Genomic DNA, 144,179 nt, shown 5'->3' with positions numbered 1-144,179 from the left:
CCTCTGGAACTCACTCCCACAACCCATCAGAGACTGCACCGACCTCACCACCTTCAAAAAACTCACAAAAACTCACCTCTTCAATCTGGCTTTTCATGTGTGATTGTTTTTGTATTATTTGACTTTAACTTTAACTATATATTTATTTGTTGTTCCTTTCTTCTCTTTTCTTTTTTTCTTCACTATTATCTGTAAAGCGTCTTTGAGCACCTGTAAAAGCGCTAACAAATTAAATCTATTATTATTATTATTATTATTATGTTTATGTTCTATTTTTATTTTATTTGGAATTCTGGTGCAATGCCTTACGTGCAGCTCTAACCAAACAGTATCCCAATTTGGGATCAATAATCAATCCAATCCAAGCCAACCCCAATGCAGACTTTGATTAGAAATGTAAGTTGGTGTATACAACTGAGAATTGTTGTATTGGGAAGTAATTATTAGGGGGTCAGGTTGAAATGATTCTGTGGTAGTGACCAACCACCAACAGAGCATCCCAGTCTCACGGCATTTCGTGTTATAGTCACGACATTTAATCTATTGATTCGTGTTCACCAACACGATTTCCCCCTTTTTTTTCATATCACACAGAACGATTTTAAAAGCAATGTATTTCTATTGGTAGTATGTTTCGTGCCTGCAGCACATATTTTTGTCCGTTCGGGTCTTGGAAGACCGGAAGCTGTGGGGTTCATTAAAACATTTTCTTACTCAATATCACGTAATCCTTTGATAAGCATTGTGACGTGGCTATGGGACGTGGAAGGACATGGTTGGCCGCTGGCTATTTTAATGGAGAAGTTAATTCCGGCCAAGTATGTCTGAATGGTGGATGTCCGGCACTTACGGATGGAATGAGCGTGAGTAATGAAATTGCAGATGGATATGACGTCCAGACTGGGGAATGATAGCTGGTATCCAGCCGGTGAGATAGGCTGAAAAGGTGCTTGGGCCGAGGCTGTTGAGGATGGCTTCCCGTGAAGTGTGTGAGAGTAGTTCCAGTTGTGGGTTTAGTTGAATGTGGTGGCTGAAAACGGTGGGACTGGTATGGGATGGAGATCCGCCTCTGGGGCCAAGTTTCTGAATTTCTGAAATTGGGAACGAGACAAAGAGTCAGCGATGCCGTTCTTATGACCTGGGATGTGTGCTGCTTTAAGGATGAACTGGTGTTGGGCAGATATTAAGGTGAGTCTGCGGAGGAACTGCATGATGGCTAGGGAGTGAGATCGGCCTTTGTTAAGGATCTCTACGACTGCACTGTTATCGGTGTGGATGAGTATGGCTTTCCTAGACCATTCGTGCCTCCAAAGAATGGCGGCTATGATGATGGGATATAGTTTGTGAAGTGCGGATGAAGGAGAAAGCGTCTGTGAATTGAGAGCTGTGAACTCCGGGGGCCAGGTGGATGAGAACCATCTCCCTGCATAGTAGCCGCCGAAGCCTATGGAGGGGGCTGCGTCAGTGAAGAGTTGGATATCCTCGGGTTTGGTAATGAAGCCATCATAAAATAAAGAGATGTCGTTCCATGAGGACAAGAAGTCCTGCCAAAGGTGCATTTCCATTTTGCATGCGTCGTCGAGGACTAGTCGATCGTGGATGGAGGGATCTGACGCCGCTCTGTTCAGCAGGTTGGACAAGAAGGGTTTTGTTTGAGGTATTATGCGGATGGCGTAATTTAGGTGGCTGAGGAGGGCTAACAGCTGCCGTTTCATGCATCTGTCTGCCTGTGAGTAGTTTGACAAGAGGAGAGTGATGCGCTGTACTTTCTCTGAGGGTAGAGAAGCCTGGAAAGACATTGAGTCCAGGGTGATGCCTAGAAACTCGATGGAGGTTTTAGGCCCTGAGGTTTTCTCTTCAGACAGAGGGATGCTGAGGTCTGAAAATGTTTGTATGAGTGTGCTCAGCCCGTGGCAGGGGGGTGAGGATGGTGGAGTGACGATGATAAAGTCGTCAAGAAGATGGAGCACGTAGGGGAGTCTGTGGTTGTTTGTCAAGATCGAGCACAGAGCTTCCGAAAGGGAATCGAAGATTTTGGGACTGCTTCTGCAGCCGAATATGAGGCGTATTGAGAAGTAATAGGCTCCCTTCCAGTACACTCCGAAAAACGCCAGAAGTCTGGGTGAATAGGCGAGATCTTGAATGCACTGGTGATGTCTGCCTTAGAGAGCCATGCTCCGTGGCCTGCTGAGCGGATGATGGTGATGGCCTGGTCGATGTTTGCGTATTGCATCGAAAAGTCTGGGCTTGGAATGGCGCTGTTAATGCTCGGGATGGCTGAGCCGTGTGGAGAAGACAGGTTTATTATGAGCCTCTTTTTCCCGGAGTATTTCCTAGTAGCTATGCCTATTGGACTGATGCGGAACACTGGAAATGGGGGACTATCAAATGGGCCTATCATGAACCCTTCTTTGACTTCTTTGGCCAGTAAGGTGTCGACGGTGTGAGGTTCTGTTAAAGCGGACTGAAGGTTTGGGCAGATGTGAGATGTGTCAGGCAGTATTGCTATGCCTGGGTGGAAGCCATTGGTGAGAAAGTAAACAAATTGTCTATCTGGATTATTTACTAAGGCGGTAGCAAGGTTGCTTACCTTGATGAGTGTGGTGAGGTGTCATGCTAGTCAATCTGTTGGTGTAGTTGGGTTGTGAGGGCAGGTGCTCTTGGCATGAGCGCCGCCGCAGAAAGAGCAGATGTGCACAAGGTGGCAGCTAGAAAGAGAGCAGCCTAGTTCGTTGAAATTGTTACACACCATCCTGCCTCCCTGGTAGAGTATTGACCTTCCGCGTCTGTCGACGCCCTTTGAAGCGGGGGCATTGGCTGATGAACGTTTGTTTGCGGGCCTGGGGATGATTGGAGGTTGGGTTGCGGCAGGTGATAGGCGGTTGAAGGTTGAGGCGTTGCCTCTTGATGGAAAGGGGAGTGAGCGGGGTGGCTCGGGTGGTGGGGCGCTGACTGAGCATGCTAAGGCCGGGTGGGAGGGGGCTCCGCATAATAGGCAAGGGAGGGATGCGCTTGCTGCAAAGATGTAGCAGTAAAGCTCGGAGTCCAGAGCGCCCCAGTATGTTCCCTGCTTGAACTGCTTGATGTGGCCGGCGGCTTGGCTAGCGAAGTGGACGTGGTAGGTGTAAAAGCCTGAGCCTCCGAAGCGTAAGGCCATGTCGAGCTCTATGAGGAGGTACTCGTCTAACTCGGTTCTGCGTGTGGGATAGACTGAGCAGATGACGTCGCGGTAAAGGGAGAAAAGTAGGACGAACTCTGCTGGGTTAAGTCCTTAGACCTCAGAGGTGATGGATTTCGCAGCTGGACTAAACCGAAGTTGGTCTGCATTTCCCTGGGCTGGCTAGTGTCGATGATTGATGGCTGTAGTAGCTGAGCCAAGTCTACGTAGTTACCTAGGAGAATCTGCTGGCGCAAGACGGGGGACACGGGGGAAGGGCGATAGACTGAGGAGGCTGGCTGGATGGGTGGTGTTGCTGTGGCTAGAGTGTAGCTGGTTGCACAGGGAGGAAAAACATTTGGGTGTTGGGGAAGGGATGGGGTAGGGATGGGGGAAGGGGGAGGGGGAAAGGGTAGACCAGTTGGAGAAGAAGGTACTGGGTAGGAGTCGGCTAATGGGTTAGCATGTAGCATGGCCCCTTGGGTTACTGGGTGAGGCGCTGTTGCTACAGGGTTAGCTACTAAAGGAGGAAGGTAAGCAGAAGCTGGGTTGCTGTGGACTGATGAAGGTAGAGAAGAAGAAGGGATGGAGGGATGAAGGGATGTGCAAGGGGATTTTGTGAAGCCTGTGAGCACAGGGATGAGAGAAAGGTTGAAATGAGCTGCGACATGTCAGACACAGAGAGAGCAGGCACAGAGGGCAATACGACCTGGCCCCCACCAGGGGGTGCTGGTGAGTCGGGCCGTGTCCATGCACGAGGACGGCGGCCTGACGTCATGACCCGTGGTGCGCGCGCGCCGCGCGGTGGTTGGCTCTGGAGCAGGAAGAGCTGTGTGTGTCGTTGTTCTTGCCGTTGTGCTGCTGTAGGCTTTGTAGAGGTTGAACAGTCTAGCCTTGTTGTCGTTTCGGTGAAGGTGGATGCCATTTTCTCTCAGGAAATGTTGGAGTTGAATGACTGTCCACCTCCGTAGTTCGGGCTCCGTAGTACGGGCTCCGTATTTCGGGCTCCGTATTTCGGGCTCCGTTTCGGAGCGCCGCTCCGTCCAAGGGGCGTGTTGAGCGCATCACTGCGAGTGGCCGGGGGCTGCGAATGAGGCAGGCTGCCGGTGTTGGGGAGATTGGAGCTGGCTGTGCCTGTTGTGGCCCCGGTTGTTTGCCCTCGCTGGCGGAGTAGACGAAGCATGGGACCTGTCTGGAGTTGGAGAGGTATCTCGTTGGGGGAGCTTGAGTGGGAGCGGTGGCGGCTGGTGTGTGGGGCACCGATTGCCGAGCACACGCGGCTCCGTTCGGATGCTTGGCTTAGATCCGACTGCTGAACCGAGGATGGCGGGTAGCCGATGTCGAAGAGATCTTCATCTGACTCCGGCGAGTTGATCAGCAGTTCGGGATCCATGGTGAGTCGAATGTTCTCGTGGTAGCGTTTAGCTTGTTTGAACCGTGACGACGCGCGGCGTGAATCACGGTCTGCCTGTCGGTCCTTGAGAAAATGGAGACAAGCAGTGGCCGGAAGTTTTGCCGGATATATAAATAGGGGTGGCCGTGGTTCGAGGCGGAGCTTTAGGCGTGGCCATGCTCCTGAACCTATGTTAACATTTTAACCTCATTTGTAATTATGCCGTGGCAAGCTTAAAAGTTGTATTTATCATATGAATTTGGCAAAACAAGTTTATTATTCTAAAAACCATGACTTTGTTTATTTGAAATCAGATGAAAACAAACTGTCACAGACCCTGCTGTGTTATCTATGATTACTATACGTATTCGTCAGCCGTTGTTTCTACACGGATCACTATTGCGGTAAGCATGTTGTAACTTCCGGTTGTTGTTGTCATCTCCGGGTATCCCGTGTGCCTGTTCTGTTGCTGATAGCTTATTATCTTAACTTAATCGATCGTTTTAAAACTCTTGATCACGGCAACTGCCTGACGTTGTAATCACACGTTACTACAGCTTAAGCACTCACAACTCTCCTTCTCTTAGCGACTGTAACTCCACAGTTGCCTACACTCTTTTCGGGTTTGCTAACGGTAGCTACTTTAGCTTGATAGCTAGCCATGGCTCTTTCCCCACCCTCGGGTGCTATTTCCTGCTCTAACTGTCTCATGTTTGGTTACTTCCCTACCTCCTTTACTGGTACCGATACATGTGTTAAATGTAGTATAGTTGTTAGGTTGGAGGCGGGAATCATAGCCATAGAAGCCCGGCTCCGCATCTTAGAAAATAACTCAGCTACAGTAAAGCCCATGTTAGCCGGTGCGGACCGGCAAAAAGTAGCTCCTCTTAGCCGTCCCCCGGCAACTCCCGAGCAGCAGGGAGATTGGGTGACTGTTCAGAAGGGGCATAACGCGAAACCCGCAGGTCCCCACCAACCCGTTCACGTATCTAACAGATATTCCCCACTCAGTGAGACACCCGCTGAGAAGCCAACTCTGGTTATTGGTAGCTCTATTATGAGACACGTGAATTTAGAGACCGAAGCCTCCACAGTCACATGCATTCCGGGGGCCAGAGCGAGCGACGTTGAGGCGCATCTTAGACTGCTGGCTAAAAATGAACGTAAATACAGTAGGATTGTTATTCACGTCGGTGGTAATGATGTTCGTTTACGCCAATCAGAATGCACCAAACTTAATGTGGCGTCGGTGTGTAGTTATGCTAAAACAATGTCGGACACCGTAATCTTCTCTGGTCCCCTCCCCAATCTGATCAATGATGACATGTATAGCCGCATGTCATCATTTCAGCGCTGGTTGTCTTGGTGGTGCCCAGCAAACAATGTGGGCTTCGTAAATAATTGGACAGCCTTCTGGGGAAAACCTGGTCTGATTAAGAGAGACGGCATTCATCCTACTTTGGAAGGTGCAAATCTCATTTCGGCAAACATTTCAGGGCTTTGTGGACTTAATCCATGACAAACTGGAATTGAGACCAGGAGGCAGAGTCGCAGTCTTACACGATTTTCTGCGCTCTCTCCGAGGCAGTCATCCATAGGAATCCCGACCCCAATAAAATACCCAATATTAACGGTGTGTGTGTCTGCCCAAGGACAATTTAAGGTAAAACCTAATAGAGGTGTCATACATAATAACCTAATAAAAGTAAATGTAACAACTACTACAGTGCAACAAAACAGGAAGATTAAATGTGGTCTCTTAAACATAAGATCTCTAGCATCCAAAGAAATATTGGTAAATGATTTAATATCAGATTATAATATTGATATATGCTGTCTCACTGAAACTTGGTTGAGACATGAAGAATATGTCAGCATAAATGAGGCCACTCCACCCAGCCATATCAATACTCATATTGCCCGAGGCACGGGCCGAGGAGGTGGAGTTGCAGCAATCTTTGACTCAAGTTTACTTATCAATACTAAACAAAAATTAAATTATACCTCCTTTGAAAGCCTCGTTTTTAGTCTTACGCATCCGACCTGGAAAACTTTGCAGCCAATCTTATTTGTTACAGTGTACCGTGCACCAGGTCCTAATTCAGAATTCTTATCAGAATTCTCTGAGTTTTTATCAGCTTTGGTACTTAAAACAGATAAAGTAATTATCGTAGGTGACTTTAATAATCATGTTGACTATGATAAAAATAGCCTTACTGTTGCATTTAACTCTATATTAGATTCTGTTGGTTTCTGTCAGAGTGTAAATAAACCAACCCACTGCTATAATCACACTCTCGACCTTGTTCTGACTTATGGTATTGAAATTGAGCAACTATTACTCGAACCGCATAATCCTGCTTTATCCGACCATTTCTTAGTAACTTTTGAAGTACTGTTACTAGACTACAAAGCATTAGTCAAAAGCTCCTGCAGCAGAAACCTATCTGTTAGTGCTATAGCCAAATTTAAGGAAGAGATTCCACCAATACTTAACTCGATAGCATGTCTGCATGTAAGGGAGGAAACTTATACAAAATGTACACCACCCCAAATTGATCATGTTGTTGATAGTGCTACAGATGCGCTGCGAATAAAATTAGACTCTGTTGCTCCTTTGAAAAAGAAGAAAATAAAACAACATAGATTAGCTCCATGGCATAATGCCGAAACCCGCAAAATAAAGCAAAAGTCGAGACAACTTGAAAGGATATGGCGTTCCACTAAACTTGAAGAATCTTGTTTAATTTGGCATATTACTCTCAATGAATATAAGAAAGCACTGCGTAAAGCGAGAGCAGCCTACTACTCTTCATTAATAGATGAGAATAAGAATAATGCAAGATTTCTTTTCAGCACTGTAGCCAGGCTGACAGAGAGCCACAGCTCGACTGAGCCTTCTATTCCCATAGCACTCAGTAGTAATGATTTTATGTGCTTTTTTAAGGATAAAATTGTTACTCTTAGAAACAAAATCAATGACCTCTTGCCTTTGACCAGTATAGTATTATCAACAGCTCCCGGAAACGTAAGTTCTAATATTACACTAGATAGTAAACTAGAATGCTTTTCAGCCATAAACATTGAACAATTAAATTCAATGATTCTCTCTTCTAAACCATCAACGTGTATCTTAGACCCGATTCCAACTAAGCTGTTAAAATAAGTTTTTCCATTAATTAGCACTTCTTTATTAAATATTATGAATATGTCTTTATTATCAGGCTATGTTCCACAATCATTCAAAGTAGCAGTGATAAAACCGCTTCTTAAAAAGCACAACCTCGATCCAGAGGTTTTAGCCAACTATAGACCTATTTCTAATCTTCCGTTCCTCTCAAAGATTCTTGAGAAAGCAGTCGCAAAACAGCTGTGTGATTACTTAAAAAACTATGATTTATTTGAAGATTTTCAGTCTGGCTTTAGAACACATCATAGCACAGAGACAGCTCTGGTTAAAGTCACAAATGACATTCTAATAGCCTCAGACAAGGGACTTGTCTCTATTCTTGTCTTGCTCGATCTTAGTGCTGCATTTGATACTATCGACCATGATATCCTATTGCAAAGACTAGAGCACTTAGTTGGCATACAGGGAACTGCTTTAGGCTGGTTTAGGTCCTATCTATCTGAACGCTCTCAGTTTGTACGTGTCAACGATGAATCTTCCATGCAAACCAAAGTTAGCCATGGAGTGCCACAGGGCTCAGTGCTTGGACCTATTTTGTTCACACTATATATGCTTCCGTTAGGCAATATTATAAGGAATCATTCTGTAAACTTTCATTGTTATGCGGATGATACTCAACTATATTTATCAATCAAGCCTGATGAAATTAATCATCTAAATAAAATTCAAGACTGCCTCAAGGACTTAAAAACGTGGATGACCTTACATTTTTTGATGTTAAACACGACCAAAACTGAAGTTATTGTACTTGGCCCGAAGAATCTACGAAACAAATTATCTAAAGATATACTAACTATGGATGGCATTAATTTGGCCTCCAGTGAGACTGTAAGGAATCTTGGTGTTATATTTGATCAGGATTTATCCTTTAACGCCCACATAAAATCAATTTCAAGGAGCGCCTACTTCCGTCTACGTAACATTGCAAAAATCAGGCATATCTTGCCTCAAAACGATGCAGAGAAACTAGACCATGCATTTGTTACTTCAAGGCTGGATTATTGTAACTCCTTATTATCAGGGTGTACAAAGAAGTCAGTCAAGTCGCTTCAGTTGATTCAAAATGCTGCAGCTCGTGTACAAAAGGGACCACATTACTCCTGTTCTTGCTGCCTTACACTGGCTCCCTATAGAACACAGGATAGAATTTAAAATTCTTCTTCTCGCCTACAAAGCCCTTAATGGGCAGGCGCCATCTTACCTTGAAGAACTCATTATACCCTACTGTCCTATTAGGGCATTGCGTTCCAACAATGCAGGGTTGTTGGTTGTTCCTAGAGTCTCTAAAAGTACAATGGGAGCCAGAGCCTTTTCTTATCAAGCTCCACTTTTGTGGAATCAGCTTCCAGTTTGTGTTCGGGCGGCAGACACCCTATCCGTTTTTAAGAGTGCGCTTAAGACCTGCCTTTTTGATAAAGCTTATAGTTAGGGCTGATTAGATTCAGCCCCTAGTTTTGCTGATATAGGCTTAGTTTGTCGGGGGACATCTTACATCTTACTTCTTCCTTCTCTCTGTCTATACCTGTGTACTCTCATGTTCCGATTAACCCAGCTTCCCCAAATTTCTTTCTTTTTGGTGTCTATATACGCCGGGATCCGGAGTCATGGATGATTCTGCGGTCCTGTGTCATGGATCGTGAGTCCTGGATCTTGAGTCGTGGCTGTGGTTCTGGATCATAAGTCCTGGATGGATATCCTCGTGGATTCATCTTCCTATTATACACACATACATTTCCAAACATTTGGACTACCTATGTTGCAAATGTATTATCTTTTCAATTTACACACGGCATCTATTGCACGTCTGTCCGTCCTGGGAGAGGGATCCCTCCTCTGTTGCTCTCCCTGAGGTTTCTCCCATTTTCCCCTTTAAACTGTGGGTTTTCTCTGGAAGTTTTTCCTTGTACGATGTGAGGGTCTAAGGACAGAGGGTGTCGTATTGTCATACTGATATTCTGTACAAACTGTGAAGTCCACTGAGACAAATGTAACATTTGTGATATTGGGCTATATAAATAAACATTGATTGATTGATTGATTAATGCACACACATTTTCCGTGCTTTCCAATAGTTTAAAAATAGTTTTATTCCACTGTTAAATAACCTGTTTAATACAAACATGCCACTTGTACAAATTAAATAACATTTCTGTGAACTGATATTTGTTTAGTGAGCTTATTAGATTGTAAAATGTCAATAAAGATGTCAGACTTAATTTGTTAATAATTACATACAATACATGGAATGTGTGTGTGTGTGTGTGTGTGTTTGTGTGTGTGTGTGTGTGTGTTCCAAGTGAATCTGCGGCCCCCTGGTGGCCAGTACATGCATTATGTGGCCCCCGCCATCATCCAAGTTGCCCATCCCTGGTCTATCCCTTGGCCTCTGTGTGTAACGTCACGGGGTTAAGGGATAGTGGATAGGAGAATTCAAAAGGACTTAGGAGAAGAGACTGCGGTACTTTAGAGCAGTGCTTCTCAAACTTTTTTCGGTAATGTATCCCCTTTGAAACATTTTCTCAGCCAAGTAGCCCCTGACCGACCCCGATCATTACAATATAGTGATGTTCCATCAGTGTGTGATTTATTAACTCCTTCATGCATGAATTACAACAAACTAAGGATATTTTCATCTTTATGCATGAGACATTTTTTTAAAACAGATTTTTAAGTAATAATGTTTAACAAACCAATGAACTAAATGATATATTATGGAAAAACTATAAAATACAATACACAAATACTAAAAATCCCATTAAATTAGCAGTTTCTAATGTAGTGAACACAATGCATGAAAGGGTTAAAAAAAACACTGTTGTAAATGAAAAAATTTGCAATTATAAACAAACTAAGTAATAACTGCGATGACACTATTTAGGAGTAACGGGTCCTCAGCGATCGTGTACAGCTTTTGGCTTTAGCGATGGGCAGTGACACCGCATACGATGCCTCCAGTGCTTTGGCATCATCTCTTGCGAGGACCTGTACTCAGCAAGTTTTCTCTTGAAAAACTCTGGTGGCTTACCAACATGACACAGGTGTTTGGTGTAGAGATGTCTCTGGAGGTGCGCTGGTCTCTCCACATAAAAAACACAATGCCTGCCTGGGGCGGGTTGCCGATTGTTGACGTGAATCCCATCAAAGCGTGGGCGGCTGTGGCTCAGTGGATAGAGTGCTGGATTTCGAATCTGGGGGTAGCAAGTTCGAGTCCCACTGCAGTCAGCTTGTCGTTGTGTCCCTGGGCAAGACACTTCACCCCAAATTGCTCCTGTGGGGATTGTCCACAGTACTGAATGTATGTAAGTCGCTTTGGATAAAAGCGTCTAACAAATGACATGTAATGTAATGTAAAACATACGCCTTCTGATATTGAAGACATTTTGTTGGCTCAATTTTGGCTTTCTTTTTTTCTCCCTGCTGTAGTGTTGCTACGTTTTAACCATTTCAATGTCTATTTGTTATAGTCTAATATTGCAACTGGCTTTCCGATTTAGCTTAGGTTCTTCCTGTTCCACCGCAGCGGAGCCGGCTCTCAGTACCGAAACCCGGTTCTTAGCTAGCCCCAATTGGCTGACCGGCAAGAACCAATAGGCCTACTTCACGCTTACGTCGGAGGGGGGCGAGATTAATTATTGGCGAGTGCGGCAAGTTGTAACAAGCAGTAGCGCTGAGCAAAGTGACGAGAACGCAACCACACACAAAAACAGTTAAGCACCAGAAAAGCACAAGAACGGATCATGAACCCTTGGTGGTTCTAGGAATATTTGATATACAATTGTATTTTCTATTTAACATATTGTACTAACAGCATTGTAATACACGGTTCGGCTGCATTAAATATTACATATCTGCCGTAGATATTTATTTATAGAGCCCTGATCAGTAGACCTTTTGACAAACTGTAAGAAATGCCGCCAAAACTGAATACGTGACGTGGATCATAAATATATTAGCAATTAAACAACATCTTCCATTTCTTTTCACACAATACGTCTCCTTGCAGTATCAACACTAATTCGGCTGACTTTTATATTTGATCCAATTGGTAGATAGGTTATATTTACACCATAACGGTGCACAGCTGATAGAAAGGGATTTTTTTTCTAGTTTTTAAAGATATTATTTACTGAACTACCTTTCCAACTCCTCATGCAGTTGACTGTTACAGGTCTAGACAGGTTCATGGTATATTGATACAATGAATAAGCTTCAAATCGAGAGACTGGAACTGTATTTTCCTTTACCGTTACGTTTACCGTTGGGAAATGTTTTTGTTACAGCAGCATACTACTTTGTTCTACTCCACTACAATTCAGAGGTTAACCTGGTATTTTTACTCCACTACATTTATTTTTAGTTACTTTGCAGATTCTGATTAATGATGTCAAATATAAACAACCCTTAAATCAGACTTTAGTTACACCTGAGTAAAATTCAGGGAAGGTGATTGTCAAGTGCCAAAATAAACTATGCAATATATTGGACGTTAAGTACTTTGTCAGACTTCATATTTATCTGTGGATAACCCCAACGTTTTTTTCTTATTCAAAAGAAGACCTTAACTTAAAGGATTCTTTAATGTTTAAATAAAGCCTTATTAGTTTGTCGGTTTTGCACATCCTCCTGTTAATATCTTTGGACGTCCTGCACTAAACTGTTTTATTGTAGAGATCACTACAGTATCTTCTTGATATTTTCTATTCTATATTTCTATCATGCCTTCTACTTTCCCCCAATTTTGTATGTATGCCACTCTTAATATTTAAATATTTTCATCAAATATAACAACACAATTCAATAACGTGCTTTAACCACTAGGCGGTGCGGGTTAAAATAACAGTGGTGTAGTTAATAAAACATAATAATATCAAACATAATATGACTATTAACTTTATTGTGAAATTAAAACAGAACGGTAAAGGAAAATACAGTTTCAGTCTCTCGATTTGAAGCTTATGCATTGTACCATGAACCTGTATAGACCTGTAACAGTCAATTTCATGAGGAGTTGGAAAGGTAGTTCAGAAAATCAGTAATATCTTTAAAAATGACAAGTCCCTTTCTATCAGCTGTGCACCGTTATGGTGTACATATAACCTATTTACCAATTGGATCAAATATAAAAGTCAGCCGAATTAGTGTTGATACTGAAAGGAGACGTATTGTGTAAAAAGAAATGGAAGATGTTGTTTAATTGCTAATATATTTATGATCCACGTCACGTATTCAGCTTTGGCGGCATTTCTTACAGTTTGTCAAAAGGTCTTCTGATCAGGGCTCTATAAATAAATATCTATGGCAGATATGTAATATTTAATGCAGCCTAACCGTGTATTACAATGCCGTTATGTGATGACCTCCAAAGAGAAAAGCAAGAACACTCGGAATAAAGTATTATTTTATTTTTTTTAAATGTTTTCCGATTTCATATCGCATAAACACCATATCCCGACATGCATTGCGGCTAAAACAATCGATGTTTTAGCCTATCAAAACCTCTGAAAAAAGAAAGGTGTCTCTCAGAATCGAAAGAGAAAAACCTATGGGAAAAACACAAAAGCATTGTACACAATTTAAACCAATAAATGTCGTATAATTAACTAGGATAAACTGATGTTTTTTAGTGGATGAGTACTGCAGATATCACTGTTAAATCATTTGATCATTGGTTTTATTATGAAAACGTTGAGACCGGAAATACTGTTTTCAACCCATAACTTTACATGGAGGCTGCCGCATACCTCAAATCATCTTCGTAATATCTATCAAACTATAGATCCTACATATCGACTGGACGTGGATTCTTAAAGTACAATATACACTTTTCGCTAGAAATCTAATCAAAAAGCGTTTTAATGGCCAAACTATCCTACAATTTAGGATTTTCCAGAGAGGGTTATTTGTGAATTAACGACCCTTTGTAACGTTTGCATTCAACAGGAGCACTAGAGGGCGAAAACTTTAAAACGTAATTATAGGACGTACAGTATTAAGCGCTTGAACATCACCGGCACTGCCCTCTCTTGGTTCACTTCATACCTCTCTGACAGAAACCAGTTCATCTACATCAATAACTGCAAATCCCCCACCGCTCCTCTCCCCCAAGGTGTCCCTCAAGGCTCAGTTCTCGGCCCCCTCCTCTTCATTCTCTACCTGCTTCCCCTTGGTCACATAATCCGCCGTCATGGACTTCAATTCCACTGCTTTGCCGACGACATCCAGCTTCTCATCTCCACCAAGTCCATCTCCACTGCTACCCATTCCATCCTGACAAACTGCATCACTGAAATAAAATCCTGGCTCCAACTTAACTTCCTGAAACTCAACTGCGATAAATCTGAAATAATAATCATTGGACAAAAGAAGCTCACCACACCTATCCATAACTTCACCCTCAACATAGACGGCTTCCCAGTTCAAACCTCCCCTCACATCCGGAACCTAGGCATCATATTTGACCAAACCCTCTCCTACAACAGATACATCAAACAGATCACAAAGACAGCCTTCTTCCACCTCAAAAACATTGCCCGTCTACGTCTATCCCTCTCTCCCACTGCTGCCGAAACCCTCATCCACGCCTTCATCACCTCCCGTCTGGACTATTGCAATAGCCTCCTCTATGGTTCACCTGCAAAAATCCTCAACAAACTTCAATATATCCAGAACTCCGCCGCACGTCTACTCACCCACACCCGAATCCGTGAACACATTACACCCGTCCTCATCAAGCTCCACTGGCTCCCCATCCCCCAGAGAATTCAGTACAAGATCCTCCTGATGACGTACAAAGCCCTCCATAACCTGGCCCCATCCTACCTGACTGACCTCCTCCACAGACACACTCCCACTCGCTCCCTCCGCTCTGCCACTGCCAACCTCCTGTCCCTCCCCACCCGGACCAACCTCAAGTCTTGGGGCGACAGAGCCTTCTCCGTTGCTGCACCCACCCTCTGGAACTCACTACCCCAATCCATCAGAGATTCTTCCTCCCTCACAGCATTCAAAACATCACTCAAAACCCACCTGTTCAACACTGCATTCAACCACTGACCACCCCACTCCCCCCGTATTTTTTCTGCTTTGTTTATCTCTTTTTGTATTTCTTTGTCTTTTTTTTGTTGTGTTTTCTTAAATTCTCTGTCAAAGCGTCTTTGAGTTTCATGAAAAGCGCTATAAAAGTCCCATGTATTATTATTATTATTATTATTGAACAAACGACATATTTCGTCGTAATAAGGGCCTGAACAATCGGCCCATTTGGTTGTATGAATTGGAGGACTTAAAATCAATATTGTGTAATTAACAAAGATAAACTGATGTTTTTTAATGGATGAGTAATGCAGATATCACTGTGTAATCATTTGACAGTGAGGGGAATACTTCCGGTTTTATTCTGAAAACTTTGAGACCGGAAAAACTGTTTTCAACCCGTGACTTTACGTGGAGGCTGCCGCATACCTCAAATCATCTTCGTAATATCTATCAAACTATAGATCCTACACATCGACTGGACGTGGATTCTAAAAGTACAATATATACTTCTCGCCAGAAATCGAATCAAAAAGCATTTTAATGGCCAAACTATTCCACAATTTAGGATTTTCCAGAGAGGGTTAACTTATTTGTGAATAAACGTCCCTCCGGAGCGTTTGCAATGAACGGGCCGGGAGCATGTTGTTTCTTACACGACCACTAGAACACCTCTAGTGGTCGTGTAAGAAACAACATACACTTTAAAACGTGTCTCTGGGTTGTAATAAGGGCTTGAACAATCGGCCTATATGGTCGTTTTTTGTATGAGGACAGGCTGACATACGGCAACTCTAATAGGACACTAGACACAGTGGCGTTTGGCAAAGCAGAAAAAGAACACTAAAAAAATATATATATATTAATCGGAACGAGAGAGATGAGTTATTGTTATTACAACGTGACTTCACTATTATTTAACAACTCCTTTTATTGGGTCCTTTTATTGGGTTGAGTACATTGTCAGAATAAGTGAGAAATGGATTTTACTTCTGTTAGACAGCTATCATACATACTGAAGAAATATTGACTGTGAATGTATGCAATATGTATGGCATTCATAATTTATATCTAATTACATTAACTGTGAATGTCCTTAATTTTTATTTCAAATGAAATAAAATAACAAAAGATTTTTGTATAGATATTTGAGACTTTTATGACTCGCGCATGCACGATGCAAATCGGGCAGCCGTCTAGGCATCAAATGTCCTATTAGAGTCGCCGTATGGAGTTGTCCAATATGGCGGACCATCTCGCACATGCACACTGCAGATCGGGCAGGGAGGCAGATCGGGTAGTGACAACCTCCTTTCCTATAACCTAGACTCAGAGGCCGTTTCTCAATCGCGAGGAAACTGGCTTCCAAGACAATATTTCAAGGATACTAAGTCTTCGAGTGCCGCCGAAGGACTGTTCCAATCTCCAGCATACTTGGAATTCCACCGAGGCCACGTCCTTGGTGGAGTAATTTCGAGGCTGCATATGGGTAGACTTCGCGTCCTTCAAATCCCCACAATGCTTTGCGCACGGACCAATTTCAAAAACCCTCGCGGAGAATGGCTGAACCGACGCAGAACAGCACACATTTAAATCTAAGTATGTAGTGGCGTAGAAAATGTGTTAGTAAATATGTTACTTTGTTGCATTTGTTATCACCAAAAGTGTGTTCCGTGAAAGTAAAGCAAGTTCATAATTAGATAGACATCGTGAAGTTTTTATTTTCGGTACAGTTTATGTTGAAACCGTTAGAGAGAGTGGCACACTTGTTAGCCTCTTCCATTCTTCTTTGTTTTCCGAAGCCGTGGCTTGGAAGTATACTTGCTTCGTTTCTGAAGGAAGTGACTTGGAAGAATGCGACTACCAAGCCAGTATCCTCGCGATTGAGAAACGGCCAGAGAATTCGAACGGCACTTATCATGGCTGCCACTGAGGGACTTCCGGATAATTTCACTCCGTTAGGAAGGTTCCTAAGCTAAATGCACTATTCGACCGCAACCTGGGTGTGTATCGCAATGATCAATAGTGTATCAATGTATCAATGGTGTATCGCGTCTGTTTCCTGTTACTTTATTTTGAAATTCAGTTCCTGACGGATGCCAAAAAAGCCAGAGATTATAGAATTAAAAAATAAAATAAAAACAAGGATAATTGTGTGTTATTGTTGAGTAAATAACAGTTTGTTATTTAGAAAAGAATAACAAATTAGAATGAAAGAACAGATTTAGAAAAATACAGATTTCAGTATTCTGAGGCTCTGAGCCCCATTTCTTTTCCTCGTGGACGGCAAAAAAAGTCCGACATTATACGATTTAAAAAAAAAAAAAAAAATTGTGGCTTGATATTGAGCAAGAAAATGTTTTTATGAACCCCACAGCTTCCGGTCTTCCACGACCCGACCGGACAAAAATATGTGGTGCAGGCACGAAACACACTACCAATAGAAATACATCCTTCACACGAAGAATTGCACATGCAAAAAAAAGATGACCTTGCTCCCTTTCATGTCGCTCATGTCACCTTGCGTGACGAGCGAACCATTTAATCAATCTCAAAAGTTATACATACTGTAGCTAGCAGCAGCAAGTTTGGCAGCATTATAACAAATGGAATAGCTTGCATTTATAATGTACAGCAAACCAAAGCACTAGAGCGGTGCTCAAAAGAGAAAGGACAAGAGAGAACAAAGAGATGTATGGCTAAACTGACGAAATTAGACAATTTTCTTTGTCATACATCGTCATCGAAATCTCGATTAATTCTTTAAAGTAATTGTATGATTAGTTTGCTGTGCCGTTGTTCGGCTGTGGTGTTCTGAGGCCAGGGAAGGCTGTTGTTGATAGCCTACATGTGGCGCTCTTGAGTGGTTGTGTGTGTCTGTGCGTGTGTGAGCGCATCAGCGTGCGCTTATGTTTTGGGGGGCCCAAAACAATATTTGCACCGGGGCCAATCACAACCTTGTTACTCCACTGAGAGGGCCTCATCATATAACTTTGCGTGGGGCCTCAAGTTTGCCATGTACGGCCCTGTGCAGGTTGGTCATTTAGCAAGGTGTAATGTGAATCAGCTAAATGTAGCTAGCTAAAGAGTAGCATGAAGGACTAAGCTAGACAGTCTTTTTTTCAAAAAGTGGCTGTGGGACAAAGTGAGCCAGAGGTTCAACTTAACTTAATGAGGCACTGAAGTTAGGTTAAGCCTTTACACTAGATGTAAATAAAATGGTCTTTCAATGTTGTTACACAACTGATTAGTTTTGATGTTTTAAACATTGTAGAAAAACCATGATGCCAAGAAAGTAGGTACAGAGGAACAGCAGAGGGTCTTCACTCAGGAGAGAGAAGGGGCCTCAGACCAGATCAATGGCCTTACTCCAAATAAATGCTGTGAACTGCCCTTTGAATTACAGACAGGAACAACATTCCTGTACCAAACAACTCAGGTCTAAACTTGAAAAAATCAATTGGTTAATTTACCCCCAGATGGCTAAATGTACCCCTTAACTTGGATAAATGTACCCCTTAGAATGGGCAAGTTGAGCCACAAGACAATTGTCTCTAGAAGTCATATTTTCATGGCCTTTTGTTATAGAATTATAGAATTATTTTCATTTTGATTGACAGAAAACATCCTGAAGTAAAGGTTGTTGTTGTCATTTGAGGACAACATAAGTAAAAATTGGCTCATCTTACCCGACTCTCCCCTATTATTAATATATTCATCACAGAGAGAAGCATTAGATTCTCTGAAAAATAAATGAGCTGATGGATTGAATCCTCAGACTTTTCTGTGCATCTGGAGCAGAGAAGAATCATCCTGCTGCACAATGACAACGTGTTACCTGTTCCCAAATGACACATCCTGCCCTGTCAAATCAGATACAAAAGTTGGTATTTTTCTCCACGTTACTTTAGGTTCTTTAACCGCTTCATACACATTAATGCTTTTGTATGTAACATGACTGTGTGTGAAGTGAAATACATGCACAGTTATGGGTTCACGTTCTCACTGCAGGGGAGTCTTAGCAATTCACTTGTTATCTTAATTGCATACAAAAGAGAAACAAAGTCACACTGACAAACATGTTCAGCTCTAATTTGGGCCACTTTGTTTTAACTATTCTGAATTGTTTGTATTCATCTTTAACACTGTTTGTTAGCATCTGCTTTTTCAGTTCATTCCATCCTGCAGTTTGAACGGCTGTTTTTCTGCAAATATAAAGCACAAATGACGCCTTCAGACCTGCAAACCTCAAGCTGACATTTGTTAGTGTTCTCCAAGAGCTTTGCTTGTGGAAACTGTGCGGGTTGAAGACGTTGTGTTGAAACGGCAAGAGAGCGTCTTGTTGTTGGTTTGAACTGCACAGCCTCCCACTGTTCCTGCTGCTGACAGATCTGAACCATACAATGTTAGAATGTTAATACAGCATCATACGGAGGCCATTCTGGACCAACATGTATATGACACCACTGTTGTGCAACAACAATGTGCAATATGTTGTGCAAACATTATTATTACTTTGGCTGCTACTTTTTAGGTTGTCCAATCCAACAAGAATCGGTTTGTTATTATGTAAATATACAGTTATTTGTATTTACCACTGCAATCAACTCGCTACCACACAGTATTCTACAACTTTACACTTATTTTATTTTATAAATACTGCTTACTTACTGATTTTCCCTGAATGTGTACTTTTATACATTTAATTATTTGTATTTTATTTTAAATAATATGTGCATGCCTTTTTATCTAATAGTGTGTTCTTTTTATTGTTCATTTCTATCTATACTGATGTTACAAAGTCAATTTCCCCTCTTTGGGACAACTAAAGGAATCCTGATTTTGACGCGCATGATGCAGACATAACTGCACTGACAAAATGTAAACGTTGACTTTAATTAAATGTAACACATTTCACACAACTATTAGGTTTAATAATATCAAGTTTAAATAAAGAAATATATACGAGATTCAACTTAATATTATTGCGTTCAACTAACATAATAGATTAGTTGAAAATACGTTTGATTAAAGTCAATGTTTCACAGTGAGCTGCTGGTGTAGTGGTATCATGCAAGGTTGTAAATTCTAGAGACCCTGGTTCGATTCCCGTGCAGAGTTTTGGGGGCAACAGTACCTCGGTCTGTGAGACATGGGAACCAAAGGGTCGTCGGTTCGAGTCCTGATTGGAACATGAGCAGAGCGTGAACTAGCTGGAGAGTGTCAGATTGTCCAGGCCGATGTGTGGGATGTAATGTTTATTACAGAGTGAAAATTGAATTTGCCCCAGGTTAATAAAGTGTGTCTGTATCTCAGTCGGATGTCCCTGCAGGAGGTGTGAGGAAGTTGCTGATGCAGCAACAATGGGCATTTTATTTTAATTTATAGCGGCTCTCATCACTTCCCACTCATTCAATTCTGAACCTGAGGGCATCTTGGAGGAGAAGATCATCTCACCGTGACTCAGAGAGAAGTCTCACCTCCGAGCCACGGCTCTGCAGCATCAGATCCACATAAACAAATATACAATAATACTCATCTGTTGTGATAATCAAGCTGTCTTTATTAAACTCTTAGACTCTTAATTAGATTCTTTTTTTAAGGTATTCTTCCTCTAGAGGTTTTTTTGCAGTTCAACTAGTTCAGAAAATAAAGGTTTATTTATTGTCCAGCTACCATGACATGCGTTTCCTTTAATGCTTTTTTAAATGGAAGTAAGTCCATTGTCCAAGTTTGGAAAGCCATATACGTACGGTGGCCGGCAGGTGCAAACGCGTAACAACGGCCAAAAACACATACATTAGCAGGAAACAGCTGCAAATCCTGAAATGAAAAACAAACAAATCCTGAAAACAAATACAACCAAAAAACGCTGCATTTACAGAAATGATGCAAACTAAATACAACACACAAACCCCGAAAACAAACGCAACAAAAATACGCTGCAAATACGAAAACGATATGCAAAGTCCAAAGCACGTACAAATCCCAAAACAAATACAAAAAAAAACATTCCGGAAGTGCTCCAGGCCTCTAGGGGGCGCGCTACGTGGAACAGATTGATGTCTGACCAGACATAGAGAGAACGAACGAGAGTGATGCAAATTGAAGCCGGAGGAAACAAAGTTGATCGAAGTGGAAAAAGTCGATATATAAGAAGGTAAGTTTTGCTTTGTTTTTATACAAAAAGCGTCATATTTACCCAGCTAGCGTTAAGTTGTTTGGTAAAAGACCTTGCAAGTCAAGAGACAGCATTTTGCACCTAAATGTAACTTGTGACATCATATAGACATATTGTAGGTCCAGAGAGGAGTTGGTTTATTGTGCCCCAATGTAAATCCTAATGTGAGAGTTAAAGGACGGTCAACAATATAATGTACCTTGGTCAGTTTGGATTTATCGTGGCATTTATTCTAAATTAAAGTGAGTCAATTTTATTTCAGTCACTCATTTGTGTGTATGCAGGTGTGGGACATTCCAAATGTTCCAAAAGTGAGCACTCAACTGACAAGTTTGCCAGGGTAAAATAAAACATTGTCAACATATTATTTTGTGCCACAAGAAGCAGAATGTTTTAACAGTACAGTAGTTTGAATATATTTGTTGTTTACCTTTATCAGACCTCTCAGGCACCCACAACCAGCGTCTGATCGGGTAAGACTAATTAAAAATGTAATTATACCATGTAGGGTTGAATTTGTGAACATGAAATCAATAAATCCCTTTGTGTGCACTTATTTCCTGGGTAAAAATAGGATGGAGCACCAACCCTGTTCCAGGAAGAGGTCCAGTCTGCTCCGGGTCAGAACAACTTCTACAGTATAGGTAAACGGTGTTGACAGTTGCATCGTGACACAGTTGTTTGGTGTGTATCTTTATTTTACATTTGTCTGTTTGTATAGCCTCCAATCACAGTGGGTAACATTGCCAGGAAGCAGAACAATTATACTTTCATACATTTCCAAATGACACCCACAATGTCTGACATCTTAGTGAAGACGATACAAAAAATACCCACAAATATTTTTCAAAGATCAGATATTGTTTCTTGCATTCATTTCAAATGTTTACAAGGATTGTGCAGGAGTATGACAAAAGTGCTGTTGTCAGTTTAGAAGCCAATGTATTGGAAAAACAGGAAGAGGATCGACATCCTTTTTTAAATATGACTGTCATGCACATATTATGTATTTGAAAATAATTATTCAACTGTCTTCTCACTGCAGCAACTACACAAATGTGTATGCACCAATCATTATTGATAGCCAGTCTGAGCAAGAAGACAAAATGGAGCAAAGGTATTAATTGTTACTATTACCACTTAGTTTTTCTATTCTATACTCTAAATCTTATTAATAGCTTCATCATTTAATATTACAATACATCACTTTGTCTTTCCCAGCACAGAATACCTGACTGCGGCACACATTGTTGCAAAACTCTCTGCGAAAAGAACAAATACATCTTGCAGCAGGTTCAATATTAATAGAGCCAATGTGTGGGATGGAGCAACCCGCGGCTTCAAAGGTGCCTCATTCGATCCCTCTCATGAGATGTCAGTTAAGTTCACTGAGGATGAGGGACACACTGAGGATGGAGGGGACACTGGTGGTCCCAAGCGGGAGTTCCTGACCCTCCTTATGGAATGCCTGAGAAAGAAGAAAACATCACGTCAGCAACTGTTTGTGCCCCATGGCGGTGTGACTTTCCAAGCCGCTCACTGTCTCAAAATCTGATTCTAAATGTATAATGTTCTCTATAAAGATAGAACTAATACACAATTATGAATGTATAATATAAGCTGTGTTGTGTATTTAATGCATTGGTCTACAATTTAATGATGGCTTCTACATATTTCACATAAACAGACAATGAAAAAATGTGTCCTTCATTCTGATAACTAGTGTATGCATCTGCCAATTAGTATTCTAAACAGAGTACTGTGTTGAATCCTTATTTCTTGAATTTGAAACAGAAACAATAAAAAAAGTGAACTTACTGTTGTGTTCAACTTCTGCCAAAAACTGTACATGTTTGCCACAGGAGCCACAGAACACTTGAACTGTCCCCAGATGTTGGCCACAGAAAGGACAAAACATGGCGGCCTGAAAAGACATACAGTACATTGATGTAGTAAATCCATTTAATCAAGTCAATCAAAAACACACAGTCTAAATAGTGGTTGGCTAAATAAATTATAGAAAGATACATCATGTTTATCTTTGAATCTGTGTTTTGTCTCTCTCTCTCCTTGAGTGTCTTCTCTATATTTGTTCTTGAGCATGTCTAATGCAAACTACTATCCTGTCATTACTTTGTCCCTCTTCACATGTTCTCAATTCTCTCTCTCTCTCAATTCAATTCAATAGCTTTATTAGCATGACCATGGTTACAGGCAATTGCTAAAGCTCTGTATAGTTGCAACATCTATACACAAATACATACATAAACAAACTGCTAAGAATTCAAATTTCCTTTTTCCGCGGTACTCACTATGGCCCGTGTTATTTGCCTGCACTTGATTTGTCATCTCTTTTAACAATGTTCTTCCCTCACTTTATCTTCTCTTCACGTTAAGCTCTCCTCTCCTCAGCTGGTGTAGTAGTTAGGCACGCTAACGCTAGCTATATAAATATGACGATCATCTATGTATAAAAACAAAACTTACCTTCTTATATCTTTCTCCACTTAAATGAACTTTCTTTCCTCCCGATTTCCATCACTCTTGTTCGTTCTCTATATGTCTGATCAGAAATCAATCTGTTCCATGTAGCGCGACCCCTAGAGGCCTGGAGCACTTCCGGATTGTTGTTTTTTTGGTATGTATTTTGGGATTTGTACGTGCTTTGGACTTTGCATATCGTTTTGGTATTTGCAGTGTTTTTTTGTTGCGTTTGTTTTCGGGGTTGTAAATGCAGCGTTTTTCTGTTGTATTTGTTTTCAGGGTTTGTTTGTTTTTCATTTCATTATTTGCAGGTGTTTCCTGCTATTGTATGCGTTTTGGGCCGTTGTTCCGCGTTTGCACCTGCCAGCCACCGTATTATACCGCACTGTGAATGAATTAAAAGTAAATATATAAGTCATCATGAACAGATGGGCAGATGTGCCTCCTGTCATCATTAATGGACGTCTCTTTAACATGACCGCTCAGAGGAGAGGAGTTCTCTTTTCTCTAACCGCCTGCTGCTTCCCCTCCTCTCTCCTCGGTTCCCCTCCTCGGCTCCTCCGCTCGCATCTAAGGATCGCATCAAGGAGTCGAGGAGGGGAGTTAGAGAAATGAGAAAGGGCCACAGTCTATGGGTGAAACTCGAGCGAATATTCGCATTGCGTCCGGTGTGAACGGAATAGAGCAGTGGTTTTCAAACTGTGGGGCGCGACCGCTGGTGGGTCGCGGAGGTACTGTCTGCAGGGGGGTCGCGGGAAGATTTTTTAATTTTATTATTTTCTCCTTTTAGCTTTGTGAAGCACCTTGAGATGGATGACGTTGTTTTTAAAGTGTGCTATATACATCAAATGTATTATTATTATTATTTAATTGTAAACAAACACTTTTCAAAAATATCTCATTGGTCGGAGAGCTGTGGGCATAATGCTGCCTTTTGCAACATCCTACTTGTGTGAGATAGGCTTTTCTGCTGTTGCTGCCATCAAAACGAAATACAGATCAAAGCTGAACATTGAGAATGAACTGAGAGTGGCAATCTCAAAACAACAGCCCCGGTTTGAGAAGATCTGCGAGGGAAAGCAAGCACACACAAGTGATTGATAAGCTATGTGTGGAATAGGAATGGTAAAGTGATGTGATCGTTTGCAACCTGCAGTAGAAATAGTTAATTAATATATTTTCCTTAAAAAAAATTGAATTTAAAAATCTACTACTCAGGGAAGAAGGCCAACCAGTTTTAATTAGGCCAAATTAATTCACAGTATCTATTACAATCACTTTTGTTAATGTGTAATTCCATAATAAAATATAAAATTATAGTTGGATCTTTATATCTTATATTATTAGCAGAGAAAATGTAATGTTTTTACAACACAATATAGATGGGAACCGGGTTGGGGAGGGTCCCGAAAATATTTTAAATTACACAAGGGGGGCCCGATTGAAAACGTTTGGGAACCACTGGACTAGAGTGATGCGATAGGAGCGATTAGAGCGAAGCGAATATTCGCATTGCGTCCGGTGTGAACGTAGCATTACACTAGTGACAGTCAAATAATAAACTGACACTTCGACTCACTACAGACCTAAAACCTCCAATAAGAGAGGGGAGTGAAGCTTTAAAGATTCAAAGGGTTTGTTTTGGTCATATGCTCAATAGCTACAGCGTATTTGTTGACGATGAACGAACAGTGCACCATACAATAAAACGTAAAAAAAAAAGAGACATCAAATATACTGAAAATGGTTCAAGTGAGATGCACAAATGAGAAAAATATGCACTTATAAAAATAGAATACGATGAAACTAAATATACAATTAAACACTGAAGAGTGGAATAAATACAGTTTACTGTAATAATATATAAGTATCGGATATGAGGACTATAAAGAGATGTAATTACAGTATGAACAGTGATGACCCTTCCATCCAGGACATGGTTAAACCATACACCCCAGCACATGTGCACTCCGCTCTGCATCGGCCAAACGGCTCGCTGCACCCGCACTGCGAGGGAGACCCAAGTTCCCATCAGCAAAAACTCGTGAGTTTGCTATCCTGGCTCCAAAATGGTGGAATGAGCTCCCCATTGAAATCAGGACAGCAGAAAGCTTACACATCTTACACAAACTCATCTCTTTCGACTCCACTTCGAGCGATAGAATTGCTAACAAAATACTAATAAAGGACTGGCTTATCTAAAGCCAGTTGAGTAGCACTTGAAATGTTTGGCTCTATGAAACCTGATGTACTTATATTATTCTGTTTTCTTCAAGTTTGTATCTTCCTGGTCGAATGCACTTATTGTAAGTCGCTTTGGATAAAAGCGTCAGCTAAATGCAATGTAATGCAATGATGAACACTCATAATGTGAGTGGTGAGTGACGCTTCAGAGCTCAGCAGTTCAACAGTCTATAGCTTATAGTCTCACAGCTGTATCTCTCTACTCATGTCAGTTCCTCTGATCCAGCTGCTTAAGACACTTGAAAAGAATCATGAAACATTGTCAGACAGCACATGTTATTTAAGGTTTGAAACGTCTCCACATGTCATTTTAAAGACTGTTCATATATTTTTTAAATCTGTTCCTCAGTGTGTGTTTGGTGCCGCCCTGCCCTCAGTGTGTGGAGTGGAGATGTAATCACTGAGTCATACCATGCACCCCCCCAGGATGAACACAGGTTTGACCTTTCTCCCCTATCAGATCACAGGAGGTTAATCTTCTCTTCACAAGTCCATTCAAATTAATCATTTACTTTAGAAAAGGACATTTGTAGAAGCGTTTGCTACTAGTTTTTGCATCAGAGAACCAGCTCTGCTCACTCCCCCCCCCCTAGCCTCATTAGTGCCCCTCTAAATATACCCGTGGTGAAATTATGAATGAGGAATGAAGAAGTTCAGCGCTGTTCCAAATTGCAAATTAATTATTGATCCCAATTAGCATACTTACACTGTTACTGTGTCTAACATGCAGTGTGCAATTACATAATGCATGAAGTGTAGTAAACAAATAATTGGAAGTGAGAGTGGGGGGGGGGGGGGGGGGGCGGACTCTTTGAACACCAACAGGAACTGCTGCAGATTAATAGGATCCTAACTGGCACACGGCACAATTTATAGACCAACATGCAAGATTTTATGACCCAAATTCTGTCCATTATTAAAAACTGCAACATCTCTCTCTGCCACTGCTAGCCTATTTATGTCACCCAGTTTCCATGGCTACCATGCTATGGATAAAATCTAAAGCCCTCACAGGTTTCCAAGTGCAACAACTTTCCCTCGCTATGGGAAGGGGGATGACATTACAGCCCAACAATCACTACTTGAATGAAGATGTATTGAAATGTTAGAAAGGGAGTTAAACAGAACACTATCTACATAAACCCAGAGAATAAAAAAAACTGTTAAAGATTACACTGAACAAACTGAAACGTTGACTGTATAAGGTTATCTGAAAGCAATAATATCAAGTTCAAATAAAAAAATATTGGGTTCAACTTAATATTATTGTTTTCAACTAACCTAATCCAGTTATGTTAAATCTATTGACATAATACATTTGATTAAAGTCAACGGTTCAGTTTCTTTCAGTGTTATCTTTAACAGTTTTTGATTCTCTGGGTGATTTTTAGTCATACAATTATAGATTTGACCTAGACTACTAGTACAAAATCTAGCTCTACACAGGAGTTACAAGACGACAATGTGGTTTCATCAGTGCTTGTGGAAATGAAAGCTGACACACAGTGAAATGGACATGTTCCTTCCTTCCTCACACACAAACACACCGTCGCCCTTCCCTCGCAGCCCGCGCGCGGCAGACCACGCACTGCAGGTCCTCCTGAGAACAAAAGGGCTCAGGACAAAGCTGGCAACAATCCGCTGTCTTCCTTATTTCCACAGTTCAGGGAGGGCAGGCCGCACCACACACAATACCTGCTGCAGAGGGAAGATGACATCATTCCTCCACCATCAAGTGACTCATTGTTCCCCATTTAGCTATCGACTTCAAACACACAGGAAGAAACAGAAGCCTTTGCCAGCAGAAAGCTAAGATCATTTTTAAACCTGAGATGTAAACCAGAAGGAGCCGGAGCTCTTTTTACAGCCAACAGTCAAACAGGTCGTCCTCCTGGAGGCCAGACGGCTGATGTAACTGATCTGTTTCTGCATTAGAGAGATCCGCAGTGTTCACACATCAGTAAAGTAGGTCGTGCTGGTCGGCAGGACATCCTAACGATTGACTTTGATCCCAGCCATTGATATACTGAGGATGTGTGCTTCTTTGTCTGAGAGAGAAACTGCTCCTCTGCTGGAGACTCAGCGCCACCTGCTGGCTGAGGGGGGCACTGCTGTCTGGGGAAGCAGCACACAGCAGTGTTTGCAAACATACATCAAATACATTACTAAGATCAATACAATAACTAATTTGATGCCTTGATTGAACAAGAAAGTGCTTTGTTTTAGGGAAATGTTATATTTTATTAAAACCTATTTCTGCAATGAATCAGCATTTTAACCCATCTGTAGCTTTAATTAAGGAGTACTTTCTCACCAAATTAGCATTTATCCATCATCTACTCATCTCGTGTCCACTTCATTTGTTTTTCGTCAGGCTTCACGTGAATATCACATCTGCTCTTTTGCAATTGGACAATTGGTTAAAAAGAGAGTAGATTTCACTGTGTGCACGTGTGACTATTTCAACTCCAACTCATCCTTTTTCATAACACATTTACTTTTTAGGAATTCTGCACAAACAGTACCAGCTGACAAGTAGTGCAAGACTTTTCTGCATTTTTGGATTCTTAGTTCATCATAGACACATGCAAGGAGAATAAAACATCTTCACAAGCGGCGGGTAATTGATATACAATGATCATTTTGTGAGGACCTTCTTCTTCAACCTTTCTCTAATCATCACACGTAGTTCTTACTAGGCTCTCCATAAAGGACCTGGCCTTCCAGAACATGGAGACGCTGTTAAGTGAAGCAGAAAGTTCAAACAGACACAAGGAGTCTTTTCACCATTCAGTTTATTTCATAATGCCTTCATCACTGCTGTGGTGTGTGCTAAATCCATGATCAGAAAACTGAAGCGGAGACCCGATGAAGATTACTTCTGCACAGAAACACATTTAAAAGTAAGACTCGTCAAGTCTTGACATTTTAAAATGAGTTTAAATGAGAAATAAAATGTGTACAGGACCAGACAAAGCTAAATTGATTGTGCAAAAGTATTTGTGGGATATGAGACCAAGAAAAGAAAACTCATTCTTTTAGAGTAAATCATAGACGCTTCTCACTCCCTCCAAGAAGTTCATTCAAAGTCCATTAAAAGATATCCTCTTCTTTTATCCCCACGACATGTCAAATAAAACAAGCACTTAAAATGCAGGCAACTTCTAAGGCAACATGTGAACTAAAAACAAACTAGACAGTACGGAGGTATACTCTCCTCTATTTGTCCGCAAGGGCATCCCCCACCAGATAAAATATTTCCTCGCGCAAAAATGACACAAGAGCTATCATACAAAGTGAACTACTGGATAGAAAAGACGAAAACATCTACACGCAAAAACAATACAGAAGTGGAAAGGGGAAGGGGGTCCGCTGTTAGCTCTGGGAGCCAGAAGTAGTTTGAACAGCATGAGGAGCTTTTCAGGTCTACACAAACCCCAGCTTTCCTTTATCAGAGACAGGAAGTACATGCCTCTCTGACCTCAAAACCTGAGGAGCACACGCGAATCGACTCATGCTCACGATTAGAACAAAGTCGGAGATAAATGTGTTGATTTAAGGGGTGGGGGGTTTGCTTATGAGGGAATCCATGTGTCCACACATCCTCAGGGATCCTGCACATTGTTCACTGACCAGCCCTCGTCTTGGTTTTCACATCGTGGACGACGAGTGGCTGTCCAGAGCAAACATATAGAGACACTCATCAGAGGGGGGGGGGGGGGGGGGGGGGGGGGGGGGGCAGTGATTGTTTGGTCTGCGCTCACCGAACACACTGTGAGGATGTGCAAATGTTCAGAGGACGTCACTTCCTGCCCCACCGGAGCGAGGGTCTTCAACATGCAGGACACAGTGCAGGTCTCCGACAGAAGTGTGTGTGTGTGTGTGTGTGTGTGTGTGTGTGTGTGTGTGTGTGTGTGTGTGTGTGTGTGTGTGAGTGAGAGATGCGTGAGGGTGGGTAGTGTTCGGTGGCTGGGGTGAGGAGGGGTAGGAGTTCATTTGTCTCCGCCTCATCAGGACGTGCCCTGTCTCTTCTGTTGCTGCACCCGGATCAGATCCAGCTGTCTCTTGCACTTCTGGTAGTAGGTGGACAGGCTCTTGTTCTCCTCCAGCAGCTTTTTGTGCTCCTGCACCAGACGGGACGTGTTCTGCTGGTCCTTCTCGTCCTGGTCCAGCTCAGCGATGAGCTCCTTCCTGCGCAGGGGACAGATGTAGAAACATTACTCCTGCGTACACCTGAATTACAGATCACTACATCATGATATCAATTATTTATCTTCTCAATTTGAAACAATACCCACATTCCGGCAATAGACAGACTTCCTTCCACTTTCATATTTCCTATTTTATTTGACCACACTCAGTTTCTTACATATTGTCTTTATTTTTTATTTGTTACAATAGTCTTTCAAATTGTTTTTATAATAGCATACATTTCTCCTCTTTTTATTTGATACGGTATTCTTCTTGATTCTTCAAAACATGAGTATTGTAGTATTTGGAAATATGAATTTAAACAAACAATGCAGCTTTTTGGCAAATAACTATCTAAAATAAATTACATTTATTTGGAAGAAATGTTAGTGGTTTAAAGAATAAAACAAAAAAGTTAATTTTATTTAGAAACATACAGCTATTAAATTTAAAACTAGAGAAACAAATCATTTTTAGATTTTCTGGAGCCTGTGATTAGTTTGCTTTGTTCTGTACACTTCTCTGGGTGGGGGGCCGGTTATTGTGCTTAGAGGTGAACTGGAGGAGCTCAACACTGACGTGGATCAGATGGAGTTTAGATACTATGAGCTGCTGGACCTACTTCCTCTGGATGAGCAGGGCGATCTCAGTCTGCACCTTCAGGTATTCCTGCGCCATCTTGCAGTGCTGCTCAAACACAGCCATGGACTCTTTGGAGTTGGGACAGGGAGCGAGAGGCTACACACACACACACACACACACACACACACACACACACACACACACACACACACACACACACACACACACACACACACACACACACACACACACACACACACACACACACACACACACACACACACACACACACACACACACACACACACACACACACACACACACACACACACACACACACACAATCAGCTATGTATAGTCTGGGCAGATAATAACACAGCAGATAGCTCAGAGATGCTGCCAATGTGTATTCATATTCACACTCCATTTCCATGGTAATCCCTTCATAATGAAGTCATTTACAATGTCCTTCAATTCATCGCTGGGAGTGAGGAGGGAACGCCACAGTGAAAGCTGATGCAATGCTGACAATATTTCAGTTATTAAATATCAAATGAGTTTCAGGTGTACCTGCAGCTGGTGATCCAGGGTCAGATAGGCCATGGGAATGGAGTTGTCTGAGCCGTTTGTGTCTGAGGACAGAGAATCAGAGGGGGGGGGGGTTATCTTCAAGACACGATTGCTAGCAGTCCAAACATTTCTCCTCAGGAATAATCTCCTGGGTGACTAACAGGAGTGGCCCCTGTCAACCAGTCAGCTTATGGGTTGAATTCAACATTTTCATAAAAAACTGTTTACAAAATACCATCATGGGCTTTTAACTATTTGTTTCACAATGAGAACCAAGCAGTGGATTGCCTGAAAGACCCACAGTAGGAACACTCAAGCATAGACCTCAAGTCACGTATCTTCATCCTTTTATGTGTACAATGATTACAAAGTAGGCTGTGAGTAGAGTTTGGTCTTGTTAGAAAGCGGAAAACACTTACTCTAAACACATTTAAGTTAAATGTAAATGTTGGGAAAAACATTTTTGGGTGAAATTGTGATATTCGATCATTGACTCTTCTGATCACCTGTAGGGTCATCGGGGGAGAAGTACCCTCTGCTGCTGGTCTTATCGGGGGGCATCATCCTCACACTGGGACTGGAGGAGCGGCTGCTGTTCCTGCTCCCCTGCAGGAGAACACAAACATGAAGCAAAGCAGTCTTCTAGTCACGCACACTTGGAGGCCAAACAAAGCTTACAGAAGAAAATGAACCATGTTTGTGACTGTTAGCTGAGGAGGTGAATGTCTCCATGACAGACTTCATGCCATCAAAGTGATGTTGTTGGAGACTGACAGCTCACAATGTCACAGTAGGAAACAGGACTGACATTTAAAGGTTGGTCCTGAACATTTCAAGGATTTGTGTAACAGCTGAAGTTCCTCTTTTGAAATCCAGCTGACCGTAAGATATCTGCCGCTAATTGCACATTTCTCCAAAGAAACCACGGCCAGAGCTTTTTGTTTAATATCTTTATCTCAAGGATATCTTGACACTGGATCACCACTTTTGTAAGACAGACTATCTTCTCCCTTCTTCTCTTTTTCCATTTGGGCTTCTGTATATTTGTTTGACAATGTTTTTCACCAACTGCAAGATATCTGCTCTCAGACTGTGCTTGAATGAGCTTCACTGCTCAGTCCGAGAGCCGCAAAGAGAGGAGAGCGCCCCTCGGCCGTTGATACAAGTACCACATGAAATGGTAGCAACATCAGCCAATCTGCTCAAACTGATCGGCTTCTGGATGTTTGTTATTACACTGTTGGTCTGAGAGTCACCACAGTGTCAGTCTGATTTCTACAGTAACGTCAGTGGCACTTTTCTGTAAAGTTACAAAATGTTCATCTTGAAGTGATCCGAGTGGCCGCACAAAAAGGGCTCAGGAAAAGGAGGCTGGGTGCAGGCATGACATGGCATGTGGTCACAATTGAAGAAAGATGCTCTCAGAAGAAGGCATGTGAAGCTCAGAGCCTGCAGGTGGCAAACCACATCTGCAACACTAAATTGTGGAATGTACACCAAGTTGGATATAGTCCACACATAATAGAAAATAAGTCAATTTTCCGAATACAATGCATCCAACAAAAAGATGACTGAAGAAACATGTCTGGTATAATAATGACAAACCAAACTATGAACATTCTAAAGTCTAAAATGCAACAGGATTTTAGACTTTTTGTATACAGAGAAACTACAAATTCAATCTGAGGTGAATCTGTTACACAGTGATTCAGAGTAACTCTCCATATGGGAACAGAAGCAACATGATAACAAAGCAAATTCACAGCAACACAACTCCATGATCAATGGTGCTGTCAGAGCAATGGGAACCCCACGGGCACAACAGCACTATCCATCTTCTTTCGGTACAAAGTCGTCATGTTGAACTCTCAATGAACTTTTTAATGCACAGGGCTGTGAGTTTCCTCCTAAACAAATGGAGACTAATGTTTGGGAAAGCAGGAGGACTCCTCTGAAGCAGGGATCGTATTCGAGGCTGTGTGTTTGAGGAGAGCGCACTGATGTCTTCATCTTCTTGGAGCTGACATATCAAACAAATGTCATCCTGTGGAACTCTTTCTCCCACAGGATCTTTCCATCTTGACAAAGAATGCATCAAATATTGGAGAAGATGGCATCAGTCAAGAACCCACAAGACAGGAGGAAAGTTATGATACAATACAATTCTTTGACTGGGTTCACGCAGAGTTCAGCTTTTTATTTAGAATTACACAAAGAACATTGGTATTAGTTATGATCACATTTTATTCCAGTCAAACTGAAATCACCACCAATCCCTTTTAGAATTTAAAATAAGTGTTATTTAAAGCTCTCTATGCCTCATGGTGACCTTTGATTGACAGCTGTACCAGCATAAGAGACAGTAACTCATTTCTGCTGTTAACTGTACAGTAGTCTACAAGAAATGAGTATGGGCTCAGAACAGTCTCATAATACACACATGCACACAGAAGGATCCACACTTGTGTTTTTCAATGCACACACAAATGTGTTCCGTTTCATATGCATGTAAATAAAATCCAAATACAGAAAAAAGTTTTACATTTGTATTTTTCATCCTCACATATTTGTTTTCCGTTTAAATCCCGTGAACCTGCAAACACAAACCACTTTCTGTGCATGGATCGCTGTGCATTCGTGTGGGTTTTTTGAGACTCCCCTGACGATCAGCCGATTCGTACTTGTAATTTTTTCTATCTATAGCCAATCAGATGTCTCCTCAATTCTAAGCCAATCACATGAGCGCACCCCCACGAGGGTAGATTTCTTGCATTGCGCAACAGCATGATGGGGTGCGCAGTACTAGTAGAGAACCAAATATGTAAAGCACTTTTTTGTTAATGTATGATTTAATAAAACATTTTAGTAAAACAAAAATCCTCTGTGGTACCATATTGAAGTATCATTATTTTTGCATCGGGTTGAATCATATGGTATCGCCCCGAATCGCATAATGTTGAATCAAATCGTATCGAACTGTATCGTAACGGGGGTGAATCGTATCATATCGCCCGGTGTTTCAAACGTATCGTTAATGTATCGTATCGTGGCAACGTATGCATCGGCCTCAGTGATGGAGATGCGCATCCCTAGTATCCAGTGGTGTAAAGTAACTAAGTACATTTACTCAAGTACTGTATTTAAGTACAATTTTTACATATATTATTCTGAAATAATAACCCTTGGACCGATCTGCACAATGACTTTTACTTTTGGAACTTTATGTATATTTTGATGCTAATACTTTTGTACTTTTTCTTGAGGAACATTTTGAATTCAGGACTTTTACTTTTAACAGAGTATGAATACACTGGTACTTTTACCTAAGTACAAGATCCGAGTACTTTTTCCACCTCTGTCCGTAACTGGATGGAAATTGACTTTCAAACAAATTGAAATCTAGCCTGGCTGGGTACGTACACGTTAGATTGCACATACAGTGGGGCAAAAAAGTATTTAGTCAGCCACCAATTGTGCAAGTTCTCCCACTTAAAAAGATGAGAGGCCTGTAATTTTCGTCCTAGGTATACCTCAACTATGAGAAAAAAAAAAGAAAAATCCAGAAAATCACATTGTCTGATTTTTAAAGAACTTATTTGCAAATTATGGTGGAAAATAAGTATTTGGTCACCTACAAACAAACAAGATTTCTGGTTCTCACAGACCTGTAACTTCTTCTTTAAGAGCCTCCTCTGTCCTCCACTTGTTAACTGTATTAATGGCACCTGTTTGAACTCGTTATCAGTATAAAAGACACCTGTCCACAACCTCAAACAGTCACACTCCAAACTCCACTATGGCCAAGACCAAAGAGCTGTCAAAGGACACCAGAAACAAAATTGTAGACCTGCACCAGGCTGGGAAGACTGAATCTGCAATAGGTTAGCAGCTTGGTGTGAAGAAATCAACTGTGGGAGCAATTATTAGAAAATGGAAGACATACAAGACCACTGATAATCTCCCTCGATCTGGGGCTCCACGTAAGATCTCACCCCTTGGGGTCAAAATGATCACAAGAACGGTGAGCAAAAATCCCAGAACCACACGGGGGGACCTAGTCAATGACCTACAGAGAGCTGGGACCAAAGTAACAAAGGCTACCATCAGTAACACATTACGCCGCCAGGGACTCAAATCCTGCAGTGCCAGACGTGGCCCCCTGCTTAAGCCAGTACATGTCCAGGCCCGTCTGAAGTTTGCTAGAGAGCATTTAGATGATCCAGAAGAGGATTGGGAGAATGTCATATGGTCAGATGAAACCAAAATAGAACTTTTTGGTGAAAACTCAACTAGACGTGTTTGGAGGAGAAAGAATGCTGAGTTGCATCCAAAGAACACCATACCTACTGTGAAACACGGGGGTGGAAACATCATGCTTTGGGGCTGTTTTTCTGCAAAGGGACCAGGACGACTGCTCCGTGTAAAGGAAAGAATGAATGGGGCCATGTATCGTGAGATTTTGAGTGACAACCTCCTTCCATCAGCAAGGGCATTGAAGATGAAACGTGGCTGGGTCTTTCAGCATGACAATGATCCCAAACACACCGCCGGGGCAACGAAGGAGTGGCTTCGTAAGAAGCATTTCAAGTTCCTGGAGTGGCCTAGCCAGTCTCCAGATCTCAACCCCATAGAAAATCTTTGGAGGGAGTTGAAAGTCCGTGTTGCCCAGCGACAGCCCCAAAACATCACTGTAGAGGAGATCTGCATGGAGGAATGGACCAAAATACCAGCAACAGTGTGTGAAAACCTTGTGAAGACTTACAGAAAACGTTTGACCTCTGTCATTGCCAACAAAGGGTATATAACAAAGTATTGAGATGAACTTCTGTTATTGACCAAATACTTATTTTCCACCATAATTTGCAAATTAAGTCTTTAAAAATCAGACAGTGATTTTCTGGATTTTTTTTTTCTCATAATTGTGGTATACCTCGGATGAAAATTACAGGCCTCTCTCATCTTTTTAAGTGGGAGAACTTGCACAATTGGTGGCTGACTAAATACTTTTCTGCCCCACTGTACTGTACATCCCTCTTTTCTGTAGAACAATGTTAAAACGCCTCTCTAGAGAGAAACTCTGCACTACATAAGTAAAGTATAGTCAAGGACATAAACATCAATACACACAGACCGAGTGACCCTCCCTGTCTTAGCGCACCCCTCCGCAGCGGGCCTGGTCTTACCTGGCTGGACTCTGAGCAGATGCCGGGCAGGTCCTGCACTGAGCGCCGTCTCTGAGGCTCGCATGTGGCTGTGGACAGGATGAACAGAGGACAGAGGGTGAGAGCAGTGGAGATGGCAGATAGTGATGGTGGGAGATTGGTGCCCATGTTTGCTCAACAGATATCCAGGCTCACCGAGCGTCACAGGGACAGCTGCACTGATTTAACCCTGTAGGTCCTGGTCTGTCAACATGTGCTGTGGCATGGCTACAACATGACCACAGCGCTAAAAACATCCCGCCACACTGACAGTGAACTGCAAACATACACACATCACCGTACCACACATGTCAAACTCCAAATCTGGCTTTTTGATTCATTTGGTCTGAAGTTTTGGCCTGAGCAGATGTAGCAGAACTTGCATCAAAGAGAATGTGTCATGACATCACATAAAATGTATCATTATTCATTATTTCTTTATGTCTGGTCGCTAGAAATATAAGTCTATGTTACTTAATAGCATTATATTTAAGTCGGGTAAATATATATAATATTTGATTGATTGTAAAGTCTTTTTTTTTGCAATTGTTTGTATTTTATGTGCGTGACACACAACCATTGACATTGAGTTGGGAGTATGTAAACCAATTTGTAAAAACGTTATCTGGAAGCAATTATCCATCTGTTTACTTTAAGTACTTTAACATCTTTAAATGTTTTCATGCCCAAATGCATGCCATGATAGTAGGAATGTTGACTACAGTGTATTACTATAAATGCAACTAAACATTCAGCATTATTTGTTGATCATAAATCTAAGTGCTTTTGAGTTCGATGGTGCTTATATTTCTCAATCTACAGTATAATATGTTCTACTGAAGCCGAAACACAAACACACATAAGTAAGGCATACATAGTTCCTACATTATAGCAATATTCAACATCAAGTCATGTGGATTGCACATTTGTTCCTATTCCCCAACCTCTACACGACCTAGAGTACATCAGGTGGATTCCACTAACACTAGGCTTAATATAGGCTCTGTCTAAAAGAAACAACACACAAACAAACACAAAGGACTGAGCAGATCTATCTATTGGAATTCATTTTTCATGAAATAATATTGAATTTGTATATTCTCTGATTTAGTTTTGTATTCAGATAAATGCACTTTAAATAAAATGAAGTGAAAAATTCTAACCTCACAGCCACATGTTTCCAGTTGTTGCTCAATGGCAGGGGGGTAACGGTACATGCATTAGTCCAGCATCAGTTCCAGATGTTTCTTTCAATATGTGACTTTCTTAAGTTTGTGTATCACTAATATATTGTACCTTAGCCTAGGCCTAATGTATGAGGAACACATTTAAGAGAGAATTCTTCTTGGAAGCTTTGGCAGAAGGACAGGATATAGTGAATGTTGGACGTCTCTCAGGTGTGTGGTGTCACACAGGCAGCGCTGCTTTACTGCCAGCTCTTTACTTAATAAGCTTGCTTTTCATAATGCTGGCTGGCTATATATTCATTGACATAACTGTAAGTAACCTCACTTTCACAACACTGTCCTGCAAACATTTTGACAAAAGTTTTGTGTTAAAGTTATTAATTACAAAAACCCTGGAAGGCTTTTATGTTGAAATGGAAACAGGAAGTACAGATTAAAAATGCAATAATAAAAAGTATTTCACGGCTTTGACATATAGACATGTCACTGTAGTATTGTTGCTGTAAGATCTCAAAATACTGTGGAAAGTTCCTCTTCAATGTTTACTTTTGCTTTAAACAAGATGACAAGCAGTGAGTCTTTGAAACTGTAAAGGAGACGCAGGCAATGTGGAAGAGGTGAAATAAATAACCAATTATCTATCATTTACATAAAAGAAAAATATATATATATATTTTATCTTCTGCATTGTTTTGTTTATACCTTAGAACTGTGGATTTGACATACCGTTACACCCCTCCTTTATGACCACCAATGACGTATTTGCTTGGTAAAAGACCAGGTGTCCAGGTGATGTTCCCTACCGTTAACAAATGCATCATTTGACTTCCTTATCAGTGGATAAAACTGGCCACAGATAATGTGTCTCACCCAGCTCCAAATAAGACACTTTTTTCGGGAAATCCAGAGCTGTCCCCATTCCTCTCACCCGTATCTGCTTGTAATAATAGCTTTGACCCTCATGTGAAAGAAATTAATCAAAAATGACTTTGTCAAAGTTAATGGATGTAAAAAGAGCAAGAGGGGGAGAAAAATAGCCAAGCTTTCTCAAAGTCCTTTATGCATGAAAGGCAAGGACAAGAGGAAATTCAGAGAACTGGTGCACTGCAAAGCCAGAGAGGGAGGAGAAGACAGAGCCATGAGTTAGAGTGTCATCTCATCTGTGTCACCTGATCCGATGCTATACACTGATTGACAGGTGACACAGATGATGGGAAAACATCGTCACTTGAGAAAACTCATTTTCTCACCAGATTAACTCATTAACTCATGTTCTGCCTTCTATAAACACAAAGACAGAGCATGTGTGTTACTCCAGCACCAGCTCAACTATATTCAGGTTTGGGGGGGGGTACCGGATTACATGTAACGAGATTACGTAATCAGGAAACCAAAAAAGGTAACTGTTTCTGATTACAATTACGCAAAGAAAAGAAAGTGATGCAGTAGGTGGACACCTGATTTATTAAACAAATCAGTCTATGCTTTTGATTACTGTAGTAATTAGTTTGTAAACTATTACTTTGACTACATTTTTATATATTATCTTAAATACATTAAAACATGTTATTATTATTTAATTTCTCCTGTTTTATTTGCATTGCATTTAATATTGAGGTAATCCAAAAGTAACAAAGTAATCAGGTTACATTACTTCTATTTTGATACTTAGGTTACTGATAATTTTTTTTGAAGTGTAACTAATTATTGTAACTCAAGGTTCAAGGTTCTTTATTTGTCAAACGAACATAGCTACAGTGTAGTTAGGTCGATGAAAATCTTGTGTCACAGGCAAATTATTACATTTTTAAAGTAACCCTCCCAACCCTGATTAATGTTTGTAGAATATAAAATGTTGTGTTGGCATCGTATGGAGTGACACACAGGAGAGCTCCATGTCATAGCACAGCAGCCCAAACTAGCAAAGCAGAGCCAGCTGCACCCGGTCACCATGGAAACCCGGGGGTCCAGTGATACCTGTGATGACGATCTTGGGGACATCCAGAATGGTGCCGTATGATGCCGTTTTACGATGGCCTCGTTTAAACTGCGGACGTGCTGCGGAAAACACACATACACACATACAGCTGCGAACACAACGAGCATGCAGACTGACACAGACTGGGGAGCCACAGCTGGACCGGACATATGGGCCCCTCTCATGCAGAGCATACAAGGGCGGCATGCTCTCCGTCCCTTCCCGGCCCCGTGGAGTGTTACTGCTTACACCACCAGCAGCCACCACAATACCTTCTGAGCCCAAACAGCAGCAGGCATAGGGCTATGCTGCTGTTTGGGTTCAAAATTCGACACGGCAATCTAAGGACTGAAGGTGTTGATGGTGGAATACAGTAACGTTATTCATTTATAGCCTAGTTGTCAGCTCATAGAGTATTATTGTGAACCCGGATATGTTGAGTACACCAACGTTTTGTGATAGAAATATATAGTGAGGGTCCCCAGCACATGGAAACTGCAGGATGCTAACTTGCATATGTTGGCCAATTTGCACAATTAGCATAAGTTGTGTTCATTAGCATATGCAGACAATAGTTACAAAATGGCTTGGCTGATTTGGACAATTTTGGTGTGGTTTTTAAGGTTATTGAGGAAGTTGAATCAATTTCTGACCATTGCAGGATCAAGAATGGCAGTTATGAGTCCCCTAGAACTTCAGAACAATTTCTTTGCTATTATCTGCATATATGAATTAATGATAATTAACGCAACTTATAATAATTGTGCAAATTGCCCAACATATGCAATTTAGCATCCGGCAGTTTCTATGTGCTGAGGGCACATACTACACATTTCTAACTTTGGTGTACACAAGAGGAATCTATGAGCTGGCAACTAGACCATTAAGTTACAGTACAGCAGAAAAATAAAAAAGGCAACAAACAAAAAGACCTGACATGGAGTGCCATTGTAGCAGAGTGGTTACAGCACATGCCACATAACTGCATGTCCCTGTTCTAGACTTGAGACCTTTCCTTTCTATTTTGTCCCTACACTGGCCAAACAATAGTAAAAGAATAACATTAAAATAGATAAAAAGGAACCTGACATTTGTGTATGCTTAAATCAAATCAAACTACATGCTTAGAGCTCCTGAGGTTTAATTTCAGTGGCACTATTGAGCTTGCTGTTTCTGTCAGAACATTGCAATACGTGGAGATGGTTGACAGAAGGATCTGATGGGCCTTCTTAGTGTACAAGGTCAAATCTGTGTTTCTGTGAGGAATCCATTTCCACCTCTAAGTGATGAACGCATATAAGAGTAAAACTGACAGGGAAGGAGCTTCTGGTGGACTTGGAGAGGCCTCATTCCAATAAGACTTGCACTGACAATACAGCAGCATGCCTTTCCTGAACAATTTGCTTCTTTCAAAATCTGGTAGGAGCATGCTAATTTGCTTTGATGCGCTCTTGTTCCTGTAGTCTTGTGCTGTGTGACGTCAGGCATTACCTGCAGGTGCAAATGGCAGCTTGGGCTCCAGCTCCGACAGGTCAGCGCTCATTCTCTTGCTGTCAGATGATGTCAGGCACTGTGTCCGTGCAGGCAGACTCTCCACACTGCCCCCCCTCGACAGAGGCAGAGACCTCAACGGGTCTGCCTAAGAGAACAAGAGGAAAATCTCACTACAGAAGCTTGGTTTGACAATATTTGCTTCTTGTGCAGCTAAATGACGGATAACTGTGAAACTGAAATGAATTTATTATGTGTAGTATTGGTTTACCTTTGGCTTGAAGTAAGGAGCAAACTGAGGCATGATCTTGATAGTATCGTTACTCCCTTGGGAATCACTGTGCTCCATGTTTGCGTCACTTTTGTTGCTGGTGCTGGTGCCAGTGTTGTCCACATAGGAACCTGTTGTTCCCCAGGAATCAGGATGTGTCTTTCATCAAAGATTTACAATGCATTTTCTTTGATGGTTCACAACACTGTAAAGCTAACCAAAGCTTAAAATCATAAACATGGCTGTTTCAGACATGATACAATTATTGGGTGCTGGAAGAAAATAAAAAAACGATTTCAAGATTTTATAATAATGATGCTTTCCAGGAGACTAGCACCAGTAAATGTTCCTTCTATATCCTTCTGTGCTGATACATGCTGGCTTTTGAGGATGACTCTTGTACCTGTACTGGTAGCAGAGTTGCTCTGTCCGTCATCTGAATACTGGTATGGATACTGCAGCGGTTCATCATATCCAGGGAAGTACTGCCAAGAAAACGTTTTATTGAAGAAAGAGTGAGCTTGGTTGGATTGAACATCTTTCTACCCAAGCTGTGCATGAAAGAGTGAAGTCAAGTCAAACATAATCCATAATAATAACTTCAGTTCCCAGTATATTAGGTACATCAAGCTAAAATGACTGCCATATAATAGAGCTGTGTAGTGATGATGTATTGTGTAGGCCCAACAGGACGTTAGCATCGTAAGGGTTGAGAAAATAGGATGTGGCACAAGTTAATGACACTTAAACATTTCAGTCAGCATGATCATCTCCACTTATCAACTCCACTTTTATGTTTCTTGAAATTTAAATGCAATAAAAGAAGTCAAAAGCTAACGTTAGGCTATAAACAGCACGGTCACATGGCTGCACATCACCACCGCTAAGCTAACGGGGGCTTATGTTCGGTGTGATGGATGATGTTTAGTATTCTCATATAGCCATTTATCAGCAAGTGGTCAAATGCAAACTCATGTGTTTACCCGTGCATCATTACATGTAACAGTCCAGCAATAAGACATCCTTTCATGCATGTAGCTTATAATGTTTAGTATTGTTGAAACTGAGATGGGTTGATTCGAATGTATGCTCTTTTAAGAGGAGCGGTTTGTAGTGCTTTGGAATTGCATTTTCAATGTTTCTATTGCGCTGTCCATCCTAATTATATATTTTTTTCCTTCTTTTTGGGGGATGGGGGGGTTTGTACAAAATCTTTGCAATTATTTTAATGTATTTAGTGATATAACAATCACAGGAAAAGTGCATTCAAGTACAGTGTCATAAATACACACGAGAGTAACGAGTATTCCCAAGTGAAGACGAATAACTAAATACACATTTTGTTGTGTAGAATAACAAAATAATATATAGTTTTGTTATACATAATAAATAGTCAATTATTGTAAATATAGATGGAAAAATTTTAATCCTGTAAATACAAAAATATACAATAAAAGTAATAATAATAATAATAATAAGTCATAAAGATAATAATACTACTAATAATAATAAAAATGATGATAATAATAATAACAGAAACCCATGGATGGAAGTGGATAGTAGTTGGGTATGCTCACTGGTTTGTGCATTGACTGTATGTAGAAGGTCAGGGGGGAGGGGAAATTCCTGATGATATCTTGATTGTAACCTAAATATCATAACACTTCTATTTGAAAGGCAATACATTCAAACTTTTCCTGTCATGTTACATTCTGCTCTCTGAGATGTAAGTATTTGTTCAAGGTTATTGAATCATTCACTCCAGTTGAATAAAAGCCTTGTAGAGAGAGACAGTGTGTGTGAGGACAGATTACCTTCATTAGATGAGTCATGATCTTCACTATCTCCTCCATGGAAGGCCGCTGAGAGGGGTCTTTAGACCAGCAGCGAGTCATCAGACTCTCAAGGGGCTTGGGTACATTTTGGATTAAAGGAGGTCTTGTGCCTGAATGTTAAAAATAAAAAAGGTAAAGGAACTGCTCAGGAAGAGATTACGTTTGGCATCACAGCAGCCAAGCAGAGAAATGTTTGCTAAATCCCCTGTTTCCTCCTGTTAAAGCTATGATGACTCAGATAGGCAGATTCAGAGGTGGATATATTAAACTTGTCCCCAGGTATTATTAGTGTCCCATTAGTATTCTCCTTCCTCCATCTCTGAACTACAATCATTTGCAGGGTGTGCTGCAGGTGAACCTGCCTTGTGCACTATTCATGTTCAGTCTCCCAGCAGGCCGAGTGGTCTGACAAGGGTCGTTAAGATTTTAACTTTATCAGTTCTTTATTTATTTTTTATTCAGGGGGAAACTAAACAAGTGGAAACAATAATTGACATTGCTTTTTTATATTTATTATGTAAAATAAATAACATATATTTTTGTAACAAATCATTATCATGTGATGATGGATATGCAAAACAAATACAATTGTTATCTTTAATAATTAGCCCCGGGGTCGTTTACTACTGGGGTTTGGTACTCATCCCTTTTGCCGACAGCTGGATATGACCTTTGCATCCTCCAGCTATCCCAAAAACACACACACACACACACACACACACACACACACACACACACACACACACACACACACACACACACACACACACACACACACACACACACACACACACACACACACACACACACACACACACACACACACACACACACACACACACACACACACACACACACACACACACACACACACACACACACACACACACACACACACACACACACACACACACACACACACACACACACACACACACACACACACACACACACACACACACACACACACACACACACACAGTTGGTCACTCACCATTGTGCACGGCCCACATAATGCGAAAAGCTGGTCCTCCAATTTCATCGAATGGCTTCCTGCGAGTGATCACTTCCCAGAGAATGATCCCCCAGCTGAACACATCACACTTCTCGCTGTAATTGCTGCCTGCAAGTAGAGAAGAACCCACAGCAACACTTAGGTCCTTTTCAAACAGGGAGAACACGCTGTTTGACATCGCTGACTGACTGATAAAGGCAATTCTCTGTGGCATAATTGAGATGAGATCGAGGATGCGTCTAGGAGGGGATGAGGATGGAAATAGGGGAGCAATTTTACCAAGGAACAGCTCCTGTGTTGCGTAATTACTGGGCCTATTATGGCCAAATTAAAGTGCACATCACACACCTCTCTTAAAAGTAGCTGCGCTGCACACACTGATGCAAATGAGTTGTTAAGAGTTCACGGTGAGGGCATACATGAGGTGTTTAATTGCTTGTCTTGTACCTTGCCTCCAAAAAACAAGATAATGCTAAGGGCTAAATTCATCTTTCCTCCATGCCCCCTCGCCAAGAACATGTCTCATGTAGAAATACGCTAGGCGCTTGGCTGAATGAGAACACAATTTGTACACGTCCTATCCCGAGGGAAATAAAGCCACCGGCATCTCGCCATTCATCTCCTCACTGTGCTTAGGAGACCACCATCAATAAAACAGTAAAGTGAGATGCAGATGATGGATCAAGAAGATATTCCTCCATTCTGGGAGCACTGAGCTGACATTAAGGTGAAAAGTAGCAAATTAAAAGGTGTGTGTAAGAAAAGCACTAAGAACCGAGGTGGAAGAAGTATTCAGATGCTTTACTTAAGTAAAAGTCCTGCGTTCAAAATCTTACTTAAGTAAAAGTACAGACTATTATCAGCTAAATGTGCTTAAAATAGAAAAAGTACTCATTGTGCAGAAAAATGACCTTTTAGCGTGTATATAATTATATTTATAAATGACATCATTTCTACATAATATTTTTGCATCAAGTAGCATTTTACTGTTGTAGACAAACAAAGCTCTGATTGACTTTTTGTAAAGAATTTAAAGAGTTAGTCCACTAGTTACATTGCTAGAGAAGCATTTAGTTAAAAGTCCTGTTTGTTAAAGTATATGTTTAATAAATGAAGTGGAGTAAAATTACATTATTTCCCTTTTAAATGTAGTGGAGTAGAAGTATAAAGTAGCATTAAATGGAAAAACTCAAGTAAAGTACCTCAAAATGTTACTTAAATATAGTACTTGAGTAAATGTACTTAGTTAATTTTCACCTCTGACAAAGAAATATGCAAGATGGTTATTTGGCCTAAAAGGATTCAGTGAGCGTTTATAGAAAGCAACTGGATACTTATGAACGCTTTTCAGTTAAAAACAAATAACGGGGCAGGTATCCAAAGAACTACTTGGACTGCCTCTTATACTTGCCTTCAAATACCTCTGGGGCCATCCATGCTGCACTTCCTTTGTTGTTGGTCATGTGGGTTTGAATGTCGCATGCTGTTCCAAAGTCACATATCTTCAACACAGTGCCGCCTGCCACCAGAAGCAGACTGAAAAAAAACAAGAAATACACCTGATTAGACACTGAAAATGGCAAAAACTTGAAATGATTAATAATAAAAGTAACACTTTCTGAATTGTAAAAGTTAAAACAGTTTCATGAAATTGTTTTAACTTTTGCAATTCAGAAAGTGTTACATACTGGTTATAATGGTGGTTTTAGTTGCTAAACCTTTTCACTTGATACATTTTTGTGTCCTTTAGGGACCTCTTGGAGAAGGGTTTATGACAGTTGGTAAGATAAGATAATATAATGACTCTGCTGTGATTACACATCATTGATAGCTTAATGGTGCCATCCATGTACTTTAAATTGCACAATATATCAGCTTGTTGACACAATCTCATCACAGGACATGGGAATGCAAGTGTAGGACAGGTAGTAAATATGTGGCGATCATTAAAAGGAGCATATAAATAAATGATTGGACGATAAACCCTTGTTGACAATTTGTCACAATGTGAGACCTTGTATTTCCTAGAAACTCTGCAGCACTTCTCTAGGAAACAGAACAGCTGGTTGTTCCCAGAGAGTCCGGCCAAGAGCCTTCTCTCCACTAGTCTCTTCTGGGATCCAACCTTTCTTCAGTACCAGCCTGACACTGGGGTTCAAACCAAGCAGCAAACTGCAGGGCAGATCAGTGAAGCCCATAGGGTGGTACCGTTCCTTAGATCACCTCCACGTTAAAAATCAAACCCCTTGGGTGAGCACAGGACTTTGAAGCAATTTTTCTTCGTGACCAAATCAGGTATTTAGATACAAACGCTATATTTTTCAGAGGTGTTAACTGCATGAAAACAAAAAATGGCAGTTTTGGCTCAGTGTACTTTGGTAACTAAGAACAGATTTTAGGCTAAGCTATTGGGCTCTTGTTCCCAGTACAAATATCTGAAAAGCCCTTTTCTAAATCATTACATTCTAAAAGTTAAAACAGCTAATAGCCGTAGAGTTCATTTTCCTCCTCTGTTCACATGACTGAGCGGAGCACGGCTAAAAAGCAGGGCCAATTGACCATGAGCCGGAAGATCTCCCTATCATCCAGGTAATTATATCAATCTGTAGTCGAGACATCTTGGCTTCATGCGCCACTAAGCAACTTTCATGGGAAAAATAATGGGGCTCATTTCCAACGCTGTGTGCAGTTCTTTTTCTAAAACAAAACCCCAACTTTACTGCAGAAAAAAACATTTTAGCCTGGTAATAACATTTGGTTTTGTGTCTATACAGTAAGTTCACAATTATTAGGAATTTTATGCATATTTTCCAACTCCAAGCTGTATAAACTTGAATGCGTATTGGATTTAAGAATATTAGGTGATGTGTACTTGTGTAATGAGGGAGGGTGTGGCCTAAGGAGATCAACACCCTACACATGAAGGTGTGCATAATTATTAGGCGGCTCCTTTGTCTCATGCAAAATGGGCAAAAAAATAGCTTTAACTGACACTGAAAAATCAAAAAGGTCTTTAAGAGGGATGCGGCCATCCCATTCAAAGAACCATCAAAGGTTTTGTTGCAAATTACATTACATTTAGCTGACACTTTTATCCAAAGCGACTTACAACAAGTGCATTCCACCAAGAAGATAAAAACTTGAAGAAAACAGAATCATATAAGTACATCAGGTTTCATAGAGCCAAAACATTTCCAAAACAAGTGCTACTCAACTGCCTTTAGATAAGCCAGTCCTTTATTAGTATATAAGTGCTTTGTTAATAATTCTATCGCTCAAAGTGGAGTCGAAAGAGATGAGTTTTCAGTCTGCACCGGAAGATGTGCAAGCTATCTGCTGTCCTGATTTCAATGGGGAGCTCATTCCACCATTTTGGAGCCAGGATAGCAAACCCACGTGTTTTTGCTGATGGGAACTTGGGTCCCCCTCGCAATGCGGGTGCAGCGAGCTGTTTGGCTGATGCAGAGCGTCTTGAAGTGGATTCTAGCAGTTACTGGAAGCCAGTGAAGGGAGCGGAGGAGCGGTGTGGTGTGGGAACATTTTGGAAGGTTGAAGACCAGACGAGCCACTGCATTCTGGATGAGCTGCAGAGGTCGGATGGCACATGCAGGCAGACCAGCCAGGAGGGAGTTGCAGTAGTCTAGGCGTGAGATGACAAGAGTCTGGACCAGAACCTGCGCTGATTTCTGGGTCAGCTGGGAACGTATCCTCCTGATGTTGTAAAGAGTGTATCTACAGCAGTGGGTTGTTGCAGCAATGTTTGCAGTGAAGGACAATTTGTTATCTAGGGTCACACCCAGATTCCTTGCAGTCTGAGTCGGGGAAACAATAGAGGTGCCGATGTTGATTGTTAGGTTAAGAGTGGGACAATCTTTTCCCGGAAGGAAAAGCAGTTCAGTCTTGTCAAGGTTGAGCTTGAGGTCGTGAGCAGACATCCACTGAGAGATGTCAGCTAGACAAGCAGAGATGCGTGCGACGACCTGGGTCTCTGAGCGAGGAAAGGACATAATTAGTTGGGTGTCGTCAGCGTAGCAGTGGTATGAAAAACCATGCGGGCTAATGACAGATCCGAGCGAGTTTGTGTAAAAGGAGAAGAGGAGGGGACCAAGAACAGAGCCCTGAGGGACCCCTGTAGTTAATTGACAAGGGTCGGACTCGGATCCTCTCCAAGTTACCCTGTAGGTGCGGTCTTCGAGGTATGAGGTGAGGAGGGAAAGTGCAGAGCCTGAAACTCCAAGTTCTTGGAGAGTGTGAAGGAGGATCTGATGATTCACCGTGTCGAATGCAGCAGACAGGTCCAGAGGGATGATGACAGAGGAGAGGGATGCTGCTTTAGCAGTGTGCAGTTCCTCAGTGACAGCAAGGAGGGCAGTTTCTGTGGAGTGGCCTGCCTTGAAACCAGACTGGTGCGGATCCAGAAGGTTGTTCTGATGGAGATAACAGGAGAGTTGTTTAAAGACAGCGCGTTCAAGTGTTTTAGACAGGAAAGGGAGGAGAGAGACAGGCCTGTAGTTTATAACATCAAACGGGTTGAGAGTGGGTTTCTTTAGGAGAGGGTTTACACTAGCCTCCTTGAGACTGTTTGGAAAGTGACCAGAAGTTAGAGAAGTGTTGATGAAATGGGTGAGAAACGGTAGAATATCTGGAGCGATAGTCTGAAGGAGGTTAGAGGGGATAGGGTCCAGAGGACAGGTGGTAGGACGGGCAGAGGTAACGAGGGTAAGAACCTCACTTAGAGAGAGAGGGGAAAAGGAGGTTATTGTGTGGGTGAACGGTGGGTCTGGTGACCCAGTGGTGAATAAAGGTGAATCGGAAAAAGAAGAACGAATATCATCAACCTTTTTTTCAAAGTAGTTAACAAAGTCGCTTGGAAGAAGGGAGGAGGGGAAAGAGGCTTTGGGGGGGTCCAAGAGGGTGGAGAAGATGGAAAATAGTTTTTGGGGATTGAAATAGGAAGATTAGATCTTATCTTGAAAGAAAGTGCTTTTTGCCTGAGAGATCGAAGCAGAGAAAGAGGAGAGGAGAGCCTGATAGGTTAGGAGGTCGTCATGGTGTTTGGATTTCCACCGTTTCCGCTCTGCTGCACTAAGGATGGTTCTATTGGCACGCAGTGCGTCATTTAGCCAGGGAGCAGGAGGGGACTGACGAGCCTGCCGAGATGTGAGAGGACAGAGAGAGTCCAGAGAGGATGAGAGAGTAGAGAGGAGAGTTTTTGCAGCAGAGTTTGGAGGCAGGAGTTGGAACGAGTCAGAGGAAGGGAGGGCTGAGAGCACCGATGAGGCAAAGGTAGAGGGGGAGAGGGAACGGAGGTTGCGGCGGACAGGTGCAGAATTAGAAGAGATGAGGTTGTTATGTTTGGAAAGGGGTAGAGAGAATGAAATTAAGAAGTGATCGGATGTGTGGAGCGGGTTTACAGAGAGGTTAGAAGTAGTGCAGTTCCTTGAGAATATGAGATCAAGGACATTGCCAGCTTTATGAGTTGGTGGGGATGGAGACAGTGAGAAAGCAAAGGCGGTTAACAGAGATGTTAGTTCAGATATCTTCCCTGTCTGGAGGTTGAAGTCTCCTAGAAATACAGCGGGAGGGCCAGTTTCAGGGATGTGTGAGAGGAGATTATCTAATTCCTCCAAGAAGTCCCCCAAGGCGCCTGGTGGACGGTAGAGAACAACAATGGTTAATTGTATAGGATGGGTTACTGTGACGGCATGGAATTCAAAGTTGGAAGGAGAGAAGTTAGATAGCTTGAAGAGGGAAAAGCTCCATTTGGGAGAGCAGGACACCAGTGCCACCTCCTCTGCCAGTGGGTCTGGGTGTGTAGGAGAAGGAATATGCTGTGGAGAGAGCTGCTGGGGTGGATGTGTTGGATGGAGTAATCCAGGGCCCCGTCTCAGGTCGGTTAAATTAAATCCTTGCTTCCCTCACTTGCGTCGTTTCCCTGTGTTTAGTCCCTCCCTCCAGGGAAGCATGGAGGGACGCAAGGAAACCACGAGAAGCAGGGAAATGAGTATTAAGAGCAATGGGACGTCCTTTCCTCCGGAGCGTCACGTGAAGCGACTTCCGTTTGTGATGACGCCGCACAGCTGATCGTCTGACAGCAGCTCTGTCCCCGTTGTTTTCACAAACACCCCTGCCACACATTTACTTACACAAACATTTGTATCATCTGTTGTAGACCCCAATAAATAAAATCAAATAAGAACTCATTCTCAAAAAAGATAAACGCCATTCTTAAAATGTATAAACGAACAATAGTTTGATTAATATTGATTAGAGTGCACAATAGAAATAAAATAATTGAGAGAAGAAAAAGAGATATGTTATCTATCAAAACCCAGTTAGATTAACATTCATTGGATTACACACTTTGTTTGTTTGTGTGGATATGTAGCACATTAACATTTTAAATAGCACTTAATGACTGAATGGAAATGACAGTAAATGAAAATATAAAACGAAAAAAGCGATCATGAAAATGTTTCCAATAAATGAATAAAATGATTTTTGACCACTTTGTTGTTCAGATATATCACATATTTGTAACTAAATGAGACATGAATTGAAACAAAACACAGCTTAAACTGAGGACTGACTCTCTTGAGTTTCATTTATTTTCTTCACTCCGCTGGGATACTGCTCTCAATTCAAGAACAAGAAGCATGAGATCAGTGCATGCACTGCATCATCCAATCAGCGAGCGATACACAGTAAGGGGGCGGGGCGAGTATCTGAGGATTTCATCGGAGGATGGACTGGTGGTTCCTCCATTATCGCTCCTCCATTATCGCTCCTCGCTGCTCAATCCTCGGTCCTCCGGCAGAAATAAGAGCCATGGGACGGTACTCAAGATGGCGCAGACAAATCAACTTCCGGTGAGACCGAGGACCGAGGAGCGAGGAAATGAAAATAGTCGACCTGAGACAGGGCCCATGTCTCAGTGAGAGCAAGGAAATCCAGAGACTGCAGGGAAGCGTAGCCAGAGATGAAGTCAGCCTTAGGAACAGCTGACTGGCAGTTCCACAGGCCCCCTGAAACTAGATGTTGGAACTCAGTGGAGCATGTGGGATAGACGAGAGCAGGCCGGTTACAATGATTAGGAGATGCACAGGGCCAGTAATAATTGCGAGAGGACACATGAACAGGAATGGAGAAAATACACATGTTTTAGCATGAGGGGCTAAAAAACACCAGCGATACTTAGCTCATTTAAAGTAGGATTTGCCTCCTCTTTGCCTCCCTCGTGACTCCCGCAGGACTCTATTGTCTTTGTCAGTCTTCGTCTGTCTGACGCTAAAGGAAAGAGCTGCCTAAAATGGACACCAGTCCTGATTGCTGAGTTGCCACAGCTGTGGGCCCACGCCCCTTTAATCAGTTAACTCTCTGCAGCTGATGGGCACTAGTAGAAACTGTGTGACTTCAAACAATCAGATTGAGCCTTCAGGCCTATTGTACTGCATTTTTTACAGACAAATATCAGAATAAACCCTTGTTACAGAGGTTTTAAGTTAACCCTACTACAATTTAATCAAAGTGAACCCTAACAAGCAACTGGTTCAGTTTTAAGATTTCTGAAAAAATAAGTCACCAAGATTTCTGCCTGAAAAACAGGTATTTGAGCTGTTCTGAGATTTCAAAACACAATTTTAGCTAGAATAACTACAGAACAATTATACAGAGTAGAATGAATGAAACAGAGAGGTCTAGAAACAAAAATAGAACTTACACAGGTTTCTGAATCAGCAGTGAGTCCTATCTGGTCGAGATTGCACACTGCAAATAGTGAACAGGTTCTCAAAAAACATAATGAGAAAAAAACATGGCCAAACCTTTGCCAGAGATTTGAGAAGTATCAAATGTGAAGCCACCAGGAAGACATTATCTTCCAGTGCTGTCATATTCCAGAACTGCATTCTACCTGGAGGCCCAGAAGTCTCAGGTGTTCAGAGACATGGCCAAGGTAAGGAAGGCTGAAACCACCACTGAAGAAGACATGAGTTGAAACGTCAAGACCGGGCCAAGAAATATCTGAAGAAAGATTTTTCAAAGGTTTTATGGACTGATGAGATGAGAGTGACTCAAAATCAACTCCCACATCTACTGCTGTTTTTTAGAAGACACTTTCTTCCATCAGTGAAACAGGAAAAAGTCTGCATCTTTCAAGAAGACCATGATTTTATGCAGGACAATGCTCCATCACATGCATCGAAGTAGTCCTCTGCGTGACTAGGCAGTAAAGCCCTTAAAGATGAAAGAATAAAGACATGGCCCCCTTCCTCACCTGACCTAAACTCTATTGAGAAAGTGCGGGCCCTTCTTAAACGGGAGATTTACAGTGATGGGAAAGTGACAACATCTCTGAACAGAGTAGATGAGATGGGACAGTGACATGGGAACATTTTCATTTTTTCCTTTAGTTGCATAATTTAGCTTGTTCCAGAGGTAGATAAAATAGCTAAGTGTGTTAGGTCTAACTCTTGTGTGTTTCGCTCCGCTCACCGGTCCGTCACAGCGGGCGGAGCTGCAGGATTTCTGCTTCACACACGCTGCATACCGCTATTTTACTGTCTTTTTCGGACACCTTAAAATAATGCCAGACCGGAGAAGCCATTTTGGCGAGCTTGTTTTGCTGCGCACAGAGAAAAGTGTCATGTATTTTACGTCATGCGATCGGCTCTCGCGATAGGCATGTTTATAGAGCACCGATCGATCGGTAGAGAGTGAGTATCGGCCGATCTCGATCGGTGACCGATCGATCGGAGCATCCCTAACTGTAGTTGTTTAACACTTAAAATAATCCTCAAAATTGGTTCAGACCCTGTCTACTTGGAACCCTCACCACACCTGTTTAGACACAATAATCCTAAATGTCCAGATATAAAGATCTTGCAAGACAACATCTGAGGAACTACACATTATTTTAGGGATTTGCATTACTATGTAGCTTTATAAAACATATACACTTTAGGCACGCAACATAAAGACAGTCGGACCATTTGAAAGTACAGTATTTGTTGAACATCTGTAACTAAAGCAAACACATTTGAAAGGAAACTACCAGGCACTGTGTTGGCACAGTGAAAAGGAGACAAGAGTGTGTGAGGTGAGGAGGAGCATACTTGGGTGGCTTGAGGTCCCTGTGAATGAGAGCCTTTGGTTTCATGCCATGGAGGTAGGCCACGCCCTGGGAACACTGAAAACACCAGCTCATGGCATGGGAAGCAGTGTAATAGGGGAGGGGTTCAGCACCATGCAGCACTGTGGACAAGAGAGCACAGTCACAACCACCACCACACACAATGAACCTGAAGGGAAACAACAGAACATCATGACGCTGTCAGACACACATACATACATCAAAAGGGCTGGCTACCTAGTATTTCAACAAGGTCATTCCAGATGGAAATATTTAGCTAACATTGTTCAAAAACTGTTTTTACAACTCAACTGAATGTCATCAAAGTTATGGTGCCAAAGGAATAACTTTGATAAAGATTCAGTGAGTGAGGAAAAGAGGTGATGGTAAGGTGTAAAGCACAGCAGACTTTCATATTGTTGGTTTCACAAATAAATAAATTGGCAATCTGAACCTCTTGGGATTCAAATATGTTCCAAACATTGATGTCTGGGAAAGGAGATAATAGCCTATAAACAGTTTGAACTTGAACCACTCATGCACACATCAATAACTTCCAGGTTATTAACACATCATTTTTAGTTTTGGCCATCAATTAAAAACTGCTGCATCAAAGTCCTATGTGGCAAACACTTGTAAATGATCAGACAGGTTGTAAATAAACATGGGTTTATGCAGATTTCCAATATATCACTTTACAGAAAGTAAACCATCCAATATGTTGGTAATAAGCCTTCAGATGAAAACAGCGTTCATGCATTTCTGGTCAAAGTTAAAGAAGTTGGCTGCGGTGTGTGTTCATTTTACCATTCGCCTACATAAAAAAAAAGGTTAAACAAACCTGTCCATCGTCTGATTACTCATAATTCTTGACCCTGTCAGGCTTTTTTAGCAAACCTAATATTTCAACAATACATTTTGGAAATGCAATGTTATTATAATGATAGCAATAATGGTCAAAACTAACTAATCATGACCCAAACGGCAATACCAATAGGTAACATTTAACTGGAACCAGTGAAGGGCGTACTTTTTAAGAAACTGTTAGGAATTAAGTCAGGTTTAGTGGTCCATATGCACTATTCAGACTAATGTATGTCCTACTTATTAAACACAAGGTAAATGTTTGAGTTCATATCTGCACAAGTTTTAAGACACAAATTGTAAAGACATTGTTGTTTGCATATTGCTATTTCCTAGGTCCATGTGGATATTTTCGAGAGGGACTAACAAGGATGTGCTGCATGTCACTGTGCAAAGAGATTGGACTGGTGACTGAACATGCAAACAGTGGGGGGGGGTCAACTGAACAGGGCTGCTTCTTACTGTATGTGTGTGCCAAGCTGTGTTCACTTCACTAATAGTAAGGCAAAACAAATGCTGACATGTGTAATATAAAAGTATTGTCCAGTATTCCACACTCACCATTGTACAATGAGCCGCCTTCAGCATATTCCATCACAAGGCAGACCTGAGCAGGAGAGAATAGAATCAGAAACATCAGACACACGATACAGAAACTAGACTGTATTTTGATGTGTGAAGTTTAGAGATCAGATAACACATAATAACATTCCAGTAAACTTACTGGATTATTGCATGAGCCATACAACTTCACAATGTTGGGATGATTCACACGTGAAAGCTGCCGGAGCTGGAGACAAAGAGGATACGTTTTATACAATCCCATCTGTATGCGTGGTATTCAATACTTTAAGTACACAAATACCTATCACCAAGTGTGTCATTACAAGTATTCTGCCACGTGACTACTGATTGCACTGTCATGAAGTGAAGCAATTTCACTGTAATTGGATATGGACAGTGTTTTTCAACTAAACATGTTACAGTAATGACTGAGACAAACTCAAGTATCAGCAATTACAACAATACCTCAACAATGAAGGCCTTCCTCTCTGATTCACTCTCAATGGTCTTGATGGCCACATCTTTGCCTTTCCATTTGGCTTTGCAAACAACTCCAAAAGCTCCTCTTCCCACCACCTGGAAATGGACAATTAAGGTAACAGTTACTTGCTTGTCTGCAACTCATTCATATAGAGTGCAAATAAACACAACCTACCTCCTCAACTTCAATATCCTCATAGTTGATTTCTTCAAACGGATATCCAGGAGGTGTTTCAAGTATATCGGCAGATGGTAACGTTAGAGACATTACTCGCTAACGACAGCTAGTAACTTACTGCAAAGAGAGGAAAATGCAGAAAACACAAAATGTTACATTACATTACATTACATTACATTGCATTTAGCTGACGCTTTTATCCAAAGCGATGTTAGCGTCTATTTTGATAAAGGATGCCCAGGCTTAATTCAAGATAGCACACAACGATACAACTGGATGACTAACGTGTAGTTAGCCAGGGACATGCTAAGTAACATAATGACAAACGTTATCTAGCTCAACTTAAGAAGGATAGCACTATTCGTAACATAGTCTGTCGCAGACTCTCAAACATCTCCTCGGCTTTAGCCTCCTGTCAGTTCACTCAGTGTGATGCAGCCAGCCAACTGCTCACAGCCTAGCTTTTTTAGCAGGGCTGCACTAGCAAAACTGTCACTGAGAGTTATCAAAGTTAGCTTTTGACTCACTTAACACAGGCCTACAACATCATTATAGACCATACTTTATCATTACTATGCCAGAAGCGCAAGTAAAAACAAGCTACTCAAGGCCTAGAGTGTATTAGCTAACCAGCTTGCTAACGCTGGCTGGCCTTGCTAACGCTAGCTACCGGACTTATTAGCTTAACAATCTGACCATTCGCAGTTGACTTGTCACCAGTGCCGGCTCTCTGGACATGGGGGTGGTTTCTGCTGTTAATGTACGGAGAAGCGAGGAGTAACGTCCATGTTCAAAATCAGTCTATCTCTATCCACTTGACAGCCAGACATAACTTTTTTACAACTCGTCTAGCTGGCTTGCTAGGAGTGTATTTTTATTCTCACAGGAAGTGAGTGTGCACTGCAAATGTGTCCCGTCCCCGCCCCCCCCATAAAATTGAAAAAAGCCTCATTCCAGCCTTTGCAAAGGAAAGATTTTCTTGAACATTATAAGGTATTATGAGGTGAAACAAAAAAATAAGTGATCTTCGGCAGAACAAATAATGTTTAAAGGCAGTGACTTAATGAACATATTGAAAGAGTTGAGGTTTTAACGTTTTTAAGTGTTTGGTTGAAAGGCTTGATGTTGAGTAAATGGTACGGAGTTGTGAAAAGGTGATACATATTAGCAAAAAAACAGAGCTAGACCTGACATTGTTGGGGAGGTATTAATGATGGTGTTTGAAGGGCTTAGGCAGGGATGTTGTGAGGGTATCTAATAGACAAGTTTACGCGACAAACCACGGGTAGCGCCATAACCCTACACAAATGCACTTCATTTCCGCCGGAAGTCTTTTGCACAGCGTCTGTCGGTGTAAACCGGTGTAAACAGTCAGACGGGCACTGGTGTAAACACAGCGATTTCGATGCTAACAGTGATGCTAGCTTGGGAACACGATTCTACTTCTTTGACTGGAGATGGCGTTACTCTCCCCCACCCGAATTCAGTGCAAAACTGGGAGGATAACATGACGACGTGGCCCAGCATAACGTACAGCAAAATTTGCTCCTACTTCGTTCAATCCATGGCAATAGATGGAAAAGCAATGGACAGTCTGAAGGCATATCATAAGGCTGCGCACATTCTACTTTGCCCACATGCTCCCGAAAATTGTTGACGATTTTGTTGAGGGAAGGTTACAGTTCTGCAGTAAATATCTCAGCATTTTAAAACCAAAATAAACTGCCTTATTTAGGTCATGCCCACAGGAGCCAACAGTTGTCTGTTGTTTACATAATGCACAATTTACATGATCTCTTTATGCTGTGCAATATATCATATGTGCCTGTACTGTTTGAGTGAAAATAAAGTTTGATGTAATTTAATTTCATTATTGCACTGTTATTGCATTATTGCATTTCATATGTTCCTTAGAGTGCTACAATTTCTTTTAACACAGTTCATCATTCATATTAAGCTCATACTGTACATAAATAACACTGAATTAATTAATTGTTTAGAGGAAACTAAAGAAATGGCTTCAACAAGAAAGATCACATGTTTAATCCTAACAGGTATTACAAATTAAAATATAAAAGCAGCCCACACAATTACATCACTATGAAAATATTCATATATAATATTAAAAAATACAATGCATGCAGTATTTGTTGTGTTTATCTGTATTTAATGAACAACATGGCTGGGTGCTGGGTGCTGGTTTGTGGTCGTAGCACTCTCTATCTAACCACTCGTTCAGGTGCTTTCTCGAGTGATTGCAACCAACTACCGCACACGTAGTTCCCGAACCACTTTTCTTCATGTTGTAATTGTTATATCCTCTTTGTCTCTGCGATATCAGTGCTTTGTCGGCACAACGGAGCTAGCTAGCAAAACAAACCCAGTCCGCCAAAACGGAAGTGCATTGCATCGAAGGGAGGAGTTCAGGATGTAGAGCGGAAACGGCTCAATAACTTGTGTATAGGTGGAAGCACATGCAGAGGGGAAGGGCAATAAGTTGTCTGATTGAAGTACAAGTACTGTATATGCCTACTTTAAAGTGGTGATTAAGTAGCTTACAGTATTTGAAAAAATAGTTAGTTATATTCCACCACTCTAATTCAACAACATTTAAATCCATTATTTTACATCCATTCAGAATGCATTCATGTTTGAATGCTGATTGTAAGTTGCTTTGGATAAAAGCAGGAGCTAAATCAAATTTTGTGCAATGCTACATGTTAATAAGAAGGCCTACATATCTAATATGATAATACATCAGAATGTAACATTGGCAAGGGCCTTTCTAATGCCTAATGAATACTTCTTTGCAAATGTTTTATTGTATTCCAGTTATTGCATTTGGTGTTCCTACTTATTTCCATAGTACTGCCCTGCTCCTGACCCTCGTGGGAAAGCCCTCCCATTGAATTCTCTCCCCCCATTTGTTTCCTTATGTGCTAATATTCTGATTACTGTAGATCTCCCAGGCTAGTTTTATTTTAGAATAGTTGAATATCTTAGTGGGCCTGTAAATATGTTATAAATGCTAATTAAAGGCTAACTAACTTGACTATTGACTTGACTATTGACTTTGTGAGAAATACAACTTGTAGGAGCATCTCACTATTGCCTTTCTTTACACACTTTGATTTCTGCTGAAGTTGTATACAATTTAGCCTTGCAAGCAAGACCCTTCTTGATCAGGCACGAAACCCTTATGTAAAGTCCAAATTACATTTGTGAGGAGGGATATAATATGAATACAACACTTGATGAATGCTAATTACATGCTCCACTCACAGGGAGTAATAAAACAAGCTCCCGATGGAGGCTTTCCAAACCACTAGGCAAGCACAACTCATACTAATGAGCGCCAACTCATTTGTTGTGATATTGAACAGAGAGTTGTTAATAACAGCCATCCTCTCCCCTCAAAATAATTATTCTAATCGCTCATTTCAACCGTGATTAAAAGGATCTCACCTGGCCGTTTTTATGGGACCTCAGTTACAAAACATATGTTTTGGGACCTGCGGCCAACAGGAAGTTGTTTGTTTACCCTCTGCTATCTAAAATCTTTGAAGAGACACTTCTCTCCTTCTGGACAGGTTACTTTCACTGCTAGCAAAGGATCATCATGTGACAAAATAGTCTAGTTGAGTACCCCAAAGTTTTATGTTGTGTATGTGGTCCCCAGCACATAGTAACATCCGGATGCTAACTTGCATATCTTGGGCAATTTGCACAATTAAGTCCTGTTAAACCTTAACGGTACGTCTACACTACAGGCATCAAAAAATGCTTTCAACGCTTCGCCCATTCACTTGAATGGGGTGACGTAGAAGATTTTTAATCTTCGCCGAACTGCATTGTGGGGAGCATGGCATGGCTTTGCAAGCATCACGAGCATCTATCGGCATCAAAAGTTGAACAATGTTCAACTTTTGATTCTCGATGCTTGGCATCAGCCAATGAAATCCCGTTTATGCAAATCCCGCCAGTGCAAGCGCAGCCAATCAAACCGCGTGCAAGCTGGGAGAGCCAGACCGCAGTTCATTTCCTCATATTCCAAACGAGATATTACGGTAGCAAATCACCCGGTTCTTTACGACCGGAACTATTTACCGGGATACAAACCGGAGGAACCAGGCATGGAGGGAGGTGGCAGAGACAGTGGGTGAAACTGATCGTTTTTTCGCCTGTTTGGAGAGTTTATATCCAGTTTACTTCGTTTTAACATTGCTATTGCTTTGTATGTCGGGGGCGGGAGATTCATGTGATTGGTTGCTCGCAAAAAATCGCCAAGCTTCAGACACGCCCAGCTCCAAGATTTTTTCATGCCTGTAGTGTAGACGGGCCGGCCCACACACCAAGCAGTCACCAGAGAACTCGCTGACGCCGACTGCTGCGTCGCCGTGTTCTCCTGCGTCTTGGCTATGTGTCGCACTGGAACACACCGCAAAGACTTCAGCCGAGCATGTACGAACTGTGCATGCGTGAGCAACACACTCTCACTCCATAATCGTCCAGGAGCGACGTTTGGTCAGGGTCCCGTGGCGTGCAGTTGTGACGCTCCTAGGCTCCTTCAGCTTCATAAAGGGACGCAAATAGCTTTCAACTGATTGCAATGTATTCCGATCTGCGGCGGGATTTGACGCTCATGGAAGCACGGCATTCGTTTGTGTCGGCTGCCCTTAAAGGCAATGTGAGCGTCCATTCCCATTGGATAACGGAGAATTGTACACCCGGAAATAAGCATTCCCCTTACTGTTGATTGATTTTACAGTGATATCTGCACTACTCATCGACTAAAAAACACCAGATTATCCTTGTTAATTACACAACATTGATTGGTTTAAATTGTGTGCAATGCTTTTGTATTTTCCCCCTTCGATTAGGAGAAACAAATATTTTTTCGGAGTAAAGGATGGCAGAAGACACTACACTACCCAGAATCCCCAGCTATGGTTTAGGACTACACCATCTGCTCTGTTTGACAAACCCCGTGAATAGTTCTCAAGCTCTGTGATTGGTTGACCTCCAACTGCATTCCATATGAAAAAAAACATTTCGTAAAAGATAAAATCATACTTTATTCAGCCGTGCTTGCTTTACTCTTTGAAAGTCATCACATGAATGCATTGTAATTAATGGTTTGGCTGCATTAAAGATATTACACATCTGTCGTAGTTCTTTATTTTTATTTATCTACAGAGATCGGGCTCAGAATAGACCGGAAACTATTCTTTTACCGTTCAGTTTGAATTTCACAATAAAGTTAGTAGTAATATTTTGTTTTGATATTATTGTTTTTTATTAACTACTAGACCGATGGGTTATGTTAAGACCATCTTTTCTGTGTTACTGTGGGTTTCTTCCATCGCTTTTGTGTTAAAAATATCAAAACAATAACTAAATATATCCGTCGTAAACTAAACCAGAAACAGCAGTATATTTTATTTTGTTAACACTGTAAACTTGACAGCTTTTTAACCCAAACCACCTACTGGTTAAAGCACGTTATTACACGTTTAGAGTAATGCAATGCAGTTAGATTGTGCTACCTGCTTGAAATGGGATGGAACCACGGCAGACTGTCCAAAACTGGATTTGGACGGGTCCACCGCGTCCCCCCCTCCCCCACCCCTTCCCCAGAACTACACATGCTGGCTATTGTGTTTCGCAACATGTTCTCTATCTATGGCACGTCTCCACTGGGAGTTGTAGTTTTAAAATACTTTTTCGTATTTCCCATAATAATAAGTTGCCAGTATACTGTGTACATCCCTGGAGGTTTAGGGGATAGGAAACACTCAAATTTAAAACATATAATTAATAAATGGGTGAAAATTGCTTGTGCCCATAATGGGCAGCATTAATATATATACCCACATGCCAGCTATGTCAGAAGAGCTTTATTTAACAGCTGGTCTTATGTTTGTGACCCCTCCTGTTGTTAATTGCTAACATTACATTACATTACAATACATTAATTGATAAGCCTGAAACATGTACTTGTCAAGGCTCAGAGGCAAATTTTGCAAATATGGCAGTAGCCATCGATAGATATACTTTATTGATCCCAAGTTGGAAACATTTGCGTTACATCAGCATGTGTAACAGTTGTAAATATGCAGTGGTGTTTATTTGTAAATCATTTAGTATAATCACACAAATTCTGTGTTTTATATTTAATAATTCTGTGTTCTTTATTTATTGATTGTTCAATACCTGACAAGGCCGGAGATGAAATATCTATATACATCCTATAAGAGTATAATACATATGTATTATATCAGTTAAAATAAGTGCTTCAACATAGTTAACATTGCTGGAGGTATGCACAAATATTGATAAATGTCTTGTAATGCACTATTGAGGAACCTGCGACCCAAGTTTTTAATTCATTGCATAACTACACCGTTTGTGTATATATGTCAATAAACCTTAGAAAATCTTGAGATCTTGAAAGGGATGTGCAAAATATTCATTATATACACTCTTTAATTAACTATTAGTAGAGAATAACAAGTAATGAATACACTTTATAGGGATCCTATTAATATCTAATAATACAAATAATGAAATTCAATAACATGCTTTAACCACCAGGTGTCCCTTTCTATCAGCTTTGCACCTTTATGGTGTAAATACAGCCTATCTACCAATTGGATCAAATATAAAAGTCAGCCGAATTAGTGTTGATCTTGCAAGAAGACGTGTTGTGTGAAAAGAAATGTAAGATGTTGTTTAATTGCTGATATATGTATGATCCACGTCACGTTTTCAGTGTTGGCGGCAGTTCCTCATGTTTGTCTAGAAGTCTTCTCATCAGGGCTCTATAAATAGAGAGCTACGGCAGATATGTAATATTTAATGCAGCCGAACCGTGTATTACAATGCCGTTATGTGATGACTTTCAAAGAGAAAAGCAAGCACACTCGGAATAAAGTATTATTTTATTTTTTTTAAATGTTTTCGGTCTGTTTCCGGTATTTGTTAATGACGATGTGATGTGAGATGTGAGACTGGAATTGTACAGGGGAAAATTACGTATCTTTAGATGCGGATTTTGTTAAACTAATACGTTTGCGCTGTGGACCAACACTATACATTGACGGGGAAAGGGGTAGCAATAAAGATAACACCATTAAACAGTTACACAACATAACAGAAATAATATCGATAGCAGCGTCCCTAGCAACCACCTTGGTAACAATGAAAACGTTCTATGGACGCAATTTCCTGAAGTAATCTTCGTAATAACTAGCAAACCATGCACACAATCTGAAATAACAACTCATATTTTTCGCATCAAATGACATCAAAACATATTTTAATGGCCAAACTAACTTTAAAATAGGCATTTTCCACCGAGAATAAAACGAAGTTCGGCCATGTTTTTTTTTTCTGCAGGGAGAAATTTGAAGATCACGTGACATAGACGCCAGCCATTGGAATGAATGGGGTTTGTCAAACAGAGCAGATGGTGTAGTCCTAAACGATAGCTGGTGATTCTGGGTAGTGTACTGTCTTCTGCCATCCTTTACTCCGAAAAAATATTTGTTTCTCCTAATCGAAGGGGAAAAATACAAAAGCATTGCACACAATTTAAACCAATCAATGTTGTGTAATTAACAAGGATAATCTGGTGTTTTTTAGTCGATGAGTAGTTCAGATATCACTGTAAAATCAATCGACAGTAAGGGGAATACTTACTTCCGGGTGTACAATTCTCCGTTATCCAATGGGAATGGACGCTCACATTGCCTTTAAGGGCAGCCGACACAAACGAATGCCGTGCTTCCATGAGCGTCAAATCCCGCAGAAGATGGGAATACATTGCAATCAGTTGAAAGCTATTTGCGTCCCTTTATGAAGCTGAAGGAGCCTAGGAGCGTCACAACTGCACGCCAATGGAAACCCTGACCAAACGTCGCTCCTGGACGATTATGGAGTGAGAGTGTGTTGGCGTGAGTGGCAATAACTCTCCTTACCAGCAGGCGGTGGTAGTCTGTATTCGTCATTCAAAAGAGGCAACAACCGGAATACAGAGAAGAAGAACAGACTACGTGATATAAACAAACAACAAATAGCGTGTCCGTTCCATTTTCACTCTCGTCCATCGAAAACATGTTTCGTGCGGTACTGGATCTATCAGCCATTGGAGTGTTGCTTGTGGAAGACATTCTCAAGCAACCGTTTCGCTTCTCATGCACTGATTCGCTAGCTGAACAGCCAATCAGAGTGATGTATTTGTCCGACTGCCTGTGGCCGACGCACGGCCGATTCAAAATGTTGAATCGGCCGTGCGTTGATCATGAAAGGCCAAATAAGGCGTGTCACGGCCGACGGTGCGGGACACACCAAATTGAGTTTGGGCGACAGGGTACGCTTCGTCGTCCGACTAACGAAAACGGCCGATTTCGGCCTGGTGTGTCAGGGCCTCTAGATGCATAAGTGGGTATTTTTTGACCCGGTGAGGTGGTTTTCTTGAAGCATCTTTGTAATCAACATTTTGTATCATTTCATATTCCAGCTATTCCTCAAACAACATGTTTTGGATGTGCCATTCACATTTTTTTATTTACATTTTAAGAAATTGTAGTTTTTGTATTACCACCCCAAGCTTCCATAAGTGGGTCAAAAATGACCCGCATGCATTTTCTATGGAATCCTATGGGAACCTTTGATTCTTATCACCTGTGGCTGTCAGGACTACATTCACAATAGACCACACAGACTACATCGGAAGTGACACCTCTCAGGAAGATTATTGTACACAGCAAGATCTGATACCTGTCAGTATAATAATAATAATAATACATTATATTTGTATAGGGCTTTTCAAGGACTCAAAATCGCTTTACACAGTGGTGGGGAACCTCCGGGCCGTATACGGTCCGCGAGATCATTTGATATGGCTCTCGTTGTAATTTATAAACACACGCAAAAAATTTTTAATAAAGAAATCTAGACCGCAAAATAATTAAACAAGCGAGTGCCTGTTTTTCCTGGCCAAGGTCAGGGTCCTTGAACACAACACGAGCCTAAAGTGTTATCACGTGGTATATCGTTCACACGGTTCACACTAGAGATGGCAAATCTGGATCCTTTTACGGACTCGGAGTCTTCTGAGTCAGTCGTTGAAGAGATCCGGATCATACGAGTCCTTTGAGTCATATGAGTCAGCATCACCAAGAGCGTAGAAATCCTGCCGGTGAAACCGAAAAGTTGTTGCATTTCACAAGCATATTAAACTAAGGTTACATTAACCACAGTGTCTTTTGCTTTAATAAAAAATGTTGATCACAAAAAAAGGGTCATTTTGTGATTTGGCGAATCTGAGTCTGCTCTTGACTCGTGCTGACGACGAGTCTGCTGGATCTCTGGATCTGCTGCTATACGGTTACGGCTCTGAGTCTGCAAGAGTCTGCTATATTTTGCATAGTGAGTCAGGATTTGCGAATCTCTGAGTCTGCTCTTGACTCATGCACAGAGGTGGGAGTTAGTCATACATGTTCAAGTCATGAGCAAGTCTCAAGTCTTGACCTACAAGTATCAAGCAAGTCCCAAGTCACTGTGGTGAGAGTCAAGCAAGTTAAGTCAAGTCATTGCTCAGGTCAAGCAAGTCAAGTCAAATCATACAAAATTCTGATGAATTGATTGGCGAAGTCACGCCCATCTACTTTCGGTCCATGGGACCTTATTTCGGAAAGATTATGCATTGAAGTCAATGAAGAGAGAAAACGTATCTTTCGATCCCGTTTGAATTGTGCCATGAATTACACATAGCCTATGATATTTGTCAATCTTAAAAAATCATTTCCATGTCACAAAAGTCACAGTTTGTCTTAAAACTGTTGAAATATAAGACTATGAAAAATACGCAACTAGAAAGACTACAAATCCCAGAGTAGCGTAAGTGATGTCATAACTGTTTTCCTCCACTAAGAGATAGCTAAGATCAGCGCCATATAGATATAATCTATCTATATGGCACTGGCTAAGAAAAGGTCACTTTAACAATATGCCTGTGTGCTTAGTACCAGGTTGTTATCATACCAGCAATGGGTCTTGCTCGTTCTTTCGCTTCCCGTCTGATGAAAGGACCAGGAGTGGCTGGATCAAGTTAGCTACCTAGCTAGTAGCTAGCACGTTAGTTAGCATTACAGCCTTGTCATTTTTATTAGCCTTAACATGAAGTAACATTAAGTAACCCAACATGTTAAACAGTAAGAGTAGTAGTCATATTTCGTGAACCCTTTGAAGAGTACTGTCACACCGGTGTGATCTTTCTATAATACACAATTTAAGCCGGGGGGAGAAATGCTAACGCTACGTTAGCATCTGCGATCTTTTCTACTTCACGCTATCTGCACATATGGTTGACATTAAACATTAAAAAGACCAGGCAGTTCAGAGAGAATCAAAGTTAGGCAGGCAGGCAGTCAGCTTTGCATGACATTCTTCTGGACGTGTTTCATTGTGGTGATAGTGAGGGTAGTCTTTTGTTGACAAGACAGTAGAGATGGCCATCTTGGTGACGTGTGTTGTTCTGCTAGACCGGAGATGTAGTTCATTCAGCGTTTCACACAAACAAATGTGTTACTTCACAGTTTTACGACAATTTTGTTTTGACTGAATTTGAATTATCTTTTAAATTGACAAACATCATATGTGTAATTCGTGGCACAATTCAAACGGGATCGAAAGATAATCTTTCTCTCTCCATTGACTTCAATAGATAATTTTTCCGAAATAAGGTCCCATGGAGGTCCGGAAGGGGAGGGACTTCGCCACTCTATAAGCCCAGTTTCCGCATTTAAATCAGTTAAAAGACAGTGGTTTATGAAAATGGATTCAACCCACACTATGATCTTCATTACATACCAACCCAGTCTCATGGCATTTCGTGTTAACCAACACGATTTTTAATCTATTGATTCGTGTTCACCAACACGGTTTTCCCCTTTTTTTCGTGTTGCACAGCACGATTTTAAAAGCAATGTATTTCTACTGGTAATGTGTTTCGTGCCTGCTGCACGTCTTTTTCTCCTGTCGGGTCGTGGAAGACCGGAAGCTGTGTGGTTCATAAAAACATGTTCTTACTCAATATCAAACCACAGTTATTGCTTTTATTTTAAATCGTATAATTTCTGACTTTTGTTGCCGTCTGTGAGGAAAGTAAATGGGGTTCAGAGCCTCAAAATACTGAAATCTGTATTTTAAAAATATTTTTTTCCTTCTAATTTGTTATTCTTTTCAAAATAACACTGTTATTTACTCACCAATAACACACAATTATCCTTGCTTTGTTGCTTCACAAAAGAGATGCCAATACAGCCGGATTCTTCCAGCCATTAACTCCAACAACTTTTGTTGCTGACAAGGCTCTTTCCCATTGTGGTAAGTGTTTAAAAGGAATTTCATTATTGAACTTTTAGAGATCATTGGTCATTAGACATTTCAAACAATGCCCTTTTGACTCATATTTCCTTTTATTTTATTTTTAATCTTGTGTATACTCAATATTAGTCAGTCCCTCAGTACTGTTCTAGCAATGTACCTCATTGTCTGGTTTGATAAATCTTCACATCACAAAGCGTCCTTGGGTTTCGTGAAAGGCGCTATAGAAATTGAAATTATTATTAATGTTATATTTCCGAATCGATACAAATGGTCTTAATTCACATGTATGATCTTTTTCAGTTCGGCTTATGCCTGTAGAAATGCCTGAGCAAATCTTTGGATGCTCGACAGTGTCCTTAAGGGTTAACCCAGGAAAGGTTGTTGCTGTTGTCACAATTAATGGTAAATATGTTAATATTTGTTTTGTTTGAAAACTACTCAAATCTATATATTTAACAATTATACAACACACAAGTGTTGAAATAGATGTGTGTGTGAATTTTACATACAACTATTTGCTACGTTTTGCATTACAATTGATGTGTTTCGTTTTTTTCTAGGAAGACACGATCTCAGCATGCCTGAGTTGAGTTGTCACACATGTGATGCCACTTGGGCTTCTGGATTGGACGATCTTATCCAGAGTGGCTACTGGCCTGCTACACTTAACTTCTCAACAATTTATGAAACAGATATGTTTCATTCATTTGAAGAGATGAAGATGGACTTTCCTGCCAGGCATTTTTAAGAATGCTTGATCAGAGAACTTTCCGCTTTGGCCGTGTGAGTACTACATTTATGTATCCTACAGTATTGATCGTCTGTTGGTTTTGTGGATTTAAAAGATGTTAGTTGCATACTTTCTTCACTGAATTAATGGTTAATTTCTTTTTTGGAAATAGTCTGGGAAGATCTCAGCGGGCAACTTTCAGCAAAGTTCTTTTGAGTGGGAGGCTGTCCGATTTGAAGTGGAAAACATCCGCAAAGAGGAGAGCTTCATCTGTCCTACATTCACCCCGGATATGCTTGCGGTTTCAGTGGATGGAAACCGTAAGCACTACCGCTTCTACAGCATGCAGCTAGGTACTCTGCAATGTTTCTAATCTCGGTGTTTAACTCGTAACAAACAAAACTCTGTAATATGCTCTAACTATCCTGACACCTTAAAGGCCCAGTGAAGTGCATTTTTTTGCACCAAAATGAAATGGCAGTTTCATTCCTTACATATCATTGTGCCTGTTCATGGCTAAAATAATTTTTAATAATTCATAATTAATGAATTAATGAATTATTAATTTTGCCGTCTGAGCCTAACGGAAGTTGCAGACGATAGTGGCTGTGACGTCACAAGATGTACCCAGTTGCGATTGTAAACATGGCGGAGACTCTGGAAAGTGATACTAGTGTGAGAGAAATGATTGATTTGGACAGCTTTTCGGACAGGATAGATGAGGAAAGTGATCAATCTGGTGCACTTTGAGGGCAACATTAAGAGATTTATGGATACAGCTCTCAACACTCATATGAAACATATATTTCAATAATCAAAAAACATTGGAAGGATTTCTTAACCTATTTTATACAACTAATATTACATAGATGGAAATATTTGTTTACATAGATGACCAAACCCACTGAGAAAACTTAGGCTACAGTTTACCTCCCTGAGCTGACGTTATCTCTCTCAGTCCCACAGGAGAGCACTCTCCCTCTCCTTATTGTTGAAACAGCTAATCTCCGTTAGCTCCGAGCTAGCACCAGATGCTAACAACAACCCTGTAACTCTCTCAGTCTCTCTTTCTCTCTCTTTCGAATCGACCAGTGGCCTTTATTTATCATGATCAATCAAAGAATCTACGAAACAATGACACCAGCCAGGCTCACCTTCATCTTTTGGGAACAGAAACATCGCCACTTCGGCAGACTTGACATTACTACAGCCAGCGGCAATGCATCGTTTCCCCTGTGTTTTTCATCCTTCTTTCTTCACTGTCGCCTCCATTGTCAGGTTTTTCTCGATTGGCAATCACTTCCAGTCGACTCCGACACACTTTCCAGGAAAATACTAGCTCAAAAATGTTGAGAAATTGGACTTTGAAAAAGAGAAAAAATGAACGGTGGTGAATGTAAACAGTGCGGCGGCGTCCATCTCGTGACGTCACGCAGTAGATCGCAAGCCACGCCTACGAAGGCGAAGGTCGACTGCAGATTTCCCCGGAAAATTCAAAACTCGTCAAATTCGTTGCTATTCCAACATCTTTTGATATGGGTTCCAATGGACAATTTTGGTCATTACTATACGTATTAGCATAACAGATCATGCACAGGTGCACACTTCACAGGGTCTTTAAAATACTGACAAAAACCTATGTTGTCTTTAGATCCGAGGAAAAGGCCACATTTGAAGGTGTCTTCATTGCCAAGGATGAAGAAGTGACACGATTTGTGGACTATATCCACAGGACAACCAAACATGTAAAATGACAGACTATAATAATTATATTCTTAAATATATACAGGTTGCCTTCTATTTAATATGTTGATAAGATTATTCTTTGGACTTTTATCAACCATTTTCAATATTTTAGGTCTCTGGAAGAGGTGTTTGTGGAGGGGAGTGGTCTGCAGCCAGAGAGACTTCCCAAAGATCCACCAGCAAGGTAGACGAAGAGGGACTGGAACTTGCGGTGTGTCGCCATGGAGTGCTGCTCTGTGCACTGAATATGTACAGGGGAGAAATGTATGCTTATCCCTTGTACTTGCAAGAAAAGCTGCCAAGTAGGCAAATCACTTTCTTTTGCATGGATGTGACTTGCAAATATTGGCCTTACCTCCAAAAAGTAGCAAAGAGCTGTCCAGAGCTCCAGCACCTACTTGACATGAAACCCTTCCTTTTGGTATTTCATGCCAAAGCCCATGATTTCAAATGCGAGGTAAGGAAACATTACCAACTTCACTGTGTCACCGATATCAGAAGGTAAGGACATCAGCAATGTGTTTTAAGATGCTATATGTTTTGGCATTATTCGAAGCTGTGGGCTGAAATAATTGTTCTTGTTGGCTCTGATTGTTTGTCATTGTAGGCCACCAAAGTTCTGCAAAACCAGTTGCAGAACTTTGAGAACATGAAAGTACAAATGGCAGTGACAGAGAGCATATTGGAAGACTGGGTCAATGATGTCAAGGAGTGGGCAGAAGGTAAGGGAGGCATGAGGCACAGTGGTTAGTGCGTTGGTGTTGGGATCAGGGGGTCACAGGTTCAAACCCCACTGCAGTCGGCATGTCGTTGTGTCCCTGAGACACTTCACCCCAAATTGCTCCTGTGGGGATTACCCACAGTATTGAGTATGTAAATCGCTTTGGATTAAAGTGTCTAACAAGTAACATGTAATGTGCTGAGGAAATGATTAACATATATGACTTTAGAAAAAGTAACGCCCTTCTGCAATTTTGATTTTGATTGAGGCTCTATACCTAGACCAGTTTGGTTGAAGTCAAGGTATTTCAGAAACTTTCTAATATTAAATCTTATTAACTCACTTATTTATTTCTTAGCCGCAAAAACAACAACAACCACCTCAAATGATGCTGATGCCTTGGCCAGCAGAATTGAGGTGCTGGTGGCTAGTATCAAGAGACGATCCCAGCGTCTTTATAAAGACACAGACGGCAGCAAAGGTCGTGCCAGGATCCGACGCAAGATCAGGACAGAGAAGGGGATCCTGACTTCTGTTGTGGAAACTTACAAGTACAGAAACTCTGTGCTTGGAAACCATTCTGTCTGGCGAGACAGCTTGGCCATGGCAGCAACCACACAGTGGTATGTACATTAGTCTGTTGACTACTTCCAACAAATCTGACACATAACCCATAATGTATCAAATGTCAATCTGTAACCCCATAGGACTCTATTCATTTTAATTTCGCATACACATGACTTAAGTCTTTCTCATAAATGCAATCCAGACTCTGTGGATCTGAAGACTAAAAGAAAGGCGTTTGACATCATCATGGCAATAAGGAGACTTCAGGAGGAGAAGAAGATTGTGGTCACAGAGATGGACCACCATTGGAAAGCTCTCAAAGCCCGTGCTGATTCCCTGAAAGAGCTGTCCTGCCTTCTTTCTGCCCAGTCAGCCGATACAAAGTATGTATTCCTTTGTTAAATCCAATTAACATACAATGCAATAATGACTGTATTACTAACAGACGTTCTTTGTCATTGTTTTCTATTTAAGACCTGCCTTGGAGCCTAAGCGACGAGGGGTTGAAAGGGATCCAAAGCATTGTCTTCAGGAAGAGGCAGAACATCAGAGAGATGAAGACGCACACCAGAGCGTGTTACCTGCAAGTTTTGTCTGGAGCAGAAAACATCAACTTCTTGCAGAAGGCTTCATCTGAGGATTTCGACAGTGACTCTGATTCGGAAATTGATTAGAAACTGACACCTTTCTCATACTGGACAATAGGGATGCACCGAATATTCGGCCGCCGAAAATTATCGGCCGAAAATGGTTAAAAAGGCCCTTTCGGCCGAAAGGGTTCTAGCACCGAAAAAATATCACCGAATGTCAGGGAACAGGGTTACGTTGGCAAGCTAACGTGTTGTTGTGATGACGTAATCAAAATGCGGCGACAAGCACGGCGCGCGACCATGCTCGCGGCTGGCTCACAGCCAACATGTCTGGCGCTTGGAGATATTTAAAAATATCAGAGAAAGAGGCGCGGATTACGAGGGGGTGTAACTGCAAAGAAATTCACCACTTCGGGATTACTCCACCACTTGAAATCAAAACACCCGGACAAATATGCGGAGTAAGATCAAATCACAAGCACTGACAGCGAGAGACTGTTCAGCGCTGCCTCTCATGTGCTTGATGAGAAGAGGAACAGACTTATGGCTGATAAATCACAGAAGCTACTGTTCATTAAAAAGAACCTCCCACTTTTCCTTCATAAGTAGACAAGGCTGGCGTATCATAAGCTTATCTAGTTCTACATGTCTACTCTATACCCACTTTCCTGAACAATTTTCATTGTGAGTTATAATTCAGCATCTCAGGTTATCATTAGGGGGAAATGACAGCAGCACAGTGTTCAATATATTGTACTTCCGGTATCTAAATGATACAATGTTGTTTACATTGCTCATGAGGACAGACCACCTTATTTGCAGATTCTTGAAATTGTAATTTAATTTGTAATTGATTGTGGATTTTGTATCCAGTTTTCACTTTATGTATCTTTATAAAATGTTTACTACTTTGCTTATGAGGACAGACAGCCTTATTTACAGATTCTTGAAATTCAATTGTAATTTCATTTGTAAATAGTGTGGATTTATCCAGTTTGCACATTTGTATGCATGCACTTATAGGTGCATTTGTTGTTGTTGAAGGCCTGGCTGTTACAGTCTTTATTTACACTATTTTGTTGTAGGCCTACTGGCCTAGATGTTTATGCAGTTTTAAAGCACCTTGGCTTTGTTCTGAATGCACTTTGTTCTAGTTATCCTACAGAGAAAAGAAAATGTACTTGACTTGGAATTAGTGTACTGTACGCATTCAAAAGTGCTGAATAAATGTTTTATGGACCCATAATAGTGATTATTATTTAAGTTAAGTTTTGCCATAATCATGTCTTTTTCCATAATCAGGTAGCTGAACAACATTGGTAAAAAAAGTATACATTATATATATATATATATATATATATATATATATATATATATATTTCTATTAATCATTTTCGGCCTTTCGGCATTCGGCCAACTGTTTCCTATTTTCGGTATCGGTTTCGGCCAAGAATTTCCCATTCGGTGCACCCCTACTGGACAATGAACTTAACTCTGCAAGACTATCAGTTCCCATGTATGCCCTACTTGCACTAAGAATCGAAACCACTCTGTGGCTACTGATATTCTCTATTTCCAAGGATCTAAAATAGGCAACCAACCTATACCGTTGTCATCGTTCATTCACAATAATCTGAGGAACACTGGACACAACCTGGTCCAGCTGCTTCCCCTCTGGTAGCGATACAGATCACGCATATCATTTGATATCACTGTCCATATAAATCCTCCACACTGTTTATACACATATATATATCATATATATATATATATATCATATAATGTAGAACAGTGTTTATTTCATAATTTGATTGTATTTCATACCTTTATTGTGCAACGTTAAACTGCATCTGCACCACTAGGCCTAAACTAACGCCTCACGTCAATGACAATGTAATCCGTTAGCGTATTAGCTCGTTGTTAGCTTAGCCTCCTTGACATATTAGCTCGTTGTTAGCTTAGCGTCTTTAGCATACTAGCTCGTTGTTAGCTTAGCATATTAGCTCGTTGTTAGCTTAGCACTGTTAGCATATAGCTAAACTCTTGTTTTCTCTTCAGTTATAAAATAGATTAGTTTGTTAGCCTTCTAAGCTGTCTAACTAGCCTAGCCATAGCATGGTCATTTATGTCGTGTTTCTGTATACCTGTCATGTATACTTATCTCATTGCAACTGTAAAACAATGTATTTTTCTTGTGTGTTACAGTTTTACAATAAAGAATATAAGAATATTCAGGAGCTTCAGTAATCTCCAACTCAGAATCCCATTCTCCTGGAATTATTTGAAGTTTATGCTGACTGAATAGCTAGATTCCATATATATATATATATATATAGCCTACTATGAAAACTCATCTGATCCTTGAATGTTCTTTCTAAATAAATATCCTTTGCAATATTTGTAAAGTTTACATGAGACACATCAATGTTTGTGTATGTTTCGGAATAAATAAATATATATATCTGTGTACAGGTTTTATTAATTTATTTCTTTGTTAGTATATTGTATGCCTACACATAATTAGTGTCAATATAGCTATTCTAGCTGTTAGTTAAAACATTACTTTCACAATAAGGGATCTAATTTCCTGAGATGCCAAGGATTCATTTTGATTGACAGTCTTTCTGTCTGCTGGAACTGCTACCTCCGTGACCCGACCACGGATAAGCGGGAGAAGATGGATGGATGGATGGAGTTTTTCTGTTATTCAAATGAACTTGTATAACACTTACATTTATCTCAGTCCAAAAACACAACAAAAATGACTATCATCCAATATTGTTTTAACTACATCATAACTAACTTATAATGCATTCATAACTGTACAATCCTGTTGTCAGTTAATGTTATGGCCCCAAAACACATTACACCACATATTGTGCATGTGTGAGTTCAGGTTCAAGTGTTAGTGTGTAGGGGGGGGGGGTGTCTAAAGTCAAAGATGAATCTTGATTGGGCCAAATTTGACCCCGAGTCACCCACAACATGCTGCTGGGTCAACACCAAATTATACACTTTTTTCTTTAGAGACCTTCAGAGTTGGCTAAAATTGTCAAAATAAGTTTTGTAGTGTTTCGATAGCTGCTGTGGAGGATATCGTGAAGCCTTGTTCCGATAAACAAACTAGAGCGTAGTTATTATATAACTTTAACTTGAAACGGGTCACGGGATTAATATAAATGCAGCAAAGTCGATTGTCAAGTCCAACAACAAACTATGCAATATATTAGACTTTAAGTACTTTGTCAGGCTTAATATTCATCTGTAGATACCCGCAACGTTTTTTTCTTATTTAACAGAAGACCTTAACTTAAAGTATTCTTTAATTTTTGAATAAAGGTTAATTTTGTCTGTTTTGCACATCCTCCTATTAATATCTTTGTACATCCGGCACTAAACTGTTTTATTGTAGAGATCAAAACAGTATCTTCTTGATATTTTCATCTATATTTCTATCATTGACCATCTACTTTCCCCCTGTTTTGTATGTACTCTTAATATAAGTATTTTTCATAAAATCTAACATATAAACAAAGAAATTCAATAACATGCTTTAACCACTAGGCGTTTCAAACGGTCACAATAAGTGTTAACACAATAAAATATACTACTGTTTACAGTTTAGTTTATGACGTATGTATGTTTTTGTTATCCATATATTGTTTGGATATTTGTAACACCAAACCGACAGAAAAGAGGGTCTTAATAACATGACCCAGTGGTCTAGTTAATAAAAAATAATACATATCAAACATAATATTACTATGAACTTTATTGTGAAATTAAAAACGGTGTCAGTTTCCGGTGTCCGTTCTGAGCCAAATCTCATATAATAATGTAATATTTAATGCAGCCGAACCATTTTTTTTAACAATGCATTTATAATAAGCAGCCCCGTGCCGGTCAGGCGCATTGTAGGAAAGCAAGACAATAAATGGCAAATATATGTAGAAAATAAAGGTAGAGTTACGTCCAAAACAAACGTAAAGTGGGAGAAAATACGTTTCTACCTAAACGTAATTGGGAATGCAGTTTATTTCTGTCGGAACGTCATTTTGACGAGACAGGGTTGGCCTGTGATATATGAGAACATTCAAACTTTTGGGTAGGGCTACACCAAATACATTGTTGGAAAGGCCTCGACCTGCAGAGTAACATATGTCAGTATGAAGACCCTGCATGGCTCCTGCTTTGAAATATCGACTTTTCAACCTTGAGATCTGTGCATGTTTGAAGGCTAATTCTGCTATAAAAGGGGCTACAAACATGACAAACTGTTATAGAGAGCTCTTGACCACAGCTATCATCATGTTAATTATAATCACATATATATATAAATACTTAATATAATGTAATTATACTTTTCATCAATATGACAATTACATATTGATAACCTGATCGTGCAGATATGTTAAACCACATTTATACTAGGCATGGGCGGTATCACTTTTTTCATACCGTCATACCTTGCTGACATCATACCGGGGTATACGGTATATGACGGTATCAGTCCCAATTTAAGGGGTCATTTCTCCCCCCAAAAAATTTTTTACTCACTATATCAACAACCAGCCCCGCCAAAAATATTTTCCACCAGCCGCCACTGACGGTATGACTTGGGTCGACTTGAGTGAGGTGGCGTTCGGCGGCAAATAGATGTTTCGAACGGTATATTATATGTTCGGTGTAAAATGCAGCCCGAGCCGGTAGACGCTCGCAAAGTGCCGCGACATGCGCGCAAGTGCAAAACAAGGGCTGCATACATGACACATTGTGCAAATGGCACATTTTGAGATCGGATACAGGACGCGTTTGTAGATGTCCGACGTTGTTTCCATAGTGAGCTAAGTTAACAATATATCATCATACATAAACATTTTCCGGGAGTAAATACTTGACTTATTGAATAAAGTTTGCTATATTCACTAATTAGTTTGGCAATATTATTCCGTGCATATGTTAAAAACCTTATTTCCATTTGATTCATTGGATTACTCGCGTGAATGTTTAGCACGTAAATGCTTTCGTTTTTAAAACCGTCCGACCTCGACTACAAAACCATCAACCAGTTGCATAGGATTAAAAAATGTCAACACTCACTCACCCTGTCTTAAACATTCCCAAAGAAGTGCCTCTGTCTCTCGTTGTGCTGGATGAAGTCACTGGCGACGAGTAAACCCAAAATAATCCCAAACAGGCGCAGAGGCATTTTTCTTTTTTACTAGTTGTCCGAGTTCGGGGCCGGCAAAGGCTGCCGCCATCTTGCTCAGCTCAGCTCTGTGCTGAGCTCTGAGAGCGGGAAAGACGGACTGCCCTCCCCTGCCCTCTGCTGGCGCGTGCTGTGCATTACAACCAATGTCGTCCCTGTCAAAACTCCGTGTCAGTGTAATAGAATGAAACGCATCTGTGATTTGGCGCACAGTCTGTGACGTCACGGTATTGAAAATCATACCGACGGTATTTTGAAATACCCTGGTATACCGTCATACCGCCCAAGCCTAATTTATACTATTAATTGCAGTCTATTTAGTATTTACAACTTCCTATTATAGAAAACAAAGCTAGTTACCGTAATTTTCAGACTATAAGCCGCGCCTTTTTCCCCATTTTTCGACGCTGCGGCTTATATAACGGTGCGGCTAATCTATGGATTTTTACAGCTAACGGCCACTAGGGGACCTCCTAAATCTATGGATTTTACAGGTTACAGTTAGGCCTGTCGCGATAATCGATAAATTGACTTATCGTGCGATAAATAAAAAGGGACTCGATAACTTTTCTGAGCTCGATAAATTGGCGTTTACATAAGGATGTGACCAGAATTTTCGCCAGGCGCGCTGTGGCTGCCGGCCACGTGCGTCCGCATTGCTTCTGCCGGCCTGGCGGGCTGCGAGGGGCGGGGCTCACACACAGAGCCAGGTCAGGAGTCAGACACTCCACGTGCACGTGCAGCAGTGTAGCAGCATGATCTAGCATCCACATTAATAATATAGCGAGACAAGCAGGAGACAACGTGTGACTTACTCGAGGGGAATTTAAATAGAAATGGAATTGGTTACAAAACCTAATTCCACATCTCCGGTGTGGGAGTATTTCGGATTCAAACCAAATGAACGAGGCCAACCTACGGATATTAATGAGCCGGTGTGTCGCATTTGTTTGAAAAAGGTAGCAACAAAAGCTAGCAATACCACAAATCTCAAACTGCACTTGAAACACAACCACCCCATTCCGTTTTTCCAGCTGGGAGCAAAGACGGCAGCTGGAGATGGAGAGCCCCCACCTTCCCGACATTCTGCAATAACCGATGCATTTGCCCGTCAAGGCAAATACAAACGCGATAGCACAAAATGGCTCACGCTCACAGACAGCGTAAGCCGCTTCATAGCCAAAGAGATGCAGCCATTTAACATAGTTGAAAAAAAAGCATTTCAAGAAATGTTGCAAACTTTTGACAAGCAGTACGAACTGCCGAAAAAAACCTTCATCTCCCAAACTGCCATTCCAAGTCTATACAACCAGGTGAAAGACAAAGTTCTGAAAGAGTTAAAAGACATCTCTTTTTACTCTGCAACTACCGATATGTGGTCAAGCTCTAATATGACACCATACATGAGCTTAACCATGCATTACATTACAGATGACTGGACTCTGCAGTCGAAGTGTTTAGAGACCAGGTACATACCGGACAACCACACTGCTAACATACTTGCAGAAAACCTGCAGTTTGCTTTAGCAGACTGGGCACTGGAGGAGAGCAAACTTGCCTGTATAACCACAGACAATGGTGCTAACATTGTGGCTGCAATACACCAACTCGGATTGCCATGGCTCAACTGCTTTGGCCACAACCTCCATTTGGCTGTGTCTCATGGTTTGGACAGTGACAAGGATCGCACAGCACGTGCCATGGGAGTGTGTAGGAATCTTGTAAACACCTTCAACCTCAGCTGGCTAAAGAAGAGAGACCTGAGAAAGGCACAGACTGAAGCCAATCTCCCCCAACACAGTCTAATACTGGTGAGTGATGGATAAATCATTGATAGTTGTGTTAATATTTAACAAAAAATATGTTAAAGGTTCATTTAAGATTAAATAAAGAGTTCTTATTTTTAATTTGTGAATTACATATGGACCTGTAATGTTCTTTCATTAGCATGTATTAGATCGTTGGTTACATTATAATAACATGTACAATTATTTGTGATAAATAATGGAAATGGGAAAAGTAGTATTTGTTTAATTATGTTGATTTAGACTAATGAAAAATAACATGTTATCTTTCCCGCAGGATGTCGCCACACGATGGGGAACAAAGCAAAAGATGATAGAGAGGGTGCTGGAGCAACTCCCAGCCATAAGACGTGTCCTCGTTGAGGATCGAAAACATGGCCACCTGACCCCAACCTGGCAGGATGTTTCTGTGTTAGAATCCATAAATGCAGCAATGAAGCCAGTGGCTGATTTCACAGATGTGCTATCAGCGGAAAAACATGTCACAGCGTCCTCAGTTAAGCCTGTGTTGGAACTACTAAAAGGTGAACTTTTATCACCAGGCCCCGATGACACTGAACTCACAGAAAACATAAAGAGCAACATGTGCAGGGTATTGGCACAGAAATACAGCCCACCAAACATCCAGCTCTTGTTGACCAAGGCCACCGTCTTGGATCCGAGGTATCGTGGTAGCATGGAGGATGCAGAAGTCTTGGATGATGTCAGGCAACAGCTTGTGCAAGAGCTACTGGACATGAAAGAGCAACAAGGAAGCAGAGAAGGTGCCAGCAGTGAAGAGAGCTGCAGTAAAGCTGCAGGAGGAAATGATGAACCTCCACCAGCACCTGCCAGGAAGAAGAGGCTGAGTGACCTTCTACAGAACAGAAAAGCCCAATTAACCACAAGTCAGCCCCAGGCTGTGCTCCCAAAAAGAGTACTTGTTGATTTAGAGCTGACAAAGTTCCTCCAGGAAGAAGCAGTTGATGCATCATCCGATCCCTTGATGTGGTGGCGTGATAATCAGAGGAGATTTCCTTTAATGGCCAAGTTAGCAAAAAAATACATGTGCATTTGTGCAACAAGCACTAGCTCAGAGAGAATGTTCAGCACAGCTGGCAACATTGCTACCCCAGAGAGATCCTGCCTTAAGCCCCACAAGGTAAACATGTTGGTGTTCCTTGCTCGGAATCTTTGATTTATAGATTTGGATATGGCCTATTGAGGCATCTGGATCTTTGTATGGACAGTGACCTGTACACTTGAATTTTGTTTTAAGGAGTTTTTTTTGCTTGTCTGCTCATATTTATTTTACTACTGCATTTTAAAATGCAATTGCCTGTTTTGGCCACAAGAGCTCTGTTTTCAAGCCTGAGTCTATTTAATGTATTGTTTTGGTTGTGTGTGATTTATTTAATTATTTTAATTTATTTGTTTTTATTATATATCATTTATATATTTCAATATTATTTCACATTTAATTTGCAATGTTCAATAAAAGGTTCTCTTTGAAAGGTTGTACTTGAATTATTATTATATATTATCATTATGTCAGTGGTCTAAAATGGCCTTACAACGGTCGACAATATTATCGTTTATCGCAATAATTTCCAGGAAAATGTATCGTCCAACAAAATTAATTATCGTGACAGGCCTAGTTACAGTCCACCACCTTTAACTCTATGGCTGTTCCGCGCCCCCCACCTTTAAGCGGCGGGCTCCAGCAGGAAAAGCTGGAGGCCGGAAAAGAGTGAGACAGGTAGCGCGCAAAAGTAAAAGTGGAACCGAGAGTGGTACGAGAGACAGAACGAGAGCAAGACAGACAGACATTACGAGAGCGAGACAGTTTGTCCCCGTACCACTGGTTGAAAACCACTGCTGTAGATCACTGCCGGTACGTGCGCTGGGAGCGCACCGTTTAAGTTGAAAAGTTTGTGTGTCTGAAACGCTAGGTGATAAAGCACAGTTTACACAGCACAGTACATGTTCTGTAGCTACTATTGCACTGCGGCTTACAGTCCAGTGCGGCTTATATATGTACACATCATTCAATTGAGCTGCTGCGGCTTATATTCAGGTGCGCCTTATAGTCCGAAAATTACGGTAGATAATACAATTTTATAAAGTGTTTTCCGGTTTGCAAAGCAAGAGGGTTGTAGATAGGATTGTAAAAATATATTATGTATTTCAAGAAAATCAATCGAGTGACACGCTGTGCTTACTTACTGTCTCAATAAATATAGAGCCCATGATCAAACAATAAGTGTTTATTTTTCAAATACTAAATGACACTGCAACAAATAAAACATTTCCATATCCGAAACATTTACACAAATAAAGACATAGATACATAAACACATGTACATATTGCATGTGTTGCCTGGATCCACAACAAATTGACCAGGCAGCTCTCATGCTGAACCAGAGGGACCTGGCGACTCGGGTGTGGCAGTGAGGCACTCAAAATTACAGGCAGTCTCCCATCTGTTATCCCAGGTTCTGTTACTGTGAAACGCACAAAGTGTCATTAGAACAAAGATCACATTTTAAGATCATTGATGAAAAAATTAAACACAAACATATTTTACTGATAAATGATTTAGAAACACTCATTTAAAAGAGGCCTTTATTATTTATTATATCCTGATCATAATTCCATTGTTGAGGTCTACTAGAATAGATTTATATTGTGCAATGTTCCAAACTCACATTGGTTTCTCATACAGCATCTCTGTAAAGTATGTGTCTTCACTCTCTGTCCTAAACGGCTTGTTGGAGCTCCTGCCCCACCCCCCTGTAAGCCCACTATGCTCTGATGAGTCCACCACCATTACTGTGGAACATCAGTGTTTATGTGTTACAATGGCGTTTGTTGGCAACCAGAAAATGACACCAGTGACGACAGACAGATGAGAATGCTGCGTGGGGTCTGGGTGCCGTGTTGGAGGGACGTTGCGGGGCTCGCTGCTGGAGCGGGCAGTGTGAGCTGGATTACTGGCGTTGTTTCCTGGTTGCTGCGTGGGGTCTGGGTGCCGTGGTTTTTCACGGCACTTGGTGTATATTCAGCCTCCAGGGAAACACAACGGGAAATCCACCTCACACTGTCCGCTCCGCGGGCCTCGCGGGGCGGACTACTGAGCTTCTCGGGAGTCTGCCCTGGCAGAGTGTGCCTATTGTTCTATAGCTGTGTGCCTATTGGTCCATTTGGACTTAGTGACGTCAACCTGCCCCGAAAGTAAACAATGGAAAAAGAGTTTTACTCGCTACAGGGTGTACTTTGAGGGTTTGTGACTCTGCAGACCGTTTACATGCATTAAAACCTTCATAACACACAAGGGGACGTATAGAATTGGAGGATGAAACCCTGTTTAATGGTCACACATGCATGCACAGGGAAAAGTGTTCTCTGCATTTAACCCATCCTAGTAGTAGGAGCAGTGGGGAGCTATTGTACAGCGGCCAGGTTTAATGTTGTTAAAGGGGGACTTTGCAACTTAATCATGGTTTTAATGAGGTTCAGGTTTTGTGTTTCAAGGAGTAGTTATAAACACACAGGGATAAGGATAGTGACGGCATCTTTCATTCATCAGTGCTCTCCTCTTCGTCCTCATTTCCCTGCTTTTCCTCACTGCTTTGTTCTGCTCATGTATATAATGATACAGCGCTCCTGGAATAAATCCCAACACAACCCTATTTACCTCAGGCAAACAGCACTTTATCATTGATTTAAAAAAAGGAGCATACTTAACTGCCATGGGGGTCCCCAACTTAGGAACTGTAGCTAATAAATATCTTTCTGTGTGCTACTTTTGTTTTTTGATGCTACAAAGATAGGGACGTTTTTGTAATACTTTGGTTACGTAATCAAACACTTTGTTGGATTTTAGAGGGCAGAAAACAACACGCAGTTTTGTCATCAAAGGTTTAAAAACAATACAAATATGTATAAATGCAATATTTACTACTTCTTACCACACAAAGCAAGGCAACCAGCATATCCAGGGTATATGCAGGAATCCTGAGGTCAAATTTAATACCTTTTAAGACCTTTTTTAAGACCCTTTCCATACATTTTAAGACCTCATCGCAACTTTGAGTTCTAACCGGTTACATTGGCAACACACTTTACCTCACATTTACTATATTGATTGTAAGATAGCAAAACTAAACAGAGTGCAGACAGACTACTGAAGCCTCCTCTCCAGATGAACTTCAACCTCTCTGTGAAGGTCAGGTTTAATGCAGTATGCTGCTTTTTTGCTTCTGTACTCTGTGCTCTTTCATTCCAGTAAAACTCCTCAGAAACCATTAGAAACCAGTATTTGACCAATAAACAAAACAATTGACAAAACTTTGAACTATGAAATATATTAAACTTTGGTGAGCTTCAGCGGGGTAATGCCATATAGGAGCTCCCTCACAAATACCCAGGGGTTAAATTGGGCTGGGGCTGTCCGGGGCTAAGCCCTGGCACATAGGACGATGCTCTGACGTCATCACCCTCACACATTTGTCATATGTTTACAAAAAACGATATATATGTTAAGACTTTTCTCGTTCTTAATATAGACTATATTAGGGTCGATATGTGTTGACTTTACTTTAAAATAGCAGATCTCTGTGACCAGATATAGTTTGGCTTAGACACCGGCCCCACGAGGACGCATACTGTAAAACGCATACGCAAACGCAAAAAAGTCTTCCGTTCACACGCATTCGATTCATTAACGTGTCCGTTCACACTAGACCGCTGGAAATGCTGGAAACGCTGTAGTACATATGCCAGGCCTGTAAGTGGCGCTGCTGCCGCCACAAAATACACCAAAAGCAGCGAAGAAGACCCCGGAGCATGGTTGCCATGGTTGCCCTTCTGTTTATTCTCCGCAGTGGACGGCGTGTTCTCCTGCTGTATATCTCTCCGGTAGTCCACCAGCAGATGAAAAACACCCACCTCTCCGCCTCTTCCAAGGGACGAGGGAACCGTGCGGCAGAGTTTCCGTACAAAATTAGAAAAGTGCAGATCAGAGGTCTTCCTTGTTATTTATTGAGCTTTAAAACAAATTGATAACGACTGTTCTCTGTATAATAATATTTAATAAATGGTGCCTGCCTCTCTTTTCCTCCCCCTCTTCTGACAGTCCAGCAGCAGCAGGAGACGTGGGGAGAGGGAGGCGGGCTATGTCATCGTTATCAGAAAATGATCATATAGGGCTTGCACACAGAGCAGTTGGACCCCCAGAGCGTTGCGTATGCCGGTGTTTCATCTTGTCGTTGCTGTGGGACTTCTTAATACCTTGGAAAATGCCGTTTAATACTTTTTAATAGCCTTCATTTTCGCTAAATTGATTTATCAACTTTTAATACTTTTTAAGACCCCGCGGACACCCTGATATTTCACACTCTGCTTTCCCCTACACAAACACATAAAACACACAGGGAACAATCATTTACCATTTTAAGCAATTACTGGATATTACTTATATTACTTTTAGTATTTCTTGTAAAGGCCTGAATGAGTTAATGAGTAAGGCCCTCACAACGGAAAATATATACAAATAAGCCTTGTATATCTTACCTCATTCATTCTTCTTCCAAGTACCTTGTCAAAGAGGACGACCTTCTGAAGGTTACATTTGCGGCAACCTTAAATAACAAAAAAACAAAAAAAGTTTATTAGGTCATGAATGTGATGTTTGATGGCTGAATTAATTATGAGTCCAACACATTGTATTCATCATAACCCTCTTAGGTTAAAGGAGCAGTAGGTACATTTGAGAAACCGGCTCGAGTGCACAAAAATTCCAAAGTACACAACCGAAAAGAATCCGCCCCTTCCTTCAGACTTACGACAGAGCACCTCCTCCAACACACATGAACGCGCACAAGATCATGATAATGAATGTAAAACAAATGTATAACACAGTTATTGTCAGTGCTTATATTTTTGAAGCTAGCATATTTGTTTTTGTGAAAATGTATTACAAATGTTTCGTCTAGCTGAGGAGAGCAGGCTGCGGTAACGTTACATATCACAGGGTTCTTACACCTTTTCCAAAGTCAAATTCAAGCACTTTTCAAGCATTTTCAAGGTGCATTTTCAAGCTTTTCAAGCAGCGTACAGCTGTTGTAAATTACATATTTATATGCACATACTTATACTCAAATGATTATTTCCCTACCTCACATTAAATCCGATGTTCTTTATGCTATAAACAACCAAATGTGTGTTTCGTAATAGCATTCTACATAAGGATGACAAATTAAAGATAAGAAAACAAAGTTTAATATTGTAAAATGAGTGACCCATATCATATATAGTAGACTGGGCATCCCATATAACCTGGCTGAGCCAATATAAAACAATCAGCTGTTTAATAAATTCTTTATTAACATTTTTAACATTTTTGAGGTCCTTTTAGGGTGGCAGTAAACATACGGCTCTCCAAGGTTAGGACAAAACCATTGAAACACAAAGCTGATATAAAAAAAAGCGTGTGCAGAGATCCTCTTTCTGTGTAAGAGTTTTGGAGGTTTCCAGGGAATATTTTTCAGAATATGAAACTTTTATTGCCAAAATCTCCCGATAAATACATGTTTGAAGCTTGTAAAGGGAAGATGACAGCTCTCCCTCGCACTAATGCTTTTACGTAGCGATGCTCCCCCCTCCCTCCCGCTGACATTATGAATGTATGGCATATAGTAATCATAGATAACACGGCAGGGTCCGTTACAGTTTGTTTTCATTTGATTTCAAATAAACAAAGTCTTGGCTTTCAGAATATTAAACTTGTTTCGGCAAATTCAGATGATAAATACAACTTTGAAGCTTTTAACAGCATAATTACAAGCGGAGAACGGAGTAACTTTACGTCAAAGCAGGCATAACAACAGCCGGTGTTTTCCCCGGGAAACTAACACAATACACAAACGCAAAAATACACAAACACACACACACACTCGCGAGCTTCCCCCAGACCAGTAATACAAACGAAAATATGTTTTCTCCGTTAGAAAGTTAGGAATATCCTCTTTCCAACAGTGTATAACTCAAAATGTGTCTTCGGGTCAATGTGACTGATTTCGATGGAGCAAGTTTAGGCACGAAAAATACTACCAGTAGAAATACATTGCTTTTATGTGCTTCATCCTCTGAAAACCACAGGATGGCGACTGTCGCACATACTGACATAGGTACGCTCCTTTTTATTATTGTCACCTGCATAAGCAATTATCCCACATCGAGTTCGCTAACGTTACTAGCTTAAACAAACGTAACATTAGCCTAATCCAAAATGCTCTACTACGGCTTACCTTTCATATGGCTCGTCAGCGCAGACTCTACCATCGCGAATAATTGAAATCCTTTGTGGCAAACTGTGCAGAAGGCGAATCGTTGGGTTGATCCTCGTTTTAGCCACAGCTTGTATTTCTTTTCGGATAGCCAACGCTCGTTAAAACAGCAACCTCCTGGCATACTGTCATTCTCTCATTAGATACCCAGGTCACACAAAATAAAACACTTGCAGGTCGCGCGCATAGCGCGGGAAGGCCGGAGCGGAGCTGTTTTATGTAGAAGCGAAGCAACTAAGCGCGCTCCGACTTCTTTATTTTCTTTTAATCTAAAAAGCGAACTATTCAGTCAGACAGCAATTTATTGTAAAAGTAAAGCATTTACAATTTCAAGCACTTTATCTCAAATCCAAGCACCATTCCCAAAATTCAAGCACTTTTCAAGTCATGAAAACACCTCGTAAAAATTCAAGCATTTTCAAGGATTTCAAGCACCCGTACGAACCATGATATCAGCTCGGTGTGCTCCATAACCATCGTTGAAAAGCAACTCCGATATTGACTCTGGTTTGACTACTCCTAGTTTCCACTTTCTTTTTCTTCATAATTTGCTCCATTACAGTTTTTCTTTTGCGACCGGTAGACGATGTTGAAGCAAACTCTGCCATGGTGAAAGTGTCTTGCAGCGGCTGCTGCTGGCGATTGAGCAACAGCTGCCCGGAGACGGGAAACACGCCCAATGATGGCACGCGCAATGACTGCACGAGTGTGTGTGTGCACGAGATTGAAGGCTGACAGACAGGTCGGCCAACCAATTATTTTAGCCCGGCTAAAATAATTGCCGGCTAAAATAATTGGTCGTAGTTTTTACAGTATTACGGCTTCCACAGATTACATTTTTTTATGGATTTTTTTTCAACGCACTTAGAATATTCATTGCTATCAGGATATTAAGAGCATTCCATGGAATATAACAAAAAGTGTATCTTGAGACAGTTTCTCAAACTTACCTACCCCTCCTTTAAGTTAGGGTTGACATTAACCATGGCGTTCCAAAATAACACCAAATAGGTCAAGGTCAAAGTCAAGTTTATTGTTTATTTATTTATTAAAGAATACAAATAATAACTAAAGAATAACAATCTGTGTTCAGGCTTACAAATTCAAAGACCTGGTGATGCGATGAAGACTGGTTTTACTACCCGATAAATGCAACAAGTCAAATTTGTCAGGAAGCGAATGTATTAATAGTGTGTGCAATAATATTTCCAATGCAAAACTTACCCACTGTTTTCTTTTCTTTTTTTGTGGCCCCTCCTTTTTGAGTGAAGATGTCTGTGGTGGTGGCATGTTTGTTGAGGCTGAGGATGGAGAAGAAGAGGGCAAGGTCTGAGGTGGGGCAAGTCATGAGATTCAGAACAAAGAACTCTGGCTGCTCTGTGGCTGCTCTGCGCTGGCTGTGGCTGCTCTGCGCTGGCGCTCTGTGGCTGCTGAGCTGTCTGTGATTGTTCTGCTGGGGGAGTGTCAGGTACAGACGTCAGTATTATTTATTAAATAAAAACGGAGAGGCACACACGTGGGGTCTAAAATAAACAAGAAAATACTCTTACCCTGAGTTAGAAGGACTTCATACACCCTCCGCATCTTATCCAAAATGGCTTTGGTCACAGAAGAAGCGGCGAAATGGGTCATGACATCTGCTACCCACTTATTTGGAGATTTCTTGTCTCTATGCCCATAAAATAAAATTGGCTTGAAGCCCAGGACCTCAAGTTTCAACACCTGAAATGAAAAGAAAACAGTTGCAACACATTAGTTCAAACCACTACATTAGTACTGTAGAAAGCTACTTAATTTCAAGGACAGCTAATTGAATATGATGTTAGATATTTAGCAACAAATTGTTTGATTTCGATAAACCATATAAACAACAACATTTGATATTGCATTGTATAAGACCAATGGTCATAAAGATGTAAGGGAAAAGGTGCCTCTGCTGTTCCTGCCATCGCCATCCTAAGGACTCAGGATTATTATTTGATAGGAAACACTGACTATTGTTGCTCTTTAACATAATACATAGGTAGAGATGGCTTCTACCTGGGGTTGGACTTTTGACTAAAAACCCTGATATCAATATTGTAGGAGCCGAAATGCTTATTTAGACAGTTAATTATTTAAATAATATTAATTTGTTCAAATCAAGTCAAAGATGTAAAAAGTATCCCTGCAGGATGACAGAAACTGATGAAAATGAGACTATGTGTTTTTATTGAAAAGCTTTATCACATTGTCTTATGATATGTTAAACAAATAAAGCTTAATTTCACTTAGCAGATATTAATGAGCTATGAGCATTTTTGACTTACTGCAATACGGGCAGAATCAATGATGCGGTTAACGTTGCGATTCCTAACCACTCCTTGCCTCCATTTGCTGTCCAGGGTCGCTGCCTTTTTTATGATTTTCGTCTTTGTTGACAGGGTCCCGTAACAGACAGTGCACGTTTTGATGCTTGCCTTATTAAGAGTCTGGCAAGCAGGGCACGGCCGTAACTTCGGTCGAGTCATATCTCCAAGACAGACAAACAGTAATATATACAAAAATAGAAAAGCAAAAGTGGACAAAGAGATGGACAAAACAGGAGTAAGCACAGATAGCGAGAGAGAATATGCAAAAGTGAGAGAGAGAGAGAGAGAGAGAGAGAGAGAGAGAGAGAGAGAGAGAGAGAGAGAGAGAGAGAGAGAGAGAGAGATACACAGACAGCAACACAGGTAAGGACAAGGCACACTGAAAAGGACGGTTTGGCAAAACAAATGTGGCTCTTAAAAGTGCCTTTGGGTGGATGACTGAATGGGAGATCACAGGGGTATATCAAGTTCAAAAGACCTGTGTGGAAAGAAGAGACACAATATTTAAAAAAATTAGCCAAGGTACCTTTTACACTATCTTTAGTGTTCAACCTGGATGTGCAGTTTCATAAATTGTCATTTATTTTTGTTATCTTAAATGTATACATGCCTCTTAATTAAAGTAAAATGTCTGTAAATGTCCCCTCTGTTGTATAAGTAAAGGTAAAGTATGATTATATTTGACAAATAAAAGTAACACTATATTTGAAGGGCTGTGCATAAGATACACATCTGTCATAAACATGTAGGAATAATCATTTGGACTGCTCTTATTGGGTGTCATTCAGTCAATTCACTCAGTCATACCCTATTAAAATGTAAAATTCTACGAGCTAATGAATAATAGCTAATAGAGAACCGCGTGACGTTGAAGCAGTGACCCTGCTGTAGTTCGTTTATAGCATAAAGTTAGCATTTTGCTTCTGGCGACTAGATTTATGATTCGAAAATTATAAAAGTAGTGTAGACATGTGGATATTATCCGGCTGAAAAAAACGTGATCCCTCTCTTAAATGTGTTTCAACCACAGACCTTATTTCCAGCTATTTTCCAAAATCCTATGGAGAAATTGCATTGCGTTTTTGAGGAAGGAACCAGAAGGAGGGTTCTCTATGGCTAGTAGCCGTTAGCTAGCATAGTTGCAAGTTGTATTGTAATGTCTTAAAAGGATTCACAAACTCACAAAACGACTACCTTGCTCTTCTCAAGGTGCTTACAATACTTGCTGACTGGACTTAATAACAGTTTTGGTGTATATTTAATGGTTTTCGTCTCTGATTATGCACAAATGATTAATGAAGCTCTTACCTTATTCATGGGCTTTAACAAGTTCGACGCGGCGACCCACGCGTTCTTATCAGCCCCTCCCCTCCTTCTTCTTCTTCTTCTTCTTCTTCTTCTTTTCTTTTCTTTAATGGCGAATCGCTTCCACTTGGAGCATATATCGCCACCTACTGTTGAGTTATTACATGTTCATATTAAATCCTTATCCTCAGACCAGTGCTTTTGAGGAATTTGAAGATCAGCTTGTTTGCTTCATTTCTTGATTTACTTTCATATTGCCTTGAAATCCATGTCCTTGATGTTGAGTTGTTCCAGTGCAGTTTTCAGAATGAATCTTTGTCTGTTATAATCCGGGCAGCTAAAAAATACATGATGTATTGTCTCTGGTTGTTGGCAACCATCACAATTGCCATTTGGATGTTTTCCAATCAGATGCAGTGATGAGTTTAGTCCGGAGTGTCCCAATTTTATCCTGCTGTTAATGCTCTGTTCTCTTCTACTACTCCCCCACGTGCTTCCTGTTCCTACTTCCCTTTGTATCTGATATAAATGTCTTCCTTTGGTGTTACTGTCCCATAGTTTTTGCCATTGTTGCTTGATAACCACTTTTGTAAAAGATTTGACTTCTGCTCTACTGATGGGTACCATAATATCAATCTGGTTTGCTTTCAAACCACATTTTGCCAGTTGATCCACTACTTCATTCCCTCTAATACCCACATGCACTGGAACCCACACAAATTGAACAACAATTCCCAGATGAACTAACCTAAACATGCTTTGTAAAATTTCATATAAAATATCCTGACGACATTCTGAAGAGAAGTTGTTTATACTCTCCAGAGCTGCACTGGAGTCAGAGCAAATGACCACTCGCATTGGCTGTATTTCCTCCACCCACTGAAGTGCTAGAGAGATAGCCATCATCTCTACTGTGTATACTGCAATGTGATCACTTGTACGCTTTCCCACTTTGACTTTTAACTCAGGAACATAAAATGCACAACTAGTTAGACCATTTTCTGGATTTTTGGATCCATCAGTAAATATTTTTATAAAGTGCCCATATTGTTCATGTAGAACAGTGTTCACATAAGCCTGTACATTGAATTTGTTTTTCATTGAATGTACCCGTTTCAATAGTGATAAATCTACTATAGGTTGAGGTAGCAACCATGGTGGAACAGCTGATAACAACACCGTCGGACTAATATTCCATTCTTTAACTTTGAATTCCTTACATATTTCCGAAACACAAAAACAAAAACTTTCTTTTTTTATGTTGTTACTTTCCCAACTTGTTTGTACAGTTTGTTTAGTAGGGTGAGTATCATTATGACCGTGTAGATTTGCCCAGTAATTAACAATTAACTGCTTTCTCCTCAAAGAAATAGGTACTTCTCCGACCTCTACCTGAAGTGCCGACACTGGTGTAGATCTTACTGCCCCACAGCATATCCTTAGTGCTTGTGCCTGGACTCTATCTAATTTTTGAAGAGAAGAATATGCAGCTGACCCATACACTATTAGTCCGTATTCTATGGCTGATCTTATTAAGGCTGTGTATACATTCCTCAAAGCAGCTTTATCAGCCCCCCACTTAGTGCCTGCCAAGCACCTCATAACATTTAAAACCCTTTTACATTTATCTACTACTTTATCAATGTGAGTTCTCCATGTGACTCTCTCGTCCAACCATATTCCCAGAAATTTAAATGTCTTCACTTTCTTTAGATCTTGTCCATAAAGTTTTAACCTAACCTCCTCACCTATCCTTTTCCTCGTAAAAAATAAAGTTTCAGTTTTTTCCACCGACAATCTAAACCCCCATGTCAGAGACCAGCTTTCAATTTCCATAATGGCTTCCTGAATCTTAGCTAGAATATATTTTACATTTCTGCCCCTTTTACAAATAGCTCCATCATCTGCAAAAAGTGACTTACCAATATCAGATCCTACTTGTGTATATATATCATTGATCATGATAGAAAATAAAAGAGGACTGATGACACTCCCCTGCGGGGTTCCATTTTCAACTTCATGCCTGCGAGAATATGACTTGCCAACTCGGACTCTGATGGCACGGCCAAACAAAAAATCCATAATCCAATTATATACATTACCTCCCAGACCCATAATGTCCAGTTTTATTAATAATCCTTCCTTCCACATCATATCGTAAGCTTTTTCCACATCAAAGAATACAGCTACAACACACTCCTTGTTCGCTTGGGCTTTCCTGACTTCAGACTCCAGGCACAGCAGTGGATCTAAAGTACTCCGCCCTCTTCTAAACCCACTCTGATAAGGAGTCATTAGTTCATTTTTCTCAATGTAGTATGTTAGCCTTTCTGTTATCATTCTTTCCATAACTTTACACAAGTGTGATGTCAGAGCTATAGGTCTATAACTGCCTGGACTGGTTGGATCTTTCCCAGGTTTCCTAATAGGAATAATGACTGACTCTTTCCATATTATTGGCAGCTTCCCTTTCTCCCAGATCTTATTGTACATCTCCAGCAGCTTTCCTAATGCAAAATCACTTAATTTGGTCAACATTATATAACATACATTATCTTTCCCAGGAGCAGTCATTTTACACTTACTTAATGCTCTTCTCAACTCTTGAATAGAGAAAGGTATATTTACAACACTCTGCGACGAATGTCTTTCTTCATATACATTAGGATGCTCATCTAACACTTCCTGCCTCCTGATCTTACCTTCTTCTGTCAAATTTTCAGAAGAATGAACTTTGACAAGATTTTCAGCTAGAATTTCTGCCTTCTCCAGTGGCAACTTCCCCTCCAATCTCTAATACTGGCAGGTTACTCTGCTGTCTTATTCCCCTCATCTTCTTAATCATTCCCCATACTTTATCTAATGGTGTAGTTCTCCCAATACTTGAACAGAATCCTCTCCAACACTCCCTTTTTGCTCTTTTAACAATGTTCCTTACCTGAGCCTGTGCCTTTTTATATTCTAATAAATTATGTAATGAATGTGTCTTTCTTAGCTTTCCAAACAGCCTGATTTTGTTTCGGATTGCATCATTACAGTCTTTGTTCCACCACGGTACCATCTTAACACATTTACCAAGTTTCCCAGTTTTATTCCCAATAGTTTGATTAGCGCTTTTAATTATATTTGAAGTAAATTGCTCATTTATTTCCTCAATACTTTCTGCCATATCAATCTGATCCAATTCATTATCGCACAATTTAGCAAACATCTCCCAATTTGCTTTAGAAAAAGTCCATCTCATGATACCGTCTAGCTCAACCACATGATTTATATCAAACTTGATTATAATCGGAAGATGATCACTCCCAATACTGTTATTTGCCAATACTTCCCAACTGCTACCAGAAGCTAATTCACTTGTTACAAGAGTTAGGTCGATCGCAGACTCTGTTCCATCTCTAAAATTGATCCTTGTACCTTGCCCATTATTTAAACAAACGAATTCCTTTGCCTCCATTAAATCCTCCACCACCTGTCCGTTGTAATCTGTTGATCTCCCTCCCCACATTGTATTATGTGCATTAAAATCACCACACCATATTATTTCATTTCCTTGGCAAAGACTGTCTAATTCCTCTATTTTGAGTTTATTACATGGATTATAAAAATTCAGGACACTAATTTTCCTTTTATTAATCCAAACTTCTACACCCACTATTTCTAAATCATGACTGTTCTTAAAAGTTAGCTTACTATAAGACATGACTTCTCTGATAGAGATTGCACATCCCCCTCCCTGGCCATCATTTCTATCTTGTCTTATAGCAGTATATCCCCCAATTATGAAGTCCAAATGAGTCTTCGGCCATGTTTCTTGAATACAAATAACGTCTGGTTTTTCTTTTAACTGATATATATAGGTCTTGAATTCTTGTCCATTTGCAATAAGGCTTCTAGCATTCCATTGCAGAATGAGAAAAACCATTCATCTACTCACTAATCTGTGAATCATCATTATTGGTGGCTAGCATTTCATGTATCATTTCAACGGTTATATCCTTTATCCCCAAAAATTCACCTGCTGCCTCCACTATTGTTTTCAGTCTTGACCTCTTTTTTGTTTCTTGTAAAGCAACATTCACCACTTTTCCAATAAAGGCCACAAACTTGTACTTATTACAAATCTATGCATCCTCTCCTATCACACACTTATGTGAACACTTTGTGGAGCTTTCCTTTGCCTGTGGGAGTTTGGGAAAATCTTTTGAAGAGAACATACTTGATGCTACTTGGGATTTCCTAGCTATGTTTAGTGAAACCTTTTCTGTTGCTTCAGCATATGAGACTTTATTTTGCACTTTGTATCTCTGCACCTCCTTGGACTTTTTCTGCACTTCACAGCCCTGTTACAACATTTCACCTTAGCACCTGCAGTACAACTACCATATTCATGTTCCCCCGCACATGTTGGACACCTGGGCTTAGTTGCTTTGCACTTGTCTGCCACATGCCCAAACCTTTGGCACTTAAAGCACCGCAGAGGTTTAGGGATGAATTCTCTTACTGGAAAGCTCATGCAACCGATCATTATCTTCTGTTGTATTGTTTCTTCAAACTGAAGAAGAACAGACAAACTATCCACTATCTTACCTTGGTACCTAGTAGGAAGACGCTTTACTACAGTCACTTTCCCCCCTTTAATTTCCTTCTTGAGTTCTTCTATGCCGATTTCTATGGGAACTCCACTGATAACTCCAAGTATTTTCCGATTTGCTCCAGTAACATGGCATTTAATTCGAACTTCATTCAGGGTCTTCATTTTCAGTAACTTTTCCTGTTGTCTTGCATTAATCAACTCAACCAACATCCGTCCTTTGCTCAGAAATCTTGCTTGTTTTATCGATCCAATTTCTTTGGGAATTGCTTTAGTCAGGGCCACTGGATGTAGCTTAGCTGCGGATTGCTCACCAAACTCCACAATCACTTTCCACTCTTCATTCTCAATCCTAGCCCCTCCCCTTCCGGGTTCCTCCACTTTATTCGGAAAAAATATGCATTGAAATCAATGGAGAGAGAAAGATTATCTTTCGATCCCGTTTGAATTGTGCCACGAATTACACATTATGATGTTTGTCAATCTTAAATAATAATTTCCATGTCAAAAAAGTCACAGTTTGTCGTAAAACTGTTGAAATGTAAGACAATGAAAAATACGCAAAATACTACAAATCCCAGATTCCCGCATGCTGGCTCTTATGAACCGACTGACTCCCCTTGTGTGTATGTACAGCTCTCAACATGCCCAGACTTGTAGTGATGTTCACCTCTTTTAATACTTTTAATAGCACATTACGTCACACGTTTAATGCCTCCCTGCTCCCTGTGCGCAGAGGCGACGCATCATATGACGTCACATGTTTGGCATTCGTCGATTGAAAATGCTTTATTTAAAACAAAAACAAGGACAATAAACAAAGCAGTCTTCACAACGGCGAGACAAAATACTTTGAGCCGCCCTATAGCCAAAGCCCGAGACACTATATAAAGCATAATAAAGACAATATATAGAGAGCATAATGTTTTTAATGCAATGTAGTCTCGCAACGTAGGCTTCAGCAGAATGGCCCGCGGTGGGTAGCATTTGCTCGCGATCTCAAGTCGTCTACAACATACGTTTAGGGAGCTATGTAGAAGCCTATGGACATCCCAGAAAGTTGAAAATGTACGCTAAGGGCAAATCCCTGAAAGTTGAAAATGTACGCTAAGGGCAAATCCCGGAAAGTTGAAAATGTACGCTCAGAGCAAATCCCGGAAAGTTGAAAATGTACGCTAAGCGCGGCCCCTTGCGTTGTTAAAAGCCGACACAGGGGACTGACATAACGTCAACATAGGCCGATCTGGGTGTGAGGATGTGTTGATTTGGACAGTTTTGGGGGTTGTTGAGGATGTTAGTGAAAAGGCTGATTTTGATACATTTTGGGTCGATTTGGAGGATTTTGGGGACTCTTATTTGGACTCTTTTTTGAAAAACAATTGTAGAGACAAGCATTTTCATCTTGTGCTTTATATATCCAATGGCCGCAACACTACTCATTGTAGTCAAAATCAGCCCAACAAGAGTACAAATATTGGCACTTTCTGGTTAAATCTGTTATTTTTTAAACCACTTCAAAATTGTCCAAATCGGACAAGTCTTTTGAACTGTATAGTCAGGGGTGCACACAACTTTCTCAGTGAGGTACTCAGATGAGTACCTGGAGTCAGTGTTTGGTACTCCAACTTCCGGCTCCCCTCAAAGTTCCCATGAAGCCCTCTGTATCGAGAATATCAGCGGGTGGGGGTGCTAGTGGAGTATGATGAAGCCCTCTGTATCGCGAATGTCAACGGGGGGGGGGGGGGGGGTAGTAGTAGAGTGCAGAGCTTCGTGACCACAGAGCGTGTGAACGTTGTGATCAGCTGTTTTAGCGCAGTGCTGCTGTACAGGCCGATGTTAACAGCAGCCCTGTCTGTGCACACGGAGACCGACTCCGTCGTCCGATGATCTAACCGCCTTCTGGAAAAGCTTCACATATACATCGGTACGCAAATGCGCTTTGTGACACAAGTGACGGTACGCATTTCAGATTGTTGCCGCGCATGCGTACCTGCGTACCAGTTATGTGCACCCCTGTGTATAGTCTATAATTCAATTAATGCTAAATAATGCTAAATATGCAAATTGCCCAACATTATGCAAGTTAGCATCCTGCAGTTTCTATTTTCTGGTGACCTGTACTATACATTTCTAACACAACATTTTGAGGTACTCAACATTTCTGGGTTCACTATGCTGGCAACTAGACTTAAATGAGCATGTCCTGCAGTAACAACTGGCTGGGCATGGAGTTTAATGCGACCTCAAAGAGGAAAAAAGACATCTGTCATCATAATGCATTCAGAAGATATCGACTGATGCACAATGATTTCCTTTACAGCCTTTCCAAGATGCTTTTCAAAGTGAAAGTGGTTGTAGGGAAGCCTACAGTTGCCTTAGATAAGCACAATACTTTTGATTCAGTTTCACTCTGGGCCATTGTATTCTGAAAAATATATGCTTGAAGTTCATATTGTAGCCCAATTGATACTGGGTAATTGAGGGTGACACAGATATTGATATACTTCTTTGGCAGGGGCCAGGGTTATTACTGTAAACTAAAGATTAATCAAAATGAAATAAGCAGTAAAAAATGTGATCATAAACTGACACAATATAGAATGATTTAAATAAAAAAGGATCAAAACAATACAAGCATTTTTTACAAGAATCACAACTGAAAAATAGGACACGTCATTCATTTCCATCCTTCTTGGTGACATTCACCCACAGAAAATAAAAGGACTTGACATTCCATGGTGCTTTGTCAAAATGACTTCACCTGATTAAATATTTAGTATAAGATTAAACGTGATCTAACCAAACTCTTCGACTCAGGTCTAATAGTAATATCAATACATATGTATATCAATTTCGTGTGCATGAAACCAGTTTTCCAGTGTGATAGTGACACTGAACTAAGAGTTAAAAAGTTGAACATTTTAAACCGCAGTACATTACCCTTGGTCAGACGTTTTTTTAAATGTATTTATTCACACTGTATAACAATGCTTCCTCATGTGAAATTCAGAAGCAGGTTTAGGTGCCTTGGATTTAGAAAGTGGCTTAAGATCTATATTTTTACACTTGCCTTTGCATTATCTTTTTGTTATTTCAATCAATATTTCTGCACGAGTAAGATGTTATATAATCTGCTTTCTACTCAGATGTGATTACTTTTTATAATGCCAGGTATATTAAGCCGTGCAGTGGAAGAGGTGGAAGTAAAAGTGAAGTACAAGTCCTGCATTGGAAATATCACTGAAGTACTGGATTATTAAATGTTAAATTACCAAATGCAGGACAATCTTAGCAACACCCAATAAGAACAATCATGAATACATTATTAAACAATTTAAATGTTAGTAGATTTTCACCATTAATTCACCTACAATATTTCTCATTAAATTGCAGTAGGAGTATAAGTATACATTGTCATGAAAAGTATAAAGGTACCTCCATTTGGCACTTAAGTACTTTTATAAATGTCCTTAGGCAAATTCCACCACTTGCACTTAGTTACTTTCCACCACTGCTGTAATCTCCTAATTTCACACCCAAACACAAACTCACACAGACTGAACAAACTGAAACGTTAACTTTGATCAAATGTATTATGTCAACAGATTTGCTAAACTATATGTTTGGGTGGGTTGAAAGCAATAATATTAAGTTGAGCTTAATATTTTTTATTTAAACGTAATATTATGGCGTTGAACTAACCTAATACAGTAATGTAAAATATGTCGACATAATACATTTAATTATCTAGTGCAGCAGGATAATCAGGAATCGGTGTGTTGCGTGTCCTGGCCACAGGGTGCTGCTGTTGTTCTTCCAACAGCTGGCCTCCTCTTCAGAATCTGATACTGATCAATCACAGCTCCCTCTTTTTCTCTCCTTACATAAGAGCAGTATTTCTCATCTGTTAGTACAGCGTTATACACAGAATCTCTCACATTTAGAATGCATTCATTTATATTCCTATGTCAGCATCAGCACTCCCCTTCCCAGGAAATAATCTGTTTCCTCCGCTAAATCCTATGATTGATTATAGTTCACTCGTGCAGCTGATGAACATTTGTCTTGTGTTTATGGCTTTTAAGTGGCACAAGCACTCCAGGTTGGCATTATGGATATCCCTGTCCCCGATAAGACTTACATTGTTTAATTAGAGTGGGGGGAGAAAAGACCACTGTTTGCAAATATTCAACCAAATCATTTTCTATAAGTGGAGCAACTCCCACCGCTGCACCCCACCGACAAGTAAACACCGCAGACACTGGGGACCTCTGCAAAGTCATTTTGCAAAATAATTTTTACTTTATCTAAATGCCCCGTTCACTTACACTGAATTTATTGGACAGAGGAAATACATCACCTGAAAAATAATCTCATAGGCTAATTAGTATTAGTCTGAGGAAGCGTTTCTGCAGCGTGCACACGGCTGAATACCCAATAGAATCACAGCGGGAATCAAAGAGCTGCACCTGAAAGAGTGGCTTACATCCTACAGAAGGCTCTGCAGCGCTGGGACTATTACAGCCGAGCCAGGTTCAAAGCCCAGGTAGAAATGAAGCCATTATTTGCCTCTCTGTTCTCACTTGAAGAGCTGATTTGAATCAGATTGCCCCCCTAACCTTCCTCTCCCCCTGCCCACAAAGTGACAGAGCAGCTCCAGTCCATCACAGCTGGGGGTTGCTGTACCGCTGTACAGCTGAATGCTCGGCAGGGGGGGCGGTCCACGCTGCTGTTAGCTTTCCTCCCCTACAATCCTATCCCACCAATAAAACAAACATCTTAAATAAGCTTTGTTAATGTCTAGCATTCAGTTTATATGTGTCTGCTGAAAAATGTGAACACATTGTGCCATCAGACAATTCTTCCTTAAAAGGTTTTGTTTGTTTTTTACATTTAGCTCAGTGCACCACTATATATTTTCCAAGGGAATCAATCATATTTAAACAAATTGCAAAACTGTTGGATGGTATCAAGAGTTGTAGATTAGTTCTGCAAAGAGCTCCCATGAGACCCATCTCGGTAAACACTACATTTCATGCGGAGCCACCAGCCTGACAGGCCTGTCTGCAGATTTGTTTTAGCTTTGGAGGCTATGATTATGGAAACAAATCACAGGGACACAGTGGTTCAAAGCTGAAGAGGTTTACACTCATTTAGAAGCTTGGTGTTTTTGTTGCAAACACACCAGGTTATCACAGGGCTCATATAGCTCGTGACATCCTCTCAAAGATTGTCTGGTAGCCAAGTCATGAAATGAAGTTACTAGTGCTCCCACAGAAAACTCATTTATCAACTCTATTTCTCCTGGCTTTGTTCTCTGCAGTTCATCCAAAAGGGCGTGTTGAAAGATAAGATTTGTTCTTCGGCTCTTTTTATTCTACACATACAGCTGCTTTCCACTTCAGAGACAAGTTAATACAATCAGTTATTCCTGGCATTTTTGCCTCTGGTACTCCGAGTCAAGAGTCTGCAGCTGTGACAAAGACAGACCCCTCTGCCAGGGGGGGGGGGGGGGGGGGGGGGGGGGGCCAGCAGCACATCACTGTGGTGCATCAGAACGCCTGGAGGAGTGGGATAAGGTAATGTCCGTACCCTTGAGCATGCAAGGTGTCAAGGCGGGAACACAGAGGAGCAGAGTGTGGTAGTCTCCAGGGGGGTCAGACAGGGATCAAGGGCATTCTAGTTATTTGTGATTATTCCTCCGAGTATGTGCAGGACTGCTTCTGAAGCAGATAAGAAACAGCAAGAAAAAGTGGACAGCATTTTAAAGCAACTCCTTTTCAGCCCAGAAGCCACATAAGAAATTGTTAGACTGCGAGGAACTCATTTCTTGTCAGTGCCACTGGGTCAGGTGTACAACCTTCAGGGGGATTATGCCCAGCAGCATCTCTCTGCCTGACCACTGACTTCCCCCCCCAGCATCTGTGCTCCCAGGGGAGGTTTAATGCAACAGGAATGCAGGAGAAAATTCACTTTCCGCACAGACAACGGTAAGTTTCTTGCAGCTTTAGTACTATTAAAAAGGCCCTATTATGCTATTTGGGTTTTCCCTTTCCAGTAGTGTTATAGGTTTTAGTGCATGTATATGGTCTGCAAAGGCTAACATCCCTGTGTTCCCTCCAGAGGGAGTTTCTCGGCTAGTTTTCAGCTGTTGTCCTTTGGCGATATGTTTGGTAACCAATAAGGTAATGGTTAAACATGCAGGACTACTTTTAATTTAGGGTCTGACCTTCAGTGTTCATTATTGTAATCACAAAAATAGGAGAATATGAATAAGTACAAAAGATCAGGTCCAAGGGACAAACTAAACAAACAATTTTCTTTTTACGTTACAATTACTATTGTGAGCTTTTTTTTTACAGCAACTGCATTTGCACTCTGTGTTTTCTCCTGTAACTGTGTTATGTGTGAACAATTCAATTAATAAAGTGTAACAAAGAAGAAAAATGGATGTAAAGTATAAGAGCAGTCGATTTAAATATTGGATCACTTTTCTCAACTTCCTTAAATAACAATGATTTCGTAATGTAATGTGCTGACGTGAATTCAAATGAAATGGTGTGTTGGAGTGCACAGACAGTGTTCCCGGAGCTGTGTGGCCCCGCATTTATCTCCACATGGCTCCTTTGCTGCAGAGGAGACTTGTGGCAGCTGCTTATTTTGCCCCTACCTTGGCATGGCTGATGAACTGTGACAGCTGATGTCTGAACAACCAGTCAAAGAAACTGCCTGTAATGAGGAGTCTGCTGCTTGAGAGACAGATGTCATCATATTTCAGATAAAGTTATTCCCTGCTCTGCCGGGGCCGGAGCGGCTCTGGCAGGCTCCGTGTGCCGGGGGCTGTCACATGGTGGGTTATTCTGAGATTTTTTCTGTCTAAGCAGAGGGGTAGAATCAAATATCTTGGCCCTACCTACACGTGTGAAAATATGCCTCTACATATAGCTTCACAGAAAATGCAGAATCTGGCGTTCAGTGTTGCCTTGGCCCGCCGCCCGGTGATGAATCAGGCCAACGTGAGATTGAAAGCCAGATTTTGTTGATTCAGACAACAATGGGAATCAGTCTTGGCTGGAGTTTTACTTGGAGTCTTAATTGAAAAGCTACATCTCCCACTGGTTTAAAGGTTAGTCTGCTATGTTAAAGCTCACTCTAATAATGTTTTAATTAGTACATCATTATTATATCCATCTGTATTAAACTTAACAATAAACACATTTTCTGTGGTAAGAAAAAATCTCAATTCGTACACCAATTTTGTATTTTATTGCATTGATATGCACTAAAATGACGCAAGACACAAAAAGTACATTATGACTTGGTTTCCTGTAAACAGCTGAGCCAAGGAGAGCAGAATCAGAACACAGGTTCACGGCCATACAAGGAACACTCTATACTGTATATATCAAATAATATAAAGTGCAAAGCAGTATTCTGAGCATTGAACATTAACTATCATCCTCAGAAATGTTGTCCTAACGGCACTTCACTGTCATACACTAATGTACTTAAGTACACTAAGTTTATTGTACTTTACTCACAGAGTATTTCTATGTTATGCTACTTCCTATTTCAACCTCTTTGTTGGATAGCTCTCTAAAAAATATGGTATGGGATCCCTTGCCGTGTTTCACGAGTTGTTATTAGTCTCTTTGGAGAGAAAATGTCCTCCGTCTTTCAGGATGGAGTCGTTTAAAGAAGAGTTAAAGGCCCAAGAGGTAACATTATTTAATACTCAATATTTTACAAACAAAAATCAAAAAACAGTTGGTAACTATTGGACTCAAATACCTATCTGTAACGTGATTTAGGGTTTGTAGAAATACATGAATATTAAAAATGTTGTATAGTGACTTTAGAATTTGTTGCTAATAATACTTACTTCTGTTCCAGTATTTTCACATTAAGTAACATATTTTTTCCACCACTGGGTGACTCTTATATAGTAGCCAGATTCAGGGTTGATGTAATCCTGTATCTCCAAGCCTTAAACGTATGTCAATCCTTAACATCACAGCTCCACTGCTGTGCGTAGTGACAATTACAGTTAATCGTATGTTTTCCTATACGTTCTTTTTTTCAACTAGAAGGAGGTCAACGGTAACTTTCAATGTCATCCGCAAAATGTAGTGTGTGTGGACGTGATGGGAGTCACCTCCCCTTTGTGTGGTAGTGAGCTGAAATGTTGGGTCAGGTCCACTTGGAGGCAAATGTATAGTGACGTTTGAAATTAATAAAGGAAATTGAGATTCATTTATACATGCCGGCCTCAGCAGGCACATCAGCAAAACTGTCAAACAGAGGTCACATACTGTATGCATCCTATGAGGAGGCCCTAAGCCAAGTAGAAAATTGTTTATTTTCAGCTCCAACAGGATGTGGATTCTCTGTGGCCAGTACATCTCTTCCTATGAAAAAGCAATAGATCAGCGCTTTTAACAGAGCTGGCCAGGGCTTGCTGCTATGGAGTTTAGCGAAAGAGCTGAACAGCCAAACACAGGCCGTGTCTCAATTCAGGGGCTGCACCCTTCGGAGCAGGCCCGGCTCCGGGATGAAATGACTGAGGGGGCTGTTAAAAAATCAGAGGGGGCGATTTTTTTTCTCACAACAACTAAAAATACTGGCAATGTAATTAATTAGCCGCTTTCACACCAAGTACTTTGCCGTACTTAGTTCCCAGTACTTAGTTCCACGGAGTTCTTTAGTTCATGGAGCGTGAGAAAAATAAAAAGTTAACTAATCATACACAGGGTTGCAAAATTAATATTGCAAAATGTAACTCTAAGCATTTCAGACAAACAATCCTTAAAGGATCATTTAAAATGATGTACTGTTCTGGTTTTTAAAAAACTAAAGAGATGAAATGACAGTCACACGTGCATCCCTTTGACAGCACTGCATAAACAAACATCAAGCTAAAGGCTGCTGTCTATTTGTGATTGTCTTATTATTATGGGATTAGAATAAATTAAATAAACTTTAACCTAAATAAAAGATGATCAAATCTGGTGGAAATATTTAAAATAGTCTTTTCTTTTAGCCCTACCTCAAAGCAGCATGAGCTGAATACAAAGGTTGTAATGTTGTCCCAAAGTTTAGTAAAACATTGCAACATGTCAGAGAAATAAATAAAGCAAACAGCAGCTACACGTCAGGGTAGCATTTTATAAATCCCACCGTACTATAGCCTACCGGTCTAAATGTTTTCACTTTGGTCCATTTATGTAATATAAAGTATAACTTATCTATAACAGAGTCAAGATCTCTGTATGACTTTAGTGAACTTCTGAATTGAATAAAAAATAAGTGTAAACCAACAGTGCAGTACGTCCAGCTAGCTAGTTAGCGTCACTAACATCACGAAAATGTACGTTTTAATGCCCCTTGGGTTTGACGTGTGTGACATTAGTTAATTTAAAGTAAGTTAAAACCCAATACTCACATTTATTAGTGATTCCTCCGCTTGCTGCTGTTTTTAAATCCACTCTGCTGGGGAGACCGGACCGCCATTTAATTTGAAAAAAACTCACTCTTCCCTGCGCGCATTGCACCCTGGGATATGGTAGACCGCGAAGGATACATCAGATGTATCCTTCAAATCCGGGAAAATAAGGCCGCATCCGGAGGAGTCTCGTCTTTAAAAAAAAATTGGGACAGCCTTCTTTCGGCGGAAGTGACGTATGCGGTCTACAAATGCAGCCTCCGAAGGGTGCAGCCCCTGAATTGACCTTTCGCAAAGCCACGCCCCTAAATGCCCGTTGTCCAATCATATTCGATCACGTGCGCGGCTCCCTGTGGAAGTCCGACAAGCTTAGTGTTCAAATTCATTGCGAAAATGGTGAAGCGTTGTGCTTATGGTCTTTGCAAATCGGATAGCAGATATCCCATAAGCTTAGAGGAGGGGGGTGATATTTTACCCGTTTCCTAAACCCAAAACCCGAGAGGCGAGATGCCGCCAGTGGATAAAGAAATGCGGCAGGCCCCATGCCCAGCTGAATATGGCGAATATCAACAAACACAAATACGTTTGCTCCAAGGTAAATACGTGCTAACGTAGCTAGCTAGCTAGCAAAGATTACATTCACAAATTAACTAACTAATTTAATTAACTAATTTCACTAACTAACGTTAGCTAAAGTCACACGACTACAGCTGTAAACTGTGTGCTTATAGGTCGTTTTGACCATGTATATCACGTGATGCATAATAATGTCTGAACAGCTGAGCTCCGTTATTAGTCTACTTGTGGTCAAAGTACAAACAAGAAAGCCAACAGGCAATCATTCATTTATATTTTGCTTTAATCTTTGTAGCATTTTGTTAATGGAAAGCCTACTGCCGACTTCCCTAATCCTGCTGCACAAGTGGGCACCCCGACCCCCACAAAGGAACAACAAGGTGGATGCAGAAAGCCACAAAGGAAACGGTAGTTAACTTTAGACAAACTACAACATTTAATGCCTCTTGTGATTGTATTGTTTTATTCCAAAAATAATAATAATAATTCCGTCGAATTTGACATACAGCTCATGTGGTTTTTCACTCTTGCACTGCGACCTGTATGCAAGTGCCTCTATTGATGTTGTGCCTCCCTCTTTTCTAATGTTTATACTGTGGATATAACCCTCCATAGTGTATTGTAGCCCCTTTTGTCGAGACCTGGAGGATATTGCTGCGTTATTGCTCCAAAATGAGTCTGTTAAGGCGACTCCGACGTTACGGAGACCCTCCATTATGGCTTTGTTTAACGCATCTGGCTCTCAGCTTGTCGGACTAGCAACTGTAACCAAGGGGGGGCGTGGCTTTGCGAAAGGTCAATTGAGACACGGCCACAGAAAAATCCCTCTGATGTTGCACAAGACATCAATCACTTTGCTATGCCCGAAAAAATGAATGGACAGTATGTATGTGTTGTAATTGAGAGATCCTGTAGCTTCTCATAATATGCAGTGTTACTCTCTATACCTGCTTACAGCATAGGGAACATTGGAGAAAGATAAGATAAGAGGGACCTTTATTAATCCCCGTAGGGACATTCAGGAGTTAAATACAGGACAGTACAGACAAAAGTTCATATAGGATAATAACATTTAAAATACAATTTAATACTGTTAAAACAAGATACCATAAAACAAGATGAAGGTTGATCAGTTGAATGAACATATATACATATTTAGTCAGTAGCAAGCAAAAGTAACTAGATGTTTCAAATTACCCAACCGAAAAGCATTCCCAGTGTCATCTCTTTTCCAATGAAGGTAGCTAGCAGCACTAGCCCCAAAAGTCCCTAAATATATCAAGAAATATCTATTTTCCACTGAAATCATAATGACTTCTCCAACACCTTTATACTGTACTCTTCTTCATAGTGAAGCTGAGATGGATTATGGTCTGCCAAGCTTCACAACAGATCTATAGAAAGTGAGTAAACCCTATCCATACATGTAAATGGCTACCACCTCTCCATGGCCATTATTTCAGTCTATGATTACTCATGATCCAGTCAATAAACATTATTTTAACTTTTATTCTAATATGTTCAGTCAGAGCCTTCTCACTTTTTGTGTGCTTATTACCATTCAAGTCATTACACCGATCTGTTGTTGACCGTGGCCATGTTTATACCAAACACCTAACTGTTGAGTATACATTATGTCAATGTGTTTTAAGAAGCCTACAGTACACTGCAGCAATCCCATAGTCCATCACCAGAGTCCAGTACCTTACGTTTTGCTGTACTACATCAAGGTGAAAGCTACTTGACAAACTGTACTGCCCTGGGAACAGTAACAATGTTTTTTTTTCTAAAGTTTTTAGTCATTTGGTAATTTACAGATTTTGAAGTAATTTTCAAAACCCCCTCGCTCCATCCTTTCTTCCCTGATGAGCTGAACAAGGCTTAATTTACTCTTCAGAGTGGCCCCTCTTGGATCATTGGGCACGGCTTTCATTGTTTCTTATCCACGTCTCCGTTTGGTGCCACAGTCAGCCTCATATGATTACACTGATTAAACATAAAACTACTTCAACCTAAGTCAATATATACTTTATACTCCACAGGAAGAACATAAGCGAGTTAGAGTTTTCCTTTGTATTTCCCTCCGATGTTGGAGTCAGCATTTTCCTTCTCCTTTTTCATTTCCTGCATGTCTCGCTAGTATGAAAAATGAAATGAAAACGTTTGCCTTATACTATACCTAAATTCTCCACAGCTTTAATCGATTTTTCATTTCACCTGATTCAATCATAGATGAAGCTGGTAGACAACTTGGAAGTGATCTAAATAACCTATTCCAACCTATTTCTTTCATAAGTTGAATCTGTTGCTAGAAAAAAAGCCGTTTCGCTGTATTATTGAAAACAATAATCTATACTCAGCAACAAAAGGAGTGGCCAAGCACTGTACAAGAAATATTCAAGGTTTGCAATGCAAACAATGAAACGCTGGCTCAGGTATATATATATATATATATATCAAAATTACCAAGCATCTCAAGCTCTCTAGTCAAATACATATGATATGTAACTTGTCTGCACTAATATGACCAAAAACAACTAGTCAATAATTATATATTTTATTAACGTATCTACATTATTCCAGATATTGGAAAAGAGATTTTTATAATTTGTATAAAGGTTTCCTGTAATGTTGTGTTCCCATTTTGTGCATGGGTCAGCATTGTGGTAGAATATGTAATAAATTGAATTTTATCCAATATAAAGCCACATTTTTAGGATACAGTTTTTGTATCTTGGATGTTTTAACTATATGTTTTAACAAGACTAACAGAAATGCCATAATAACTAGCAGATTGTAATTCAATCGATACCACAATGTATTTTGTTCTCTGAAAATGGCCAAAACTGCTGGTTTGAAACAAAAGCTCTTCTCCTGCAGCGTTCCTCTCTTCCCTGTCCTCAGCTCCTCCATCCAGGCAGGGCATTCATACATTAACCTGCACGAGTACTTGTCATTTATTTCATACAGCATAGATCGCGTTGTATCAGATACCTGTTTCCTTTGCAAACGTGTGGGCCTGTAAAGCTTCTTGATTACATACTGTGATTCAAGGCTTGCAACAATATCGGCAAAGTATTTCAGAGAGAACGTTATGCCAAGAGTTTAGCCTATAGCCACTCAGCTGTCATTGTGTGCTGAAGCGGTGAGGTCACAAAGAAGGCTACTATTACAGAAAACTATTAAGATAAAATGTTGCTTAGCCTTATGCTTACCGTTTAGACGTGCTTACACATTATCTTAACCTTGTGGCCAATGAGAGCTCATGATTAATAACCCTAGCCGTGAGCAGAAGTTAAACTTTGGGCTACGTTTTCTCTTCATTCCAAAAACACTTCGCTGATATTTTCCAACTCTCTTTTGATAGGTCTGTCTTCCCTTTTTAGGTTGCTTTATCCATGTAGATAGCTGTTTGCCAATGCTCGAGTAGTATAATTCCTGCAGGACATTCACCATAGGAGGAATTTGAGTGGAGCCTCGCAGATGGGGGTGCTGCAGCCCCCTCAGCACCCCCCCCCCTTCCCGCGTCCATTCGCGATGTCTCGCTGTCTCGCAGACCCCACGCAGCAACCAGGAAATGACACCAGTAACCCAGCTCACACTGTCCGCTCCTCACAGCAGCGAGCCCCGCAACGTCCCGCCAACACGGCACCCAGACCCCACGCAGCACTCTCATCTGTTTGTCTTTACTGGTGTCATTTCCTGGTTGCTAACAAACGCCATTGTAACACATAATCACTGATGTTCCGCTGTTACGGTGGTGATCTCATCAAAACAGAGTGGGCGAGCTGACCAATCAGAGCACAGTGTGCTCACAGGGAGGGGAGGGGGTGGCAGGAGCTCCAACAAGCCGTTTAGGACAGTGAGTGAATACACATACTATACAGAGACACTGTATGAGAAACCAATGTGAGTTTGGAAAATTGAACAATGTAAATCTATTCTAGTAGACCTCAACAATGGAATTACGATTAGTAGAAATGGCCATGTCATGGGACCTTTAAATAAGATTCAAACAAAGGCTCTGGTCAGTGGAACAACCATTTAATGATTTCCTTCTAATACAACACCATTTTCCTTGTATCCCTCTGACACTACTCCAGCACCCACACATTCTTAATATGTCGTTGTGAACCAGCTACTGGAGCCTGATCACACTGTGTAGAATATAGCCAAAGCACAGGGTATATTTAATATATAACTCGAACTCTACCAATTTGCACATCAATTCACTGCTTGCTGCGTCAGATTCTCCTTCCTGCATGTGCGTTTTCAGGGTACTTGTGTTTTCAAGGAGCCGTAAAGGTGTTGGTGCAAGGGAAATATTGCCTCTAATTATTCCAGGGCTTGTGTCTGATAAATAATGCGATGTTTGGCGATTTCCTGAATGTCACACACTGTATGTGTACGCTGACTTGCAGCTGTATGTGTTTTCTCCGAACGTGGAGGGTTTTCTGCTTGTTAAAACAGACTCTATAGGCCTTCTGTCGCCTAGACCCAGAATGGAAGTGAGCATATCGTGTCGGAGTGTGTATTTACTTGATAACATGATCATGAGTGCAGATAGGTATGACCAACAAGTGCTTATCTTTACTCGAAACATGCCATACCCACATACCTCTCCTGTGTATGAATATAATAAACTGCATATCACTGGAAAGGCATTGTGATTCCTTGACTGATAAGCAATAGCAGAGATGTCCCACTGGTGATTCAGCATGCAGCAAACCTGAGCGAAACTTTGAACCTCAGACTCACTTCATTCATCTCTCCGCTGCACACTGACAATGTATTTAAAGGTTAAACTAAATCAATCTCTCCTTGGGAATTCCATGTCTTCAGATTGTATTTAACTGTGTTGTCCAACATATGTAGCAAACACCAAGTGACTCACAGGGGAGTGATTGTCATTGAAGACACTTATTACACTGCGAGAAATGCATTAGATGATCCAAAGAATGGCTAGATAAAATTAGAGCATCTTACTGTTTGTATGAAAATAATTGCTTTCCTGTGACCGAGAGGGAAACTCAAACAAAGGATTACATAAAATACCTGAGAGCACTGCTGTTTAAATAGTTGTCAAAAGGTAATCCAGCCTTTGTTTTGCCTTTCAGCTGGAAGAAACAGCACCGAGGCAAGAGACCGGGCGACTTTGTTTGTAACGTTCAAATTTCCCAGTGTGAAGAGACTTTTCATTATGCAGCTACAAAGGTGGCTGACAGGAGAGCAGTGGGATGGAGACAGAGTGTTCTCTGAACTCCTCTGGTATCAGGACATGAAAGAAACACAAACATGACCTCACACTCGCTTGAAACGGCCCTATGATGCGACCTGCATGCAATGTCGCGCTCAAAATCCATTTTCATTTGAATGAGAACATCAGTGGGAGGAAACCCCCCGGTAGCAAACAGTCATCTTTTGCTGGTGTAAGAAATCAAGTAGAGCTTTTCTCATAAATGATGAGTGGTAATGATATCACAACGAAGCAAATCATCATGTATAAAATCATATTTAGTGCTTATCAGCTCCTGTTGTCAGAGAAATCGAGTCCTTTAAAGATGGATAATGTTTTCATGGCGGATTCTTGAATCCTAAAACTCTAGTAAAAGTCTCATTTCTAATCTAAGTCATTGTGATTCATAAACTTTATGTTAACAGATAAGGTTGTGAAAAGAGGTCCAATTCACAATACATCTCACTATTTAAAATAAACAATAAAGCAGGTCTTACTTTGGCTCTGGCTACCTGGCTACCTTGTTAATACCACCTTGTTGAATGTTGTCTTCAAACTTTAAACCTTGACAGTGTTTTTTTACAGTTATTAGTTATTTTATATTTGGACAAGGCAGCAAACCCCTAACTGCTCCCTGGCGGTGGTCAGACAGTCTCTTTTCTCTGGCCCTATTCTGTACACAATGCATGTGCATATGTGCACCCTACTGTAAACTGTGTGTATAACTGTGTGTGGGTATTAAAAAAAAGGTACCACTTTACAATAAGACTACACTTATAAAGGATTCATAAAGGGTTTATAATTAGGTTATAAATTAGATTGTAAACACTTTATTAATCATTAAGAACCATTTATAAACCAGTTCTAACATACATCAACACAGGCTCACTATTTGGCAAGATGACTAAGCCTTATATTGGCTACTTAGCGAGAATCAACTCAGTGAACAATAGATACCAAGGATGCTGGCTGATGAAGAAGATGAAGTAAGCTAGGTAGCTAATATAAGGCTTAGCAGTACAAATAAATGTGGGCTCACCATTTGGCAAGCAACCGGTTACAGTTGCCCTGTTTAACTCATGTCTTATAAAAGCTTATTAATGATTTATAAAGTGTTCACAACCTAATTAATACATGAATTACAAACTATTCGTAAACCCTTTATAAGGGTAGTCTTATTATTAAATGGTACCCAAAAATATATATATAAGCCAACTGAAAACTGAATTTCCCCCTTTGGGGATAAATAAAGGTTCATCTTGTTCTTCAGCAAAACTACTCATACATGGCCAACACATCCTCCCTCTCCCTTACACTCATCCATTCCCAGTATAGCTCATCCTTAGCCACATCCCTCCGATTCTCCACCCTTCTGCCATTCATCGGTCCAATTCCAAACCACACCCTTCCCACTCCACTAGTGTTCTTGTCCTGTTGAAAGGTGAACCTTCACACCAGTCTGAGGTCCAGAGCGCTCTGGAGCAGGTTTTCATCAAGGATCTCCCTGTACATGGCTGTATTTATCTTTCCCTTGATCCTGACTGGTCTCCCAGTTCCTGCTGCTGAAGAACATCCCCACAGCATGAAGCTGCCACCCCCATGCTTCACTGTAGGGATGGTGTTGGCCAGTTGTTGAGCGGTGCCTGGGTTCCTCCAGACATGATGCTTGGCATTCAGGCCAAATGTGGTTTCATCAGACCAGACAATTTGGTTTCTCATGGTATGAGAGTCCTCTAGGTGCTCCAAGGGGGCTTTCATGTGCCTTTTGCTGAGGAGTGGCTTCCTTCTGGCCACTCTACCATAAAGGCCTGATTGGTGGAGTGCTGCACAGATGGTTGTCCTTCTAGAAGGTTCTCCCATCTCCAAAGAGGAACACTGGAGCTCAGTCAGAGTGATCATCGGGTTCTTGGTCACCTCTCGGACTAAGGTCCTTTCCCGATGCTCAGTTTGGTTTGGGTGGCCAGCTCTATGAAGAGCCCTGGTGGTTTCAAACATCTTCCATTTGCAAATGATGGAGACCACTGTGCTTGTTGGGACCTTCAATGCTGCAGAAATCTTTCTGTACCCTTCCCCAGATCTGTGCCTTGATACAATCCTGTCTCTGAGGTCTACAGACAATTCCTTGTACCTCATGACTTGGTTTGTGCTCTGATATGCACTGTCAACTGTGGGACCACATATAGACAGGGGTGTTCCTTTCCAAGTCATGTCCAATCTATTTAATTTACCACAGGTGGACTCCAGTCAAGTTATAGAAACATCTGAAGGATGATCAGTGGAAACTGGATGCACTTGAGCTCAATTTTCAGTGTCAAAGCAAAGGGTGTGAATACTTATGTACATGTGATATTTCATTTTATCATTTTTTACCACATTTGCTAAAAGTTCTTTAAAAACGTTTTCTATTTGTCATTATGGGGTATTGTGTGTGGAATGTTGAGACATTCTTTTTAAAAATCCATTTTGAAATACAGTAAGGCTGTAACATAACAAAATGTGAAAAAAGTTAAGGGGTATGAATACTTTCCGGATGCACAGTACGTACATTCTTTCATCCCTACGTACAATCATCCCTTCATCCTCTTTACCCATCTCCTATTATCGATTCCTATTTAACTTGTGCATACTTCTCTCTTGTCTTGTCTTATGACATAACCTCTGACCTCTGAGTCTCCCTCTGGCTGGACGTTGCTTCCACTGAGACCAACACATGTAATTCTTCATTATTCACCATACATCTAATCATTGTACCCCATTTATTACATCTTTAAACAATAGTTGGTGTGATCCCTGCCAGAGATGGGGTCGTTACTAAAAAAAAGTTATATATTACATATTACATATTACTTTTTAAAAAAGTAATATATTACACTACTTCGTTGCTGTCTACATAAAGTAACTCGTTACTTTACTCATTACTTTACTCGTTACTTTGTTCGCAGGGCCGGCCCGCCCCTCCCTACAGGCCGATCACGCAGACTGCGGCGCACCTACAGTCTAAGCGCCCCACAGTTTTGCCTCTGCGAGACTCCACTTGCACCCCCAATTACTATTGCTTTAAGCAAGACATAACACAAGTCTTTCTTTTGATATGCTCTTTAATAAAATAGGCTACCAGCCTGCCACAACAAGCTAACAGTCTGTGAAACGTAAAGACACTAATTAATGAAACCAGTTCAAGACGCATTATTCTTATTCTTATCATTCTTTATGAGCGCAGTAACGGTAAGGTATCTTATTACTTACTAGCTTACTTATTTATTTAGTTTTCCATAACTTAGTAACAGAGACGGTTAAACTAAAGTGGTAGAGACATGGCAGAATTCCTACAATGAAGCGGGACATTGAACTGTTCACCCGTGAGAGGGCAATCAAGAAAAGAGAGCGAGCGGCCCCGTTGAGGAAGTTTACAGATGAAAAGACTCAGCCATGTTTATGCAGCACTACACGTGGAGATGTGGACGGGCTAATCGCGCAGATTACATAGGCCTACATGTATACAAACCTGCGGCGGCGGAAACCCCTCTTGTCTGTCAGTGAGTGTGATTATTTTATAAAAGTAACGAAGTAACGCGTGTCGGGGCAATGTTAGTAACTGTAGTGTGATTACTGAATGATAAAAGTAACGCGTTACACTACTCCGTTACCGACAAAAGTAATATTATTACAGTTACTTTGTAACGCGTTACACCCAACTCTGGTCCCTGCTACTGAACACTTCATTAGGTTAACGTTTTATCAATTGGGCCATTTTGAAACGTCTTTTTCAGCCTTTAGATATATAAAACTGGACCCCCTTAGGTAATTTCTTGTCAACCAAAATAGCAACATCATCACCCCCAGCAGGTTAACCCTCAATATGACATATAATCAGGGTTCCCACGGTACCTGGAAAACATGGAATGAATTTTTTCATTTTCCAGGTATGGAAAAGTCATGGAAACTGAGCAAAAGTGAACACTTACATGGAAATAGAAACAGTTGTCCTGGAAATGTTTATTGCTCTTGGCATCCTATATGGTATATTGGATGTTGGAATTTGATTCAGGCAACTTGGTGATATGGAATTTAAAAGTATAGTTTCGGATTGGTGGACTTCAGGAATAATAACGTTACTCGTGATCTCAATAGAAGGGTCAAATACATGCATTTCCCAGCCAACACGGGAGCCTTGACATCTACAGTGAAACTTCTTATGCAAGTTTATCCTCAAATGTAAGTAGCTGTGTTTTAACTGTGGTAAACTTGGGTTTATCAACGTTAGTTAGTAAGCAGTGCAATCTTGCTAACTAGCTAGCAACTTGAATTTGAGTTTGTTTTGAATTTGGATTTGACTAAATAGGAACATTTGGGGTGAGACATTTTGGAAAAATCATTGATCATGCCTAGACTGATTCTATACATCTATACTGTTAAGCTAAGCTTACTAGTGGGGTTGGTGTACTGAGGAACCACAGGGGAACCAGCCTTATGTTTTCCCTTTTAGGTTCATTAGTTTGATTTACAAAAGCTTTTACAGAGTGAGAGTAGGCATACTACCCCTTCTACGTAAAACTCATAATCTCAAATGTGTGATGCATTACAGGAGTGAGTGACAATGACACGCGGCAGATTCAAGTCACATTAGAAAGATGACTCTCAATACAAGGACTGGATTGGAGAGGTACCAGGAGATATCCACAAGGCTTATTGCAAGTTTTGCCGCATGTCATTTGACATCAGCAATATGGGGGTCGCTTTCCTAAAGAGCCATTCAAAAGGACAAACCCACACCAAGTTAGCTGGACAGCTAAATAATGAAAGAAGAATGACAGATTTCTTGACTACAAAAACAGGATAGGGAAGAAGCGGCCCAACAAGCCAGGATATCGAAAGTGACAGTCAGGTGCCCAGTACCAGCAGTGAACAGCCTACGGAAAAAGGCTCTGGAGCTCAGGGGAAAACATTTTTTTCAAGCCAAGCTGTATTTGAAGCAGAGATTCGCTGGGTCATGAAGATGGTCAGGTCACACTTCTCGTTCAACTCCAACTCTGACATTTCAAAAACTTTTGCTCAGATGTTCCCAGACAGCGAAATTGCCAAAAAATGTGGCTTGTATCCTCATTTTAAAGAGCAGCTGATCGAAGACGTAAGAAAAGCAAAGTGTTGTGTCTTTTGACGAATGCCTTAACAAAGTGACACAAACAGAACAGATGGATATCATTCTGCGCTACTGGAGTGAACGCGAAGGGAAAGTAGCTGTGCGTTACTTCACTTCAGAGTTCCTAGGACACACTCAGGCAGAGAAGCTCTTGGAGAGTATCAACAGATCCCTGTCACCTCTGGACCCCAAGAAGCTCCTGCAAATATCGATGGACGGCCCTACAGTGAATTGGAAGTTCTTAAGAATATTCCAAGAGGACAAGAGCAAAGAGGACCCAGATGCACCAAAGCTCATCAACCTGGGAAGTTGTGGTCTGCATGTTGTGCATGGAAGTTTCCAGACCGGAGAGAGGGAAACAGGTTGGAAAATCGGAGATGCGCTGAGAGCGCTTTGGCAGTTGTTCCATGACTCGCCAGCAAGGCGAGAGGATTTCAGTGAGCTGACTAAAACGGCAAGATTTCCTCTGAAGTTCTGTGCCACTCGATGGGTTGAAGACTTGAAAGTTGCTGAGCGGGCAATCGAAGTGTGGCCAGCTGTGATGGCGTACATCCACAGCCACAAGAAACTTACGAAGAGTAAAGTGCCAACATCTGCGTCCTACTTGACAGTCAAGAAGGCAACCGAAGACCCTCTTTTCCTGGCTAAACTTGAGTTTTTCGCTTTTGTTGCAAGGCAGCTGAAGCCTTTTTTGAAGGTATTTCAGACAGATGCCCCAATGGTGCCATTATTGGCAAAGGAGCTCCAAAGCACCCTGACAGGCCTGCTGTCATGCTTTATTAAGAGAGAAGAGCTGGAAAAGATCAAGACACCTCTCCAGCTCACTAAACTGGATCCCCAAGAGAAGCAAATCCATGTCCCACTCAAACACCTGGACATAGGATTTTCAACCAAGCAGGCTTTGCAGAAGGCATCTGAGAAGCTCCAGGAAAATCCAGTGAAAATCGTGGAGTTCAAAAAAGAATGTGTCTCCTTACTCACAATGACCTGCAAGAAAATTATGGAGAGAAGTCCTCTCATGTATCCAGCTGTGCGGCATATGAGGTCCCTTGACCCTGTGATGATTGTGACAGAAACCGAAAGTACAACAGTAATGTTTGAGAAACTCCTTCAGGTTCTCCTCAATGCTGGATGGTGCCCTGCCACAGAGTGTGACAAAGTCCTTTCTCAGTATAAAGCATTCTCACTCAATGTCAACACAAACCACAAAGCAGAGTTCCAAGAATTTGTTTACAGCTGCAGACTTGATGAATTCTTCGGAAGATATCTCAGTGGCAAAGAAGAGTATGCAGAACTGTGGAACATCATGCAATGTCTCTTCACGCTGTCTCATGTACAAGCTTCGGTAGAAAGGGGGTACTCTGTTAGCAAGGATATGCTTGTTGAAAACCTACAGGAGAAGATGCTAATAGCAATGCGCTTGGTCCACGATGCAATGGCTGGGTACACAGATGGAGGTCTTCCAAAAGACCTCAAGCAACACTGCAGAGGAGCAAGGACAAGATATGAGATGTATCTGGAAGACCAGAAGAAGTTGAGAGAGCAAACCACTAAAGAGAAGAAAAGAAAGGAGCTCTCCCAGGAAATCCAGAAAGTGAAAACCATCCGGCAAAAAGTAATGACTATCGCTGAAACAATGGAGAAAGAAGAACATGAAATGGCAGTCATGGCAGAGAAGAAGCACAATTTTACACTGCTGTCAAAATCAAATGCCTATCGGAAAGGGGTTGCTGATAAAAAGGAAGAGGTGGCAGCTCTAGACAAAGCCCTGAAAGAGCTGCAAGAGTCTGTCAATAAGTTAAAGCAATGAGGTATGCGCAATAGCCTTTATGGATGTATGAAAGATTGTAATATTTATTGGTCACCCTCCTAAAGATAAATATAACACCATTTTAGCTTATGGAGATGACCAATTTTAACTCAAAATAACATTCTGTTTCAGATCTTCAGACTGAAGAGAGGAGGAGGAAGAGGAGTGGAGAGGGGGAGGAGCCAGGAGGGCACAGAAGGAAAGAGGGAGGAGGAAGAGAAGAGGGGCGAAGATGAAAGAGGAGAAGAAGAGGAGGATAAGAGAGTAGAGGATGACAGAGGAAAAGGGAGAAGAGTGGAGAGGAGTTGAGAAGAGTAGGAAGAGAAGACAGGAGCGGACACAAGAGGGGAGGTGTGGAGAGAAGAGGACAGGATGAGATAGGAGAGGAGTGGAAGAGAGAACATATATCAATCCCAGTGCTCATGTGTTTCAAAGTTCCAGTTCAATAAATTGTTGTTCATCTACAGCTTGTTGCATTATTTCATGCATTGATATTATCAATAAGACATAATATCTAAGAATTTACAATGTAGACTTGACTGGCACATCTTTTAAATCAAGTAAGTAGTCAGGTGTCCTAGGGGGTTGTGTGTGTGAGGGGAGGGGGGCGCGGATGGGGGCGGAAAGCTTCAGGGGCCTATAGATCATCACTTAATATTGTACCTGGAAAATTAGGAGGTAGCATGGAAAACATTTTCAAGGCAAGCGTGGGAACCCTGAAAATGCAAATCATATCTGGAATATTACAGTGTAGAAAGAAAAAATACAAAAACTGGATGCAGCGTGCTATCTTTTTTTAAATACTAGAAGTACTGCCTGACGGTGGCTGCTGTCGTCACCCTGCAGCAGATGATGATGATGAAGGCGTGTACAGTTCAGCTGTAATTAGAGCAGAGTGTGGGTCACAGCAGACTGTGCAGAGCAGGCCCTGAACTGAGCATCATTAACAGCTCACTCATCCTCTTTCAACCAAATGGCGACTCAGAGTATCGGCATATGAGGTAATTAGACAATTTCTGACGCATATTACAAATTAATTGCCATTTGATATGTAAGGTTAAGTGTAAATGAGGAGGGGTGTTCCCGTTATGCCCCCGGCTTATTGCCATTAATTACCACAGTGATGAGCTGACGGAGGGGGCTACACTGCCTTATGGAGCGTGCTTTGTTGCTGAGTTATCATGATGTCTCACTTCCATGTGGATGACACTTTAAGTGAAATTCAAATAAAATAAAGCATGATGTATCCATTCTTGGGATATTTCTGCCGTGGTTGCTGCGATGACACCAGGGGCCTCATGTACAACGCCATGCGTAGGATTGACGTGGGAAGGTTGCTTACGAAGTAGAAATCCGAAAAATAGGTCCATAAATTTTCCGCCACTTTCCGATTCAACAAACATTGCGTACCGGCGAGGAAAGTGCGTATGGCACTTCCTACGCCGGTTTCCTTTTATAAATCACAACCGACTCGAAATGCGGTGCAGCTTTTGCGGGCTTCACGTAACGCCCATATTTGCCTATAAATAGTCAAAGAAACGCCGTTTCATTCATTCATTTTGACTGACTGCATGGAGAAGATCGCAGGAAATAACGACAGAACAGCTAAAAAAAACCCTCTCAGATTTTGGTTATTTTGGGGAGGTCGAGATAAATTATTGTTTGGTGGATGCAGTTTGAACCAGAGTAGCAGCATGGAGGTCGGATCGTCACCAAAATAAATAAATAAGTGGTCCGAAAAAGGTTAATGACAACAAAAATACACATAGCCTTCCTCAGGCAGTGTGTTTGTACAGGGGACAGGAGACCATCCCTTGATGAGAAACTGTAAGAAATGATCAGGGAATCCCTCCGGAGTGGAGTCATGACGACTGGATCTGAATTATGTTTTTGTATTTGGCGGTTTGTGTCCCAGCTATCGATCAGCTGTGCGCAGCGTCTCCACTGCAGCCTGTGCATCTCAACCCCCCCCCCAGCAGCAACTCTATATCCACCAGTTAAAGGAAATACAACTAATGTGTTGTGTTATATTAGCTGTACAATTTACCACTATGGTGCTCTTAGTTTCCATACCTCCTGTGTTTTACGAGCGTCTTATCAAGTCGCAAACGGCATAAAACACGATTAAACATGTATCAAACATATATAAAACCATGCTCGTAGATCTACAACCTATAGAAATGCAAAACGGCGTCAGTTTAGACGTAATTCTGTCCTCCTGCTTACCGCATCATTTATGAGAAAACATTTCATAACATTAACACAACATATTCGAGGTGGTTTTAAAAAAACATATCCGTATTTATTTATTTCTTAAGTTATGTTTTTGTGTGCACTGAGGAGTCTCAAACAGGCGTTTGTTAAATCATTTTAAGATTGGTTTTAATCAATTTTTGAAAATGAATTCTTCATTTATGATAAATGAGAGGTAACATTTTATTTATGGTATTATTTCCACATATTTCTCTCCATTCTTCCTTCTGCCAACGGTGTCGCAGTTTCTCGTCTCTCCCGTTTTTGTTCTTAGTGCGTACGCATGGGTTAGAGTTTGCGTGGAGGACCGCACGTTGGAGGACCGCACGTTTTCCCGTCAAGTTAGTATTTTATAAATCGCAAACATTGCGTAGAAACAGCCGTACGCCATTTTTTGAGCCTATATCCCTTTATAAATGAGGCCCCAGAACTTGCTTCAAGCACTGAAAAGTTGAATATATTTATATGTATTAAGTCAGCAGATTTCCCATAACTGTATGATTGAAAGCAATAATATTCAGTTTAAATATTTAACTTAATAGTAGGCCTATTGCTTTTAACTAATCTAATATAGTTATGTGAAATGTGTTAAAATAATACATTTAATAAAAGTCAACTGTGGCAGCGGGGTGTGGTTAATTAGTCACTGGAAAGCATGTGGTAACCTGGTTCTGGTCTGTCTTGCAGTAGGCCGGATCCTGGGAGGACGTTCTTGGCCTTGGAAACGGACCCATAAAGATCCGCACTGGCCACGTTGATTTGTGTTGTGATCTTTTGGACAATAAACCCCCTGTTGTTGCACCCAATCCTGTCTCCTTCCGTTCCCTTTGTACTGTGTGTGAGCGGAGAGGCTCACATCAACGTTCCAGTTTTTTCAGTGAGGCCTTTTCTGCTTTAGATTTCTCATCCAGACTGCTTCATATGCCCAAGTGTCCGTTCCAGGAAATGTGTAATACGTTCATTTTATTCCCTCAATAACTTTGAAAGCCGGCGTGATTCATCTCACACCTGCTACCCGACTGCTTTGTTGCGTTTGGATACTAGGACCCCAAAGCAGCGACTGACAAGTTAAGTTTCAAGGTGTTTAATGAAGAAAGCTAGGCCAAGGCAGGTACTGAAGACAGGGAGCTGGCTGGTTCCAGAAAGGTCCAAAAACAAAGCAGAGGGAAAACATCCCAGTCAAAAACTCAAAAAGTTGCTCAAAAACTGCAATGTGAACAAAACTCGGCTTGGGCTGCAGAGAGGCACTCTGAATCGTCGAACAGCATTTAAGTATCTGCCAGAGTAGTGAGATGTGGGCCAAGCTCTTAAAGAGAAGGTTGATTAGGTGAGTGAGAACAGGTGTGCCTCATGCAGAGAAGGAGAGACAGAGGCCGTGGCCGTTTCGCAATCTCGAGGATACGGGCTTCCAAGCCAATATTTCAAGGATTCTATGTCATCGAGTGCCGCCGAAGGACTGTTCCAATCTCCAGCATACTTGGAATTCCACCGAGGCCGCGTCCTTGGTTTGGGGGAAATTTTGAGGCTGCACATGGGTAGACTTCGCGTCCTTAAAATCCCCACAATGCTTTGCGCACGGACCAATTTCAAAAACCCTTGCGGAGAATGGCTGAAACGACACAGCACACATTTAAATGTAGCCTAAGTATTTAGTGGCGTAGAACATGTGTTGGTAAATATGTTACTTTGTTACATCACCAAAAATGTGTTCCGTGAAAGTAAAACAAGTTCCTAATTAGATAGACATCGTGAGGTATTTATGTTCGGTACAGTTTATGTTGAAAACGTTAGAGAGAGTGGCACACTTGTTAGCCTGTTCCATTCTTCTTCATTTTCCGAAGCCGTGGCTTGGAAGCATACTTGCTTCGTTTCTGAAGGAAGTGACTTGGAAGTACGCGACTACCAAGCCAGCATCCTCGAGGTTGAGAAACGACCATGGCCACTGATGGGTCCTCCACGGTCCTCCACGATTCCTCCGTGGATGCATTTCCGGCAACAGAGATGTTTCAAAGAGTTGTGACGCACGGCCGGACTTATCTCAGCCAATGACAGCTCTGCATGTATCCCCTGGATATTATTTTAATTACTGCTTTCATCGCGACGCAATGTTTACAGAGAGAACAGTTGTGAGGTCCGTGCAGAAAGCAGAGCAGTGTGTAAAATAGATATCACTCAGTATAACAGGCCTACATTACTCTCTGTATTTGTATGCTGTAGTTTAGTAGATATCTACAAACAAAGAGTCGATATTTTTCTAAAACCATTTAGTGCTTCACATAATAAAATACACAACGACTGTAGCCTGATTATGCTTTAGGAGAGGTGTGTGTGGTACAGTGTGTAGGTGTGTGTGTTGTACAGTGCGTAGATGCGGCGGACAGACGGGTCTCAGTTGCTTTGGTGTCCTATGCTTACTTTTAATACTTGTTGTAAATACAACTTGTGGCCTGTAATTTATTTTCCTCATTGTAGCGACCAAAGGGGGGGGATATATCCAGTCTCTGATAGTATATATTACATATCTGCCGTAGTTCTCCATTTATAGAGCCCTGATGAGAAGACTTCTAGACAAACATGAGGAACTGCCGCCAACACTGAAAACGTGACGTGGATCATAAATATATCAGCAATTAAACAACATCTTACATTTCTTTTCACACAATACGTCTCTTTGCAGTATCAACACTAATTCGGCTGACTTTGTTCCAATTGGTAGATAGGCTGTATTTACACCATAACGGTGCACCTCTGATATAAAGGGACACCTAGCGGTTAAAGCATGTTATTGAATTTCATTAATTTTATTATTAGATATTAATAGGATCCCTATAAAGTATATTCATTACTCGTTATTCTCTACTAATAGTTAATTAAAGACTGTATATAATGACTATTTTGCACATCCCTTTCAAGATTTCAAGGTTTTCTAAGGTTTATTGACATATCATATACACAAACGGTGTAGTTATGCAATTAAGGAAAAACTTGGGTCGCAGGTTCCTCAATAGTACATTACAAGACATCTATCAATGTTTGTGCATACCTCCAGCAATGTTAACTATGTTGGAGCACTTATTTTAACTGATATTATACATATGTATTATACTCTTATAAGATGTATGTAGATATTTCATCTCCGGCCTTGTCAGGTATTGAACAATCAAGAAATAAAGAACACAGAATTATTAAATATAAAACACATAATTTGTGTGATTATACTAAATGATTTACAAATAAACACCACTGCATATTTACAACTGTTACACATGCTTGGGATCAATAAAGTATATCTTATTTTAAGATGATCGATGGCTACTGCCATATTTGCAAAATTTGCCTCTGAACCTTGACAAGTGCATGTTTCAGGGGGGGTCACAGACATAAGACCAGCTGTTAAATAAAGAATTTCTGACCTTAGCTGTCATTTGGGTATATATTAATGCTGCCCATTATGGGCACAAGCAATTTTCACCCAGTTATTTATTATATGTTTTAAATTTGAGTGTTTCCTATCCCCTAAACCTCCAGGGATGTACACAGTTCAATACTGGCAACTTCTTATTATGGGAAATACGAAAACGTCTTTTAAAACTACAACTCCCAGTAGAGACGTGCCATATAGATAGAGAACATGTTGCGAAACACAATAGCCAGCATGTGTAGTTCTGGGGACGGGGTGGGAGAGGGGGGGACGCGGTGGACCCGTTCAAATTCAGTTTTGGACAGTCTGCCGTGGTTCCATCCCATTTCAAGTGCTGTTCGACGCTCGGCTTAACCCTCGGAGCACACTCTCCAATCACAGAGCTTGAGGACTATCACGGGGTTTGTCAAGCGAAGCGGAGAGAATACTTACTTCCGGTGTAATATTCTCTAAAGCAAATGAGCTGCTCCGATCCTCGGTCATTGCACAGGGGAAAATAACGTATCTATGCCACAATTTTAGATGCAGATTTTGTTAAACTAATACGTTTGCGCTGTAGACCAACACTATACATTGACGGGGAAGGGGGTAGCAATAAAGATAACACCCTTAAACAGTTACACAACATAACAGAAATAATATCGATAGCAGCGTCCCTAGCAACCACCTTGGTAACAATGAAAACGTTGTATAGACACAATTTCCTGAAGTAATCTTCGTAAGTCTTTTATGTGACTGGGTTGGTCCATCAGACAGAGGGCTGCTGTGCCTCCTGTCATCATTAATGGACGTCTCTCTTAAAATGACCGCTCAGAGGAGAGGAGTTCTCATTTCTCTAACCACCTGCTGCTTCCCCTCCTCTCTCCTCACTTCCCCACCTCGACTCCTCCGCTCCAATCTCCTGTGGGTGTAGAAGGGGAATCTCAGAAACGAGACGCGGCCCCAGCAGTGAGGGGTAAAAGGAGCAAACGACAGGAAACAACACAACAACCAAGAACCCCATGCAGAAACATAACATGCTTCCTTTTATACGCTTTGCCCACATTTAGAAACGAGCACAGCTGCCTGTTGGTGCCAGCGAGGAAGTCCATCACTTTTTTCCCCCAGTGAATACCATGCTAAAAGAGCAGAGGAGATGATCTAAGTAGACAGATTTGTTTTACTTTTTCTTTTTGGTGGTCACTCTCAAGAGGCGTTAAACCACTGAAATCCATCTCGTCCTGAAGGAAACTCATTTGAGGAGACATGTTGTGTGGGCCGTGCTGTGTTCAAGTATTTCCACTCAGCCCTTTGACACAGCCATCTCGCTGAAGACTGGAAGACTTCACTTGTTCAGCTGTTAGACTGCCGTCTCACTCCTCAGCTCTACAGAAAGGCAGCCTGTGAGACGCAGAAGAGATAAGACATATTTAGTCTCAGCTTGCTAGTTCCCCCAATGCGGATCAAGCAAGGCAATTTTGGAGTAAATAATACCATTTCCTCCCCCCAGGCAATCAAAACACTATCTCTGTGAAAAAAAACATGGGCACACACCAGATGATTGCCATTTTTATTTCTGGCAGAAATCTACTCACCCAACTTGGCTGTTAGAGGCAGACTCAAAGTTTCTCCTTAAATCCACTTCCCAGAAAACAACTTGAAATAACTTGTTTTTAGACGAGGTGCTCAAAGGGAACGCTTTATATTACAAAGGTTAATACTTTACTGATATGAGTGTTCTTTAAATTATATATGTGTACGAAGCTTTGTGTCTCAATGACTACTACATGTAAGAAAATAGGGTCATGTCCAGGCTATGACTGAGTTTTGTTTCAATGTAGGAAGTAACATGTAATGAATAGTGGGGGGAAGTTATTTAGGAAAGTGAATTTACCTATAACTGTATTAACATGCAATTCTAAAGCTGTTTTACCTGTGCATTACAAGAGTATGCTACTTCATACCTCTGCATCAATACATGTATTAAAATAAATAAATTACATTGCAGATTGAAATGTAATACAATACAATAGCTTTCCTTCCTACAATAGGAATATGCTTATTCAGATATGTTGTTCCTACATTCTTACTTAGCCTTTTTAATACAGTTCTTTTGTAGTTCAGTTCTGCTCCAAGTTACTTTTCAAATTAATATTTTATAAATGACAACACATACTTTTTATGCTTTGCTACAAGAGGCTGCATTCCACTTCCACCACTTTTGCTGCAAAGATGAACATGTACAAATTGCAAAAATCTTTCTCTTAAAGGTGGGGTAGGTATGTTTGAGAAACCGGCTTACTTTTTGTTATATTCCATGGAATGCTCTTAACATCCCGATAGCAATGAATACATGAAGTGCTTTGACAAAAAATCCATTAAAAAATGTCATCTGTGGAAGCCGTGGTATAGAGAGGCGAAGTCCCGCCCATCTACTTCCGACCCATGGGACCCCGGAAGCGGAAAATTATACATTGACGTCAATGGAGAGAGAAAAGTCATCTTTCGATCCCGTTTGAATTGTGCCACGAATGACACATATGATGTTTGTCAAATTAAAAGAACATTTTGCAAGTCAAAAAAATAAAAATGTGTCGTAAAACTGTGAAGTTACAATTTTTTTTGTGTGAAACCGCTCAGTGAACTACAGGTCTCTGGTCTCGCACAATACGCGTCACCATCACAAAGATGGCTGTCACGTTAGTAAATTTCACCTGTTTCTTTCAGAATGAGGCGAAAAAGTATAAAACGAGGTGAAAATCACTACAAGTCTGGGCATGTTGAGAGCTGTACATACACGAAAGGGAGCGGTCAGGGGCGGACCTAGCACATTTGGTGCCCTAGGCGAGCTTCACCACTGCGCCCCCCCCAAAAAAAATATCAAAACATCTTAACAGTTATACAGTAAAGTACTGCAGCTTTATTTATTACAAGCAAGAACAAGAGCTAAGAATAAATGTAAAGTGCACACTAAAGAATTAAAACAAATAAACAACTTAGCTAACAAACAATAATAATATCAACAAACAATAAAAGAATGTGCAAATTTGCTTTCAAAGAAAATTAAGAAGAAATGTAAAGTGCACACTAAAGAATTAAAACAAACAACTTAGCTAACAAACAATAATAATAATAACAATAACAAACAATAAAATAACGTGCACATTTGCTTTAAAAGAAAATTATGTATTGTAAAATATGTTACACATGTCAAATAATCAAAATATAATATGCTAAATAAACAAACAAATACATAAAAATTACAAATTCACTTTGTCTCAAGAACTATTTACATTCCACTCCCTATCATCACACAAGGTTGGCCTACATATTAGCTCCTACTGGTTTCCATTTACAGTGCAATCCTTCTGGCCTTCCTCGCTGCAAAGTCATCAATCACATCATCATATGAAATCTGACCACCAACCTCATGGTTAATACTGATTACAGCCAGACCACTGAGGCGTTCTTGAGCCATGGTGGACCTCAGGTATGTTTTCAAGAGTTTTAATTTGGAAAAACTCCTCTCGGCTGAAGCTACTGTTACTGGTAGCGTTGCACTGATCCGCAGAGCAATACACAAGTTGGGATATATTTCGGTGAGCTGCTTTGTATGTATGAATTTCAACAACTCAAGAGTTGTCATGCTCTTTGATGGCAAGTCAGGTACATTTTCCAACTCCTGAGCCAGCTCCTTCCCATCCAAATCAGATTGCCCTCCATGGCTTAAGGTGTGTGCAAGTGCCTCTGCTTGCTTCATCAGCTCTTGGTGTGGCAGGTCTGGGAAGTTGTACAGAATGCCAAACTTGTCTTGCACATGTTCAAGAGTGGTAAACCTCTCCTTTTGTGCTGACACTGCAGCATCTACCACCACGTTAAAGAACGTTACCTCCAGATTTTGCAAGGCATTCCTCAATGGCTCATCAGGAGACTCATATGAGAAGTGCCTCTTTGTTGACTTCAGCCGCTTTTGCACAAGGACTGCATCCACATTCATGTCTTCACACATGTCCTTGGCTGATGTTTGTGCAGCCACAAAGCCTGTGGCTCTGTAGGATTTGAGAGCTTTTTCAGTCTTTTTCAGTAGACTTACTGCTACATCCACTTGCATTGTTTGGGACTGCAGGACTTTGCTCACCTGCTGAATTTGACTTAACATGTCATACCAGACCACTGTGCACAGTGAAAAGCGGAATGACCCCACTTCTTCTGCCAGAGACTGGGCTTCAATCCTGATGATTGGGTCTTTGGCCTGGTTTCTCACCTCAAGCAGTGCCTCTCTCACAGCTGCGGCTTCATATCGCAGAGGCTCCACAGCTTTCACTCTGCTCTCCCATCTGGTTTCTGACCACATTTTGAGTGAAAGGTTGACGTGTTTCTTGAGGATGGCCCATCTCTGTGTAGAGGCAGAAAACAGGCAGTATAGCTTCTGCACAATGCCAAAAAATGATATGGCATCTTTGGAGCTTTTGGCAGCATCAGCAATGACCAAATTGAGTGTATGTGCCCCACAAGGCACAAACAAAGCTCTTGGGTTCAACTGCAGTAGCCTGGCCTGTACTCCCTTGTTCTTCCCTCTCATATTTGCGCCGTTGTCATATGACTGTCCTCTGCAGTCATCAAAGGCAATCTGCAACTCCTCCAGCCTCTTCAAAATCAGGGCGGACAAACTTTCACCAGTGGACTCCTCTGCTACTAGGAATCCCATGAAGTGCTCTTTAATCTGGGGGTCTTCTTCCAGTGTCACAATTCTGATGACTACTGACAGCTGTTCAGTGTGGCTAACATCCGGGGTGCAATCTAAAATGAGGGAAAAGTACTTGCATTTCTTTATTTCTTGCACTATTGTTGATAGAATCTTTCCACTGATGCATTCAATCAACTCATTCTGAATGGTTTTGCCCAAGTAGCTGTGGTGGGATGTTTGACTTTTAATCTTGTGGATGTGGTCTTTCATCACTGGGTCAAACTGCGCCAAAAGCTCAACCTCTTTCAAAAAGTTTCCATTTGAAGGAGAGTATTTCTGTCTTTCCTCTCAATGCCATATTTCGCCCTGCCAGAGACTGTACAATAGCAACCAGTCGTGTCAGCACTGCTCTCCACCGACTCTTCTCTGCCTCAAGGAGGGCCTGCTCTTGTTTGTCTATTGTTGTACCTTGTTTTAATCGAACTGCCAATTCTTTCCATGACGCCAAATTGTTCAGGTGTTCCGGACTATTTTCATGGCTGGTCAAAGCAGCACTTGCATTTTTCCAATCCGACAGTCCTGCATTTGTTAAATTAATTTGTTTTGGAGATAAAAGTTGACAACAAAAACAAAAAAGACTGTTCTTCTTTTTTGAATATGTCACCCAACTTCTTTTGATCCTTTCTCCATTTACTAAGGTCCTGCTGAAGTACTGGTGGTGGCAACTTCTCCCATCATCTCTCCTTGGGAAAATGAAATCAGGTGTTATCTGATATGGTCCTCTCCGAACAAACTCTGTCCTCATTGTGTCTGTGAGATGTGAAGGGCAGTCAGCAGGATCGGTTGGTAGTGGATCGTCTGTCTTTGCTGCATCTGGAGGGCATGTGAAGCACATTTTCTCACCTCATATTCACAATATCTTCACACACACACACACACACACACACACACACACACACACACACACACACACACACACACACACACACACACACACACACACACACACACACACACACACACACACACACACACACACACACACACACACACACACACACACACACACACACACACACAAACAACCCCAATTCCAAAAAGGTTGGGACAGTGTGTAAAATGTAAATAAAAACAGAAAGCAATTATTTGAAAGCATGAGGACAATTAGGTTTATAGCTAAACATCTTTACATTCATAAGGCACACACCTGAGAAGAGTGTATGGGTGGAATCTGTGGTGCAATCAGGATGAGATGCAGCAGGCTGTTCTGACGTTCCTTGCAGTGGTTCTGGGCCTATACATATATAGAGAACACACAAGAGCAAATATATTGGCTGGATTAGAAATGGCACGACAGTCATTTTTACATTCAATTATTTATCATCACATCAGGAACATCTATTGACATATTGTACTCACCAGAACAAACAGACACAGTGGTCAGTGGCAGGGTGGAATCAGTGGTCATCTCATCAGGATGAGCAGCTTGCTGTTCTGACGTTCCTTCATGTGGTTCTAGGTCTATAAATATAGAAAGAACACACAAGAGCAAATATATTGACTGGATTTCACATTCAATTATTTATCATCAGGAACATCTATTGACACATTGCACTCACCTGAGGAAGCCGGCACAGCTGAGGTGCATGGCGGTTCCTTGTCAACTGATGCAGCAGATGGTCCCAGATATTTTAAAAGTGAATCTAAAATGATATAACAAAATGTGTATTATCAACATTGAATCATTTCCATTTGTTAAATGTAGCTATTATTTAGTTAGTAAGCATTAGGACAGCCTGACAGGTCTGATTCAACTAATCAAGAGCTATGCCTATCTTATTAGAACAGTTGAATCAGGTGTGTTAGTTCTGGGTTGGAACGAAAACATTCAACAGGACTGGAGTTGAGAACCACTGAGCTAGTTAGCTAACGTTAGCGCACATTATGACAGGGTTGAATTTGGCAAATGTTTGACTCGGATAGTCAATGTGCTTTCTGAGGTAAACTTAACGTTAGCTAACGTTACCAACTAACTAACATTCCACCACACTGGCTAGCTCGCTACACCAAAACTAACATTGTTTTTATTACTAATATTTCTATTTCATGACACAAAGAAAATAGCCTTATGACAGTTTCGACTGAATGGCAATAACAAACGCTGGCTAGCTAACGTTGGCTTTGCTAACTAGCAAGATTACATGATCCATTCGCTAATGTTGACAATACAATCAAAATTGCATACCTTTCACCTTGGCACGTTTCTCTTCTTCTTCTTTTCTTCTGTTTTTATACTGCGCCCCAGATGGCTTTTGCCTCTTCATAGTTCTCTAACGTTAGTCTTTCTTTCCTCAACGCTCAATTTGATAAACACTTGACCGATACCCATCAATGCACAGCGCTCTAGCATGTTCTGACTGTGAACACCTAAAGCCGAGGCTCTCCGACCGACCGTTTTAGATTTTTGGCTCATTTTCCCTTATGTTAGAATTTTTTTTTTATGTAAGAATAATGGTTGCAGATATAGAGGGGGGGCGCCAAAACTGCGCCAAGCAAAAAAAAAAAAAAAAAAAAAAAAAAATTGTTGCAATTTTTGGCGCCCCCCTCTGGGTGGCGCTCTAGGCAACCGCCTATATTGCCTGTAGGAAGCTCCGCCCCTGGGAGCGGTTCTGTAAGAGCCAGCATGCGGGACCGGCTTTACAAGGTTTCAGTGAGTAATATGAGTGCAATGTTTAAGGTTAATGTCAGCTAGCTAACAAGGTACACTAACGTGTTTTGTTTTAGAAACTAGTTTTCTCCTTAAGAACTTTGTGGTGTCTGTGTATGCTGTGGATAACATTAGTGTTCACAAGAACAAGATACACTCCCGTGTTTTGTTTTAGTTGCTCTTCAGATTGAAGCGGCCAGTTCTATATCGACTATATGTGTGATCTCCTTTTTACATCTCGTTGTGTCATTTGAGTTTATTTGCTGTGTGTAGATTCAAGGATTTTGGTTATCTTGTCCAGGGATGCAAACTTGTCACCTTTCGGCGAAATTCTCCGTTTTGAATCCAAAATAGGTCGTTTTTGTGATTCCTGTAGATCTGCAATAAAAATATTTTTTGGGTATGGGAGGGGGTCTGGGACCCGGATTAATGTGCGGCCGCGAGCTTTTTTTATATATATTATAATGAAGCGCGAGCTGTGTGCTCGAGTCTTCCTGCCTGTCGGCTCTGCTCATGATGTATAATAAGCCTCTGCTGCTCGGCGATGATGGTCTAGCTTCAGCAGCTACATTACCTACGGTGCGTTCGTTAATATTAACTGTGCGTCCGGAGTCCCTGTGGCACAGACTGGACCGCTGGTGAACAGCTGTTAGAACGGGCCGTTCAGGTGTTCACAATAGAGCTCCCTGTCGGAGCGGCAGAGCGTGATGTGCACTGAAAAGTTTTTTTTTCCCGTCGCAATATTATCGTTGAGCTAGCTAACTAGCATACATTGTCACTATCTGCTAACGTTAGCTTTAGCCTTCGTTTTCTAATCGTTTTTTTCATAGGCTATAAACAGAGGTGGTATAAGTATATCTTGTAATTGATTAAAATTAGAAGTACTCAGTTCTTGTACTTGAGTAAAAGTAGAAGTACCAGAGTGTAGGAATACTCTGTTACAGTAAAAGTCCTGCATTCCAAATGTTCCTCAAGTAAAAGTAGAAAAGTATTATTATCAAAATATAGTGAAAGTAGCGACAGTAAAAGTAGTCATTTTGCAGATTGGTCCATTTCAGAATAATATGATACGTTTTATAATGATTGATCATGAAAGTGTTCTCAAAGCTGGTAAAGGTGCAGCTAGTTTGAATGACTTTGTATACTGCAGGGTAGCTTTTGGATTTACTCCAGGTCGAACTAAAGTCTGATTTAACACTTGATTATATTTCACATCATTCATCCACATCTGTAAAGTAACTAAAGGTATTACATACATGTAGTGGAGTAAAAGTACACCATTTACCTCTGAACTGTAGTGGAGTAGAAGTACAAAGTAGCAAAACATTGAAATACTTAAGTAAAGTACAAGTATCTCAAAATTGTGCCCAAGTATAGTACTTGTTGAGTTTATGAACTTAGTTACTTTACACCAGTGGCTATAAAGATAGAAAGACTAAGCCTTGCACAGAGGCCTGAAAATACATTTTCAAAATGCTCAACAGTGCTGCCAAAATTATAAACTGACTGCTACACAATTAAAATAAATGCTTTTTATATATTTCTATTAGATGTGACTCTATGGCGTTTCTGTTAATATTAACACTGCTGCTTTAGTTGTTCTGACTGCTAAAATCCTCTGTTATTCCTCATTTTAAAGCCGATATTCTGTGGGGTCAGGGGGCTCGGATCCTTGTCACCTTTTTCATACCTGATGAGTTTGCATCCCTGTTGTCAATTTGTTTGGTTATCTAGGCACAGCTGTGTGTGACTCCCTCTGGTACACTGGTATGTGTTTTCCTAATGTAGAGAGCATTGATTAATTAATAAACTACACACTGACTCTAGATCCTGACCAAATCCTTATTTTTTGATCAAATGTTTTTCAAAAAAATGTATTGTATATTATATAACAGCTGCAAATCACAGACCGGAGTCTCTGCTACTGTGGACCACGAAGGAGGGGATCATCATCCCCATCCCCAAAGACCCTGCATGGCATGGAAATCTCCTCCTCCTGGAACAATTCTACATCCAGCATATGCTCCCTGTGTTGGCCAGTAGAGAGGAGGACATTTAAATAAACATACTCTTAACACCCTCGGACTCTGCGTTGTGTTTCGTATGTGTGATGGGGTGTTATGCAGAGGGGAGGAAAACAGGACACAGCAGATTGGGATTGTGGTGGAGATGCTGAGCAGTTATTTAATTGTTGCGTGTAATTATTATACTGTGTGCTTCTTAGTTATTCCATCTTTTGCTGTAACATGGATCTGTATGTAACTCTATATTTAATTTTTATCTACCACACTTCCTTCTACATCATACACCATCATTATACATGATGGTGTATATAGGATATGTATTTATTTGTATACATATCTAAATTGTATAATTTTATTTTTCGTATTTGGGATTTCTCTTTTGTCCACTCAAATACACTTGGCCCTTTCTCTTTTCCATGTGGAAAATGGCAGCTGCATATTCTGCTTTTCTCATCTGCTCCCTGTCTGCTCATCTACGATGAGAAAATTATATAATTAATTACTAATAATCATTTAAACCTGTTATTACCAATATTTCACAAATTCTTCATGTAAACTTAAGAGCACAGCTGTATGTTGAGTATGTCAGCTTTGCTTGGTTCATCTTACTGGGGGGGGGGGGCTGCTACATGGATGTCGGTGCAGTCCACAATAATTTTGCAGCTGAAGGCAGAATGAATTTATTATTGACTCAGAATGAAGCACAACTTCATGTCATACAATACATTGACTTTATTTGTAATTGTGTAAAAAAAATATGAGCATTGATTAGCAAGCAGGACCTGGCAGGAACAGAGAATGGTGATGGATGGAGCTGGGAAGAGAGAAGAATAAAGAAAACAGATCAACTTTATTATCGGATATTAAAAATTCAATTTCAAAACAAGTTGCCGCTCCTACAGTTTTCTAGTGTGTAAAGATGATTTCACATGACCAATGCAAAATATCACACTCAATACATGTGTGTCTCTGAGGGGTGCATTGTGCCTTTGATGTATATAAATAATATACCAGAACCAAATACTATTACGTACAGTGGAAATCAGGTTACCAGAGCAGGTCAGACCAGTGTGCATGTTCCTCAGGGTCTCAGCAGTTACAGGTGAGGTAAAGAAAATAAAAGAGAAAAAGGTCAGTAACAACACTTTAAAGTAACAACACTGAATAATTATCTCTTTTAATAATTTTCTCTCAGTAATCACTCAACTACTGTCTTTCCAACAAACAGATTGACTCACTCTCACTATCATCACAATGAAACACGTCCAGAAGAATGTCATGCAAAGCTGCCTGCCTTCCTTCCTTCGACTCTCCCTGAACTGCCTGATCTTTTAATGGTCAATGTTAACCATTTGTGCAGATAGCATTAAGTAGAAAAGATCGCTGATACTAATGTGGCGTTAGCCTACCTCCCGCCCCCTTAGCACCTGGTGGAGGAAGGGGCGATAGGCTACTCTTCAAATGTTTCACAAAATACTTACCATCATGACTACTCTTACTGTTTAACATTTTGGTTTACTTCATGTTAAGGCTAATACAAATGACAAGGCTAAGTAATGTAATATAATGCTAACTAACATGCTCGCTACTAGCTAGGTAGCTAACTTGACTATCTTCCATGCAAAACATGTATATTACCTGATATGTTTGGTCCAACGACTCCTGGTCCTTTCATCAGACGGGAAGCGATAGAACGAGCAAGTGGTATGATCTCTTTTGTGATTACAACCTCGTACAAAGCACACAGGCATCTTGTAAAAGTGAATTTATTGGAGCAATCTCTTATATTTATTGGAGGGAATAAATCAGTCTTCTTCTTCCTCTTTGCTTTGCGAGTCACAACCAGTCTTGGAGCATTATCGCCTATGACATCACTTACGCGACCCAGAATGCATTTGGGATTTGTAGTCTTTCTAGTTGCGTATTATTCATAGTCTTATATTTCAGCATTTTTACGACAAACTGTGACTTTTTTTGCATGGAAATGATTGTTTAAGATTGACAAACATCATATGTGTCATTCGTGGCACAATTCAAACGGGATCAAAAGATAACTTTTCTCTCTCCATTGACTTCAATGTATAATTTTCCGCTTCCGGGGTCCCATGGAGGCTCCCGGAAGGGGAGGGACTTCGCCTCTCTATACTGTAAAAAGCACGACCAATCATTTTAGCCGGCCCGGCTAAAATAACTGGATGGCCTACCTGCCTGTCAGCCTTCCATCTGTGCACAAACTTATCTCGCGCCCTCATTGGTCATGTGCACGTTCGTGTGTGTTGGAGGAGGGGCTCTGTAAGGAAGGGGCAGATTTTTCCCGGCTGTGTATTTTCAAATTCTAGCGCACTCGAGCTGGTTTCTCCAAAATTACCTACCCCACCTTTAACCTTGTCTGCATTGAATATCAGCGATGACAGAACGAGAAGGCAAAGTAAAAAGTAATACATAATACGGTGAACAATGTAGTTCCGGAAAATCTCACAAAGAAGACTTCCTATTAGAGACCAAAACTGGACATGAGTCTTCAACCTATTTTAAAGGTTCAGTTTATTGTGTATTATAAAGGTTTATTTTTGGTTGGAATTCACACGTTTTACAAGGCATTAGCAGAGCAGCTGGGACTTGAGAGAGGGAAAGAATGGGCCTCTTCCCTTAATTTGCAACTTTCGACATAATTACACAGTGTTTTGACAGGAGCGAGAGGAGGAGAGGGCACAGATAGCGTTCTTCATCCTGCCCTGAGAGTGTGAGCGGCGCTGCAGAGTGCCGTGCTTCATGCAGCTGGAGCAGATGCCGCTGATGTGAATAGAGCAGGATCCACGGGTGATCCTGTGACTGATTAGACTTCCTCCATCTCCCCCAAATGAATTCAGTGATTGAGTACAACTTAAGGCGACAACCCTCCTCTCCTTGTCGCCGTCACTCCTTATTGCCCTAGCTCAGGGGTGCCCAACCCTTTTTGAACCGAGAGCTACTTTTAAAGTTGCCAGTCTGCCGAGATCTACCAATCCAAATAGACAGGCGTAGCTATTACTGACAGCCTACTACCAGGTAAACAGTACACACACTTCTACTTGTATAAAACGGACCTTTGTACGATCAATACTTCATAAAATAAAAGTATTTAACTGAAGTTACACAACAGTGTTGTTGATACAGAGTTGGAGTTTATTCACACGTCACATACTACCAGGGGCGCCGTAAGGGGGTGAAAAGTTAGGACGATTCTAAGGGCCCGTGACTGACAGGGGCCCCAAAAATGGTAGAACATTAAGAAAAAATGTTTAAGTAACCTTTCATCAATCATCAATAATGAACATTAATATAACATTATATTGATAATTTACTCACTAAACTTACGATTCATTTTACTTTTTTTGTTCTAAAAGTTAATTATCCAAAGCCTCTGTATACCCCCTCTATTTACATGTAATGGTTTGGTCCTGTCTCCAAACGCTGTGCGGCACCGCTCTTTCTAGCAGAGTGAGAGCATGTGAGGCAGGCATGCGAGTACTTACGTGTGTACGATGTCTCAACGACTAACAAAGTCAGGCTTTCAAACAAGAAAAGAAAGGAGAGAAAGACAAGAGAGAGTGACAGTATGTCACCCAGGTTTGCTCTGATTTAACACCACCATCAGGCCTTTTCATTTCCGTTTTGTTTTCCATTTACACTTTAATACCCGCTTATTTTGTAGTTGGTATGTAGATGTAATTAGAAAATCTGCTGCTTATGTTTTTTTTTTTGTGATAGCATTTTTATAAATGATAATATTGGTGTTAATGTTCACTTTATTTTAATTTAAGTGGTCATGTATATTTAAGTTATATTTATTTTGATTTATGAATGTTCCATTCAAAAATGTTATTAAAAAGGCATGTACACCATAAAAGATGACTATTGAGGTCTATTGTCAGGAATTTTAGTGTTATATCAAAAGGGAATTCTACTGCAGCAGAATGTTGCAGTAGAATTTGCAGTCTGCACAGTGTTATATGTTCACAGCTCAGTGTCAGTAAATATTGATCGCTTAGTATTGGACTACAAGATAGATGCAAGCCTGTGCAGGTAGAGTTATTTAAAGCATAAATGAGTCGGTTGGGTTCTGGAGGTGTGGTTACAGCAATTGTGCTTGGTTTGCGTGGCCTGTGCCTGGTGGTGGGGCCCAATGTGATATATTTTCATGGGGCCCAAAATCCCTGGCGGCACCCCTGCATACTACAGTGGGTAATGTTTTCAAGAAACATTGAACAGTGCTGCCACATATGACACAGGAAAAAAAGAAAAGACACTGAAACCTTTCTTTGCCATTATATAAAAATAGTGTTGCTACAAAAGTATAAATTAGGCTTACTAATAATAAGACAACTCAGATCTGAAGCTACACAGGAATCTGCTGCCAAAGTGCAATAAATAAGACAACATTAATAGAATCAAACCTTTTTTTTGTTGCATTTTAGTAGAGTATAAAAATAAATGCCTTTAAAATAGGATGCAAGCAACACTAGTTTCTTAACCTGAATTGATAATAGACTATAATCAATTTAAACAGAACAGATCTTAATGTTTGATTCAATGTGTTTGTTTCCTTCAATGTTCAATGTTAATTTCGACAGGGGATCACACCGGACGCGATGCGAATATTCGAATCGTTCTAAACCAGGGGTGGGGAACCTTTTTCCTCTCAAGGGCCATTTCAATTTTTACAATATCCTCCGAGGGCCGTACAAGTTATTGACTTCTGCTTAAACATACTAAAATCACAGCCCATTCCTTTGGCCTTTCTTTCATGCTGTGTAAAGAAAAAGCAACGTCTTAATCCAGATATCTTACCATGACTCGCGCATGCATGCACGTGCACGGTTGTGGCATGACCACCACAACAGAAAGATATGGACACAAGATCAGTGGCGGCGCCAGGGTATGGCTGGGGTAGGCTGCAGCCATACCAAGAAATGGCTTAGCCCTACCTTAGCCCGACCATGAAAAAGTATGTTAAAGTAAGCATGTTGTTAACACGGATTGTGAAAATCTACCGGTCGTGTCCACAACACACAAACTGATCCTGCTGTAACTAACAACAAGTGCACATTACTGACGCAATATGGTTGATACCATTCTATGGAGCTATTTCAGGGTCATAAGTTTTGATCATTCAAAAAAATACAATTTATTTGAAAGTTCAAGTTTTTATCCTGAACTTTGAAAGTTCAAGTTTTTATCCTCCTCTCTGAAGAACCAGCACCTTACCGTGGTAGAGAGGTTTGTGTGCCCTGATGAACCTGGGGGCTGTGTTGTCTGGAACCTTGTGTTCCTGGTAGGGTCTCCCATGGCAAATTGGTCTCAGGCAAGGGGCCAGACTAAGATTGGTTCACAAGACCTCATGAAAGACGACACACAAAGTGAGGATAGCCGGTCCGGAGGAAGCCTGGGATCCCCTTCTGGAGCCAGGGCCAGAAGGAGGACTCGTCGGCGAGCGTCTGGTGGCCGGGCTTGCCACGGAGCCCGGCTGGGCATAGCCCGAAAAGGCGACGTGGGCAACACCTCCGCTTCTCCGTCCCGCGGGCCCACCACCTACGGGAAACAGCGATGGGGTCGGGTGCGCTGCCAGAAGGGTGGCAGTGAAGGCAGAGGGTCTCGACGGACCAGACCCGGGCGACAGAAGCTGGCTTTGGGGACGTGGAACGTCACCTCTCTGGTGGGGAAGGAGTCGGAGCTTGTGCGGGAGGTGGAGCATTACCAGTTGGATCTGGTTGGGCTCACCTCTACGCACAGCGTCGGCTCTGGAACCTTACTTCTGGATAGGGGTTGGACTCTATTCTTCTCCGGAGTTGCTCAAGGTGTGAGGCGCCGGGCGGGTGTGGGGATACTCACAAGTCCCTGGTTGGGCGCTTCGTTGTTGGAGTCTACCCCAGTGGACGAGAGGGTCGCCTCCCTACGCCTGCGGGTTATGGGGGGGAAAACTCTGACTGTTGTGTGTGCTTATGCACCCAACAGCAGTTCAGAGTATACAGGCTTCATGGAGACCCTGGAAAGAGTCCTGTATGGGGCTCCTGAAGGGGACTCTTTAATCTTGCTGGGAGACTTCAACGCACATGTGGGCAATGATGGAGACACTTGGAGGGGAGTGACTGGGAGAAACGGCCCCCCTGATCTGAACCGGAGTGGTGGTTTGTTACCGGACTTCTGTGCTAGTCATGGATTGGCCATAACAAACACCATGTTCGAACATAAGGACGCTCATAAGTGTACGTGGTACCAGAGCACCCTAGGCAGAAGGTCCATGATCGATTTCGTTATCGTATCATCGGACCTGAGGCCGTTATGTTTTGGACACTCGGGTAAAGAGAGGGGCGGAGTTGTCAACTGATCACCATCTGGTGGTGAGTTGGGTCGAGTGGCGGGGGAAGCCTCTGGATAGACCTGGTAAGCCCAAACGTGTAGTTCGGGTGAACTGGGAACGTCTGGAGGAGGCCCAAGTTCAGGAGGCCTTCAACTCACACCTCCGGCGGAGCTTTTCGGGCATTCCTGTGGAGGTTGGGGACATTGAACTAGAGTGGTCGGTGTTCAAAGCTTCTATTGCCGAAGCCGCGGCGGGGAGCTGTGGTCTCAAAGTCCTAGGTGCCTCAAGGGGCGGTAACCCTCAAACCTCCTGGTGGACACCGGTGGTCAGGGAAGCCGTCCGACTGAAGAAGGAGGCCTTCAGGGATTTGTTATCCCGGGGGACTCCCGAGGCAGTTGCAAGGTACCGACAGGCCCGAAGGGCAGCAGCCTCAGCCGTGGCCGAGGCAAAGCAGCGGGTGTGGGAGAAGTTCGGAGAAGACATGGAAAAGGACTTTCGGGCGGCACCAAAGTTGTTCTGGAAAACTGTCCGACACCTCAGGAGGGGGAAGCAGGGAACCATCCAAGCTGTGTACAGTAAGGATGGGACGTTGTTGACCTCAACTGATGGAGTGTTAGGGCGTTGGAAGGAGCACTTTGAGGAACTCCTGAACCCGACAACTCCGCCCTCTATGTTAGAGGCAGAGCTGGAGTATGACGGGGGATCGACACCAATCTCCCGGGGGGAGGTCACTGAGGTCGTCAAACAACTTCACAGTGGCAAAGCCCCGGGGGTGGATGAGATCCGCCCAGAAATGCTGAAGGCTCTGGGTGTTGAGGGACTGTCATGGTTGACACGTCTCATCAACGTTGCGTGGAAGTCGGAAACAGTACCGAAGGAGTGGCAGACCGGGGTGGTGGTTCCCCTTTTTAAAAAGGGGGATCAGAGGGTATGTGCCAATTACAGAGGCATCACACTACTCAGCCTCCCCGGGAAAGTTTACTCTAAGGTACTCGAAAGGAGGGTCAGGCCGATTGTCGAACCTCAGATTGAGGAGGAACAATGAGGATTCTGTCCTGGTCGTGGAACGACGGATCAGCTTTTTAATCTCGCAAGGATCCTGGAGGGGGCCTGGGGGTAGGCTTATCCAGTCTACATGTGTTTTGTAGACTTGGAGAAGGCGTATGACCGGGTTCCCAGGGAATCACTGTGGGAGGTGCTGCAGGAGTATGGGGTGAGGGGGTCTCTACTCAGGGCCATCCAATCTCTGTACTCCCAAAGCGAAAGCTGTGTCCGGGTCCTCGGCAGTAAATCGGACCCATTTCAGGTGAGGGTTGGCCTCCGCCAGGGCTGCGCTTTGTCACCAATCCTGTTTGTAATATACATGGATCGGATTTTGAGGCGTAGTCGTGGGGGAGGGTTCTGCAGTTCGGTGGACTAAGGATTGCACCACTGCTTTTTGCAGATGATGTGGTTCTGATGGCTTCATTGGTCTGCGACCTTCAGCACTCACTGGATCGGTTCGCAACCGAGTGTGAAGCGGCTGGGATGAGGATCAGCACCTCCAAATCTGAGGCCATGGTTCTCAGCAGGAAACCGATGGACTGTCCACTCCAAGTAGGGAATGAGTCCTTATCCCAAGTGAAGGAGTTCAAGTATCTCGGGGTCTTGTTCTCGAGTGAGGGAACAATGGAGCGTGAGATGGGTGGGAGAATCGGAGCAGCGGGAGCGGTACTGCAGTCGCTTTACCGCACCGTTGTGACGAAAAGGGAGCTGAGCCAGAAGGCAAAGCTCTCTGTCTACCGCGCCATTTTCGTTCCTACCCTCACCTATGGTCATGAAGGATGGGTCATGACCGAAAGAACGAGATCGCGGGTACAAGCGGCCGAGATGGGTTTTCTCCGCAGGGTGGCTGGTGTCTCCCTTAGGGATAAGGTGAGAAGTTCGGTCATCCGGGAGGGACTCGGAGTTGAACCGCTCCTCCTTTGCGTCGAAAGGAGCCAGTTGAGGTGGTTCGGGCACCTAGTAAGGATGCCACCTGGGCGCCTCCCTAGGGAGGTGTTCCAGGCACGTCCAGCTGGGAAGAGACCAAGGGGTAGACCTAGAACCAGGTGGACGGATTATATCTCTTCGCTGGCCTGGGAGCGCCTTGGGATCCCCCAGTCATAGCTGGTTGATGTGGCCAGGGAAAAGAAAGTTTGGGGCTCTCTGCTGGAACTGCTACCTCCGCGACCCGACCACGGATAAGCGGGAGAAGATGGATGGATGGATGGACGTTTTTATCCTGAACTTTGAAAAATAAAAAAAAGTATTTAAAATAATTTTTCAGGTTGAATATTATTTTGATTCAGTTCAGCAATTTTTTTGAATAATATATTTATTTTCAGATTTCACTTTTATACATATTTTGATTAGGGCAGAGACTCGATAAAAAAAAAAAATCTAATTAATTAGAGGTTTTGTAATTAATTAATCGAAATTAATCGCATTTTTAGTCACATATAAATATTTGACCTGAGAACAGTGAGAAGATGTCAATAAAGTGTGCCGTCACACAGAGGTAATTTGAATTGCTTACCGAGGTCCAATGATCCCCAGTCAGGGCAACACATTCGGCTTTCTCCAATAAATTCTCTTTATCTTCCTTTTCATTGTCATAAAGCTGCTGGATTATTTTTGTCACTGTCTTTCTGATTGGCAGCTCATATGTTGTGTCAGACGATGCAATCTGTAGTACCTTTTGCAGCCCCTTATCTTCTACCACTCCAAGTGGTCTACAGTCGAGTGCAATCCAGTGAGCTGGTTATTTTTTCAGACGTGGACTTAGTTATCCTGGCCCTGAAACCAGTCATCTGGTTGAGTGTGGGTTGGGTGTGGGTCATACTTGTCAACCCTCCCGATTTTCGCGGGAGACTCCCGATTTCATTGCCCTCTCCCAGTTTCCTCCCGGGGTCATATTTCTCCCGATTTTGTGACAAAATCAGATTTACACACGACTGTTTCCACTCGGACTTTAATACAGCTACACCATTGTTTGGTTTCCATGGTAACACGTCTCTTTAGTAGCGCGCGCAACTCAAAAGTCTGAGAGGGTGAGGCGGATATTCACAGAAAACAGAACAAGAATCGACAACTACTCTACTCTCTGCTCACTCCTTTCCTGTAAAATGCAGGTCCAGTCCACACATATGCTCCATCAAGGACGGTGCTACAGGCCGCAAGGCAGTGCACTTACAACTACAATAAGCATGTTAATGTTAATCTAACAGCTCCGGCGATCCACTAGCCCCCCCCCCCCCCCCCCCCCCCCCCAATTTTGCATTTTGAAATGCTCCCGATTTCTGAGGGCAAGTATGGTGTGGGTCCTTGTACTCGGAGTTCGGCTAACGTCCACGCTAGCTTCCACGCTAGCTGTTATATGTTTTGCATTGAGGTGATACTTGAGGCTTGACGTGCTGCGGTGATATGCAAATTCCTTTTTGCATAATTTGCATACAACCATGCTCTTATCGACGCTTCCATTCGTCCGTTTAAAAAAAAAAAATGTCCCATCCACGGGGCCAACCAAAGCGGTCTCATCAGCTTCTTCGTTCATGTTTGACTATTGTTCACTGTGGTTTGTTGTTTGAAGTCATGAATGTTAGTTGGTGCTCCAGTATAATCGGTACGCCTGAAACTCATCCAGTGAGAAACGTTCCGCAGGGCAAAAATAAGTGCGATTAAAATGCGTAATTTTTTTTAATGCGTTAATGTTTGTGTAATTAATTAATCTTAATTAACGCGTTAAAGTCCCACCCCTAATTTTGATATTTGAATCCTTATTTTTTTCAGCACAGATTTTTCGTTTTCAGATTCAAAACAATTATTTTTTCAGTTTCAAATCTCGTTTTTTCAGGTTTCACATTGCTTTTCACCTTCAGATCGTTTTTCACTTTCAGATCTTTTTTTTTCGCTTTCAGATCTTTTTTTTTCGCTTTCAAACTTTTGGCCCTGATATTGCTTGGGGGGGCGGGGCTTACCAAAGAGTAGTTTGGCATCCTGAGTGACAGGCCTCCCTCTGTCATGTTGCCTTTATGGATGTTAGAAAATATCAGACTATACAACCAGCACAGCCGGCCCCGCATAAAACTACACAGACTTTAACACCTCTTGTTGATAAATACCAACTACTGTATGTGCAATATTTGCAGTATGTGCAATATATATATGCCGTTAAAAACTGTGCAATATAGAGAGCCGCAGTGACGCGTCATAAAACCCGCAAGTAATTTAGCATTTTTAGCACTTCCGGTTCCTTCCTCAAAAAGCAATGCATTTTTTCCATAGGGTTTTGGAAAATAGCTCGAAATAAGGTCTGTGGTTGACACAAATTTAAGAGATAAATCACGTTTTGTTCTACAACATTAAATACATCAGCAGTGACCCCACTGGTGATTTTTGAAGAGTTTACGTGTCATGGTTGTTAACGAGTGGCTGAATAGGACTACAGAAATTGTCGAGGCCGTTGTACGTCATTACGCCGAACACGTAAACACTCCCGCTAAGTTTGTTTTCCCCTGTGTTCTGCTTAAAAGCAAGTACCTGCCTATCTTTAGTATCTGTATATCTATATCTGACCATTAGAATCTGTATTTTTGAAATTGTCGTTTTTAACACCGTAGTTTTACAAATTATAAAATAATTAATTACCAGTGTTTTCCAATTTTACTTGGCAGTTCGTTTCGTTGGCTAACGTTAGCAAAAGCTAGCGCTACTAGTTAGCTACGCAATGGTTTGTTGCTTTGCTCCGGGTTGCAGCCACAGGTCTTCGCATGAAACGTGCTTGTTCTATCGTTTCCCGGACAATGTTTTCCAAAGGAGAGTCTGGATTCGCGCCATGAGGTAAGCTGACGTTACATTTTTGTCCATGTCACGGTGAAATGTAAATGATGGGTAGTGACTGTATCGCCGTTTTAGAGATGGCGCTGCTGAAAAGAACGCAACATAAGTAAAGATAATGATTACATCCGATTAAAACCTGTGTGGCTTATATGATAAGTCTAATTAGTAAAGCAGCATAACGTTTCACCATGTAACTAAAGATTGTAGTCAGGGAAATCAGTTTGACATATTGAACGAATAACAAATCACCTCTGGCTGGCAGAGAACTCTCTGCTCCATAGCTTCTCTTGGACGTAAAATCACATGTACATTTTACATTTATATTCAATTTAATATCCCATCCCTCACATACTTTTGTATATATAAAAACTTATATTTTGTTTTTCTTGTTATGCTGCTGCAACACAAACATTTCCCAAATTGGGATCAATACAGTAATATCTTATCTTAATTAATTAAGAAATATAACTATTATAATTAGTGTAGCAGCTGACACAAATTTTCGATATGGATTAATCTACCATTTATTGCTTTAGTTCAATTTTGATCTATAAAAAGGTCAAAATAGTGGAAATGTTCACGAGACTTATCAAAGTGCAAGGTTATATCTTTAGATGTTTTGTTTTAGCCTACTGTATGTACTGTATGTCTTAATAGTCTTATATGTGACGGGGTGACTTCCATGATCCTAATATTTTATATCTTCCCAACAGACGAGCTGACAGGAAACCTAACACTCTAACAACCACAACATTGCAAAGGCGAGTAAATGTAAATTAAAAACGTTTAACAATTTTTAAATGTCTTATTCTTTCTTGCAGTGAGGTGAAGCTGACCTTGCACTTGATGCCAGTAAAGATGTTCCTCACGCAGGCTGAATGTTTCTCCTTCCTTACTGACACAGAAGCCCTTGATTTGCAATGCTTCACTAATTGTCATTTCCCTGGCTCCGTAGGGACACTTTACCTCCAGCACAGCGGAAGACCCTACCAGACCATCTGGAGATGCCCCCAACAATCCTGACTCATGGACCTGCATCTGGGTTGCAGTGGTGAATGCCCTGACGCCCTCACATTCATTCATAGTCCCCCACTGTACAGACAAAACACCATCAAGGGCCTGTTGTTGCCCTCGCACCCTGGCAATAAGGGAAGCAGTCACACGCTTTGACCTCAGGACAGCTCCAAAGTTGCTGGCAGTCAACCTTCCTTTCCTGAATAAATGCCAGTTTGGGTTGGTTCGCTGACCAGTGGTAGCCACCTGAATTGCCCTCTGTTACTCTTCAGACAATGCCATGCTTGCCACAATTGCCTCAGGTCCCTGATGCCCAACAGATTTGATAATTTCAGGAACAGTAAGTGTTTCCAAGCTGCAGTGTTCCTCTTCTGGCTCGGGGGAGAGAAGCCAAGTAATTCCTGAGAACCTGCCCCCGAGTCTGTCCCTCAGCCAGTCACGATCTTCGGAGGTGGGCTCTCTTGTCAGTGGGTTGAATGAGTTATTGGTTGGAGGAAATAGCTCCTCCACTGAATGCATACGTTTAGCTGCCTTTGGCTTCTTCCACTAACAGGGGGTGTCAGTAGAGCTGAAAATGTGGATGGCAAAGATGGCTAATGCAGCCACATGACTGCATTCTCCACATGGGCATTCACATTTTGTGGAGAGAATTCCCTCTTCTCCTGTAGATACCTGTGGTGGTGGGATTGTTTTATTATTTAAAATATATTTACATTTGTAATGCCTTCCCAATTATCCCTTTAATTGTTTATAGCCTACTGTATGTTTATTTCATGGATATTTCTGTGTTTTCTGGTTTGTAATATTTGTAATCTTGGGGCCTCTTCTCTTTAACGTCTACATGCTACCACTGGCTCAGATAATGAAGAACAACAAAATAAGTTACCATAGCTATGCGGATGACACACACATTTACGTAACCATTTCACCAGGAGACTATGCTCCAATTCAAACACTGAGTAAGTGCATTGAACAAATCAATGACTGGATGTGTCAGAACTTTCTCCAATTAAACAAAGATCAAACTGAGGTAATGGTTTTTGGAGCCAAGGCAGAACGTATAAAAGTTAGCGCTGAGCTTCAGTCTGTAATGTTCAAAACAACATATAAAGCCATAAATCTATGTAG

General features: G+C 41.2%; 4 protein-coding genes and 2 long non-coding RNA genes across 13 annotated transcripts in view; 1 reads left to right on the top strand and 5 right to left on the bottom strand.

Annotated features, from left to right (window-relative positions):
* Nucleotides 1-21,676: 21,676 nt before the first annotated feature.
* LOC307017260 lies at nucleotides 21,677-23,505 on the bottom strand. Its single transcript, XR_013802098.1, has 3 exons — nucleotides 23,441-23,505; nucleotides 22,772-22,877; nucleotides 21,677-22,421 (listed from the first exon to the last, which is right to left on the bottom strand). It is a non-coding gene; the product is annotated as an uncharacterized lncRNA (long non-coding RNA).
* A 4,953-nt stretch (nucleotides 23,506-28,458) lies between these two features.
* map3k7 (mitogen-activated protein kinase kinase kinase 7) lies at nucleotides 28,459-56,112 on the bottom strand. Of its 2 annotated transcripts, XM_079643444.1 has the most exons (18): nucleotides 55,915-56,112; nucleotides 55,216-55,335; nucleotides 55,026-55,136; nucleotides 54,721-54,786; nucleotides 54,558-54,603; nucleotides 53,116-53,254; nucleotides 45,410-45,538; nucleotides 43,982-44,106; nucleotides 42,967-43,097; nucleotides 41,556-41,637; nucleotides 41,153-41,283; nucleotides 40,882-41,029; nucleotides 39,390-39,470; nucleotides 36,208-36,275; nucleotides 31,531-31,630; nucleotides 31,025-31,086; nucleotides 30,495-30,610; nucleotides 28,459-29,872 (listed from the first exon to the last, which is right to left on the bottom strand). In XM_079643444.1, exons 2-18 carry the CDS (start codon nucleotides 55,306-55,308, stop codon nucleotides 29,692-29,694), a joined length of 1,809 nt encoding a protein of 602 aa, XP_079499570.1. In that variant the 5' UTR covers nucleotides 55,309-55,335; nucleotides 55,915-56,112; the 3' UTR covers nucleotides 28,459-29,691. The 2 variants fall into 2 exon arrangements, with proteins under 2 accessions (XP_079499570.1, XP_079499571.1); XM_079643445.1 differs by lacking the exon at nucleotides 39,390-39,470.
* Nucleotides 56,113-76,674: 20,562 nt separating this feature from the next.
* Nucleotides 76,675-79,634, top strand: LOC307016802 (E3 SUMO-protein ligase ZBED1-like). Its single transcript, XM_079646127.1, has 2 exons — nucleotides 76,675-77,986; nucleotides 78,258-79,634. The coding sequence occupies exons 1-2, from the start codon at nucleotides 77,012-77,014 to the stop codon at nucleotides 79,155-79,157; spliced, it is 1,875 nt and encodes a 624-aa protein (XP_079502253.1). The 5' UTR covers nucleotides 76,675-77,011; the 3' UTR covers nucleotides 79,158-79,634.
* Nucleotides 79,635-80,210: 576 nt separating this feature from the next.
* LOC307014471 (uncharacterized protein) lies at nucleotides 80,211-92,995 on the bottom strand. 5 transcript variants are annotated; one of them, XR_013801234.1, is made up of 6 exons: nucleotides 88,969-92,650; nucleotides 87,619-88,138; nucleotides 86,860-87,031; nucleotides 86,534-86,762; nucleotides 83,535-83,602; nucleotides 80,211-80,464 (listed from the first exon to the last, which is right to left on the bottom strand). XR_013801234.1 is itself a non-coding variant. In XM_079642397.1 (6 exons), exons 2-6 carry the CDS (start codon nucleotides 87,817-87,819, stop codon nucleotides 80,462-80,464), a joined length of 666 nt encoding a protein of 221 aa, XP_079498523.1. In that variant the 5' UTR covers nucleotides 87,820-88,138; nucleotides 88,969-92,995; the 3' UTR covers nucleotides 80,211-80,461. The 5 variants fall into 5 exon arrangements, 3 of the variants coding, with proteins under 3 accessions (XP_079498523.1, XP_079498522.1, XP_079498524.1); XR_013801235.1 differs by having other exon boundaries at nucleotides 86,538-86,610; nucleotides 88,969-91,511; XM_079642397.1 differs by having other exon boundaries at nucleotides 86,538-86,759; nucleotides 88,969-92,995.
* Nucleotides 92,996-120,273: 27,278 nt separating this feature from the next.
* The window catches only part of LOC307016374, a 157,711-nt gene continuing 133,805 nt past the window's right edge, over nucleotides 120,274-144,179 (bottom strand). The window contains exon 5 of the long non-coding RNA XR_013801788.1: nucleotides 120,274-122,820. This is a non-coding gene — a long non-coding RNA (uncharacterized lncRNA). The remainder of the gene's footprint in view (nucleotides 122,821-144,179) is intronic.
* LOC307016861 (zinc finger MYM-type protein 1-like) lies at nucleotides 124,239-128,696 on the bottom strand. Of its 3 annotated transcripts, XM_079646200.1 has the most exons (5): nucleotides 128,352-128,696; nucleotides 127,726-127,809; nucleotides 127,526-127,627; nucleotides 127,314-127,400; nucleotides 124,239-126,979 (listed from the first exon to the last, which is right to left on the bottom strand). In XM_079646200.1, the coding sequence occupies exon 5, from the start codon at nucleotides 126,374-126,376 to the stop codon at nucleotides 124,772-124,774; it is 1,605 nt and encodes a 534-aa protein (XP_079502326.1). In that variant the 5' UTR covers nucleotides 126,377-126,979; nucleotides 127,314-127,400; nucleotides 127,526-127,627; nucleotides 127,726-127,809; nucleotides 128,352-128,696; the 3' UTR covers nucleotides 124,239-124,771. The 3 variants fall into 3 exon arrangements, with proteins under 3 accessions (XP_079502326.1, XP_079502325.1, XP_079502324.1); XM_079646199.1 differs by having other exon boundaries at nucleotides 124,239-127,025; nucleotides 127,726-128,694; XM_079646198.1 differs by having other exon boundaries at nucleotides 127,726-128,694.

Source organism: Notothenia rossii (genome assembly GCF_949606895.1).
Source record: "Notothenia rossii genome assembly, chromosome: 8".
In the NCBI taxonomy this organism is placed as follows: Eukaryota; Metazoa; Chordata; class Actinopteri; order Perciformes; family Nototheniidae; genus Notothenia; species Notothenia rossii.
This window is presented reverse-complemented; position numbering and strand designations above follow the sequence as displayed.

Bases quoted from the DNA above. Each gene is read 5' to 3' on its own strand.
- map3k7 (XM_079643444.1), bottom strand. From the start codon at position 55,308: ATGTCTCTAACGTTACCATCTGCCGATATACTTGAAACACCTCCTGGA. The intron at 53,255-54,557 runs GTGAGTGTGGAA...TCTTGTCCACAG, and splicing joins AGGCGGCTCATTGTACAATG to TGCTGCATGGTGCTGAACCC. The intron at 43,098-43,981 runs GTGAGTGACCAA...TTTAACATTCAG, and splicing joins TATGTGGGCCGTGCACAATG to GCACAAGACCTCCTTTAATC.
- LOC307016802 (XM_079646127.1), top strand. From the start codon at position 77,012: ATGGAATTGGTTACAAAACCTAATTCCACATCTCCGGTGTGGGAGTAT. The intron at 77,987-78,257 runs GTGAGTGATGGA...TCTTTCCCGCAG, and splicing joins CCCAACACAGTCTAATACTG to GATGTCGCCACACGATGGGG.
- LOC307014471 (XM_079642396.1), bottom strand. From the start codon at position 87,819: ATGACTCGACCGAAGTTACGGCCGTGCCCTGCTTGCCAGACTCTTAAT. The intron at 86,763-86,859 runs GTAAGAGTATTT...ACACTCCCCCAG, and splicing joins TGAAGTCCTTCTAACTCAGG to CAGAACAATCACAGACAGCT. The intron at 83,603-86,537 runs GTGGGTAAGTTT...TTGTTATTTAAG, and splicing joins CAAAAAAAGAAAAGAAAACA to GTTGCCGCAAATGTAACCTT.
- LOC307016861 (XM_079646200.1), bottom strand. From the start codon at position 126,376: ATGAAAGACCACATCCACAAGATTAAAAGTCAAACATCCCACCACAGC.